Below are 121,523 nucleotides of genomic sequence, written 5' to 3' on the forward strand. Positions count from 1 at the left end.
TGAAACACCGACCTAGCGCTTTTTTATGTGCCAGGCACTCTTCTGAGTGCTTTACACAGATTAAAGCACTTACTCCTCACCGTCTTGGCGGGAGGGACTATTGTTACCGCCGTTTTGTTTTTGTTTTTTATAGATGAGGCAACTGAGGCAGAGAGTTGTGCCCGGGGAGTCAAACCCAGGTCATCTGGCTGCAGCTCCACCTTCTGACCTTCTCTGCCCCTGTCCCCTCTGTTCGGGAGTTGGGGTGCACAGTGGACCCCACTCATCCGTGGGCATCCATTACTCATCTCCTGGGACGGGGTTCTCCCACCTTTGGGGTGACGGGTGGGGGCTGGCGGTGGGATGGGGGGAACTGAGCAAGGAGCCTTAGCCTCTGCGGACGGCCTGCCAACACCTGCCACTCGGTCAAGTCCAAAAACGGCTCAGGCGCAGTTCACATCCTGTTGTTCTTCCGGAGCCTGGGAAGAGAACAGGAAAGGCCCGGCTTCGGGACTGCCTCTTGGGGAGGCGGGGCGAGCCGCCGAGTCGGGAAGGGCCAGGACTGCCTTAGCTGGGTCTTCCTTCCTCGGACACTCCCTGCAAGAAGACTGGGCCCCGGAGCCAGAGGCCTGGATGCCAACACGCTCACAGACTTGGCAGGGGGAGAAGTGCTAGATTAAGACCTGGCCACGGCATTCCTCCGGGAAGATGAGGCTCTTTGCATGGCCACGTACACCGATGGCCACGTCGGGTGTGAGCGGCACTGCCCTCTCCCTGCCCGCAGCCTCTCCCTGCCCGTGAGAGGAAGGCTTCTTGTGAGCAAAGGAGGGGAGACTTGTCACCGAAAATGGGAGCAGAGAAACGGAGCCTGAAGAAAAAGGCAGCCTGTGTAGAGTCCCAGGGTTCCCGGGGCGGAAATGTTTGCTGGGCTTTTAAGAAGAAGGCTATTTAGGGGCGCCTGGGTGGCACAGTCGGTTGGGCGTCCGACTTCAGCCAGGTCATGATCTCGCGGTCCGTGAGTTTGAGCCCCGCGTCGGGCTCTGGGCTGACGGCTCAGAGCCTGGAGCCTGTTTCCGATTCTGTGTCTCCCTCTCTCTCTGCCCCTCCCCCGTTCATGCTCTGTCTCTCTCTGTCCCAAAAATAAATAAACGTTGAAAAAAAAAATTAAAAAAAAAAAAAAAAAAGAAGAAGGCTATTTAACAATCAAATTTCAGCTCTTAAGTGGTGGCACCCCACACTGTCACCGCTAACCCTCCAGACCGCCTGCCACACCCCAGCCTTCCCACCACTTTGTGGGCGGTGGTGTTCCACGACCGGAACTGGGGGTGTGGACAGCACCCCTGGGGTGCTAGACGTGTCTGGAGATGGCCAGTTCAGTGGATGCGGTCCTGGGAGGCCGATGAGACGGACTGCCTGTAACCTGCACGTCTCCTGGGTTTTTCTCCCCAGGCGGGCACTGGGGCTTTGAACCCTGCAGTTAAGACTGCAGACCGTAGAGATAGATGATGCGGGTTTGACACACTTACTGCAAGTGTAAACTTAGGTCCTGTCATAGACTCTCTGAGCCTTGGTTTCATCTGTAAAATGGGAACAATAACATAAAGACTAAGTTTTTCAGCATCTACTAGGTACTAGGCCCTGATACAGGTACTTTGTGTGGATTGTCCTATTTTTTTTTTTTTTTAATTTTTTTTTTAACGTTTATTTATTTTTGAGACAGAGAGAGACAGAGCATGAACGGGGGAGGGTCAGAGAGAGAGGGAGACACAGAATCAGAAACAGGCTCCAGGCTCTGAGCTATCAGCACAGAGCCCGACGTGGGGTTCGAACTCACGGACCGCGAGATCATGACCTGAGCCGAAGTCGGACGCTCAACCGACTGAGCCACCCCAGCGCCCCTGGATTGTCCTCTTTTAAAGCTTACTACAACCCTATGAGGTAGGTGCTATTTTCAGATGAGGAAACTGAGGACTAGGAAGCGTAAGCAGCTGGCTAAGTTTATACAATCGGTAGCAGAGGTATGAAAACCCAGGAGGTCTCGGTCCAGAGACTGTGCTATTAGCTGTGACCCAGATCACATCTACTTATGAAGGTAGCTGTGAATGCTAAGTGAATTTCTGCATGCAGAGCTCTCAGAACGGTGCCTGATGCGTCGTAAGTGCTCGAGAAGTTCAATCTGAGCTCTTGTGGTGTGAGAAGTGATGTGGACACCCGACTCAAGCTTAAACATTAAGGTAATTTATTATTTCACCAACAGGAAGTCCCGGAGCATTCCTGGCCTCAGGATGGATTGATTCAGTGGTTCCACAGTGGCCTAAGGACCCAGGAGATTTCTGTCTCTGACTCTACACGTTGGATCCAGTCCAAGGTTAGCTACCTTCTTGATGACAAGATGGCTGCCCGCAGCCCCTAGACCAACATGCATCCTTACTCTTCCGGCAAGAGGAAGAGGCTGTGCCCCTAAACGGGACATCCAAGGGCTTCCCTTCAGTCTGACCGGGCAAGCTGTGTCATGTGGTCATCCCTGGACCAGTAACGGCACTGAAACAATGCCAGGAGCTGGTTAGCTTTGCCTTCTCTGCCTGCATGCTTGGAACTGATATTGGGGCAAGCTTTCCCAGAATAAGGGGGATGGCCAGAGGAGGGATCTGCTGGGAACTCATAAAGCGGTTGTGGACGCAACTTTAAAGAACTAGTGACCCCTGTCAACTGGAGGGTCTGGGGGGGGATCCCTGGGTTACACAAATCATTTGAATACAATGTGTTCGTCCGTTGTGCGGTGGTGCCGGATCCAGAGGAGGAAGAGGTTTATTTGGACTGAGGGTGGAGGTTTATTTGTGGGAGGATCCCTGGAGGCTTCGCCTCTGAATCCTGGAGTCTGAGGAAGATTTCCTCAGGCTGGAAAGCCTGAGAAGAGGGTCAGAGGGTACGGCATGAGCAGAGAGCTATACGCTTCTGGGAAGTTGGGGCTTAGGGGCAGAGTAGCCTGGGAGGGAGGGAGGGCGTGTGGAGACATGGCCCTCAGAACACAGAACGGGCTCCTATCCACCTCACCTTCTGGCCAAGAGCACCAGAATGATAAAAGCATTGAGTGCATGCCATGGGCAAGCACCACTCGGGCAGGAGAGAGAGGGAGATACAGAAACCTTAAGTGATCTGCCTAAGGTCACACAGCTGGCCAAGGGCACTCTGACCCCAAAGCCGGGGCTCGTAACACTCCTTGTAACTCCCTCACCGGGTCCCCATCCCAGCAGCGGGAGGAGAGAATGGCAGACCAAGGAGGGAAGTCAGGTTTTGTCTCTGGTGGGCAGGGAGGTGACCCCCCTCCTGAGGCCTGAGAGACAGGGAAAAGGTGGGGGCCCCGAAGTCTAAAGGGGGCTCTAGAACCGGGAGATCTAGCGTCACAGGCCTAGTTCTCCCAGTCCTCGTTTTCTCGTCTGAAGTAATAATAATCTGCATGATTCCAAATATCATGCCATTGGGCGGGGGCAGCTGGGAGGGAAGGCGGAGTTCTTTTTACCATGCCTCAAAGGTTACTTGTTTTTCTTATTAAAGCAGAAATCCTGGGGCGCCTGGGTGGCTCAGTCGGTTAAGCGTCCGACTTTGGCTCAGGTCATGATCTCGAGGTCTGTGAGTTCCAGCCCCGCGTCGGGCTCTGTGCTGACCACTCAGAGCCTCGAGCCTGCTTCAGATTCTGCGTCTCCTCTCTCTGCCCCTCCACCACTTGTGCTCTGTCTGTCTGCCTATCAAAAATAGTAAATAGGGGCGCCTGGGTGGCGCAGTCGGTTAAGCGTCCGACTTCAGCCAGGTCACGATCTCGCAGTCCGTGAGTTCGAGCCCCGCGTCGGGCTCTGGGCTGATGGCTCAGAGCCTGGAGCCTGTTTCCAATTCTGTGTCTCCCTCTCTCTCTGCCCCTCCCCCGTTCATGCTCTGTCTCTCTCTGTCCCCCAAAAAATAAATAAACGTTGAAAAAAAAATTAAAAAAAAATAGTAAATAAATGTAAAAAGAATTTTCAAATGTATTAAAAAAAAAAAAAAGCAGAAATCCTGGGGTGATTGAAAACGTGAGCGGTGATTGCCTTTGCGGCTCAGCTTTTGCTCTGCTTTTCTCCTTTTTGTGTTTTTTCTCCCCCCATGTTCTTTACAATGAACATATTTTACTTTTTAATGGACTCCCCGCCACCACCAAAGAAGAACATTAAAATTCATTATTAAAATTCCTCCCTGGGACGCATCTACATAAACCTATGCATATATGCATAGAATGTCTTTGGAAGGCAGTCCAGAAAAATGGTCAAGCGCAGGGCTGGGGGGAGGGGAAAAGAGAGACCAAGGTGGAGGGAGGGGGGTGCCTCTGGGCTTAGGCTCCATGGGACTGCTTGAATTATTATTTACTTATCTTACCATATGCTTGCATAACCTTTCCAAAAAAAGTGTTTTGTGGGTTTTTTTTTTAGATTTTTTTTTTTTAAAGGTAATCTCTACACCCAACATGGGGCTCAAACTTAGAACCGAGATCAAGAGTCACATGCTTTACCAGCTGAGCCAGCCAGGGGCCCTCAGAAAGTTTTGCTTTGTTTCATTTTTAGTCAAGAATATCAACCAGACCCAAGCCCCAGATTTCCATTAGGTCCCACAGTTGCCATCTCAGGGACCCAGCTATGGGCTCCCCCTCTCATTCTCTATTCCGGTTATTATTTTTTTTTTTTTTCTTAACATTTATTTATTTATTTTTACAGAGAGAGAGCAGGGGAGGGGCAGAGAGAGAATCCCAAGCAGGCTCTGCACTGTCAGCACAGAGCCCGACACAGGGCTCGAACCCACAAACCGTGGGGTCATGACCTGAGCCAAAATCCAGAATCAGGCTCTTAACTGACTGAGCAACTGACCCAGGTACCCCTGTTCTGGCTGTTTAGGTGACCCCCTTTTGGAGAGACCCCGGGTCTGACTAGGAGTCTCCCGGCCAGGTGGCTGTTTCTATCAAAGTGGGCACCTACCAGCTCAGGGAGCAGAACCGTGGGGGTGCCCCCCTGCCCACTCCACTCAACCTGGAGGACCCCCACCAGGACAGGCAGCCTCTTCACCGGCTCCTCACTGCACCTCCACACCAAAGAGAAAGGCCACATTTCTTCGGATGGTAGAAAGTCCTCCCTGACCGGCCCTGCCCTACTGTCCAGACGCATCCTCTCCACTTCCTCATCTCAGACTAATAGCTGGGAAGCACAACAGCCTTCTCTCTCTCCCCTCGGGCCCACGCACAACCTGAACAGTCTTTCTCCCCAGCTGCCCAGCTAATATCTACCCATGATGCAAACCTGATCTTCGATGGGCCCTCCTCCAAGAAGCCTTCCCTGATCAGTCCTGTCAGGGGCCTCCTCGGGGCTCCCGTAACACACTGGGGTCCCCTAGTTCAGAATCCCAGCTCTGCCCCTTTTGCAATGCCTGTAGCTTTGGGCTAATTACCTAACCTGTCGGAACCTCAGTTTTCTCATGTGTGAAAGAGTGCTAAGCTCAGAGTTGTTGTAAAAGATTATATGACTCAACACAGATAAAATGCTCAAAATAGTGCCTGGTACACGGTAAGCACTCGATAAGGCTTGGTTCTCATCACGTGATATTCGGAATTGCCTGTTTATCTGTCTCCCCCTCTAGACGGTTTTGAGCTTGAACGCCGCAGTTGGGCTATATCACCCTGATACCCACTCAGGGCCTAGTACACGTTACAAACTTCTCAAGAGATTCTTGTTAAATAAACGAAATGATCCATTCAAACAAATACACGCTTCTTGAGCATTTACAAAGCATGTAAAGTATTTAACACTCTGTCTTAAACACTGAGCACTTTCTTTTTTTTTTTTTTTTAACACTTATTTATTTTTGAGAGAGAGAGGTCATGAGCAGGAGAGGAACAGAGAGAGAAAGGGAGACACAGAATCCTAAGCAGACTCCAGGCCCTGAACTGTCAGCACACAGCCTGATGCGGGGCTCGAACTCACCGACCGTGAGATCATGACCTGAGCTGAAGTCAGATGCTTAACTGACTGAGCCACCCAGGAGCCCCTAAGCATTTTCTATACATGACTTCACTTAATCCTTGTGATGAGGGTGTGAGTGAGATACCTGTAGATACCCCATTTCACAGATGGGTAAACTTTCCATCCCCTTAACTTCTTTTACTTTTTCATCACAGCACGTGACCTCCTGACACGTTATGTATCTATTTGTCTCTTCCTAATAGAACCTGACTCCCCACTGGAATAGAAGTTCTGTGAGAGCTTGTGTTCTATATTTATGGCATTCATGAGGCCTAGAGCAATGTCTGACACATAGCAGGTGCTCAGTTTATATCTGTGTTAAACATCCTTGCGTCTGGGGGGGTGCCTGGGTGGCTCAGTCGGTTAAGCATCCGTCTTCAGCTCAGGTCATGATCTCATAGTCCGTGAGTTCGAGCCCCGTGTTGGGTTCTGTGCTGGCAGCTCAGAGCCTGGAGCCTGCTTTGGATTCTGTGTCTCCCTCTTTCTCTCTGCCCCTCCCCCGTTCATGCTCTGTCTCTCTTTGTCCCAAAAATAAATAAACGTTGAAAAAAAAAATTAAAAAAAAAAAATAAATAAAAACAAAAAAAATAAAATAATTTCAAACTAACAGAAAAGTTGCAAGAATAATACAAAGAGCTCTTAAATACCCTTTACCTAGATTCACCTTTTTTTTTTTTTTTTTTTTTTACATTTTGCCATGTTTATTCTCTCTCCCTCTGTCTCTCTTTTGATGATAGGTAAATAGAGACAGATAGATGGGTAGATATATAGACATATAGATAGATACATATAATTATGGAATACACATTATGGTTTCTGAACCATTTGAGAGCAGATTGCAGACATTGATGCCCCTTTCCCCTTTAACGCTTCAGTATGCGATTTTTTTTAGGTTTATTTATTTTGAGAGGGAGAGAGAGAGAGAGAGAGAGAGAGCACGAATGGGGAAGGAGCAGAGAGAGAGAGAGAATTGCAAGCAGGCTTGGCACTGTCTGCGTGGAGCCTGACGTGGGGCTCGAACCCGCGAACCGCGAGATCATGACCTGAGCCAAAACCAAGACCCAGAGAGTTAACCAACTGAGCCCCCCAGGCGCCCCACTATGTACTTCTAAAGAACAAAAATATCCTCTTACTCAACCACAGTACAGCTATGAAATCCAGAAAATGTAACATTGACATAATACTTTAATCTACTCTCCGTATTCCGATGCTGTCAGTTGACCCAGGAATGTTCTTTACGGTCTTCTTTTCCCTCCAGTACAAGATCTGGCCAAGTTCACGCATTGCATTTAATTGCCTGACGTGTCTTTCTAATCTCCTTGAGTCAGGAACAGCAAGCCGCCTTTCCTTGCCTTTCACGACGCTGGTATTTGGAAGAATACAGACCAGTTATTTTATAGAATGTTGCTCGATTTGGGTCTCCTCTTGACTAGATTCAGGTTGCGCATTCTCGGCTGGAATACTTGCAAAACTGATACCATATGCATCACTTCCCCGCCCCCCCACCCCTTCCGCCCATGTCTGTCTGCCTGGAGAGAGTGGTGCTCAATTTGAGCAACAGTTAAGAGGTGGTCTGGTTTTTCTCCACCGTAGAAGTTACAATTTTCCTCCTTGCAAGCAATAAGCAATCTGTAGGGACACTTTAAGGTCATGTAAATATCCTGTTCCTGCTGATTCTTGTAGTGTTTATTTCTGATCAGCAGGATGAGGCGCCCGGCCCCCTATCACCTTCCTTGTTCTTGTCGCCCTCCCCTGTTGAGGGACTGGGATGGGGCCTATATCAGCATTCTGTGGGATTTGGACATGCTCACTCCTGTGGGAGCCCCGCTGGATGAATCCAGGGGTTCTGGTCCTTGCCCTGGTGGGGTGTATCCAGCAGCTGAAGAGAATGGCAGGGGAAGAAAGGATTCCTTCCAGAATCTCACCTGAAAACTAAGAGGTAAACCAAATGGGAGAAGAAAATAGTATTGGGCTCATCCCTCAGGTCCCTGGCCATGTCTGTGATCCGCTCAGGCAAGGCTGTTGTCCTTCTGTTGGGGACCGTCCCCTGGGTGTCCAGATGTGGACATTACATTAGCTCTGTGTGCCAGCAGGTATCACCAAGCCTCCAGCAAGCGAGGAAGGTGGCCCCCCAGGGTGTGGGATGCAGCTGCGAAAACATCAGCCTGCTGCTTTTCCTTTTCCCCTTTTGCAGGGCTCCTCTGGCTGCTGGCACTGAGCACGAGCACGGCTCAGCACTGGGGAAGCGTGAAGGACGCTTCTCAGCTTTGAAAAAAATACAGCTGACTGCTTGAATTTCAAATAGTTTAACGCCCCCTCTGCTACCTAGCTGTGATCTAAAGGACTGATTGTTCGGGCCTCAAAGTACCAAATAAATGAACTGTGAATGCCCAAAGATGGACAAGAGACGTCCTTATTCAAGTCCAAATGTATGGCTGGAGAGGACTGTCGACATTTGCTCTTATGTAGCAAGGAAACAGCCGGGAAGTAGGCTACCCAGGCCTGGGATTCTCCCGGGGCAACCACTTGGCATCCTCTGCACCTTCAGACAGTAGGAAATGAGCTGCTCATCTGACTCAGGGCCACAAAGCTCTGGGTGGAGACCCTCTGTGGTCAGAGCTGTTTGTCTATGTTGAAGATCACAGCCATATTCTTGAGGCAAAGGGCAAAGGGCAGAGCAGGCGTTTAGGGGAAGACTGCTGAACACAGAGTACTGCCCGTGGGATGGCTGTGGGTGGTGGGAGAAGGATGGACGGTGCAGCAAAGCACCATCTAGGGTCAGAAGAGCCTTGGGTTCAAATTGATTGATTGATTGATCGATTTGGGCAAGTGATTTAATCTCTCTAAGCCTCAGTTTGTCCTCAGCAAAATGGGGAGCACTAATAATACTCAAACTCAGGGGCGCCGGGCTGGCTCAGTTGGCAGGGCACGTGACTCTTGGTCTCGGGGTGGTGAGTTCGAGCCCCACGGTGGGTGTAGAGATGACTTAAAAGTAACATCTTAAATAAAAAAGAATACTCCACTCGTGTCGTAGGTATGGCAGGTCTTAAATGAGGTTGTAGGTATTAAATGAGAATGTATTTGTAACCCACTCAATCAGGCACATACTGAGTGTCCCGTAAACCTCCCCAAATAGTGTCCTATCTAATAATAATAGTGATGATGACGATGGTGATGATCACTATTATCATTTCTGAGCCTCCAGGCTGCTGTGTTAGGGTTGACTAGGAAATTGGAGCCAGGGTGAAGTAGGAGTGGGGTATGAGCTAAGAGAGTAGCCAGTGGCACTGAGCGGAGGCCAGAGGTATAGATAGAATGCCATCACCCTGGTGGCCAGACCCTGTCCGTGGATCTATTCTCAGCAACCCTCAACATCATTTTAATGACTGTGTATTATTCCATTCTATGGATGAACTATGTCTTATTTAAACAAACAATCATTGGGGCACCTGGGTGGCACAGTCGGTTAAGCGTCCGACTTCAGCCAGGTCACGATCTCGCGGTCCGTGGGTTCGAGCCCCGCGTCGGGCTCTGGGCTGATGGCTCAGAGCCTGGAGCCTGTTTCCGATTCTGTGTCTCCCTCTCTCTCTGCCCCTCCCCCGTTCATGCTCTGTCTCTCTCTGTCCCAAAAATAAATAAAAGTTGAAAAAAAAATTAAAAAAAAAATAAACAATCATTTTTTAAAGTTTATTTATTTTGAGAGAGATAGAGTGTGTGAGCAGGAGAGGGACAGAGGGAGAGGGAGAGAGAGAATCCCAAGCAGGCTCCACATTGCCAGCACAGAGCCTGACGTGGGGCTCGAACTCATGAACCACGAGATCGTGACCTTGAGCTGAAACCAAGCGTCCTGTGCTTAACTGACTGAGCCACCCAGCTGCCCTAAGCAAACAATCGTTTTAACAGCTGCAGAATAGTTCAATGATTAGATGGATCACATTTTAATGGGGAAGCCAAGTGGTATATTAGAATCAGAACAGGCTTTGAAGATAGAGATCATCAACCACATAATCAGCACTTTTGTCAGCATCGACTCCCGGGCCAGGCCCTGTGCTTTGTGCCAGGGTAAAGAGGACAGACATGGATGGGCCCTCACAATGCTCATGGGCTACAGGGGAGACAGGCATATAACCTGACCCGCATTCAAACCCCTGGCTGTGTGGGCTTAAGCAAGTCACATGTCTTCTCTGAGTCACGGTTTCCTCCTATTGAAAGCCCAATGTGCAGTGTTACAAGCATAGTACTCAGCTAAAAAATGCTACTTCTCTCTTCTAATGAGGAGTACTTTTACACACACACACACACACACACACATAAACCATCCATTTGGGTGGAATGTGTGTATATATATATATATATATATATATATATATATATATATGCATATATATGTATGTATCGTGTGTGTGGGGGGTTATTTATCATCCTGGATGATTTCTGTTACCCAGCTAAAGAAATTTTTCTAAACCCTCTGCTAGTCTTTAGTGTTCACTAGGCAGAGGAGTGGGTAAAAGCCACTGAATTGGTCAGCAAACAAGTCACCAAACTGTCCAGACGTGGGATTTCTTAGCTGCCTCTTTACCATTTCTCCAACACTCTGAGGAGATTCCTGCCTCAGTGCCTTTGTGCTTGCTGTTCTGTCTGCCTAGAGCACTTTTTGCCCAGATATTGTCCTACCTCCTTCAGGTCTTTACTCAAACGCCATTTTATCAGAGAGGCTGTTCCTCCCTGCCCCCAGCACCCCTCCCCATCCCCTTACTCTGCTTTGTTCTTCATGGTAGCTCTTATAATTGTCCCGGGTCTTGGCTTAGTCTCTGTCTTCGCAAATAAAATGTAATCTTCGGGAAAGCCAAGATGCTGTCTGACCTGGGCCTGGAGCAGGTGCCTGACACATAGTAGGCCCTCAATAAAAATATATGGCATAACTGAATGAAGAGATCAAAGGAGACTCCTCCTAACACGGCGGTTGCTAGTGCCTGGAAACAGTAAAAAGCTGCTCGAATGGAAAGGAGGATCATAATAATTGGAAACTTAATACAGGACCTTATTTGGGTGGTAGGCCATTGAAGATCTTGGCTGGGGCGTGTGCAAGTGGGAACTGGGGTGAGGGAGGAAATATTTCCTCCCTGCCAAGCTGCAGCAAGAGGCTAATGGCCTCCACAGGGATCCAATCCAATTAAGGCCCTGGCTCCAAGTCAACTCGGGTTCCCTTCCTGGCTGCTGCGGCTTCCAAGTGACAAAATGAAACCTGTAACTTTCCCAAGACGAGACAGTCTCCAGGCCAGCAGGGCAGGAAGGGGCTGAGGGTAGGGTTTCTGTTCCCAGGGAAGCAGATGTGCATTGCACCCAAATGGTTTTAATACTGTGTGTGTGTGTGGAGAGAGAGAGAGAGAGAGAGAGAGAGCAAGCTGGGGCCAGGATCAGAGGCTGGATCACCACCCTCAAGATCAGTCCTTGCAGGGAGAGAGCTGGATGCAGACAGTGGAAAAGAGATGCGAAGCAAGGAGACGTGAGTTCTCCCACTGAACTGTGGCCGGGCTGGCCTAGGCTGGCCTAGACTGTGAAAGGGCGCGCCCTGCTCGAGGTCCGTACTGCAGAAATGGAAAGGCAACTGTCCGCCAGTTTAGGCTTAATTGCACTCAGAATGCTCTTTCAACTATTTCTTTCTTTCTAAAAGAAATTTTTGGGGCTCCTGGGTGGCTCTGTCGGTTGAGCTTCCGACTTCGGCTCAGGTCATGATCTCATGGTTTGTGGGTTTGTGGGTTCGGCCCTGCATCAGGCTCTGTGCTGACAGCTCGGAGCCTGGAGCCTGCTTCCGATACTGTGTCTCCCTCTCTCTCTGCCCCTCCCCCCACTTGTGCTCTTCTAGGCTGTTTTTCTCTGGAAGTAATGTTGAAGGCAGCCAACCCAGTAGATCCTGTGAGCATGTTAGTGAATTCTTTTCAATATGAATAATGGTCTCTCACATCTGTGTAAACTTTCCCTTCCTTCCCTGATTCAACATAAGCCTCCCACCCTTGGCAGAAGAAGAAACTGAGGCTCAATAAGGTGGAACTGTTTGCCTAAACTGGTAAGTGGCAGAGTTGGAATTTGAGCCAAGACCTGTTATGCAACATCTTTTGACCTCAGGACCATGAGGCAAAGGAGAAATTGAGTTGCGGAGGGGTTTGTGCAGAAGCAGCAGAAGATGATAGTTTTTGAATGTCTACACCATGCTAAAAACTTTATGTACCATCTTTTCTTCCCTTGGATTTGATTTTCTTTTTTTAAGTAATCTCTACATCCAACACGGGGGCTCAAACTCACAACCCCAAGATCAAGAGTCACATGCTCCACCGACCAAGCCAGCCAGGCGCCCCCTATGTACTATCTTTTTTAAATACCCTTAAGAACCTGAAGACCAGCATTATGAGCAGATGGTTGGCCAGGGTATGGGCAACATGGATAAAAAGATCTGGGTCTGATTATTGGCTTTGCCACTCATTGGCTGTGTGACCGTAGGCAAACTGCTTAACTTCTCTGAACTTCAGTTTTCTCCATGGTACCCTGGTTTCAAATGGTACCTGGATGGTCCTTTTCCTAATGAAGGTCCATCTACTGGGGCTTGTGGCCAGGATGAACATGTCCGTCCTTGGACCCACACACTGGAACTCTATCCCTAGAGCCTGGAAAGGCCTGGAAAGGCTGTGTCCAGCTCCTGTGTTTGTGGAGTGACTTTGATGCCTCCAGGTGAACCCAGATCTATAGAGAGGCTGGACAGGTTGCTGCTCCTATAGACACAGCATTCAGGTTAAACGTTAGCCAGAATTATGGCTAAGTGCAATTAGCGAGATTTTATAGGACCTAATTCACATTATGGGGACATAGCTGAAATTCAAAGCTGCCTTGGGATTTTCCATAGCTGGGTTGATTGACATCACCGAAGAATAATTGAACACCTATTATACGTGCAGTGAGAGAAAGAACAATATGAACTTAGGAGGTGGGAAGTTAAAAAGCAATGTTTGAAATTTATGTGATTGATTCTTTCACTTAGTCTGATGATTATTATCCTACATCATATGCCAGGCACTGAGGGAAGCAGAGCAGAGCATTCATAACCACTGTGTTTACTGAGCACTTACTATTCGCCAGGCACTGTGTCAAATGCTTTACATTTATTAACCTGTATAATCTCCATAACAACCTTATGAGGTAGGTACTGTAATTATCCTCATTTTGCTCATTTATTTTTGAGAGAGAGAGAGACAGAGAAGGAGAGAGAGAATCCCAAGTGACCTGGGGCTCGATCTCACGAACCAGAGATCATGAACTGAGCCGAAACCCAGAGTCGGATGTTTACCCGACTGAGCCACCCAGGTTCCCCAATCGCTAACATTTCTTAAATGCTTCTTAACTAAATACTTTGCACCAATGTTGTCTCACCTAATCCTCACAGTGACTCTAGGAGTTAGGTTCTCTTATATTGTCTGCTGTAGTGACGAGGGAACGTACTTGAGTAACTTACCCAAGTTGATTTTTAGGTCCATTTTACAGATGAGAAACTGAAGCGCAGAGAGATTAAATAAGTTATGCTGAGCTAGTCGACGACAAGGCAAGACTGGAAAACGGACGGTCTGGCCCCAGAGTCTGTGTGCATAGCACCCCTGTCTACTATCTAGAAAGTTATAGAAAGGGGGTTGAGCCCGTCAGTCAATAACGCCACATAATCAAGAGTGGGAGGAGGGAAGAGGAAGTCATTCGGGAAAGTTTTCTGGAGGCACCATCTGGTCCTTTGGAAAACCTGACTCCTCGTCAAGTGGCAATCGTAACAAACACAGACCACCTGGCTTTTCAGGCTGGGCACAGGCAGGACCCTGCAAAGGGCAAGCCAGGGGTACAGGAAACTGTAGATCAACAGGGCACACTCACTCATGCCATAAGTTTTTATTGCGTACCATGAGCAGTTCTACGAACTGGAAATATAGCCATAAACAACATGGAACAAAAATCCCCGCTCTCATGGAGTTTATGTCTAGTTGCGGGAGCCAGACAATATGCGAATAAGTGAGTGAAACATATGACCGAGGGTGGTAAGTGTTACGGAGAGAAATGGCAGGGGGTAGGGTGAGATAGAAGGGAACAGCTTGCACTGGCAAACCGGATGGTACTTGGGGAGATCTCTGAGCAGGTGACAGGTGATCAAAGGCCTGAAGGAGGCCAGGGAGTGGGAGTTGCGGGAATTCTGGGGGAAGAATGTCCCACAGAGGCAGAATGACAAGTGCAAAGGACCTGAGGCAAGAGTGCGTTTGGCTTGTTCAAGGGATAGCAAGGAGGTGGGTGTGGCTGGGGTAGAGAGCAAAGGGGAGAGCAGTTAAGATGAGGTCAGAAGGGTGTGGGGGGAGGTGGGAAAGAGAGCACATCTCTACCCGTCTTTAAGGTTTGTGTGTGTGCTACCAAAACAAACATGAGTACAGAATGCAAAATATGCATACATTTCACAGTTGGCAAACGAGACTTGAATACAATGTGCTCAGGGAGCCTCCCTGCAGAAACATCCCTACTCACCCCCTCTCTACCCATCCCTGTGAGCCTATGGGGTGGAAATGGGGCGGGGGGCCAGGGTAGGAGTGACTATGACCGGGTTTCTAAGCACAGGCTCAGGGTCTGGGTCTTAGAGACTATCGCTGCCTCAGCGTCCCAAGGAGGAGAATGGTTTCCTTTCAGGTACGAGCTGAGTGTAGTCAAGGAAGTCTAAAGAGCCCTGGTCTTCTCCCCTGCTTCCCGGCCTTCCCCATCTCCTTGTATCCTGGTGCTAGGATGCCAGCACGTGACTTGCAACAGACACCACAGGGAATGTTCGCTGATTCAAACTGAATTCGATAAACCCTCAGGCACGCCTTAGAAAATAGGATGTCTTGAACTGTTCCTCGGTCCCAGGGACAGTTTGGGGCCTTCTTTGAAGTGCCATTTGATCCTTTTAGACTTGGAACTGCTTTGAACTGGAGGTCCATTTTGGTTGCTGTTCCGGCAGGGTGGAGGGGGGCGGCGGGAAGGGAACTTTGGTTCAGTTCATAATTTTGTGAAAAACTAACACTGGGTTCAGTTCAGAGTTCACACAGGCACTCCAGTTTGTTTTAGGTTCAAGTCCCAATATCGGGGGCAGCCTCCTAGCATTTAGTCCTTTCCAACAAACGAGCTGGTCACGGAGGGAGTTGGAGTTGAATATGACGCCATCCTTGCCCGCAGGGGGGAGCAGGGACAGTATAAGGCCCAAGGCTCTGATAACAGCCACCGCTGACTGAGCAGCACACGTGGAAAGGCAAAGACTGGTAACAGGGCCCCACCGCGCCATAATGAAACTGAGGCTCTGACTCTAGAGCAGTGCTCCTAACCTCTGGGGTACACTGTCTCTTTAACAGAGTCCCTACAAGAACACTTGAGCAACTTGCTACGGGCTGGGAGAGGAAGAAGCTGCAGGTTTCACTATATTTTCATGCATACATTCAATTTGTTCCAACACCAATGTGTGTTAATACGCTAAGGGTGTAGAGAGACAAACCTCCCACGTCTGGCCTTCATCATTCAACTTAACCTGGTAAGTGAGAAGTAGTTGTGAGTCAAGCATTACCTAAAGCCAGAAGAGGGAACAAGTAACTCTTTCCAGAGGGGGTGACATTTTCCCCAAGTGTTCAACAGTAGGAAACCTGGACTGGGTGCATACCTTCTGCCTGGCTCAAAGTATCACAGGGGCGCCTGGGTGGCTCATTTGGTTAAGCGTCTGACTTCAGCTCAGGTCATGATCTCACGGTTTGTGATTTCGAGCCCCGTGTTGGGCTCTGTGCTGACAGCTCGGAGCCTGGAGTCTGTTTCAGATTCTGTGTCTCCCTCTTTCTCTACCCCTCCCCTGGTGCTCTCTCTCCAAAAAAAAAAAAAAAAAAAAGAAGTATCACAGTTTCTGTCTCCAGGGGTTTAAAACCCAGGACAGTGTTTCCAGTTTGAGGACCACCTACATCAAAATTGTCCTGATGCTTGTTAAAATGTGAATTTCTCCCTTCCCCGGAGAAGGAGAATTGGATGGGTAAAGCAGGGCCAAGTGTAGCATCCAGGTGATTCTGATGCACTCCAGGTGAACGGGGGTGAGAAATCAGTCCAGCCAGGAGGAACACAGACAATGGCTTGGGAATCCTTACTAGCCTTCAGGCACTGGGGTTGCAGTTCCAGACTGTAGATTCTAGGAGAGGGATCCTGTCCGTACTGTTCACCACCCGGGGCCTGGAACACACGAGGGCCTCATAAATATTTGTCAATATGCTGGCTCCCGAGATAGAAGTGACAGGAGAGTCAAAGGAAAAAGGAAGAAGTCGGAGGAGGAAAAAAAAAAAAAGGTGTTTCTAAGGGGATGAAAACTTTCCGAAAAGTTGTCCCTCCGGAAGGCAGCTCCGCCTAACAGAAGGACTTGGGGAGGTGGCCGCTGCGGGAAAGGGGGAAAGGGCTGTGAGTCCAGTGGGCTGCAGCGCGGGACAGAGCGGGAGGCGCCTCCTCGCCTCCCCAGGCCAGCCGAAGGCATGAGGTCACCTGGCAGAGCGCCAGCGGCAGCTGGGAGGACGCGCCCGCGCTGCGGCGGGAGGCGGTGTCAGGCTCCGACCCCCGGGGGAATTTCCCTCCCGCCCCCTCGGGAGGCGGGGCTCGGAGTCCCGCCCACCTACCCGCCGAGCCTGAGCTGCTTTACCGCCCCAGCCCCAGGCCACGCCCCCCAGCTCCAGCCGCTCTTTTCCTCCCGAGTCCGGAGGCGCCGGGCCTTGGCCCCGCCCCCGGCCCCGCCCCGCGGCTTCAAGCGGCTCGGGCTGGGGCCGCCTCCGAGTCGCTCGCGGGGCGTGGGGCGGTGCTGGGCATCAGCGGCTGAGGCGAGCTCGACGCCGGGACTGTCCAGGGAGGCGCAGCGCAGCGCGGCGGGAACCCTCAGTCGGAGTCACCCGGGAGCAGGAGCAGCCGCCGCCGCCGTCCGCTGAGCGCAGTCGAGCCGGCCATGGCGTTGTCGATGCCGCTGAACGGGCTGAAGGAGGAGGACAAAGAGCCCGTCATCGAGCTCTTCGTCAAGGTGAGCGCTCGCCCGCCGTCCCGCCGCGCCGACCCCCGGCGCCCGTCCGCCCGACCGCGGGGGGCGGCGTCCCTGCGCACCGGGCGCTCCCCGGCCGCGGAGCCCCCGCTGCGCCCCCGCGCGGCGCCCGCCTCCCGGGCCCACAGAGGCTGCTCCCGCGCCCCCAGCCCATTGTCTCGGGCCCACCCGCGCCTTCCCGCCGCCCAGGCCGGTCGGGGGAGCCGGGGCGGGACCGGGACCCCCGGCAGCCCGCACGCGGGGCGGCGGTCACCGCCTCCAGCTGCGCGGGCTCCGGCCGACGCCAGACCGTCGTCCCGCGTCCGGGTGGGAAGAGCGGCTGCGCTCCGGGCCCCGGGCGGGGGTGGGCCCCGTCGGCCCCCAGCCCCGCTCCCGCCCTGGCGCCGGCCCGACCCCACCCCACCCCACCCTCGCTTCCAGGTCCCCCCAACCCGGGCCGGGGCCGCAGCCTCCCAGTCGGGAGATGATGGACCCAACTTCTTGGAACGCTTTCTCAAAGAGCATTTCGCTTCCCGCTGGCTTGAAACTGTAACTTTAATTTTCGATGCGGTCTTAAAAAAAAAAAACAAACAACAAAACAGACATTCCTAGGCTTCCGGGAAAGACCGAGATTCCCAACTTGGGTTTTCCTGTCTTAGGTGTTTTACCACCATCTGGGTTTCTTGTTGCTCAAACTCGGAGTGGTTTGTATGATGCAACATTTTGGCTGCTCCGCTCGGTGCTGCTGCCTCGGGAAAGATTGTGCTCTTTTGTTTTGAAAGAAAAACTGATGAGGGAGAGAGTTTATAACTTGCTTGGGCTTTAAAGGGTTGGTGTTCCCCTCTGGTCTTTTCAGTGTTTATATCCTACCACCACCTTACTTGCTTACAAATACTACCCCTGTCTCTTTCGTCTTTTCTTTTACTATTTTTCATTTTAGCAAAGGAGAGAGAGTAGAAGTTAGGAACATCTGGCTCCAGCTGCCTCCCTCAAAACTTCAAAATCCTTGAGATTCTCTTAGTCACTTACTTAAGCAGACTTCTTCAGAGCCAGGCTGTGAATTGGAAAGTTAATAGGAATCTAGAAGAATCTTGTTCCTTTTTTTGTTCCCTCGAGTTTTTATTTTAAAGAAGGGGACACTTCGAAGGGTGTGTTTGAGAGATGGGAGGGAAAAATGATCCGAACAGTGTTTGTTTTAGGATTTTTTTTCAGTGACAGGGTTTAGAAGCATTTTGGTTTGGGGAACTGAAACAGCGGACCGGTATAGAACCCCCAGAGTATCTTCAAAGATTCTGTTCGTTTGGGGGGCAGATCTAGAACTTTGAAGCACCGAGGATGTAGGAAGGAACCTGACATAAGACAAAGTAGGAGGGTGGAAGGCAGCATGGAGTGGGGAGAAGGGAGAAGGGTGGGTCGCAGATCAGTTCAGTGTTCAAAAAGTTTTCCTGAGCTAGGAATAGGAAGGAATTCCCATCGACTCCAAAAACAGTGCATCTGTTAAGTTCTAAAAAACCCCATGATACTTAACCTTGAAACTTTAGAAGTAGCATTAAATTTAGAATCAGATAAGGATACTATCAGTGATGGTTTCTTTGTAGCTTTATACTGTAGGTCCTAGCCAATACAACAAGACAAGAAAAAGAAATGAAGTGTATGAATTAGAGTGGAAGAGATCAAGGCTTCGTGCTCTGCCTGCTATTAATTTAACCCTTCAGTTAGGAGAGGGACATGTCACTTTGTTTCTGGAACTGGAGTTACTTCCTTACTGCTTCCTGGTTGTCCATGTTTGTGTTGGACGTGTATTCTTGTTCACTAAATAAAACTTGCAGTGACATCTGAAACGGTGGGTGAGGTGTGGTGATTATATTTCTTCTATGCATAACTATTAAAATAAAAAAGGTTGTGATCCACCTACAAGAGTTCAGCTTACCACTCATTGTCAGCCTGTCTCCCAGGACTTGGTGGCAGAGACCCAGGGTTCAAGTCATAGTTCTGCGCTCACTGGGCAGTTGTTTTCCCAACTGGAAGTTGTTTACTTCCTTCATTTGTGAAGCAAGAGGTGAGCTGTTTTCTGCTGCCCTGTGATTCTGCGTAGGTAAAGCGGTGTACTGATATCAACCAGGATAGTTGTTTCAAAGGGGAAAAAAAGGGCCGGGTAAATGGTGGTAAAGAGTCTTCTTTTTCTTCTTTTTTGGTAAACGGTTCTCTTGATTTCTTCTTGAAACCTATGTATGGGAAATGCAAATGGGGGAAGATACCCTTGTAAGTATAGTTATTTTGAAAGCAGTGAGGGGGCAGAGGCCAGGGTTGTTCAGCATGGTATGTGAAACAGCGTTAATTATTCTGCCAGGAGGTATCCGAGTGTGTAGCCAAAAACTGTTATCTACACTTCAGGCACATGAGTGAAAAGGATATTGAGCTTACCCGTTTAGGTAGATTTAAATTTAAGAGAAATAGGCCAGGACCTTCCCAGCTAGTGTGACTGGACTCACAGCTACATTTTCTTTCTGTTTTTGGAGTTGTCTGCCCCTGAGCCTAGAGGCTCCTCATCACCTGTATAAAAGCAGTTCTCCATTTGGGTTTGTTGACCCCAACACGCAGAGGATAGGACACCCTCCCAACTGTGGGAGGGCCTTCTTCCCCCACCAAGAGGGGCCTGGTGCATGTATATTTTGATGTACCAACCCCAGTTGAGAACCACTAATCAACAGGAAGAAGTTCAGACCCTTTAGCAAAGGCATAAGGTCCCTTATAATTTGAATATAATGAAAATTTCTAATCCAATTTGTTCACTTACTAATTGTGTGTCTCAGGACACATTACTTAAAACTCTCTGTGCCTCATCTGTGCAGTTAGGATATTAATAGACCAAGCTCATAGGAATAAATTAGTTGATATATGGAGCATGTAATAAGCTTAGAACAGTATCTGATATGCAGAAAATAAATGCTAGTTGGGTGTCATTTTGTATGTGTGTATTTATATGCAGATCTCCCGTACTAGATAGAGCTTAAGTTTCTTTTTAAGATAAGGTCTATTTATTTTTCTAAGTGCCTGGAACATAAGACGGTTTGAATGTTTGAAATGAGATTGTTTCCTTTTTTTCTTAGCACTTTGCTGTTTATATATGTGTTGACGTGCTTTGGAATTGGGAACTACTTACTTAGATCCTCATAGTCTGAGTCTCAAACCTTGGTCCTTTGCCTCCAAAACCCTATGTGGTTTTATTCACCTACTTTTCTCCCCCCTCCAGTTGGTAGTGCTTCTAGTCTTTTCTTGTGTCTTCCGTGTTTTCCACCAGTATTTCTTCTTGGCCATGTTCAGAATTTGGGAACCAAGATTTCTGTATTAAGTAAAAATCTTAATTATTGAATCACGCAATGAGAGAAATTGAAAAGAGACTGGGTTTTTGTTTTTTTTCTTTGGCTTGTATAAGCCCAACTCTTATTGGCCCTGCTGTCTCCCCAGTCCCCACTGGTGGCTTTGGTTTGCTGTGATGGTAGTTCTGATCTCAGCATAGAAGGAGTCCCTTTGTAGACTTTAGTTTTGTGGGCTGGAATTTAAACTTGGTGTACGATTTTGAACTGGGACAGTCACTGTTGGCAATGGTCGCTAAACTGCTGGGATTGGGGTGGTGGTTGTAAAAAATTAATCTGGTGCAGGGTGGCATAACACACAGGAATAACTGTTTCTTTTGAGCTATTTGGCAGGGTCTCCAGTGTGTGTGGACCCTGGAGCCAGACTGCTTGGCTGGAATCTGGCTTCTCGTAATGTATCAGGCAAGTTTCTTAAGTTCTCAGTGCCTCAGTTTCCTGACCTCTAATGTTAGGGTAATAATAACAACAATTTTATAGGGTTGCTGAGGGGATTAACTGCTAATCTCTGTGTATTAATTAGGGTAGTCTGAGCTGCCTTCCTAATAATGTTTATTTATTTATTTTGAGAGAGCACGAGTGGGAGAGGGGCAGACACAGAGGGAGAGAGAGAATCCCAAACAGGCTCCGCACTGTCAGCGTGGTTGATCTCATGAGCCATGAGATCATGACCTGAGCCAAAATTAAGAGACACTTAATCGACTGAGCCGAGCCACCCAGGCACCCACCCCAAGGATAGACTATTGAAACCTAATTTAGGTTTTTGCTCATAAAATTTCTCCAGCCTTGTTTATTTTTCCAACACTTCCCTATTTTTTGGATTGCTGTCTATTCACCAACTTCTCAGTGGCATTTGGGAGGGTGTAGTTGAGTATACAGACGGGCAAACTGTCAACTGTTTTGCCGATATAGAGTGAGTTCTTTATATTTTGTATCAAAGGCGGTCTTCAACCTCCTTTTTAAATGCACATCAAATATGTTTTCTGTAAGAAGTGATGCGGAGAACTTTGTTCTGATAATTGAACAAAAGCAAATTCAACATTAAGACGGTGTCACCTTGGATCTAACTGGTTTCCCATTCCTTTGAGGTTTCCAGAGGGGAAAATTCAGGAGATAGAAATGAATGAGAACTGTATTCTTTTTACATGTTGTGTGACCTGTTCCTGAAGGCTGAACAGTGCTACTCTCGGCAAAGGCCAAGGTCACGATTCTGGTTAACTGTAAAATTCTGAGAGAATGGGGCCCCAAATGGGGAAGAGACAGGAGACTGCTGAGGCAGGGGACTGGACACGTGAGAAGCTGTACGTAGTATGAATCATGATGGGAAGGAGGCAGTGGGGAGGACCTGGCTGTCACTGAAAGTTGGTTGGTTTGAAAGGATGCTTACAGAGATGCCTGGAAGCCAGTGAAAGGATGGTGAGCAAGACTTTCCCACTTCCTGTTTCATTAGTGTTGTGGATCCTCATGTCAGGTGTCTCCTGGATAGGGAATTAGTGAGTCCATAAAAGGGAAATGTGCGAGGCAGGATGGGAAGTGTGATTAAAGCCTTAATTAAGATTTTGATCAAGTTAGGGGTAAGTTAAGATGAGTTTACTCATTTTAGAGGCTCTGGTAGAGAAGGGAAAGGGAGTTTCTCAAGGAAAATAACACCAAGGTCATGATTACAAACCATCCAAGTATGAATTAACAGGAATCTAAATTTAATTCAGGGCATTGGTTTGTGAATTCTCTTGGAACTTTTAATCCTCTTGTCTGTTGAGACTTGGCTTTTATCCCTCAGTGCTCAGTACTGAGTATTGGTATAAGGAATATCAATTAGCCTTGTTTGGTTTGTGGTCCCCCCCCCACCCCACCCCACCTTTATTTAAAACCAGGAGACTGTATTCGTTTAAATTTATGAAAATAACAACTTAACATAGATAAGCAAGACAGTATTTGAAAGTTGTGCCAAAGGTGGACTAGGAGTATTTTAAACTTTAATGGTTAATGTTTTGAAGAAGTAACAATATTAGAACCATGGCCAGATACTGAACTGAGTTCATCATGCATATATTTTGTCTCCTAGATTTTTTGTTTGTTTGTTTTTGCTTTTCTTGAAGTTGAAATACATTGTGGCCCTAAGTAAGGGGTATAACAAATTTCTCCCCCCCCCCCCCCCGCTTCTCTTTTTGTGATCAAATCATTCCAGCTTTACATGTGCAATAACTCATCCTTACGAAAAGGATTTAGCTCTCATGATAGAGTTATAAACATGTCAATCATCTGCAATAATTTGCACCCTGCCACATAGCTATTTGTTTGTATGTGTGAGAGAAGAAAGAGAATCTGAGCAAACGTTGGAGAATAGAACAGCAAGTAATTAGGTGAAAGCTGAAGTAATTAAGAACTTTTAAGGGTATGTGAGTTCTGCCACCTGTTTTCCTCTGCTAAGAACCGGTTCCTTTATTTTGGGGGTGGAGACCTGGTTGTAGGTGACAAGAGGGAAAGCTCTTTAAAAACTGAACACGAACTGAAGGAGGCTGTCGCGCTCCCAAGGAAGCTGGCAGCGTGGTGGGTGTCCGTGACAGTGGACTGACAGAGAAAAGGAAGGTGTTCGGACTTTAGAAATGAAATTTTAGCCTCAGACATACAGGTGCCCAAGACAGAATTGAAAAGTGTTCAAAGACACACGCTTAGGAAGAGTGTGCGGTTCTAATGCACAGCATGTTTTAGTTAACGCGGGGATCCAGAATTTTGGCTTGAAAGTGTTTAGGGCTGTTGATCCTTCACTAAGTCGTGTAAAAACTGTGGCTAGCCATCAGTAACACAAGCTTTATTTACATTTTGTAGTTTTCGGCAGTACCCTTGGTTACAAATCCTGTTTTTTTAATCACTTAGCATAAGTAGTATCTAACTCTTGTCTGCTTCAGTTTAAATATTGACCGGAAATTTGGAAAGTAATGCCATTTCCTTTCTGCTTCCTAGTATATTCATTTTATACGTAATGTGCTCTTTGAAAAATGTTTTTTTTGGGGGCATCTAGGTGGCTCAGTCCATTTGAGCACCCAACTCTTGATTTTGGTTCAGGTCATGATCCCTGGATCATGAGATCGAGCCCCATGTCGATCTCATGCTTAAGATTCTCTCTCTCCCTCTGTCCCTCTCCTGCTTGCAGCACTCTCTCAAATTAAAAAAAAAAAAATGTGTTTTTTCCCCAATTATACAAACCATATGTGTTTACTGTAGACAACCTAGAAAACACAGGAAAGCACACATAAAATAAAATTACTAAATAAATAAAATTACTAAAAAAGTTACTAAATAAAACCCTTCCTTCTGGAAATGGCTGCTTTCTATTTTGTTATATATCATAGTCTTTTCCATAAACTTGCAAGAATTATTGATGAGAGCATTTTAATGTTCTTCATGACAGCAGAATACTTGGATGAATGAAAAATAGTATGTAACATGTATTGAGTTGTGAGTTGATTTAAAGGAAATATACTTTATTTAGTTTTTTTTCCAAAGAAACTCAGATTGTATCTGGATTTATCTTCCTAATGACCCTAAAAGAGCATTTACTCTGATTTCTGCTGCAAGTAAGCAAGCCCTTTTTGTTGTGAAATTTGCCAATACCTAGAATTGCTCATAGAAAAGATACTGATTAAATGGCTTGAAGGTAGCCTGCCCCTTTGTGCTCTTTAGGAGAAATCTGTTCTGAAAATCCAAATTATATTTTAGTATTAATTTTCCTCTTTAATCTTGTAGTGGGTACCCATTGTACAGCTAGAGGATATAAGATAGAATCTTTGCCTGGAAATGGTCCAGCACAATATAGAGCTATTAATAAAAACAAACGTTAATTGAATACATTCTCTGTAGTCAGTGCTGTAGACATAAAGGCGTGAGAGCAGGTTTCTGGTCTTTAAGGAGCTCACAGTATCCCCTGATGGAGAGTTAGACGGTGAGTAAATGAGCCATGGTTGATGATGGCATTTTCATATACAGTATAGCGACTTTTTGGCTTGTGCTTTTTAAAGTGCAGTTGAATTAAGACCTTAAGAAATGATTTATTTGGTAACTAACTGACTTAGACACGAGTGACATGTTTATGTTGTGTGCTGACAGATGAAAGGTACTTAGTACTCTGGAACCTACTAAGTATGGTATATTATTAGCTGTTTAAAGAAACTTGAATCTTTTCCCTCAGTAACTTAGTTATGTGTTAATATTCTGTCATTTTTATCTATCTAAAATGAAACTGATACTTCTTGCCTCAAACGTTAAATGGAGCCTACTTTCTCTAGTTGTTTATTGAATTAGATACAGCTCCTTGATCTGGCAGGCAGAGCCTTTCAGATCATGACCCAACTGGGTTTCCAGTCTTATCTCCCACAGCAGCTGTAAATTTACCCCAAATTCTAGCTAGACTCATCCTGAATATGCCCTGTACTTCTGTGTCTCCACGCAAGACTTTTGCTGGTGTTTCCTTCATTTGAAATATCTTTGACTTCTCCAGCCCCTACCCCACCTCCAATTTCTGCCTGCCCAGAGGAATAAATTGTTACTTTTTCATTCAGTCACTTTTTCATTCAGTCAACGTAACAGATAGTGAGGTCGTTGTTGTGGGGCCTTGGCTACATCAAGGAATTTCATGGCTTTCATATTCAGTTGGGGGAGGCAGACCATAAATTATGTCCACTAGTGATAAGTGCTGGAAAGAAAACTCGAGTAGGGTACAGAGTACAGAATAGTAGGGGGTGCTGTTTTTGATTTAACAGGACCTTTGGCTAGCCTTGTGGAGAATAGCCTAGAAGGAGGCATGGTCAGAAGCAGAGAGTCCAATTAGCTATTTAGTAATTTAGGCAGGAGATTGGTGGCTTGGGCTAAGGTGAGAAGTAGTCTGATTAGGAGATTTTTGTTCTGAAGAAATTACAGAATGACGAAGTTGCCACTGATTGAGACGGGGAAGGCTGCGGAGAGCTAGTTCTGACCGGGCGAAGATCAGGAGTGTCGTTTTTGACATGATAAATTTTAAGACCTCCTGTAATCTTTTGTCTAGTGGGAGAAGCTTATGTTAAAGAAATACACAAACACAGACAGCATATAATTACATTAAAGACAAGAATAGGGCATTTCTTGAGAAGAAATGCCAGGAAATCTAATTTAGATGGAAGCTGAGTGGGGCCTTCTCTGAGAAATGACATGTAGGACGAATAGTAATTAAGAGAAGAATGAGGGGAATAGGATTCCAGGCTGGAAGAATTGATGCATGTAAAGGCTGGAAATATTCAACAAATTGAGAGTGTGACTGGAATAGAGGGAACAGAATTGAGGTGCAGAGTGAGATGGAGATGGGCTACATCATGGAGGTCTTTGTAGGTCATGTGCCTTTTATCCTTAGTGAAAAGAGCAGTTCTCAAAACATTTTAAGCAACGGAGTGCCACGGTTTGATGTGCATTTTGATATGAGTAGTCTCCCCACTCTGGAAAATGAAATGCGGAGAGGCGAGAGTAGGAACAAGGCAACCTATTTGGAGGCCATTGTAGTCGAGATAGATGATGATGGCTTGGATTGGGGTGGTGATGGGGAGAAGAGAGTGGATTTGAGATACATTTTGGAGGTGGAGTCAATAGGAAGCTAGCAAAAGGAGTTGTATGTGAGTTTCTAATCAGATTCACTGGTTGAGAGCGGTGCTTTTTATTGGAGGAGGAGGAGCAGACAGTGTTCATGTTTTGCCTTCTGGAGTCTGGGATGACAGAGATGTCAAGTGGATATGTCTAGTAGAAAGTTGGATATACAGATCTCATGTTCTGAAAGAGGTCTAGGGGCACCTGGGCGGCTCAGTTGGTTGAGCGTGTGACTTTGGCTCAGATCATGATCTCTTGGTTCGTGGGTTCGAGCCCCGTGTCAGGCTCTGTGCTGACAGCTCAGAGCCTTGAGCCTGCTTTGGACTCTGTGTCTCCCTCTGTCTGCCCCTCCTCCACTCGCCCTCTCTCTCTCGCTCGCTCTCTCTCTCTCTCCCTCTTAAAAATAAATAAAATGTTAAAGCAAACAACCACAACCAGAAAGAGGTCTGGGGGTGGTAGTGCCTGGGTGGTTCAGTTGGTTAGGCATCCTACTCTTGATTTTGACTCAGGTCATGATCTCACAGTTCATGGGTTCGAGTCCTGTGTTGGGTTCTGTGCTGACAATGCAGAGCCTGCTTGAGATTCTCTTTCTCCCTCTCTCTGCCCCTCCCCTACTCATGCGTGCCCTCTCTCTCGAACTTTAAAAAAAAAAAAAAAGGTCTAGGCAGGGTAGAGAAAGTTGGGACTTGTTCCATATAGCTGCTTACATAGTATTTAAAGTGTGAGACCATTCATTGGGTGAATGAGGAGCAGTAGGGAAAAATGCCCAGGACCAAGTTCTAAGAAACTCTCAACACTTAGGGGTTGTGTAATAGAGAAGGTGAAAAAGGAGAACAGGGAGGAGTTGCAATAAGGCAGCGTGGGGAGAGGAAAGCGACAAGAGTGGGGTACCAAAGAAGCCAGGAGAGGCTTTTAAGAAGGAGGGAGTGACCATTTGTGTCAAGTAAGATGAACGTCTGTTTGATTTATTGCCTGGAAGTCGTTGGCAACACAGCAGCAGCCTTGGTGGAGTCCTGGTGGGAAAGCCGTAGCAGAGTGGGTAGAAGAGAGAAAAGAAAAGTACCAGCAGAGCCCACGTGTAATGCCAGCTCCAACGCGAGACCTGGCTATGCGGAAGGAACAGGTTGGTAGTCAGAAGAGGAGACATTTTAAGGGGAGGCATTTCTAAAAATTATGAGCTGAAAGGGCTATAATGTTGGAAAGAACACTACATCATCATATTGGAGGGGGAAATAGTTCCCATGAGAGTCTCCTGATTCACCGACTGGGAGGCCTTTTTCAGTGAGGAAGGTCTGTTTTGTGTATATTTAGAATAGATGTGCTTATTACCACTGACTTATTTTTGGGTTGCATTTCCCAAATGCATGAGGTAGAATAAATGTGTAGAAGATTATTTCATATTTAATTGAAATAATATAAACATGTATGGGTGCTTTCTATGTGCCAGGCACTGGGCGAACTGCATGACTTGTGTTGACTCAATAAAATGTGTGCTGAAGGAATATACAGAAGCTTCCCCCCCCACAACCCCTGTGCTCAGGGTTGATTCCAGAGGAGGCTGGTGGGAAAAGAAGATATAAAATAGGTGATTGGGGAAAAGCAAATGCTTATGAAATTCACAGAAATTTTCAAACAAGAAGCCAGAGAAATAGACTGTGATGCAAATCACTGGGCTCAGTGCATTATGGCTGTTTTGATTTAGTGCCTCAGAATGACTCTTATTTTAGGTTGAAGTGAACAGATTTACTTTTTTCCCCTCGTACAATAAAAAAGAGCGAGAGGAGAGTCCGTGACTGCGTCCTGGCCCTGAATATGTGGCTTGACAGCCAGAGGGCTGAAGAGTCGCCATCACTGTCTCGATGACTGAGCAGGGACCCCTGTGCTAGATTATAGTGCTGCCTTTGGTGTTGCTTGTAAATGTTCTTTCTATCCTTGGTAATATTTGAGATTTGAGAGCCCAGAGTCAGAGCCAGGGGATGATTATCGACTTGAAGTATCATTTGTATTTTCTATGTGGCACTAAATAGTCTATTTCAGAGTTGAAGATGGTTAGAATAAATATTGCAAGTAGGCAATTGAGTTGTCGTTTGGAAGACTGGATCTTTATGTTGTCGTCGCATCGTGGTTAAGAGCATCGTCTCTGGAACTCATGTGGACTGTGTCAATATTGGTTCTGCCTTTCGCTAGCTGCCTTAGTGCCTCTGCTAGGGTAATGGTATCTACTTCTTGGGCTTTTGTGAAGATTACAAGAATTAATACAAGGAAAACACTTAGGGTCTGGCATATACTAAGCATTATTTGCTTATTATTATTACATGGGCCTTTGGCATGCTGAGTTAAGACTCTACTGGCTCATGGTTGGTTTATTTGTTCAACACATGTGGTTTCAATCTCCAGGATGTTGCTAAGAGAAGCATCTGCCAGGCTGCTACTACAAATAAATAGGTGGAGAACTTTCCATTCTTTATCAGAAGAGCAGATATAATTAGAAAAAAAATTCAAGATTAGTCTCAAATTTATTCCTGAATTAAGTGAACCATGATCCTGTTGACACTTTCTAGATAACTAAAGGACATTGAGATTGGACTCGGCCATCTTAGACTCTGCCTCAGCAGCTGTTTCTGGACTAGTAGCTAAAGTTTTAAGAGGTTATTATTAGTAGGAGTGTCTTCCTCCCTCCCTCCCTCCCTCCCTCCCTCCCTTCCTTCCTTCCTTCCTTCCTTCCTTCCTTCCTTCCTTCCTTCCTTCCATTTTTTGTGAGAGCATAAAAGAAGTGGAGGAATAATCTGTGGCTTATTGAATCTGTCCAGTGGTTCTGTGAATTATGGATTTGGTATCATAGTGCCTTGTGCTACTACAATTTCACTTACAAAGTTGAACTGGTCATACATTAACTGACATTTATCTAATGCTTTCTTTCTTTTTTTTTTTATGTTTACTTATTTTTGAGAGAGAGGAAGAGAGAAAGAGCAAGCGTGAGGGAGGGAAGCGGAGGGAGAGTGCAGAATCTCAAGCAGGCTCTGCACTGTCAGCACAGAGCCTGACATGGGGCTCCATCCCACGAACCACGAGATCATGACCTGAGCCAGTCAGACGCTTAACTGACTGAGCCACCCAGGTGCCCCATTATCTAATGCTTTCTTTATGGGAGATACAGACATGTTTAGGAGAGATTAGGTTCTATTTAATTTGTAGCAGAAGAAATTGAGCTAGTGTAGATTGACAGGTTTTATGCTTAGTAATTTTTAAGGGGGTAAGAGTAGAGAGAGTCGAAGTCTCCTAATTCCTAGTTTATTTCTAGACCCTAAGATTGTTATTGTTGTTGTTTTTTAATTCCACTTTAGACCACAATGGGATGATGATAAAACTTTAGCATGGCTGTAATTAATAGGTGATGTAAGGATCGTAAACTGATTTTAAAACCCTTCATTTTATGATAGTGTTTTAAGCTCCTTGAAACCACTTAATTTATTCCTGTATAAGAGTACACTGATACATGAAAATGAGCAGTAAGTTTTTGTTTTTCTGTTAAAGTCAGAATAAGAGGCATAAGATATTAGAGAGCAGTGTATATTTACTCTGGTCCAGGCACGGTGTGCCACGCCCTTTACATGTTAGCAAATTTAATCCTCCTATAAACTCTGAAATAGGTACTATCAATACTATTTTACACACGAAGCTTAGAGAGGCCATTGCTTGTGTGTGGCTGCAGGGCTAGTAAGTATTTGTACGGAGGTCTTTGTTATCCAGAGCCTGACTCTTAACCACTAAGAGCTTTTGTGTTTATATTTTTTCTTTATTTGAAACTTGAATGTTTACCTAACGTAGTTTTGTTTTCACTCTTTGCTGTATTCAGTCACCCTGAAAAATAAAAAAATAAAAGAAAACATTCTGAGAATGTTTAAAGGTATTTCTAAAACATACTGACAACCAGCAAGTCTAGATGGTTCGTTAAATGAGTTTGGTTTCTTTCAGTTCTCTTGGTTAAATTTGAAAGGAAACTAAAATTTCCATTACCTCACCTCTGTGCATTTTGGGGGCCTGGTTAATTAGTATTGTAAAGTTCTGTAAAGGGTTTATTCATAAACTTGTTAAGGAACTTGACTGGAACATCACACATTTGATTTTAGGATTGCTTTACAATTTAGATGTGTCCAAGCAGTCTGAGTTTAACAGAAGTAACATACCAAGTTGTTAATATTTTTCTTTGTGTTCTTCTTTTTTTTTTAACCTCCTCTCCCTTTAGAGGAGCCTACAGTAATCTTTGCATTGTTAATAGAAAAAAAAGCAAGGAAGTTTCTTTTTGTGGAGAGAGGAAATGACTGTTAGTTCGGGACTTTATCCATATTAGGTATAAACTAAATATAGAAGTGTAATCCAGGAGTGAAGTCACATCTATAAAGTTTCTTAAGCAAAGCTAATGAGATCAGCCAGTGCTTTTGGATTTGGGGTTTTTTGTTTGTTTCATTTGGTTTCGCTTTTTTTTTTTTTTTTTTGGCTCACTTAAAAGGCTATGAAACTGATTAATCCTGTGGTCTGTCTTCTTTTGTCCCTTAAAGAAAAACCAGACCATTTATAAGGAGTCTTTCTTTAAAACACACACACACACACACATTCTGCTTTCTGTAGAAAGAATAGTTGCTTATATCTTTTTTGAGGGAGGTTGTAAATATGTTCGTTTCTTTAGTTTCTTGACCCTGTTGCCATTTTCCTATTCCCAATTCTCTTCTCTTCTCTTCTCTTCTCTTCTCTTCTCTTCTCTTCTCTTCTCTTCTCTTCTCTTCTCTTCGGTGATTTTAACCTTAAGTCTTTTTCACATGTATTTTTACTGTGAGGCTAGACTCTTTCGTCTTTTTGTAAGAAGCGTCTGTCTTACATAGTATTTTCTTGGGTTTATTCGGTTTTTAACCATGAAGTCAGATCCCTGTGTGGTCAAGTGGTATTAAGACTCTTCTGATTGGTTGGTGGTAGATATTGTAGAGCAGAATGAAGGAATAAATCTGTTTCTGGCCAGAGCACATGTTGTTCACAAATAAAGACTCTTAAAAGCCCCCCAAAACATTCTTACTGACAATAACTGTTTTCAGCTTCTGCGCTCCTCCTCAGAGCTCTTGGCAAGCATGCGGACGCATTCAGGCGCTTAGGAATGTGCTGTGCTTCTGGAGAGAAGAACGATGCATGCACCTTTATGGTGTATTTCATTATAAATATTTTGGAGTACACCAAACTCTGTAAAAAGTGTAGCTTAACATATAATTTCAAGGGTTTTAGCTCCTGAAACCAAATGCCCTCCAGGGTTTAGCTCCTTCTCTGACCTTGTGCCTCCCTCAGCTGAGCTAATCCTTCCTCCTGTCTGTCTGGAACATTTGGTGTTTGTATGTTTCTGACCCTCATCTCAGTCATTTCTCATCATATCTTTGTTGCGGGCCAGAATGTGAATTCTAGGAGGTCAAGGATCAGGGACTGTTTACTTCGTCTTTCATATTTTCCATCCAACACAATCTTTATATAGGGGAAAACTCACTAATTCAGTAAATATCTATAAGAGTTTTTGGGCAAATTGGTATGTGTAGTCTGGGGATAGATGAATGCAAGAGAATTTTAAATCTGTTTTTGGTGTTGGGTTCTGTGTTACCTCATAGTAAAATGGCAGAGATAAAAATAGTATTCAATTATTGAGCTTGAGACCTGTAATTTGGGTTTTATGATTAGGGCTCACTAGATAGCCATTGATCTAAACTTAATAACAGATGGGTTTAAAGGCCTAGAGTCTTCAAATTACATAACTGGAAGACCAGGTTCAAATTGTTGTTCTCATCTGTAAAGTGGGCGTGTTTCTTACAACTGATGTCCAGTCTAGTCCAGATTTATTTTATATGCCAGAGTAGCCTTAGTCTTGGGTATTTAGGTCCAGACAGAAAGTTGAGACCTGAGATTTCAAAGTCTGATCCAGATAATGAATTCTCATAATTAGATGCAGTTTATCAGAAAACAAATACAAATGGAGCTAATAAAAATTCTCTTTAAATAAAAAATTCTCAGTGACAATGAGGGCAATTTGTCCGAGAAATGAAGAATATTTCATGAGTGAATTCTTTGACTAGAAGTATGTTCTATTTTCCAAATGAACTACCTGAAAATCAGGTACTTAAAAGATAAAGGGAAGGTTTTGTTTGTATGTCTAAAATAAGACAGATACAGAACTCTTGTAAGTTAGAATTTGCCTTTATCATATTTAATGCACCTGTGTGTTGAAATAGCAAGTAAAAATTTCAGTAATAAACATGCTATCTTGTACTATTCAGTTATTTGATATTGATTTTAGGCTAGCCAGGAAGATAGACAAGAATCCCAAATGTTAACTTTTGCAGCTACGGTACATTGTTGAATGATAATTTTATTTTTTTATTTGTAATTTTTTAAAAAATGTTTTATTTATTTTGAGAGAGAGAGCGTGAGCAGGGGAGGGTCAGAGAGAGAGAGAGAGGGGCACATAGGATCCGCCATGGGCTCCATGCTGACAGCAGAGTGAGCCCAACGTGGAGCTCAAACTCACACACCACAGGATCATGACCTGAGCCAGAGTCAGATTCTCAACTGACTGAGCCACCCACGCACCCTGGGTATATATAATTTTAAAAATTTTATTTTGTAAGATATTTTAGTGAAAACTTTAAACACAGGTAATCCCAAATAAAATACCAGAGAATGATTCATTCTTTCATATGTTTATTGACTGCTAATATTTTACGTTAAAATTCTGTAGCACTTTTATGAATGCACTTTTTCATTGTTCATTGTTATCATTATTATTCCACTGTTCTTAGTCATTTACAGGTCCAAAATTTAGCTGTTAAGCAGTACTGTGATGTATATCTTTATAGCCAATATCCTGTGCATAACCGTATCATGTAAGTCTGTTGTGAAAGTCGCTCACATACCTTATTTATTCTCTGAATTCTTTATTTTTATTTTGTTTATCTAAAGTGTAATCTCTTAAAAAAGAACTTCATGGAGAATTCATATTTTTTACAAAGGGAGAAGTTGGATTTTTGACCCTACTTCCGAACTCTTACTGGAATTTCTAGGTCTGGGAACTTGTTGATGAAGAGAAATACCTCTCATCCACTAAAATCAGGTAGCTGCCATACACAGATGGGGGAGGAAGTTTTCTTTTACTCTCAGGACTCTTTCTGAATGTAGTTGATACTACAGCGTGTGTATTTTAAAGCCCTTAGTGAAAGTGGGCTGCTGGATTTTGACTAGCATAAGAATTTCACCCCTCCCTTCCCCGCTCCCCCCAACCCCAACATATTTGTCTTCAGATGATAGAGGAAGACTCTGGAAGTTAGTGAATGTATCTTTGTTGTTTTTTTGTTTGTTTGTTTGTTTTAAGTAGGCTTCACGCCCAGCATGGAGCCCAGCGAGGGGCTTGAACCCACGACCCTGAGATCAAGACCTGAGTTGAGATTAGAGTCGGACACCCAACTGACTGAGCCACCCAGGAGCCCCAGTGAATTTGTCTTTGTTTACAATATGTTAAAAGAATGAGTCTTACAATGAAAAAGGTGGAGATTCATTTTTTGTATGTGACCAAAGTGCGAATGACTAATTGTAAAGGGCACGTGTTTCTTTTTATAGTAATATAATCATGACAGTATTAATAAGCACAAGTTAGTTTTCTATATTCCAGACATTCACTTATTTAAATGTCAGACGTGCAAATTCTACATAGTTTTATCTGAAAATGCCTTGATTTTATTTCCATTCTTTAAAGATATTTTTGGTGGATATAAGATTTTGGGGTGATTTTTGTTGTTATTTTTATTTAAGCATTTAAAAAATGTTCCATATTTTCTGGCCTCTGTTATTTCTTTTTTTTTTTTTTTTTTAATTTTTTTTTTTTTTAACATTTTTATTTATTTTTGAGACAGAGAGAGACAGAGCATGAATGGGGGAGGGGCAGAGAGAGAAGGAGACACAGAATTGGAAGCAGGCTCCAGGCTCTGAGCCATCAGCCCAGAGCCCGACGCGGGGCTCGAACTCACGGACCGTGAGATCGTGACCTGAGCTGAAGTCGGACGCTCAACCAACTGAGCCACCCAGGCGCCCCTGGCCTCTGTTATTTCTGATGAAAATTCCACTGTCATTCCAATCGTTGTTTGTATGCAGTGTGTTTTTTTTCCCCCAACTATTTTATTTTTTTATTTTTTTATTTTTTTGCTTTTTAGCATTTTAATTGTGATTAACCTCGCTGTCACTTTCTTTACATTAATCTTGGTGTTCATGAAATGTATTGCATCTGTAGATTTGTCTTTATTTGGGAAAAGTTTGGCCATTTTTTCTTGAAAATTTTTATGCCTCATTCTTTTTCTTTCTCTCCTTCTGAGACTCTAATTAAAAATGTAGGCCTTTTGATATTTTCCCATGGGTCTTTGAGACTGTTGATATTTTCACCTTAAAAAAATTCTTCTGATTAATTTCTTGGATATGTCTTCCCATTCATAAACCTTTCTCTTTCTTTTCTCTGTTCTACCGTTAAGCCCATGTAGTGGTTTAAAAATTTTTCAGATAGTATATTTTGTAGTTCTTGAATTTCCATTTTCTTTTCAGTCTTTACTGAAATTTTTTATTTTCCTTTATGATGAACATCTATATTTTGTTAAGTTCTTGAGCATAGTGATAATAACCGCTTGAAAATCCTTGCCTACAAATTATACCATTTGGGTCAACAAAGGGTGTGTCCATGATTATGTGACTATTTTTTTCTCTTGAGAATGGGTTGTGTTTTCCTGTTTTCTTCCTGGGAATAATTTTGGATTGCATTCTGGATATTGTGAATGACAAGTTGTAGAAGCTTTGGATTTGGTTATGTTCCTTTGAAGAGTATGGATTTTGCTGCTGCTTCTTCTTTTTTTTAAAGCAGGAATGAACTGAACTCAAAGTGCAAAACTCTTTCCCCCATGATGGGTGGCAGCTCAAATTTCAGTTCAGTTCTGTTAGCTGCTCTGCTTGGATTCTGTACTGTGCCTGTGTGTGCTGGGCATTAGCTAGAGATTTAGGCAGAGTTTTGTGCAGATTTTAGGGCTCTGGTTCTCCCGCTGTCTTTTTTATGGTGTTCTGCCTTATTTTCCAGTGGTGCTTTGAATGCTGTTCTTCAAGCTAGCAGAACCTTTTGGAGTTTTAGCTGCCCTGCATGGCACAAGATTAAAAGATAAAAATTGGGGAAAATTGTGCAGCGTATTTCCTTTCTTCCAAGTGTCAGCTCCCCTCCAATGTCTGCTGCTTTTGTTTACTCTCCAGTGCCCACAAGTGGTTGCTTTTTTTTTTATTTAAAAAAAAAATTCTTTTTTTTAACATTTATTTATTTTTTGAGAGACAGAGACAGAGCACAAGTGGGGGAAGGGCAGAGAGAGAAGGAGTCACAGAATCCGAAGCAGCTCCAGGCTCCAAGCTGGTCAGCACAGAGCCTGATGTGGGGCTCAAACCCATGAACCGTGAGATCATGACCTGAACCGAGGTCGGCTGCTTAATCGACTGAGCCACCCAGGCGCCCCAACAAGTGGTTGCTTTCGTGTGGAAGTTATCATTGTTATCGGGGTAGAGGGTTGAGTTGTGGGAACTATTTGACCATACCAGAAGCCTCAAACTGTTTTTTTTCTTTTTCTTTTCCTTTTCCTTTTTTTTTTTTTTTAAAAAAGGTTTATTTATTTATTTTGAGAGAGAGAGGGAGAGAGAGAGAATCCCAAGCAGGCTCCATGCTCTCAGCGCAGAGCCCAATGTGGGGCTCAAACCCACAAACTGTGAGATCAAGACCTGAGCCAAAATCAAGAGTTGGACACTTAGCCAACTGAGCCACCCAGGCACCCCTTCTTTTTATTTTTTAAAAGATTTTGAAGTAAACTCTGTACCCAATGTGGGGCTTGAACTCATAACCCCAAGATCAAGAGTCACATGCTCTACTGACTGAGCCAGCCAGGCACCCCTCAGAAAATTTTTTTATGTTTATTTATTTTTGAGAAAGAGAAGTGGGGAGGGGAGAGATGGGGGAGGACAGAGGATCTGAAGCAGGCTCTGTGCTGAGAGCAGAGAGCCCAATGTTGGGATCGAACTCATGAACTGTGAGATCATGACTTGAGCCGAGGTTGGATACTTAACCAACTGAGCCACCCAGGCGCCCCTCAAATTGTTTTTTTCAAGGTAAGTTTATAATTTTAGGGTAGTTTTAGATTTATAGGAAAATTGCAAAGATGGTACAGAGAGTTTTCAAATTGATTTGTTTTTTTTAAAGTTTATTTGTTTTGAGTGAATGAGAGAGAGAGAGAGAGAGAGAAAGAGAGAGAGAGAACGAATCCCAAGCAGGCTCTGCACAGGCAGCACAGAGCCCAGTTTGGGGCTCGAACTCATCAACTGTGAGATCGTGACCTGAGCCAAAGTTGGATGCTTAACCGACTGAGCCACCCAGGTGTCCCTTAAAATGCTGAATTTAACTGCCACTTAATGCCAGCATTCTGATGAATTCCATAATGCTGCCATGTCCTGGGGAACTGTTGAGGTATGGAAGACTGTTTTTGCCTTTTTGCTAAGTGTCATCAACTGTTACGGTTTTTGAACCTAGATCTCCTTTTTATGTGTGCACGCCTGTGTGTATTTATGTTGTGTGTTTTCTGTTTCTTTGCCTGCTCAGCTGTGTTCATGCAGTCCATTTCCTTTACTTTTCTGTTGTCATCTGTTGTAGTTTGGTAAGTCAGGTAGACAAACTTGTTAAAATTTGTTTGCAATAAGAATAAATCATTTCTGAGAGCTTGAATGTTGATTTGATGAGTTCAGGTACATGACCTTTAGTATGTGGTCTTGGTGACCTTGGTGTTGGTTATTCAGAGGCTTTTTCTCTAGACATCTGCTGACCAGTGTGAGAGCCACTAGCCATATGTGGCTTTTGAGTGCTTGAAATGTGTTTCGTTTGAATTGAGATGTACTATAAAATATATACCAGAATTCAAAGATTGAGTACAAACAAAAGAATGTAATATTTTTTTGTGTCATTTACATGTTGAAATAATGTTTTAGATACATAGAATTAAGTAAGATTATTTAAAGTAGTTTCACGTGTTTCTTTTTTACTCTTTAAAATATGGCTTCTAGAAAATTTGAAATGAAATTTGTCGATTACATTGTATTGATTGTAAGTCAGGGGATTTATCTTGGTAGTAATGTGCATATGAGTGAGGTGGTGGTTGTACCCCAAAATCATGAGATTAAGCAGGTAGGAGTCCAGCGTCTCTTTCTAACCTTGGTGTAAGAAATTATGAGAATGGTTAATAGCATGGACCTCAGCCATCAAACTCGGTTCTGCTACTCCTCAGTTGTAGGACCTAAGACGGGTTACTTAAGCTTCTCAAAATCTGTTTCCTTATCTGAAATATGAGGAAAATAATACCTAACTTCATATGGTTATTGTGAGAATTACTATATATAAAGCGTTTTCATAATAGTGCATCTCAAGTGAGATAGAAGCTGCTAAATGAAACAGTAGCTGTTAGCTTGTTCGTAGGCCACTTTGTGCCGTTTCATTTGTTGTGTTTGATTCCTGTGGGGAGTAGAATCCAGTTTGATCCAGATGGGAAAAGGCGTTCTACTTTTGGTCGTCTTTTTTTTTTTTTTTCTTCCTGACTTGGCATTTAGTATTTTTAATTACATGTGGCATATAATTTTCTCTGAAGAGATAATAGACTTTGTTCCTCCTATCTTAGGCTTTTGATGGGTGAATGTAAATGAAACATTGCAGCAGAACTTGTTTTTGCTATAGTTTTGTTGTGCTTAGATGTAAAGTCTAGTCACTGTAGATCTGACATTTTGTTTTAGCAAACGATTCTAGCTGAGACATTTCAGATTTGATTTGAGTATAGATTAGAACTTTTGTTTTCATTTTCAGCATATGTTTCCAATATGTAACAGAACAGATGTCCTCAATAGAATCTTTCTCAACTGTCATTAATTCCCGATTACTTTGCATTCAGCATTTTTTCAAGCAATATGAAGAATTCTAAAGAAGTTCTGTCATCTTTAAGCAGTTTAGTATTTTGGCAGTGGTTAAGGGACAGGAATAAAATGGGTAAACATTTTGAACATTTTCTTTTAGAATGTTCTTAAATCCAAAAAAAAAAAAAAAAAGGAGAAACCAAGCAGTGCAGAAGTATATCAAGTCATAACCCTCCCCCCACCTCTCCTCAAGTGTGTCCTGAGGTCAACAGGGTCAGTTTTGGTTTGTAGCCTTTCACACTTGAGAAATATCTCCAAGCCATGGTGGTAGTTGTATGGTCATCTCTTGAGGGATTGCTCTGTCTTCCAGCAAAGTAAAGGCACACCCCCACCCCTATCTTGAGGCTTTCCTCTACCCAGTTCCTCAAACCAGAAATCTAGTTCTTTGATTTCTTTTTTGACTTCACTTCCCACATGCAGGTCATCCACCCACAAGTCTTTAGGGTTGTATCCTCTTGGTTCAGTTTAATCCACGCATTTCTCTCCAGCTCCATTGCCTTGAATCCAGGCCACATTCTAATTTTTTTTTTAACGTTTATTCATTTTTTTGATAGAGCGTGAGTGGGGGAGGGGCAGAGAGAGAGGGAGACACAGAATCCGAAGCAGGCTCCAGGCTCCGAACCGACGGCACCGAGCCCGATGCGGGGCTCGAACCCACGGACCATGAGATCACGACCTGAGCTGAAGTTGGACGCTTAACCGACTGAGCCACCCAGGCGCCCCTAATCCAGGCTACATTCTGAATCTCCCAGTGTACGTTCTCCACCAGCTCCATGCCCCCAACCTGCTCTCCATATGGTAGCAAGTGTTACTTATTGTCTTAAAAAGGAAGTTGGATGTTGCCCTCATATGTCCCTACCCTTCAGTGGTATCCCGTTACCCTGCTCTCTGGCATTTCCCCCAAGCTCAGTGAAGTCTGGAAATTGTTCTCTACTTAGCACATACTTTGTTACTGAGCACTAACCAGATGCTGGGCAGTGTTTTAAGAGACTGTCATATTAACTCATTTAATCTCCTAACTATGAGGTAGTATTATTCCCCATTTGACATATAAGGAAGCTGAGTCCCAGAGAGGTTAAATAGGTACCAATATCACACAGCAGGTTAAGCAGAAGGACCCATATATCAAACCAGACATTCTGCTTCCAGAGACCTTGCTGATGAACCATCGTGTGCAGCCATCGTGTGCAGTGGTTTCTTTCTGCGCGAGAGGCGCTGGGCCAACATTTGTTACATGGGAGAATAAATTGTTCCCTTTGCAAACGTAAAATTCAGACTCCTTAATTTGGTCTAGAAACTCATGATCTGGCCCCTGCCAATACCACTTTCTGTCGTACCCATGCTGGCGCTTTGCATGGCGGACTCCTTGTCTTTCTTTAGCTCTAAGAGAGCTCTCAGGACCATCCAAAGTCGGTGCTCTTTACCCTTACTACTTTGCTTTCCTCTTGGCACTTACTGCAGTATACAGTTTTTCACTTGGTATATTAGCGTTTATTCCACACAAATCTGCATTTCTCAGTTCTGCTCTTTTTGGGGGTTGGTTGCAGCCTCTGGCAACCGTCAAGTTGGCCACAGCAGCCAGAGGTTTCACATTCAAGGTTTCCTCTTCTGGTGTCTTTGTTTTAAGAGCAGGAAACTTTTCTCATGCGACTCTTGTCCACCGGAACTGGAGCTAGTCACCAGGTCTGCCACTAATCACTGGCAAGAGGAATGGAGCTATCATGACTGGCTTAGGATTAGTCAGGATTTACTCCTAGTATTGGGGATTGGGTCATCCTCCCCTGTGTCCCTTGGGGGAAGGACAGAATGGATACCTGATCAAAAATGGGAATTCTTTCTTTCTTTTTTAATTTTTAATGTTTCTTTTATTTTTGAGAGAGATAGAGAGACAGAGGGTGAGCAGGGGAGGGGCAGAGAGAGTGAGACACAGAATTTGAAGCAGACTCCAGGCTCTGAATTGTGAGCACAGAGCCCAACGTGGGGCTTGAACTCAGAAACTTCGAGATCATGACCTGAGCTGAAGTCCAACACTTAACCAAATGAACCACCCAGGTGCCCTCTTTTATTTTATTTGTATTTTATTTTATTTTTTAAATTAAAACTTTTTAAAAAAACGTTTATTCATATTTGAGAGTCAGAGAGACAGAGCATGGGCAGGGGGAGGGGCAGAGAGAGAGAGAGAGGAGGACACAGAATCCGAAGCAGGCTCCAGGCTCTGAGCTGTCAGCACAGAACCCAACGCAGGCCTGGAACTCACAAACCGGGAGATCATGACCTGAGCTGAAGTCAGACGCTTAACCACCTGAGCCACCCAGGTGCCCCACTCCCGTTTTATAAATGGGACTTCTATCAGCAATAACAAGTAGGAGAATGGATACTGGGCAGGCAATTCTCAGAGTTTGCTATAGTGGCTTCTGTAATTTGCTAGCTGTGTTCCAAGTTCACTTGGAGAACTAATTTAAATTTTTGAGAAGCATTAATCAAGAAGATTTGACTTTAATAAATATATTTTTTTCTATGCTAATAACCTGGAGCACATTTTTTGTAACTCAGAGGCTTTCATTGTTAGCAATCAATGGAAAGCTAATAAATAGTAAAGCATCTGTAGCAGATGAGGTCCTATGGTAAGATGAAAAAAATGTATGCCATCTCAGTTGAAGTTACAGGCTAGCTCAGGAGATAACTGTGCAGGGATATGAATAGGAAACCAATAATACACAGTAACAATTTAAGAGATCACAAGGCAACTCAGTATTCATTGTTAAGTAAGTGGCACAGGCTTGCTATGCCCTTGGAATTTGTAAGAGATGGAGAATCTTGAGCCCTACCCCAGATCTCCTGGAGCCAAAGCTGCATTGTGACATGATCTGATGATTTGTGTTGACATCAGAGTTTGAGAAGCCAGAGTAGAAGGTGAGAGGACAGGTAACTGGTTTGGGCTAGAGTGATCTAGAAAGATTTCTTAAAGGTGAGGCTTGAGCTTCACCTGAAGAACAGGTGTGGCTGTGGGCATTTTTGTGGAAGATGATGTGATTTGAGTCACAAAAGTGTCTGACTCACGTGGCCTTATTGTACAGGATGAACGGGAGGGGATAACGGAATTGTGGTGTAGGGTCCTCAGGGACACACACGGGTTGGTAAATCATCTTGAGGAAGAAGTGAGAACTGTGTCAAAGACCTCATTTTTAAAGACAATTGTACATGTTTACAGGCTTTTTTTAATCTTAAGTTAAACTATCAGCTACATTGGATAATTGAATCGTAATGTGGTGATTTACTAAAGGAAATAAATAGCCTTAGAAACTACTGGAAAACGAATTTGCCTTTCAACAGGTTTAACTCTCCATCGTTGTGGGTAGAAGCAGCAGCTTAAAAAAGGAAGATTTATCATTAAACCCTGACATGTAGCTAAAACAGTGGGCTGAATTGTGTATTTCAGTGATTTCCCCCAACTGCCTTCAAGTAACTTTGAATCTCGATGACTTTAGTAATAACTGTAAATTTTAGAAGGTTATTTTAGATGGTAAAGTATGATAAATTTGTCTATTCTTCTACCTGCTCCCTCCTTTTTTTGTATTTGAGAATAAAGTGAAAAGACATGTTTTTGTGCAGTTTTGAATGCTTTCTCAGTTCAGTGATTCAGACTAAAGCAAAAGAACATCAAGTCTCCTGTTAAAAGCTGAATCACCAATGCAGAGGAGCAGCCGTGGCAAAAGCCCATAAAACTGAAACTCCCAGAACCGTGATTTATTGGGGGATGTTTATGACACTTTTGAGAAAATGTTGAAGTGCTATTTCAGTTGTGATAAGGTTGGGGAATGTATTTTGAGTTTCACTGTATCCTGTTTTGATTTTCATTTTTTAGTGTGTTCTAACATTCTTAAATTATTCAGATTCAGCTCTGTAGACCATAGGTATTACAAATGTAGGGACAGTCTTTTCTTATCCAGCACCGGATCTCCAGGATTTAGTGTCGGTCCTCGTATGGTTGATGAATGATTAAAAAGCAAAAAAATTTAATTTAAAAAGATTGATTTTTATCTACCCTTGGAGATAATATATAAATGGTACATTAAAAATGAGTTATAGTTAGAAACTATTAGGACAGAAGTGGAAACTAAATGAATAACTTAAAAACCACTAATTTGGAAATAATTTCAAACTTTCAAGTTGCAGGAATAAGAACAGTACAAAGACCATCCTTTACCTGGTTTACCTATTAATATGTTACCCCATTTGCTTTATCATTTGCTCCTTTTCTTGAAGTTCCATACATTGTGCTCTCTAAGAGTAGGAATATATTCTTGTATCACAACCTTGTAGTTTCCAGCTTCTGTAACTCAGTCTCCACCCCCAAACCCCTACGCTAGGACTGCCCGTTACAAGAGAAAACTAAAGGCAAAGCCGTTAAGTGACTTGCCTAGTGTAAAGTTACATGGATTCTAAGTGGAAAACCAACCTGTTCTTCTTTTCTTTTAGTGTTTTTTATTTAGTTTTGAGAGAGAGAGCGAGAGCGCACACGCGCGCGTGCGAGCACATGAGTGGGGGAGGGGCAGAGAGAGAGGGAAACACACAAAGCAGGCTCCAGGCTCTGAGCTGTCAGCACAGAGCCCGACGTGGGGCTCGAACTCATGGACTGCGAGATCACGACCTGAGCCAAAGTTGGATGCTTAACTGATTGAGCCACTCAGGTGCCCCCCCCCCCAATTCTGTTTTTCAATTCAGGTATTGGTCCTTGTCCCTAACATTATAGTAGAATCTTTTTTTTTTTCCTCCTGAGAAGTCAAATCATTTAGTAATGTTAATCTAGTAATTACAATTATAGTTCTTTTAAACCAGATCTAACCATCCCACAGCATAAAGGACTTGATCTATAGAGGACTCCAGACACCATTATTTCCTCGACATTGTTTGGCTGTAAGACAAACCCTTAGAAACATTGTTTTGCTTCTGCTTCTTAGTTTGTGTAAATAAGAATGTTCTTGGGGCACCTGGGTGGCTCAGTAGGTTAAGCATCTGACTCTTGGTTTTGCCTCAGGTCATGATCTCATGGTTTCATGAGTTTGAGCCCTGCATCAGCTCTGTGCTAGGGATTCTCTGTCTCCCTCTCTCTTTGTCCCTCTCTGTCTCTGTCTCTCTCAAAATAAATAAATAAACTTTTTTTTTTTTTTAAAGAATATTCTTGAATGTGAGTGTTTAGGTTTCTAAAGGGCTTTAGGTTGGCTTCGTTTAAGTCTTGATATGCCCTGGTTTGAGGCCAGATAGCGTAGTATTCCTTTAAAATATGGGAGGCGGCTGTTATGTACCCAAACTGCCTCTAACAAATAGTGACCAGGTTGCTGGCCTACAAAGAGCAGAGTCCAAAAGGCATCACGAGGAATTCAAATTCAAAGTCTAACTGTGGAGTAAACTTCTTTCCAGTCTTTATTTCTTGGCACATTTTTCTTCTGGGTCAGTGTTTACCAAAATGTGGTCTGCCCACCAAATGCATCAGAATTTGAATTGCTTGACGCACTTGTTAAAAATTGCAGATTCCTGGACCTCACCAGAGACCTACTGAATCTGAATGTCTGGAGGTGAGGCCTGGAAATCTGCATTTTAAACGCACTGCTTGTGGACTTCTCCGTAGCCTGAGATGTGAGAATGCTGCTCCTGTGCATTCTGTCACATCTCTGTCATTCATCTTCAGAACTTTTCCACGTTCATTCTGTAGCTTTTGTTTTACTTCATTTTCACATGTTTGGGGTGGAAGGCTTTTGTTTGCTTGCCTCTTTTTTTTTTTAAACTTTCTTTATTAATTTTGAGAGCGTGAGTGGGGGATGCACAGAAAGGGAGAAAGACTCCTAAGCAGGCTCCGTGCTGCCAGCACAGAACCCAGTGTGGGGATTGAACTCAGGAAACTGCGAGATCGTGATCTGAGCCGAAACCAAGAGTTGGATACTTAACCTACTGAGCCACCCTGGCACCCCCACCCTGGCACCTCGCCTTGCTTCTTTTTTTTTTTTTTAAGATGAAAGATTCATGTGCATAGTACAAATATCAAAAAATGTGAGAGTGTAAAAGGTATGCAGTGAATAACTCCCTCCCAGTGTCTTGGCTTTAGAGCAGTTGTGCTGTTCTGAGCCCTTTGGTGTGTTGCCTCATTCAGTTCCCCTCAACAATCCAATGGTAGGTCCTGTTATTGTTTCCATTTTATGCCCGAGGAAGACTGGCCCAGAGAGGTTGAGTCACTTTTTCAAAGTCACACAGGAAGTGGTGGCTTTGTGTGAGTCTGGCTCTTAATTAACCACCGTCCTCTGCTGAATTAGAGAATGCAAGGATCAACTAGGTTTAATACATGTAAAGAGCTTGTTTTGGGAGAGTAGAGAGTTCATTTTCAGTAAGGTAAATGTTTTATGTGAACTCAGACAGCCTAGCCTGGAGTTTCATCTAACCCTGGTAGTTGGGTATCCTCATGTAATTTCACACGAATCAGTTCTTCTCTAAATTGCACGGTGGACTTCAGGAGTTGGTGATACTGAACAAGAAAATGGTAGCAACTGAGGTCTTTCCCAGGCCCTACCATTGGCTGCTTTATTTACATCGCCAGAGCTTGGGATACAGGAATTGTTCCACTCCGTATCCTTTGGCTTTATTTGTAGACTTAGTTCTGTGATTCTTTTCCCTCTCTCATTTTCTGGAAGAATAAAGTGACTGGAGATTCTAATGACTAAGTGCTCCAACTTAAAAAACCTGTTGTTAGGGCTTGAGTTCTGTGCATGAAGTGTCTTTAAAGTCAAGTAACATTTACTAAACTCTCACCATGTGCCAAGAACTGTGTGTACCCTAACAGACTTGACCCCCTAATAACATGGCATAGGAAGTCCAGTTTCACAGATGTTAAGTAACTTACTAAAGATTACACATCTAATAAGTAGTGAAGTCAGATTCAAAATCCAGATGTCTGATTCTTCCTTTTAATTTATTTTATTAAAATTTTTTTTTAATGTTTATTTTTGAAGAGAGAGAGAGAGAGAGAGAGAGACACAGAGTGTGAGTGGGAGAGGGGCAGAGAGAGAGGGAGACACAGAATGGGAAGCAGGCTCCAGCCTCCCAGCTGTCAGCACAAAGCCAGACGTGGGGCTTGAACCTGTGAACCACGAGATCGTGACCTGAGCCTCAGTCAGACGCTTAACCTACTGAGCCCCCCAGGCGCCCCAGATGTCTGATTCTGAGCCCTGTTTCTGACATGCTCTGCAGACCCTGTAGACGAGTGAAGGCTTGTTAAACCTCAGGACTCTAAACCTTGGTTCTAGCATGTGTTTAGGAAAATCTCTGAAGAAATGAATAATAGAAACCAGGTGACTTTGCCCATTTATCATGTTGTTTTGAGACTTTTAAGTTAATCTAAATCAAAGCAAGCCATTTAGTGTATTCAGATAGCAAATTTAGGTAGAATCCACAGTAAAGGTAAACGAAGCCTTAAGGTTTTTAAGTTTACTCTTTTAGCAGCATATTGTTATATACATTCCGTAGAAAGTATGTCAAGGAAAATAATTTAATGGTCAGGAGCACAGGTTTACCTTAAGTTCCTAGTTTGTCTTTCTTACCCTAGTCACCCCCTGCGGCCCCCCCTTCCCCCCCCAGTCCCTTGGTCACAAAGGAGGAATGGAGTTCAAACTTGCCTTCTTGGGTGTTTTAAAATGACTATTCTAACAACTGATTAAACTAGGTTTTCTAAGTGAGCCATTCCTTAACCTTGAATTAGTAAAACATTAAAATATTTATGGCATCTACCACTGACCCCTATTTAGCAATGTAGGAGTTAATATGGAAGTTTCTGATTAAATACTGGTATTAGGCAATTCAGGAATTACAACAGAGGCCTGGAGGGAGAAGGGTGAGCATTAGTGAGTGTGTAAGAGGAGCCCCAGATAGCAAGTTAAGCAGAACTGCTCCTTTTTTTTTTTTTTTAACGTTTTATTTATTTTTGAGACAGAGAGAGACAGAGCATGAACGGGGGAGGGGCAGAGAGAGAGGGAGACACAGAATCTGAAACAGGCTCCAGGCTCTGAGCTGTCAGCACAGAGCCCGATGCGGGGCTCGAACTCACAGACGTGGGATCATGACCTGAGCCGAAGTCGGACGCTTAACCGACCAAGCCACCCAGGCGCCCCAGAACTGCTCCTTTTGTAAGAACATTTGAAATGAATGTTTAGACCCAGCCTTTACCTGGAAAATTGGTGGTCATTTCTGTGTCAGTGGGATTATTCAAGTTTTTGCCTTATTTGGGTTTTCTGATTTTTGAGAAAACATGGACATGTTTGTTTTTTAATAAGAGATCATAATATTAGAACTATATATTCCAAGTTAACATTTATCTGGGATGTATATATTTATATTTGTAATTTGTGCCTGTGTATTTAAATTTTTTTTAACGTTTATTTTTGAGAGAGCATGAGCGAGGGAGGGATGGCAGGGGGGGGGGCGGTGGGGGACGGGATCGGAAGCAGGTAGAGCCTGATGTAGGGTTTGAACTCGTGAACTGTGAGATCATGACCTGAGCCAAAGTCTGACACTTAACTGAGCTGCCCAGGTGCCCTTTGTGCCTGTATATTTCAAACCGCTTTTTTGAGATAATGATTCATATGATTCAATTCAGTGATTTTTAGTATATTCGCAGAGTTGTGCAGCCATCACCCCAGTCTAATTTTAGAATATTTTCATCACTCCAGAAAAACATCCCTTTTTATCCAACCTTTCCTTCCTTCCTGCTCCACAGAAGCCCTAGGTAGGTCACCACTAATCTACTTCCTGTCTCTCTACATTTGCCTGTTTTTTACATTTCATATACGTGGAATTATATGCTACATGGTTTTTGGTGACTGGCTCCTTTCAGTTAGCATAATTTTTCAAAGTTCATCCAATTTAGAGTGTGTATCAGTACCTTATTGCTTCTTCCTGTTGAATAATATTCCATTGTATGGATATACCACATTTTCTACATTTTTAATTTTGCTTTCTAATTTTAATACTTCTGAGAGACTTCTGCTTCTGGAAAGATAGAGTAGATAAATTGGTTTTTGTCTGTTTGTTTTTTGTTTTTTATTTTTTGTTTCCTGTCTCGATATATCCCAGACCCGGAGCTATAGGAGCCGGCAGCCTAGAAACACCAACAGGTGCAGACAAAAACCTTCCTAACAGAAGCCTGCTCTCCCTGGCCAAAGAACCAGGAACGGGCAGCCTAAGCTTAAGACAGAAAGTTTTTAGGGGTGCCTGGGTGACTCAGTCCGTTAAGCATCCGACTTCGGCTCGGGTCCTGATCTCACGGTCTGTTCGAGCCCCGCGTCGGGCTCTGCGCTGACAGCTTGGAGCCTGGAGCCTGCTTCGGATTCTGTGTCTCCCTCTCTCTGCCCTTCCCCGCTCGCAGTCTGTCTGTCTGTCTCTCTCTCTCTCTCTCTCTCTCTCTCTCTCTCAAAAAAAAAAAAAAAAGCTGTGACCTTGCCCCTACCCATAGCAGCAAAGGCCAAGCGGTTAGCCCAGACATCCCCTCTGGTGGTGGCCTATAACTTAACAAGTCCTTTATCGATCTGCATTGGGTGGTCTCCGGTGGGTGGCTGTTACAAACAGTGCTTCATTGCTCCTCTGTCTCTGGGCATCTGTATACATGTTTCTACAGAATAAATTTATAGAAATGAAATTGTTGGATTAATAGCATAAACGAAGCCTTCAAACATAACTGTTTGATGGATGGCATCAAAATATGGAAACATATAGGAAGTAGCACATTTTGAGTCTACGTTTTCTCTGTTCAGAGGGAGTGATTTCTATCCAGCCTTTCTGTCCAGTGATTCTGTCCTCTGTGCCTTCCATTTGGCAGTTTAAGCTCATCCTTTGAGCTCTTTTCTTCTTTTCTTTTTTGGTTGCGAAATTTCCATCTCGTTCTTCTTTACACCTTCTACTTCTTGGCTGAGTCTGTGTTTTCACTTGTTTCAGGCTGGTCTTCCTTGCTCCTTGAAGCACTTTTATTACGGCTGCTTTAAAATCTTTGTCAGCAAATTTTAACATCTCAGTCATCCTGATGTCCGCATTGTTGGTTGCCTTTTTTCATTCAGTTTGATACAGTTCTTTGTATGACAAGCGATTCTTGCTTGAAACCGGTACCTTTTCATATTATGTTAGGAGACTCTGGCTCTTGTTTAAACTTTGTTTAAACTTCCCTAACACTCAAATAAGACTTCTGTGACACTGCTGTGGAGGGGGCTGGGAGGGGAGAAGGGCAACAACACTGCCTGGTTACTGTCAGAGACTGAATGTCTACAGTGGCCTCCGCTGATACCCCAGTGGGGTGGCCTCATTACCTCTGGTTGATGGTGAATGTCTGACTGCTCTGTACTGGGCCTCCTCTGACGTGCACCCGAGCAGGGGGGAGTAGGGCTTCGTCTTCCTGGCAGGGTTGGAAGCCCTGGCGCCCCCCTTGACCCTCTTGGCCACCATCCTGGCGAGGGCATGACAGCCTTCACAGGGTTGATTACATTACATTGGGAATAAAAATGCAGATTATAAAAGAGTTATGTAGGGTGCGATCACATATTTTTAAAAAAATTTTTAACGTTTATTTATTTTTGAGAGAGAGAGAGACAGAGCACAAGCCGGGGGGGGGGGGGGGGCAGAGACAGAGAGAGACACAGGGCACAAGTGGGGTGGGGGGAGGCAGAGACGGAGGGAGACACAAAATCCGAAGCAGGCTCCAGGCTCCGAGCCATCAGCAGAGCCCGACACGGGGCTCGAACTCATAGACCGTGAGATCATGACCTGAGCCAAAGTCAGACACTTAACCGACTGAATCACCCAGGCGCCCCAGCAATCACATATTGGAAAAAGAAAAGTAGTATGTTCATAGAAAATAAAAATTAAGAAGAATAAGGAACAAACTAGTGAATGTTTCAAAGGTAGAGGAACTCTGACTTTCTGTAGTGTTTCAATTTTTATTTATCTTTAACATCATGAATGTACTGTTAGAAGCAGTAAAAAGCAAAGTTTTTTTTTTAAACATACTTTCTTAGATGCTATTGTTAGATATACCTATGTGTTAATTTTTATTATAATAAAGAACTGGGTATGGAATAAAGGTATCTTGATCTCCAGCATATAATGCATTCCACTGTACCATAATGTCCTCCTCAGTCCATTGTACCAATAGGTTATGTTCAACGTAGTTCATATTGAAGAGTGTAATTTTGATCCTTTAACTTGAATGAATTATATTGAAATGTTTCAATGGAATTTTATTACAACACGGATTAAAGGAGGAAGTCTTTGACTTGTGACTTCTAGAAATCCAAGTTTTTCCAGTTTCACTGTATGTATACTTGATGAAAACATCCTTTTAGTAGCTCCCAATCTTATGCTGTTAAAAGTTCAGAAAAACTTGTAGTTGGCAGTATTTCTCATTTGAATTGTCCTGAGTTTTGGCCTTAGTTAATGAAAAGCAGTTTTTCAGATCTGCTTTAAAGAGCACACATACTTTTATTTGTGTTTGTATAAGAGAATCGTATAAGGAGTGCGGGACGCGTAACAAGCGTTAGACATGCCCGAGAGGGAAGTAAGTGCGCGAAGGCAGAGGGGGCATTTGTGTCCTGACTGGGTCTTCACGCAGCGTCCCTGTCCCAGGGTGCTTCTGTCTCTACTGTCGCATATGCTCTGCAGACTGTCACAGGGGTTATGGTGTGGTGTTTCTGATCTGTAGCCAATCGCTGTTTACATCCGGCTTGCCTTCGGTTGAATGTCTTTCCAAGTGGCTCTATGTAACATCGTTATTACAACTTCTCTACCAACTTAATTATTTTACACTCCTATGGCAGACTTTTTGGGAAATTATAGTTCATTTCATAGATTAAACAAATGGAATAGGACAAAGTGAGTCAGACTTGTTCTTTGGCTACCAAACTATACTGCTTTTTTAGGAAGTCTGAAGTTTGGTACACTTTTTCTTGTAGTTATATATTTAAGTTTATTTATTTTGAGAGAGAGAGCGAGCAAGGGAGTGGCAGAGAGAGAGGAGAGAGAGAATTCCAAGCAGGCTCTGCACTGTCAGCACAGAGCCCGATGCAGAGCTGAAACTCGCAAGCTGCAAGTTCATGACCTGAGTGGAAACCAAGAGTAGGATGCTTAACCGACTGAGCCAGCCAGGCACCCCTCTTGTAGTTACTAAAAGCATGTTAAAACCAGGAGGGGAAGACAAAACAAAACAAGAATGATAATAAAATTTGAGTATCTAAAGCCACAGCCTTGTGTAAAAATATTAATCCTCAACATATACAGAAAGAGAATACCTTAACTTTTTATTATCTGTGATAAACTCACTTTTATGTTATCAGTGTTCTCTGTGTGTGGGGATAGCCAGCATCCTCAAAAAAGCAGCTTTGTGTACACTTTGTTACATTGTATCATTGGATGACTTAGTTTTATGAACTGACTGTGCTTTGTCCAAGGAATATCACCCTGACCCTTCCCACACCAGTGTTTCTCAGTGTGACTAGCAGGTGCTTTGCTGTGTGATCTCCTTGGGTGCCTGTAACAAAATGAGGATTCCTGGGCTCCACCCAAGCATTCTTCTTAATCACAGTCCACAATCTCTGGGTATAAGGCCCAGAAATCTTCTATCCAAACTGTCTTATTTAGGTTATTATTATTGTTTTAAATTTCATTTTAGAGTGTGAGAGCAGGGGAGAGAGGCAGGGGAGAGAGAGAAAAAAAAAATTTTTTTAAATTTATTTTGAGAGTGAGAGAAGGTACAAGTGGGGGAGGGGCAGAGAGAGAGGAAGAGAGAGAATGCCAAGCAGGCTCTGCACCATCAGGAGAGAGCCTGATGCCGGACTCCAGCTCACAAACCGTGAGATGATAACCTGAGCCCAAGTCAGACACTTAACCATCTGAGCCACCCAGGAGCCCCAAGAGAGAATCTTAAGTAGGTTCAGTGTGGAGCCTGACACGGGGGTGCAATCCCACGACCCTGGGATCGTGACCTGACCTGAAATCAAGAGTTGGATGGTTAACTGAGCCACCGAGGTGCCCCTTATTTAGATTATTCTTAATCACCTTAAAGTTTAAGAACTAGACCTTCTGCAGGAAGTCAAGATTTGTGCAAGTTGCAGTACTAGAAATTAACATGAGTCAGTCTGGTTACAATTCTGTGTATGTTTTGTTTCTGATAAAGAATGATTTTTATTATTATTATTATTTTTTAACCAAGCTTAGTTGTAACTCTCCCATGCTGATGAGGGAAGGGTTCTGGGATCCTCCTTTTATACCCGTGTGTTTTGTTAGTTGTGTTGTGTTTAATCGGTTAACGACTTTATTATTTTTTTTTACTCCACCCTATTTCCCCATTAGTTTAGGAATACTTTACTAATGTAGCATTTTACTGAAATGGCTTCTGAATATTTTGAGAGTTACTTTAGGATAATAAATAGTACTTGAATCATTCATCTTTGAATGAGTTGTCAAAAGTTATTTCTGGCTTTTTCCACCCTTTGTGGTGAAGAGGACTGTGTTTCTCCCTAGCAAGTGTTAGAATGTTCTCTTCCAATATGCTTTCTTTCCCCCCTCCTGTTTCCTGCTTCCCCTGTCCCTGCTTTGTAAACTTGGGGGCACATGTGATGGAATTAAAGATTTGTCCCACTGATTTTTAGGAAAATTCTACTTCATCATTGAGCTTGGGGAAGTCATAGTCATCAGCTGCTCCATTGACATTAAGTAGGATTACAAATAGCTTATTATAAAGATATCTTGTTATTCTCTTGCTCCTGAATATATAAAACAGGATATGGGATTTTTATAATGAGTGTTTTTTAAATGAGGAGGGGTTGGTGATGATTTTAACTTTTTGGAAATAGACACACCTGTGAATTTCCCTCTTTGTGTTGCCTTGTAAAGAATACTGTCTCATAGAACAGGAAATGACTTACGTTTCATACAGTTAATTAAAAGCAAATGAAAAGCCTCAAACTAGCTACATTTTAAGCAGTCATTTTAGCCATATGTCACAAACGACTGCTGTGTCGAACAGTGGTGATACAGATCATTTCTACCCTTGCAGAAAATTTTCTAGGACGGTGCTGTAGTAGACTGGCCATCTTTAAGAAGAGAGGAGGCAAATGAAAGAGCAAAAGAACAGAAACCTGAGTTTGCACTCCTTCTGTAATGCAACTTGTGCTATCTTCTTGGACCCCTGATTATAAGTCAGAAGAAAGTCTTTCGTTTTGAATGTCACCGCTCTGACCCTGCTTTTCAATGTTGGTTTCTGTTTCCTAGGCTGGGAGTGACGGTGAGAGCATAGGAAACTGCCCCTTTTCCCAGAGGCTCTTCATGATTCTGTGGCTCAAAGGAGTTGTATTTAGTGTCACAACCGTGGACCTGAAAAGGTAAGATTTTGTTGTGGTTGGAAATTAACTTGAGTGTATAGTGTGTTCAGTTTGAGCCTCTCCCCTCCCTATGTATGTATATGCTCTTTAAAGGAAATACATTTATTAAAGTTCAGCTGATTTGTGGACAAATTTAACTTGCCGTAAGTATTATGGATAACTCCCAATATCAGTAAATTGCATTTACTGGCCACTCAGTCTTTTTAGGAACTTACTGTATGCTTACTCTTAACTTCAAGACCAGCACCAGGATCTTTGACTTTCCAGTGTAAACGTGGAACTATGAAGAACTTTCTAAGCAGACAGCTTCTTCATTTAAAAGGTGCTAAACTCATGGTGTATATTATCTGGATCCTTCAAGACAAGAGTGGGATTTTAGGAGGACGAATACGACTGTGGGCTATTTTATTTATTCTCCTTTACAGGGAACTGTCTGTAATATGATTTTAACCATATTTGGTTAAATATAATTGTGAAATAAGAGCCGTTATCCATGGCCCTGTGATTATTCTTGCTCGGTGAAGAGTTGTTTCTAACTCTGCCTCCACAGGCCCAAGTGGAGAGGACTGGGAAGGGCCCTGATAGGTAATAGGCTCCTTGTGTTCAGGAGCCCCTCTGTTCTTCCTCAGCAAATAGGCTCGACGTGAAGAACATTCATACTTAGGGGAAAAGAAGAGATTGGTTTATTTATTAAAAAGAATTTTTTTTTTTAATGTTTACTTCTGAGAGAGAGAGAGAGAGAGAGAGAGAGCACAAGTGGGGGAGGGGCACAGAGAGAGGGAGATGCAGAATCCGAAGCAGGCTCCAGGCTCTGAGCTGTCAGCACAGAGCCCGATGCGGGACTCGAACCCACAGACTGTGAGATCATGACCTGAGCTGAAGTCGACGCTTAACCGACTGAGCCCCCCAGGCGCCCCGAAAAGAAGAGATTTAAATCAAGGGTTAAGAACAGTTATAACAAAAGGAAGTCTAGGATTGGGCAGTGGAAATGTATGCCTCTTGCACACACGCAACAACATGGCTTGTTGCTCATTTTTTTAAGCATTATCAGTCACGAACAGCGTCCAGGAAAAAACATGGGTGGCAGAAGTCATGCATGTTATCCCTCTGGGCGTCACAAAGCGAGACTTTTATCATCCCATTTCCAGTTCCAGGCTAGCATTCCCTACATTTCTGTCGGTAGCTTAAACTGTATTCTTTACTTACTGCTAGTGCCCTTATTTGAGATTTTGGAGTCTTAAAATTTATTTACTGAAAATAATCCAGGAAGCCGTCCAGGAACCCGTTAATTATGTATCTGAAGGCAGAGGTAAGGTAAGCCTTTGGGGACAGTAAGAGTTAAAACTATAGTCTGTTTCAAAGGTGTGCCACCTCATATTGGACAGAGCTGTTGGAAGAATGAAATAATTCAAGTAGTTCCCCTTCTATGACTGTCCCCCCGCCCCCCCCACATGCATTCAAAAAGCAAGTTTCCCAGTGTAACTTCTAAAAATAGACCATGCTACCAGGCACACACCCTTACTGTGTCTTAAAATACACGGATTTCTCCTATTCCATTTTTGGCTTGGAGCGAGTGAGTTGGCGGCCGTGCTTCGAAAAAGCCTTCTTTGAGCAGCTCAACACAGTGCGTGATTGTGGCACAGACCGGCAACAGTGCCATAAACGAAGGGAGTCTGGTTCAGGAAAGGAAGTGAGCTCATAATGGCTCTTTCACTCTTCCTGTACAAACTCTTGACGGCATTATTTCTGTACGTGGATTGATATTTGAGGATGTGTATGTGTCTCAGAGTAATATACGCTGCGTGTGAAAAGTGACACGTGGCAAGTAGGATTGAGGGATTCAAGGCTCCCTCATTAGTGAGTATTACCCCGCAGAGAAGATGTCTGTTTCTTTCCTAGGCTTTGTGTGAAACCAACAGCACTTGACACTGGAGCCTGTATTTCGTAGTTTCCTTCAGAAATCTTGGGTCTACAGTACATCCAAAACCTTCTCAAGGGCAATTATACATGTATATATAAGGAGTACCTGGTAACGAATCCGTGCCACCTCCAGCCCCTGGTCGGCAGCTTCCGCTGCACAGATACCGTCGCATCTAGGTTTGGTCTTTATCCTTCCAGACCTTTTCAGTGAGTTAAGACACTTAAAGTCTTGAGTCAGATTTAAAGAGAGTGAACGCTGGCTCAAAACATCGTTGTGAAATGAAGTTGTCACAGAGGAATCAAGCATCCTGTAGTAAAAAAAAAAACAAAAACGTACCTCTTACAGTATGTTCTTAACTTTAAAAACTTTAGACAGGACCATTTCTAAAAAGCTGCGGGGGGAGAAAATGCCTACGGTGCTGATTTTCCTGCTTTTCCCGGTAATTGTCTATAATTCCTCGGTGAAGACTGCCGACCGCCCAACAAACCAGCGGAGAGCAGTGGGACTCAACTGAGAGCTATTTCGGGGCCCACTCTGTGCTCTGAAAAAATTATTGTTCCATGACATTTCATCCATAAGAACAAGCCAGTTTCTCGTTCTGGCAGTGTATGACACGTTCTCTTTGAATCTCAATTGATGTTAATGACTGTGCTGGTGGTATTCATGAGCCCCTGTGAGGCTTAGAACAATCCCCCTCGGCTTGCCTGCCAGTGCTGCCTTAATGCTTTAGTGGGAGTCATTCCTAAACCTCATTTTCTGTTCATGCTGCAATTGTATTGCAGAATTGGAGATTAAAAAAAAAAAAAGTGCTCAGGCTTCGGAAGGAATTTGGGCTTTACATCAGCCACCATTTAAGCAAGATCTTCAGATGAATAGAAACGAAAATATTAAAATTGGGAGCATATTTAAAGGTGTTATCACATGTCATCAAATGGGGAGCAATGGATTAGGGATAGAGACCTGGTTCTGTGTAGAGAGAGCCCTGTCACTTATTTCCGTGGGACCTCGGGCAAGATGCCTCGTCTTCTCTGGAGGTCAGTTACCTTGTTTCTTTTTTTTTTTTTTTTTTTTTTTTTTAATTTTTTTTCTCAACATTTTTTTTTTTGGGGGGACAGAGAGAGACAGAGCATGAACGGGGGAGGGGCAGAGAGAGAGGGAGACACAGAATCGGAAACAGGCTCCAGGCTCTGAGCCATCAGCCCAGAGCCCGACGCGGGGCTCGAACTCACAGACCGCGAGATCGTGACCTGGCTGAAGTCGGACGCTTAACCGACTGCGCCACCCAGGCGCCCCAGTTACCTTGTTTCTAAATTCAGGAAAAAGGAAGGAAAAAAATAAGATTTCCCCAGTGTCTACTGTGTACTCAACACTGTTCAGGGTACTTTTTACTACTCGTCAAACCATTTTCAGACACTTCTGTTGAATAGAATTCATTGTCTTATATCATACTGGCTGGACAGGTTTGTGGCAGTGATGAAAATCTTTGAAAACTTCTGCTACCTTCATTATACTTAATTATAAAAATTTTAAATCAACGATTAGCATCTTTGGAGCACAGATAAGCCTGAGAGGCAGGCAAGGGGAGGAGAAAGAAGGAAGAATGACAACAGTAGACTCCCCATCCCCTGTCTCTCTCTCTCTCTCTGTGTCTCTCTCTCTCTGTCTCTCTCTCTCTCTCTCTCTCTCTCTCACACACACACACACACACACACACACACACACACACACACACACACCCCTGTTCACATGCTGAGACCCTGACTTGGATATATCTAAGTGTGGCCATATTTTGTCACATATTTGTTAGGTAAGCTTTTCTAGTTTTGGGGAATGAGAGGAGAAATGATAACATTAAGAAATGAACCTTTTTTTAAGTTTACTTATTTATTTTGAGAGAAGGTGCACGTGCGGGAGGAGCACACAGGGAAGTGGGTGGGGGAGAGAATCCCAAGCAGCGGAGTCAGACGTGGGGCTCAAACTCATGAACCGTGAGATCATGACCTGAACCCAAATCAGGAGTTAGACGCTTAACCAACTGAGCCACCCAGGCACCTAGAAATTAGCTTTTTGTTGTCAAAGTGGTGGTATATTACCAGTGAATAAAATCCCTCCTCTGTGATGTCCTCTGAGAAAATAAATAAATTGGAGAAGACTGCTTTTAAAAATCATGGGAGATATGGGGCGCCTGGGTGGTTCAGTCCGTTAAGCATCCGACTTTGGCTCGGGTCATGATCTCACGGTTTGTGAGCTCAAGCCCCGCGTCACGCTCTGTGCTGACAGCTCAGGGCCTGGAGCCTGCTTCCGATTCTGTCTCCGTCTCTCTCTGCCCCTCCCCTGCTCATGCTCTGTCTCTGTCTCTCAAAAATAAATAAACATTTAAAAAAATTTATTAAAAAAAAAGTCTGGGAAATACATGTTTCCATTTTCCCATTTCCACCGTAAACTCTGAAACTTGCCGATCATTTGCATTGTCATCAATGATTTCCTTCTGCTTCACATGCTGATACACCATTCGTAAGGGACTGTGTAAGACTCACTTGTAAGTTGCCATAATAATAGCATAAAGTTTTGGAAGATTATTAGGACAGTTTAAACTTGAACGATTTTGTAATCATTTAACAAGTTACCACGGAGCTATAAAACTTAGAGTTCTGCGTATTCTTGAGAGGCATTTATAGACTCAGAACAAAATCTGATTTCTAGATTCTTTTTTTTTTTTTTTCAACGTTTTATTTATTTTTTGGGACAGAGAGAGACAGAGCATGAACGGGGGAGGGGCAGAGAGAGAGGGAGACACAGAATCCGAAGCAGGCTCCAGGCTCCGAACCATCCGCCCAGAGCCCGACGCGGGGCTCGAACTCACGGACTGCGAGATCGTGACCTGGCTGAAGTCGGATGCTTAACCGACTGCGCCACCCAGGCGCCCCATGATTTCTAGATTCTTCAGGTAGTTTGCTTTTGTTATCATGTCTCTGTGATTGTACCCTTCTGAAAACTGTCTTGAGCAAGTTGAGAGATCAGTTTGGTCTCCAGGTGGTGACCACAGTGTGGATGACACATGCAGAGAGACTAAATGGAATGGAATAGGCCAGCCTTTTAGAGAAATCATCCATTGCCTGCTACTGGCCAGTCAGGAAGGTACAGACTCCATTCTTCCCCTTTGTAAAGTTGACTTGAGCGACACGAAGCCCTTGTTACCACGACAAATCAAGATGTGTGTCTCATGAACGCATTATGAATCATATGTACACCCCATGTGTAGTGTTTTGGGGGGGGGAGGGTCAGAAACACGGAGAGAGAGAGACAGACAGCCATGGACAGTCATACAGAGAGAGAGAGAGCTTCACTGCCACGTCTTTATGTTCTTTTTCAAAATGACTTCAAAGATGGTAAATCCTGTTGAGGTGGTTAAGAGCTGGATTAGAAAAATGGATTAATGGTGGATGTTCTTCTAAACTTAGCGTCAACTCTATAAACTGTGTTGATGAACTCTCTTAAGAATTATTGAAGTTGGGTTTGAAACCAGTTCGTGGGTGCTGTTTTGTTTTAACATGATTGCTCCACAGACTGACACTAAAGTAGACGAAGGTTTAGTAGCATACCACATTTAATCAAAAGAAAATCCTTTAACTGGTTGAATTGGGACAAATGCTTAGTAACTGGGACCTTGGCGTGTATGTTTTGGTGAATCCATGACTCATTCATTCAGTTGGTGACGTTAGTATTAGACTATAGCAAACCTAGAGAAGAATAATTAATAGGAGTACAGTGTTCTGAAACCAAGGATTTTTGGTGTTAACTTTTTTCCCCATACTTGCCATACAGTGTTCCATATTCTCTTGATTTGTATGGATGAATTTTATGTCTTGAAAATCAGTACCTTCAAAAGGAACTCAATTAAGAATATAAGGTCTACATACTCAGTATTTTTGTTTTCTCCATTTAGTGGAGTCAGCTAGTTACAGATAAGTCACCTTTAAGAACCGGCTCCAGTGTCCTAGGAGTATACTGTGCTCATCTTCTAAGAAGCAGCTGGACCTGAGTCACCTGCCCGGTGTTCTCCAATTGTTGCAAGTGTACTGAATTAACTTTCAATTGAAGTTAAGCCACTTAAGTTGCTTAAAGTATTAGGTCCTATGAGGTTCCTCCTCTGTCTCTTGTATTTGTTTGTTTCTCTTTATTTTTCCTTTTCTTCATCTAGAAGCAAAACGGGAGAGAATAGAATATGTTTGTTCATCTACTATGACAAAGAAAAAAAAGACTACTCAGATAAGTAACATTAAAAAAAACAAGAAAAGACACCTCAAACATTGAAGAGTATTTGTGCTCTTATCTCAAAGCACGAATTGTATGCACTTTGCTTTTTCTAGATGTCACTTAAGGAAAACATTTGAATGGGCTTGAATGAATCATTGAGGATTTATTAAAGGGCTTTTATGAAATAAGCCAAGGATGGCCTGAAATGTTGAGCCGTTGCCTGTGTTTCAGTTTCATGTCTGTCACGCTGCGCTTCTGAAATGTTAAGTTTCTGTGAAGCATCTGTAAGGTGAACCTTGTGGGTCAAACAACACCTGAGGCTTTGGAGTGCCAGGGGAGATTCTGCTTGGTTGATGACCTGATAAAGCTTCTAAGTCACCTCAGTGTTTGCAACTTGAACATTTATTTGAAGTCTGCTATTCCGTTGAGAGGCATTCAAGTTTCTTCTCAAACTTACTTTCACTTGGGGTAAGGACCTAACATGGTTCTCCTTCATGTCAACACTTAATCCTGGAAAAGAGTTTCGTCACCTTTGGTTTTTCAAAATCTAGATAGGCTTTAGGCAGAAACAAAACGGACTGTCCACTAGTCCCTAATATGAACAGAAAATTGGTAATCGCGTGCCTGGTTTCACTTTACTTATGAGCCTCTATTACATTTTTTTTTTTTTATAACATTTATTTTTGAGACAGAGAGAGACAGAGCATGAATGGGGGAGGGGCAGAGAGAGAGGGAGACACAGAATCGGAAGCAGGCTCCAGGCTCTGAGCTGTCAGCCCAGAGCCTGATGCGGGGCTCGAACTCACAGACTGTGAGATCGTGACCTGAGCTGAAGTCGGACGCTCGACCGACTGAGCCACCCAGGCGCCCCAACTCTATTAATCAGATTTCTTTTTTTTTTTTTTTCAACGTTTATTTATTTTTGGGACAGAGAGAGACAGCATGAACGGGCGAGGGGCAGAGAGAGAGGGAGACACAGAATCGGAAACAGGCTCTAGGCTCCGAGCCATCAGCCCAGAGCCCGACGCGGGGCTCGAACTCACGGACCGCGAGATCGTGACCTGGCTGAAGTCGGACGCTTAACCGACTGCGCCACCCAGGCGCCCCCAAATCAGATTTCTTATTACCAGTCAGCTGATGCTAGATAACCGGTTCTGAATCATCAGACTCAAGTAGAGTTTAACAACCGCCTGTCTCATCTCCTGCAGAATGCTGTGTTAGTGTGCTACTGAAAGCCGTCATGGATTTCCTTTGCGTACTTTGGTTTAGTTCACTTTCATAGGCCTTATTTGATTTGATCTTCACAGGCAGAGCAGGGCTTATGTCCGCAGTGCAGAGGAGGAAATCCAGAGGCCGTGATTTCCTTAGTCACATAGCTGGTGGGTGGATGGCAGAACTATTCAATTTGAGACTTTAACCACATCCTTTTGATTCAGTCTTTGGCTCTTTCTTCTCTGCCATGCCAACTTTATCCCTCCTCTAATAAATTTGTTTGGAGAGCTAAAAGCTGTTACAATTTATTATAGAAGTAATAGCTGTTACTTATTTTGCTGCCCTCCCTCCATGTTGTTTTAAAGCATCAGTCCCTTTCTTCCCCTTTGTCTAACTCTACCCTGTTCATGAAAAAATTATTTGTGAAACACACAGACGTATGTTGTTATTACCTTACATTTAGGCATTAATCGACTGCTAGTCATAAAAATGCGGATGGATAGGTTTTATAACGTGGGAACAAAACAAGTCTTTTTTTTTTTTTTAATTTTTTTTTTTTTCAACGTTTATTTATTTTTGGGACAGAGAGAGACAGAGCATGAACGGGGGAGGGGCAGAGAGAGAGGGAGACACAGAATCGGAAACAGGCTCCAGGCTCTGAGCCATCAGCCCAGAGCCCGACGCGGGGCTCGAACTCACGGACCGTGAGATCGTGACCTGGCTGAAGTCGGACGCTTAACCGACTGCGCCACCCAGGCGCCCCACAAGTCTTTTTTTTAACTTTAAAATGTTGAGATTTGAAAATAAATTGTTTAAACCCTGAGCTGTTAGGGTTTCTGGACCCTTGGTAATGTACAGGGTCTTCCCGAGTTGAGCAGGAAATGGAGGGTAGCTGGGAACAGTCGTGAGCTGTGAGCTGGAACGTGAGGGGGCTTGAAGACCAAAGGTGACACGGCCGTGGACCTGCCGGGCCCGTTGGTGATCACAGATGAACAGATGGTCATGGTGAGGCGTGAAAAGGGATAACTGAACAAACCAAAGAAATGACACCTGGAAAAGGACCTGCTCCGACCTGGATACTTACATGAGTTCGGGAGCCTCACAGGGTCCACCACTGTTTAAATATGTGTGCAGCCGGAAGACTGCTCAGCTTTCGTGATTCCAGTCATTTTGTGCTCAGCTTTACCTTTTCAGACCAAAGTATGCTCAGGAAAGGAATCAGGATTGCACATCAAATCAGATTTTGACTTTTAAAAGTCCTCTTTTAGAGCTTCGGTTCTTACACAAGTCATAGAAAATACGTCTTCTTTTTCTTTGGCTTGAAAGGGAGATGGGCTCTAGAGCTTGGGTTGAGGGGGCTTGGAGTTAGAAAATTTGGACTAAGCAGACATTAATAAGTCTCTTTGTTTTTGGAATGTAGTCATAAGGAGATGAAGTGCTTTCTAAACCTAAATGGGGGTGTAGGGAGAAAAAAAAGGAGAGGGACAGAGAAGGAATATGAATAAGACCAAGGGAAATTGATAAGCTGGGATGAGACGTTGGGGCACACTCTGTTTTAAACATTATTTTCAGTGACAAAGTATTTCACCTTCATGATGCATTAAAAGACATCCTTTAAGGGGCACCTGGGTGGCTCAGTTGGTTGAGTGTTCTACTCTTGATTTTGGCTCAGGTCATGATCTCACAGTTCATGGGTTTGGGCCCATGTCTCTCTGTCTCTCAAATAAACATAAAAAAAAAAAGGGATGAGCTTTAAAAACAAAAGATATCCTTTTAAATTCTGTGCATTTGTGATAGGGAAGGGCTATAATAGTATGTGGGGGAAAAGTTGCTTGAAGCAATATATTGCTTTTTTAACATTTAAGTTTCTTAAGGTTTATCTTTTTAATTATGAAACTTTTCAAACATACACAAGAATAGAATAAACTTCCCCACAACTTCAGCTCAGTTATCAAGATTTTACCCATTTGCTGTGTCCCTATTTTTTCTAATAAGTTTCAAAGCAAGTCCCACTGTCATTCTAACCCTGCACCCTTCACTGTATGTCTCCAAACAGTAGGGACATTTTCTTACCCAACCACACTGCCATTATCACGTCTAGTCCCCAGCATATGATCCGATCTCCCTGGTTGTCTCCATAGTATCTTTTTTCTTTGACTGCTTTCTTCAAATCAGGATCTAAACAAATTCTACTCATTACATTTGGTTGTTATGTCTCTTAAATTTTTCTTAATCTGCAACAGTCCTTTCCAAACCCCATTTGTGACTTTTTTCCCTCATGCCATTGACTGGTGGAAATCCATTCCATTGAACTGCAGAACGTCCCAAATTCTGTATTTGGCTGATGGCTTCTTTGTGGTATCATTTAACTTTGTTCAGCAACTCCTCATGTTTCCTGCAAATGAACTTTTTGGTCTCAGAAGTCCTTTATACACTTAAATTATTTGAGGACCTTAAAGAGCTTTCAATTGTGTGGGTTGTATCTGTCAACTTTACTGTATTAGAAATTAAAGCTGAGAAATTTAAAAAACATTTACTAGTTAGAACAATCATGAACCTATTATTATCTCAAAAAATATGTCTCAAAAAATGTATTTTCCAAAACAAAAGAAGAGTGGCATTGCTTTCCATTTTTGTACATCTCTAATGTCTGCCTTAACAGAAGACAGATTCTCATATCTGTTTCTGTATACGTTACCTTGGGATGTCACACACCAGGTAGTCTATGGATAACTCTGTAGGCATGAAAGAATGAGGGTGAAGAAAGTAAGTGACGTGTTAGTATTATGAGAATGGTTTTGACTTTATGGACCACCTGGTGAAAGGGTCCCCTAGACCACATTTTAAGAGACAGCTGCCTTAAGAGACTTGATTCTAGATTCAGGGTCAACTTTTTTGTAAGGATGCCTCATAGATGGTGATGTACGCTCCGTCTTTTATCATTAGGATCACACTGTATTGGGTCATATTATTGATTCTAGGATTCGCGGATGGGTTCAGGCGAGCCACTGTGATTTTTAATAGGGTGGTACCAGTGTTCTGTGGTATTAGTAGCTGTAAGTATCCAATTTTGCCGTCTTTATCAGTGTTCTGTGTATTTTCAGTTTTCCCTAATTAATAGGAAGGAAATGTCGTCATAGTTTCCTCTTGAATTTCTTTGGTAATTGGTTTTTTGTTTTGTTTTTACATTTTTCCACGTGTCCACTTATTTTATCTATCGTGTATCAATTTCTTTTGACTCCTACCTGTTTGACTTGTTGATGGCTTTTTTTTTTTTTTCAACGTTTATTTATTTTTGGGACAGAGAGAGACAGAGCATGAACGGGGGAGGGGCAGAGAGAGAGGGAGACACAGAATCGGAAACAGGCTCCAGGCTCCGAGCCATCAGCCCAGAGCCCGACGCGGGGCTCGAACTCACGGACCGCGAGATCGTGACCTGGCTGAAGTCGGACGCTTAACCGACTGCGCCACCCAGGCGCCCCTGTTGATGGCTTTTTAATGAATTTGGACAAAATTCTCATCTAATACGTATTTTAAGCCTTTCCTGTTCGCTATCCTGTTTTGCCCTTTCTGTGTTGCATCTTACTTTTGGTTATGCTATCTCTTATGTACTGAAGTCATTTTGACTGGTGATCTCTTTCCTCGCTGAGAGTGGACTTCTAGGAAAGTGGAAGATTGGTAACACTGAATTGGAATCTTGTAGTTGGAAAAGGCTGTATGAATCAGCTGCTCTTGTTCCGTGTTTGACAAAAAGAAAAGGAAGACCTAGAAAAGTTATGGTTTACACCATGTCTACACAACGAGTGGGTGCCAGAGTTGAGACTAGAGACCGTTTTCTCTCAGTTCTACCACCGTTTCTTTCTTTTTTTGAAATTTTTTTGAAATGTTATTTATTTTTGAAGGAGAGAGAGAGAGAGAGCACGAGTGGGGGAGGAGCAGGGAGAGAGGGAGACACAGAATCCAAAGCAGGCTCTAGGCTCTAAGCTGTCAGAACAGAGCCAGACTTGGGGCTCGAACTCACAGACTGTGAGATCATGACCTGAGCCGAAGTCGGACGCTTCACCGACTGAGCCACCCAGGCGCCCCTCTGCCACTGTTTCTAATAAGCACTTCCGTTAAATTTGGAATGAGAATGGGGAACTTGTCTTTTGGTTAAAAATCAAAGATTTCTGATTTTCTTACCATGAATTTTGTGCTTTGTGAAGGTTCGCGTCTTATTAGAAGAGCAGTGCAGCTGTTGTACTTAGTGGAAAAAGTACTATTTCTTATTCATTTTTACATAGTTTAACATTTAGAACCACTCTGAGTATTTAAAGTATTGTTGCCTTCCCAGAGTAGAAAATGATCCAGTTTTGACCACTGTTTTGCCCAACAGGAAGCCTGCTGACCTGCAGAACTTGGCTCCTGGGACCCACCCACCATTTATAACTTTCAACAATGAAGTCAAAACGGATGTAAATAAGATTGAAGAATTTCTCGAAGAAGTCTTATGCCCTCCCAAGTGAGTATCAAAGAAAATGCGCACGGAAGCATTGCCATCTCTTTAAAGTTTGGTCTTTTCTGGCCCTTGGGGCCCTTTCTCTGGATGGTCCTGGGGTCAAACTCTTACAGCAAGCATTAAGGTGCAGTGACTGGGCTTCCCTTCATTCATTATAATTCATGCTCCACAGATGTCAGAACTGGCTTCTGTCAGAACTGGCTTCTGGCTCCGCCAATAAGCCTAGATAAGAGCACACACTGAAGGTGGGTTTGAGATGTGGGAGCTACGTTAGGTTAGCTCTGGTTATTTGAGGGGTAGTGGTCCCAAACTGAGAAGTTTGGGAAGGAGAAGAGATGGAGAGAGAGGTTCAGATGGAACCTAGCCAGAATGGCTAAGCAGGAGTGTGGAATACGTTGCTGGGGGATTCCTCATCAGGGCATTTTAAAGGCAGCTGTCTAAAGCTGTCACCCAAGGGAACTGACTCTTCAGACTGTGTCCCTGGGATTCAGTTTTTATTTATGTATTTCTTTGAGCTGTTATAGATTTCCAGGCCCTGCACATTAGCCCACGTGGTTAATGATTTTGAAGTACTCAACTATATTTCCTACAATGTGAGGTACACTTGAAGGACAGATGGACTGTGTTGACAGTTACCCGCATTGCACATGTGCAGTGTTGCATCCTACTATAATCCTGGCGTAGGTTCAATGCATTATGGATTTCTTTTAGACTTTTCTGGTGCCATCATCCTGAAAACAGAACTGTTTTTCTTCTGGCCTGGGGCTTTCTTGCTAGTTGATCTGACTTTTACTCGCCATATCCAGATAAATTTCCCAAGAATGGGATTATTGGGTCAGAGGGTTCTAAAACAATTGTTTCCTCAGAACTCACTCGCTCATTTATGCTACAACCAAAGCCCTCTGAATACAGTAGTGAGTAAGACACAGTTCCTACCCTCAGGAAGCGCGGTCCGTTATGGATGGAGAGGGGGTGGTGGCATGGTGAAGGGAAGTGAGTGGAGGCAGGAAGGGCTTTAGAAAAGAGACAATACCTGGCTTAAGCTTTAATGAACAAAAAGTGGCATCCTGCAGGTGAACGAAGGAGAAAGATGGGCAGTCTAGGCTTTCCACAACTGTAGCGACGATTTTCATTATTCCTTCTTGTTGTTTTTCTCAGAGGGAACAGACATTAAGATAATAGATAATAGTAGAACTAATATCAAAAATACTCAAGTTTCTTAGCATTCAGTGTTCTGTGAGACATCACAGCTTCTTAAATCGGACCTGGAAAATAAACATTTTCACTTTGCTTTTTATATACAGAAATTTCAGCTCCATTTTGTTTGGGCATGTTCACAGAGATACTCTAACCAGAGATGGTCTTTTCTTTCACTTTAAATAATTTAAAACTTGGAAAACTTTCTAAAAAAAAAATCAGTAAAGAAAAAAAAAAAGTATCTGGAGATCTTTCTGTCCTAAAAGGTTCACAATGTGCTGAATTCTCTCTAAGGGTATTTTTTAAAAATCATTTTATTTTTTTTCATCATGCTAAATGTACTCTTTTTTTTTTTTTTGAAATGTTTATTTTGAGAAAGAGAGTGAGAGCGTGCATGTGCACAAGTGAGCAGAGGAGAGAAAGGGAGAGAAGGAGGGGGAGAGAGAGAATCTCAAGTTGGCTTCACACGGCACGGAGCCCAACACAGGGCTCAATCTCACAAGTGTGAGATCATGACCTGAGCTGAAATCAAGAGTTGGACACTTAACCACCTGAGCCACCCAGGGGCCCCCTAAGTGTACTCTTTAATCCCCATGCCTTATTCCCATTATATTCCTTGTTTTTATGCTGTAGTTTATATTCTGAAGAGTTTCTTTTTTTTAATTTTTTTATTTTTTTCAATGTTTATTTAATTTTTGAGAGACAGAGAGAGGCAGAGTGCGAGCAGGGGAGGGGCAGAGAGAGGGGGAGACACAGGATCTAAAGCAGGCTCCAGGCTCTGAGCTGTCAGCACAGAGCCCGATGCGGGGCTCAAACTCACCAACCCTTGAGATCATAACCTGAGCTGAAGTCAGCACTGAACCGACCTAGCCACCCAGGCACCCCTCTTCTGAAGAGTTTCTTTAAATTTCACTCTGTAGAAGGGAGTATTTTTTGATGTTGCTGATGGCTCTGCTGTTAAAATTAACCAACGTTCAAGTGCCAATTATGTGCCATGCGCTGTGCATTATGGATTATGTTTGTGGATGATCTCTGTCCTCTCAAAGACTTTATGGAGAAACTGAGGACGAGTAACCTACGTAGCCTGTCCATGGTCTTACAGTCACTGGTGGCAGAGCTGGCTCCAAAGCCAGGCCTATATGACTTCCAAAACCTGTGTTTCCTCTATTTTCTTCCTTCTAGTTTTCTCCTCTTTGTGTTGTTGAGCTTGACTTTTATAAAAGAGGTGAAATGTAAGTCTTTAATTGGATTGTGTTTTAGCGAGTATAAAATTGTAGGCTAGTTCAAGTTGGGAGGAAGGGCAGGAAAGAAATCAAAGATAGCTTCCTGTGATGAGCCAGTGGGACCGAAGGTGTTTGTCAAACTTAATTCAATGAATCCTGTTTAAGAAATAGGTGAGGCTTAACTTGTGATGAGTTTTTATGTATATGCATTGGAAAAGCACGTTTGGATGGGCAGGGGCTTCCCCTTACTGGGCCCCGCGGCCCCTACTGTGAGGTGCTGATGAACAGCAGAGTCTCTGTTGGGCACAATTGTTCCTGGAAGATGAGCAGGAGGAGGAAGGAAGTTCTTTCCCGGACCACCACGGGCATCCCTTTCCCTTCCTGTGGTGTTCTAGGGCGTTCAGGGACTGCCCTGGCTCACTGCCTTTCCCCTCAAGGACAAGAAGGTCTTTAGTCCTTAACTACTGCTGACCCTCCTCACTCCCTGATTGAGAGCCTTCGTGTTTCTAGACTGGATGAAGAGAAAAGGCAGAGGAGTTGCCCAAGCTGGCAGACCAGAAGCTAGCATTTCTAATAACATGTTTTTGGCATTTGATGGTACTGAGAACAGAGTGTTTTTATGCGAGCACTTCTGATTCGATCATGACAAATATAAATACAGGCAACTGCTTGTTCTAGAGTTGTTTAGAATTTAGAGACTAGTGAAAAGCTTAAATCCAGGAATTTTTTTTTTTTTTTTTTTTTTTTTTTTGCTGGTCTGTGTAACCAGCATACATAGAAGAAACTTTCTCTTTCTTTTCCTCTGGGGAAAGTATTTATAAATATATAACTAATTCCCCTTGCTTGAATTAAGGAACTACTTTGCCAAAAAAGCTTTCAAAAAAGCTTTGAAACTTGGGAGTTTTAACTGAAGCAGACCGGTATACTTGGCTAACTTACTGATAAAAAAAAAAATAGAAGGATAGGGGAAGTTAGATAATTTTGGAGATGAGCTCTGTAAAGGGTTATTAATCCTTTTTTTTTTTTTTTTTTTTATGTTTGTATATTTTTGAGAGAGAGCAAGAGAGAGCAGGGGAGGGACAGAGAGAGAGGGAGACATAGAATCCGAAGCAGGCTCCAGGCTCTGAGCTCTCAGCACGGAGACCGACCTGGGGCTCGAACTCACAACAGTTGAGGTCATGGCCTGAGCTGAGGTTGGCCGATCAACCAACTGAGCTGTCCGGCACCCCTAATCCTGTTTTTGTTGTTTTTTTTTTAAAGTGAGAAATACAATGAAAGTTGAATTTACAGGGATAATTTAATGTGTTGTACACTCAGACTTTATTCTTATATTCACATGAGAAAGCAAATGCCTGAGATCTTTCCTAAAAGGATGGGAGTATTCTTAGCTAGTCTTACCATTCACAGTCTGTGATGTAATACAGAATAAAGGACTGATCTGAAAGTCTTTGTACCCTGGATGCTCATCCCCGTGGTGTTGCTGACAGGTAGCCTTTTGTTAATTACTTGCCTTCCTTTTTGTTCAGTGTTGAAATGAAGGTTCTCAGTCGAAGTTTTGCTTTATCAAGCTGTTTGGGAAAGTGAATAATGATGAATTGTTAAAATCCAGTATTTGAGGAAATGCAAAATGAACTGGCAACTGATTTTGGACCTCCTGGTTTAGAATTTGCTTTATCTTTCAGAGACCCCAATCTGTCCTAAAACAAAAGCAAAAACAATACTTGGAGACAGGAAACCTGGGTTTTAGTTTGGCAATACTTTTAACTAGTCTAGGGATTTGGGGACCAAGAATGTAAGCTTTCTGGAATAGAATTTTCTTTTAGGCAAAATGAGAATTTGAGGTGGTCTCTTGTAAGTATTCTATCGATTAAATAGTACAAATTTAATGGTTTGTCTTGGAGAAGAGTAGGGTATGCCTAACCTGCTTTAGAGGACAGTTTTTATTTTTTAAGAATCATAATAGCATCTGTTTTCATATGGTTAAGGATATGCTGATTGCAAATCCTTCTTCATTCTTCCCTGTTAATTAAAATAGGTCCTTAGTAAATATGCCTCTGTGCGCTCATCATTATATCCCCTACACCTAGAATAATGCCTGACAGTGCAGGCCCATAATAATTAGAATAAATGAATATATGTGAGTAATGAATATATAAATGATCTACAATTTAAGCCTACCTTCACGCCTCTTATTTTGAGAATTAGGAAGTGAACTTTATTAGAAAAAGTAGGTACAGCTAAATATTGGGTGGGGTAAAGAAGAATAATTATGGAAACTTGGCTAGAGGAAAACATAGATGTATTGAAGAGGCACGTAGGTTCCTTGTGCTATTTTTTGTTTGGAATGAATCAATGAAGTTACTGTATTACAGGCAGTAAAAACATTTAAACTGGAGGCTGTTGTTTTTATACTCGAGGGGACTTCAGGGAGGTGAACCTGGAATTAACTCTTTCAGCCCAAAGCCGGGGGCAAAAAAAGAGAGAGAGAAAGAGAGGGTAAGGTTTTCTATAGTTAAGAGGGGAAAAAAAAATTATTATATATTATTAATGTAGTATACATTATACTGTATGAAATTCATCGTTCATTGAAGAATTTGTCCTGTAAATATTTCTGTTTATAAGAGAAATCTTTAAGCTTCACAATTGAGAGTTAGTAAAATGAAAGACAAATGGAGCCTATGAGTATTCAGTAGATACTTTATAATCTCCTTACCCATGTAGTCCTCTGTCCAGATTTTTAGATGTACCTGTCCTTGATTTCAGAATCGCAGATGTAAAAAAATATGAATATAAAAGCTAACCAGAAACTATAGCTTGCAAGTAAATTAAATTTCTACCTAAAAATACCTCACCTTCATTTTTAATTTTAAAGAAGTGGAAAGACCGCATCCTAAACTATCTGAGGAAACCGAAGTTCGTAGTTTCATGTCAGGTTTTTTCCAAAGTCTTACTCCCCCAGGCCCACTTTCCAGGGAAATTTGGCAGGGCGTTTGAGGAGATGAATCTGTCTTCCTACTGGGGTGCTGATGGTCTGAATTCCTGTGGCCGCCAACTCCCTGTGTGCGTGCGACTCCGCCCAAGGGAAGAGGGAGGAGCTGAGCCTTTTCACATGTATTTTCCAATTTGAGCAAGAAATAGACACTGAGTATGTGTGTTTGGGATTTAAATATGCAAAATACACATCTGTGTGTGTGTGTGTGTGTGTGTGTGTGTGTGTGTGTGTGTGTTTAAAGCTATGTGTCATGTCAAAGTAGACCAACTTTGTAACAGCACAACAGAACACTTGTTAGCAAAATTACGGGCAACTTCTCTTCCTGTTGCCCAGTGCCACCCTTACAGTGTCTAATACAGGGAAGGTTTTGGAAAATCCCGAGCGTTGGATTGAAGTGAGTGGTCCGCTTCCTGCTGTTTTTGTCTTGACCAAAATGCCTGATCTTTCCCGCTGTCGGGATTCTCTGGCACTGCTGCATGGGGTGGTTCAGGGCAGGGCACACACCAAGAATCTGGTTGGCATCTCTGTTTTGAGAAAGCTCTGTAGTTAAAATGTGGCTGGCGCAAGTGGAGGAGGGGACTTTTTAACTTGACGTAACACTGGTTTCTTGAAATACCTGTCCAGATAGCCAGCCACACATCACTAGCGGCCACCCTACTGGGAAGTTCAGATATAGAATACTTCCTTCATTACAGAAAGTTCTTTTGGACAGTGCTGCTCTGGAGCTCTCTTTCTAAGACCCGCATTGGCTTGGCACCCACCTCCGAGCAAGCAGACTGTTTCCCCAGCGTTCTAATTTATAAAATGGAAGTGAGCGCGGATGCCCTTTGCTTGCCAAGAATATTAATATGCGAACAAAAACACTGTGCAGAGCTTTGTTTCCTAAGGAAAAAACACATCTTAAAAATACCATAGAAAACAGATGATGGCATCTCTTAGAGTCATAACTGTTAGAAGATGTCTAGTAACTGCTAGCACGATGGTTTGTGGATTGAGAGAACTCAGCGCTAACAGATCGCTGGAGGATCTTTCTAATCCTTTATCTCCTTTTCCCGCCAGGTACTTGAAGCTTTCACCAAAACACCCAGAATCAAATACTGCTGGAATGGACATCTTTGCCAAATTCTCTGCATATATCAAGAATTCAAGGCCAGAGGCTAATGAAGGTAAAAGAACAAAACAAAACAAAAAAACCCCACAGACGATTGGATTACCACTGCAGATAAACAAACCAAAAAACCCCCTCGAATAAATCCAAAAAATCCCGTTATACGGTGATTATAAATGGTTACTTTGGAGTCCAGATAGTCCCATTAAGTATTAAAAACTGGCTTTCCAAGTTGATTAGAGGTTGTTGTTTTCCTGTCTGGGGCTAGTGGTACAGTGCCTGCCATATAGTGGATGTGTGATAAAATGTTTATTGAACAAATTGTTTTCGCAGTCTTCTGAGAAGTTACCATGAAGGGGAACCAAGCAAAGACTTAACGGTGCATCAGAAACCATGGATTCTGTGGTTGTGGTGGTTTGGAATAGACTGATTTAACTTCATTTAAATTATTACTAAATCTTTTGTTTATTCTTGGGTGCTGGCAGCCTAAAGTCAGCCTGGATGGATTTTTGTGATACTTGTCCTTTTTAAATTTTTTTTTTATTTTTACTTTAAAAATTTTTTAAGTAGGCTCCATACCAGCATGGGGCTTGAACTCATGACCCTGAGATCAAGAGTTATGTGCTCTTGCCACTGAGCCAGCCAGGCGCCTCTATGATAATTATCCTTAAAGAGCAATTTTGGGAGGGACTCTTAAGAGGGCATTTATACTGGGGAGTATAATTCCTAATTTCTTGCATCCTGAAATAGGATTTTAGTTTTAAGTCATATTTTCATGGTGAGTATTGTTTAGGGTAGTACAGATATAAATTCCTTCTTTTATTATTATTTATTTTTATTTTTTTAACGTTTATTTATTTTTGAGACAGAGAGCATGAACGGGGGAGGGTCAGAGAGAGAGGGAGACACAGAATCTGAAATAGGCTCCAGGCTCTGAGCTGTCAGCACAGAGCCCGACGCGGGGCTCGAACTCAACGGACCGCGAGATCATGACCTGAGCCAAAGTCAGACGCTTAACCGACTGAATCACCCAGGTGCCCCCAAATTCCTTCTTTTATTTATTGAAGGACAGTATCTTATTTCATTTACCGAAACTATATATGGTGAAGGGAGGTCTTTTTTTTTTTTTTTTTTCAACTTTTATTTATTTCTGGGACAGAGAGAGACAGAGCATGAACGGGGGAGGGGCAGAGAGAGAGGGAGACACAGAATCGGAAACAGGCTCCAGGCTCTGAGCCATCAGCCCAGAGCCTGACGCGGGGCTCGAACCCACGGACCGCGAGATCGTGACCTGGCTGAAGTCGGACGCTTAACCGACTGCGCCACCTAGGCGCCCCAAGGGAGGTCTTTTTGAAAGAGGGCCCATTTAATGAACCTTGTCTTAACTACACCATTCAGTAATTTTTCTTTTTCTTCTCTTTGAGAGGCATCAAAGCATCCAGCATCGTTCTCTCTGGATAAAACTCTGTGGAGAGAACGTTAGTGTTTATTAATTAAAAGTAATCACAGTACCCAAAACGCCAGCTCCTAAAGACACTTGAATCCATCGTAGTTTTAGACAGTTTGGTAGCCTGGGTGTGGTTCTTTTGGGTAGAAGTTTATGGCTACAAATGAACAAGAACACCAAAGGGGGGAAATAACAGTGCTGGTTAAGCAAGAATAAACATCTTTTAAAAAGTTGAAACACTTGCTAATTTTCTGATGTTATTTCAGTAGGCAGAGTTCCAAGCTATTCAGGCTTTTTTAAAAATTATTATTATTAAATTTTAAAATTGCAGCAGTTTATAATTTAGTATTGAATTTCAATGGTTTCTGGGATAATATTCACTCCATGCGATGTTTTCCTACAAAGGGAGGGAGGGAACAGTCTTAGTGTCCAGCCCTGGCTTGTAGCTATTAAATGTGTTCCAGTAATTGCCTTGGGTTTGGGAGCACTTTTCCTAAGTAACTGGCTTTTTTTCTGATGGATGTTTCAGTCTAAGCCTTTTAGATACTAAGTAAACAGTTACATTGGAGCCCCTCCTGTCCACACACAGTATCTTCTGTTGTCCCCTTCCTTTATCCAGGTGACTCTTCTTTCCGTGAAACTGCCCTTTTATATCCAGATGCTCTTGCCCACATTTCTTTGAACTCTCAGAGTTAAATTCATAATGTTTTTATTTCTCCACGTAGCCTTTGGAAACTGGAGGGTGGTTGAATTTCTTTTGACACTTGGTGGGGAGGAAAGGGGAAAAAATATATTTGCTTAAACACACACACACACACACACACACACACACACACACACACACACACACACACACATGCACGCACACGCGCACGCCAAACAATTGCTTTGAGGGATGGGATGGAGGGGAGAGAACAGGGGAGAAAGTGACTCACTTAAGTATAACTTTGTATTCTATTTTTTCCTATCAATTTGTTACTGTCTTAAGTAGCCACCTACGCTGACTGTCCTTAGAATTGTAACCACTAAGAACAAACAACATAATGGATCAGACAGTGAATAACTTAGAAGGCTTTATATTAAATTACCTATTGGTAAATAAGAATTCCAGTTGCCAAGCAACCTTCCCCCATAGGGCCTGTCACTGCCCTGGGACTTTAGAAAACAGTATTTCAAATTACTATGGAGCTTACTGAGTATATGTATATATGTGTGTGTGTGTGTGTGTGTGTGTGTATACACATTTCAGATGTCTTATCTGTCTGTTTAGTGCAGTAAAATGCCTTAAATAAGCCTAAGAAATTAGTGCTTCTCCTTCTTCCCCCAAACTATAAACTGCTTACGTGGAGATGAATTTGTCATTTTTACACAGTAAATCGGGGTAGGCAAGGTTTTGATTAGTTTTACCAGCCTATTAAGTATTTTACAAAACTCAGTATGTTTGAACATTTTTAAGACATTTTAAGACCTAATTCTAAGTGAGGGATTAGATGTCTAGATACTGCAGTATTGGGCCAGTGAACGAGAAGGGTCAGCACTTAGATTGGGTAGAAAATAAACAAATAGGGTTTAAAGAATACAATAAAGGGAAATATGGTAGGTCTGGAGAGAGGGAGGAAGGGAGCAAGGAAGAAGGAAAGAAGGAAGGGAGAGAAAGGTTAATTCTTTTGGTAACATGTCTAAGTTGATTGGGAGAAGATTTGTGTAATCTTTTGAAGCATTAAAAGAAGTTAATAGTCATTCCTCTCATGGGAATGAATTAGGTAGGACTTGTCCAGATCCACTTTTTTTTTTCTTCAGTTCTGGGATTTCATTAATTTATATAAATTATTAAGTTCCCAAATGTAACTGTTTAATAGGTAATTTATTAGGGTGTTGGTACTTATAATAGTCTTTTTTTTTTTAATTTTTTTTTCAACGTTTTTTATTTATTTTTGGGACAGAGAGAGACAGAGCATGAACAGGGGAGGGGCAGAGTGAGAGGGAGACACAGAATCGGAAACAGGCTCCAGGCTCCGAGCCATCAGCCCAGAGCCGGATGCGGGTGTCGAACTCACGGACTGCGAGATCGTGACCTGGCTGAAGTCGGACGCTTAACCGACTGCGCCACCCAGGCGCCCCAGTCTTTTTTTTTTTAAATGTTTGTTTATTTTGAGAGAGGGAGAGAGAGAATCCCAAGCAGGCTTGGAACTGTCAGCACAGAGCCTGACGCAGGGCTTGATCTCACTAACTGTGAGATCGTGACCTGAGCCGAAATCAAGAGCCGCTTAACTGACTGAGCCACCCAGGCACCCTGATATTTATAATATTCTTAAGAGCTCAATGAATTGGCAGTGATGAAACCCGCCATTATATGTTCTGAGGCATATTTCATAGTGTCCAAATTCCTATTTTTAAATGGAGGCAAGGGATCTCTGTAAGTTCTAATTAGTTCCTTTTTATTCAAAATTCATCTTTCCTCCCCTCTTCCTTGGCTGTGCCCCCCCCCCACCCCCAGAAGTGTTTGGAATCAGAGGGTGGTTGTTTACCATTGTAACTATGTAACCGAATTGTAGATCTAATCATCTTTAAATATTCATTACCACTCCCTATATTCTACTTGGCCTTTAAAAATTGTTTGTGTAAGATTACCCTTTATCGAAATTAGCATGATCGTGTTACATTTCATGCTTTCTGCCTTGCATTTACTCATTCAAATTATACAGTGATTGAGTAATGTATGCTTACTAAAAAAGTTACAATAGTTTAGAAATAAATTTAATGGAATTTCAGTGTCCTTCTTAATAACCTTATATAAATTCTTCCCCAACAGTTAGTATTCATCCTTTTTTCTATGTAATTTTGCAAACATTGTATATGAGTGTGTATTTATGTGTGTTTTACATTCTGCTATTGTCTTTTTCACATATTATGTTGTAGAAGTCTTCCCATATCAAAAAACATAACAAGCGTTATGTTTCAAATGTTGTGAATTTAGGATATTTTATTTTTCTGTTGGATACATTTGAAAACCAGTTCAAGAAAAGGATGAATCTAGAGTAGCTTGGAGATCATAGATCTACCTCAGTTTTTAGAAATGTTGCTTAATGTGTTCCATAATAAGGATTTTTATTTAATTATTTCCCTGTTGATAGTCATATAGATTGTCTCAAGTTTTTTGTTTTGTTTTTTATCATGACAAACAGTGATGCCAGTCACAGTGTCCTTGTGCTACATTCTAAATAGGTCAGAAGGTTTTGTTCCTCAAAAGTCCGCACCAGTTTATATTCTCACTAATGTGAGACTATTCATTTCCCCACACTTCTGACCCTGGCATGTGTGTGTGTGTGTGTGTGTGTGTGCGCGCGCGCGCGCACAAAAATTTTTGCTATATTTTCATAGGCAAGAAAGGGTGTTTCGATTTTCAGAATTAATTTAAAACTAATTGTATGGCCTCTATTGTAATTAAGTACTAATTTTTTTTGGAGAGCTTTTGAAATACCTTCGTAGAGATATCAGCATTACCACAGCAGGGGTATCAGAGAGTAACAGTGCTAAGACAAGAGCTACTTTCTCATGGCTTGCTATTGCCTTCTAGTGGTTAATGTTGACGTTTTCTTTCTCTTAACTTTAGATTCCTTCGTGGTTTGTCTTCAAAATTTCATTATATTTATTGAATGATGCTCTGTAGTACCTCTCGGCACCTCTGTTTTTCTTTGTTTTGTTGGGCTTCCTTGTGTTGTTTCATAAAAAATTGAATCAAAGTAATTCAGCATTCTTTGTTTTCATTACTATACCCTTTTTTCTGAGATTCTTAATGAATAATCACATTCTAATGAGGTACAGCAGTTCAGCTTCATTGTGGATGCTTTACTAAGTCCAAAAGGATGGAAAGAATAGTAATTGTAATGTTTGGCTAGGTTCTTAAGTGTAGTCTGTGCCTTATTATCTCTGGGATGATAAGCATTATGTTTCAAATATTGTAGATTTAGGATATTTTATTTTTCTGTTGGATACATTTGAAAACCAGTTCAGGAAAAGGATGAATTTAGAGTAGCTTGGAGATCATAGACTTGCCCAGACTTGTCATTCCCCTCAAGTGCCATTGGAGACATTGTTTCAGTGTTTGAATTCAGGCAGTATTCTCCTCCATAGAGGCGGTGACTCTGTTCACTATAAACCCATCAAAGAACAAGTCATTGTATCTAATGTGTATTTATTCTGTATTCATTGATTTTGATAGGAAGCATATTGAAGCTTTGTTTTTTATTTTTATTTTTTTTTTACCGCCCTGAGATTCTGCTGGCCCGTCTCCAGCCCTTTTAAGTATAACCGTGAAAACTTTTCCATCAAGCCCTGGACTCCTCACTAACCCGCCTATTTCTCACATTTCATTCTCTTGTTAATTTATAAATTTGACATTTCAGATGACTGTGTGCATGGTGATAACTTGGATGTAATCAAAAAGTTATATTAATTGCCTTTGTATTTTTGACCTATTTTTAAATGGCTTAATTCCTTGTCACTTCCGGTTGCAATTGAGTTCTGCTAACTCCTCAGCTTTATTTTACTGGGTTCTAGTGCCCTCCTGCTTAACTGTTTGCTCTAAGAAATAAACTAACTTGATTCCGGCTATGGCTGGAGTGACCTTTTATTAATAAAATAGGTAGTTCTTTGTTCTGGAGCTTGTCCCCTATCATTTGACATACATACATTCCAATTTGATATTTACCTAAGTAAAAAATTTTTACCGTTTCTTCTTTACATTTTAAAATGGCTCTAATGTTCCTAGCAATACGCAGTTCCTGCCTCTGTTTTCAGCTTCCCACAAAGATGTAATAGATACAAATATCTCCACTTGTCTGACTTTAAAAGTATCTATTCTACATTTTCACATGATTTCCTTTTGAACCCTCTCCAGACATTTAAGAAACTCTAAACTTTTATACTTCGTTGTTAGCCTTTCTCAGTCTGGGGCAGATATTGAACAGGCATTTAATTTGTGCTTGACTAGAGTGCCATAAATTTTAGACGATATACAGAAGCATAAGACACGGACTTCACCTTCAAAGAAAAAATAGTCTGGTTGGGGAAACAAGAATAACGTATTAATTGAATAACAAGAATTAGAAGGAAGGCGTTCAGGATTTAGTAGACTATTAGTTTAATATAAACCAGCCCCGAATTAAAAAATTTAACAGTTCTAAAAAATCTAACAATGCTCATATTAAAATACTGAGCATAACTAATACATATTTTTAAAAAGCATATTAAAAAAAATGGGTGATGGGCACTGAAGAAGGCACTTGTTGGGATGAACACTGAGTGTGTATGTAAGTGATGAATCCTGGGAATCTACTCCCGAAGCCAAGAGCATACTGTATCTATACCCTGTATGTTAGCTAACTTGGTGATAAATTATATATTAAAAAAGAAAACGTTTCAGGTAGAGTGTAAAAAAAAAACCCATATTAAAAACTACAAGGTATGCAGTAGATACTGACTTTAAAGTAACTTTGGGGCTCCTGGGTGGCTCAGTCAGTTGAGCGTCCGACTTTGGCTCAGGTCATGATCTCGCGGTCCATGAGTTAGAGCCCCACGTCGGGCTCTGTGCTGCCAGCTCAGAGCCTGGAGCCTGTTTCAGATTCTGTGTCTCCCTCTCTCTGACCCTCCCCTGTTCATGCTCTGTCTCTCCCTGTCTCAAAAATAAATAAAACGTTAAAAAATAAAATAAAATAAAGTAATTTAAAAAAAATGTTTATTAAAAGTTTTTTTAAGTGTTGGGCGCCTGGGTGGCTCAGTTGGTTAAGCGTCCGATTTCGGCTCAGCTCATGATGTCACGGTCCGTGAGTTCAGCTCAGGGCATGATGTCATGGTCCCTGAGTTTGAGCCCCGCATCTGGCTGACAGAACATGAAGCAGGCTCCAGGCTCCGAGCTCTCTGCACAGAGCCCGACATGGGGCCCGAACCCACTGACTGCGAAATCATGACCTGAGCCGAAGTTGGATGCTTAACCGACTGAGCCTCTCAGGCACCCGTCTGTCCTTTCTCGATGTACAGTTTTGTTTCCAAGCTCTGTTCGTTTTTATCTCCTAAGTACCTCTAAAATCCATTTATTCCTTTTTATGTCTACAGCCCCTTTTATCCAGCTAAGACTGCCATCTTTTATCTGGACTGCTAGGAAGGGACCAAGGGATGAGTGGGTGGGACTAATGTGGAAGAAGACGTTTTGGGTTAGGACATATTTATGTTGCTGGTGAAATACCTAATATGTAGCATATGAAAACTTTGTCTTTTTCTCTAATGGAACCAAGTTTATTCAAACTTATACAACCGTATTGATTGTCACCTCAGGGTATTTAACTTTCTTTTATGGCCAAGCACTGTAGTCGTCAGTGTGAGCTCGTCCATTCAGGGTGTGGGGGGTGGGGGTGAAGGTAGATTGGGAAGGCAGAGGATAAGAAGGGATAATAGGAGACCTGTCTGTGTTATTCCACAGTCCTCTCCAATGACATTCCCACCCCCTCTGCTGAAGGTCCTTAACCTTGATCAGGTATACAGGGGTGGCTCTGTCTCACTTAATTTCTGAATTATAACAATCATAGCATCTTAATCTACTTGGCTGAAGAGCCCCCTGATTCAGTATTCTAAATTGAACTCACTAATCTGACCTCTGTGTTTCCCATGTTATTATAAAGTGTGCTATTCTTGGCTTCTTGTGTGTTACATGACAGTGCAGAAACTTCGGGTTTTCTGCTTGGATTGTCTGTATTGGAGTTTCTTAACACGTTTCTTGGTGATAAATCCAAATATTCCTGGGGAAGCAGGCGTAAAAATTCAGGGCAAGAATCTCCGTCGTAGCAAGATTTTATTCCCTAGATTTGAATTAATAGGTTTTGCCTTTTCTCACTCACTTTTCTGGTTTAAACCTCAACTGTGTTGGGCCACAGTGTGTTTGTAAGTGGGGCGCTTAGTTATTAAGTTTTACGGATTCTGGTTTCTGAAACTGTCCCGCTTGTTTCTGTATTTATCTGAACAAATGTATTTGTTTGTCTCATACTGGCCCCATGTAAATAAGCTCCAGGAGAGCAGGAACCTTGTCTGTCTAGTTCGACAGTGCTTCGTGTCAGCGTAAGCATTTGATAAAGCAGTTACGGGCTGGAAGAGTAACGCTTCTATTTTGGGGCTCGGGTGGTTTTCCTTCTTACAGTGTCCCCATCTTTCTTTCAGCATTGGAGAGGGGTCTCTTGAAAACCCTGCAGAAACTGGATGAATATCTGAATTCTCCCCTCCCTGATGAAATTGATGAGAACAGTATGGAGGACATTAAGTTTTCTACACGTAAATTTCTGGATGGCAATGAAATGACATTAGCTGACTGCAACCTGCTTCCCAAACTGCACATTGTCAAGGTAGGTCTATGGGATGTGGTGTCACTTTGCAGTTAGGGGGCTCTTCTCTGTTTATTGAGATAGCGCTTTCTTTGTGTGTGAAATTTCCTCGATCTTCTGTATATGACCAGGAACCCCCGAACAGTAGAAATTAATGCTATTTAGGCAACGGTTGAAATGCCTTAGAGTTAATTAAATGGAAAATTGTGTCTTAAAATTGAGGCATATGAGAAAGAAGAATATTTTTTCCTATGTCTGCATAAAAATTAAAAACGGTAGCAGGTAACTTGGAATTGGAGTTTGCTACACAAACTTACATTGTCAAATTCTGTTCTGTGATCATCTGGTACAAGGCAAAAAATATTTACTGAGCATTTCTTGTGTAAGACATTGTGCTAACTAGAATAGGAGTAAGCACTAGTTGTGCAGTAAAGGTCAAGACCAAGGAAAACGGACATCTAAAATAGCACGTGCGCTTTAAGGTATTTATCGAGCAATGCCACTTGGCTGTCTCCTCCCTGGATCCCCGGAGCAGGCGTTTACGGTCACTATTTACTGAAGTTCTGATGTCGTGTGCAGTCCTGTCATTATTTAAAACTCTAGTTAGGACGAAGGTGACTTCTTCTCCAATAGAAGCAGTTCTCAGAGATTGTTGGAATTAGTTTGTCCCCAAACTGGAGATATGTCTGGTGTACAAGTCATGGAAAATAAATGTTCACTTTCGATCTCTTTGTGTTTTCAGGTGGTGGCCAAAAAATATCGCAACTTTGATATTCCAAAAGGGATGGCTGGCATCTGGAGATACCTAACTAACGCTTATAGCAGGGATGAGTTTACCAATACCTGTCCCAGTGACAAGGAGGTTGAAATAGCATATAGCGACGTAGCCAAAAGACTCACCAAGTAAACTATCACTTATGAGAGAGATGATTTCACGTCTTCCCCTAAGAACATGCTTTTCCTAACAGACTGCTCCTGTTCCTATAAAGTAGAAATCTTATTTTGCATGAACATGCAGTTATTCAGGATTAGGATCAAGGATAGACCAGGTATAGTAGCTGTCTTTAAGTACACACTCCTAAGCAGTATTATGTTAAAATTCTTCACCCTGCCTCCCCTTCCTGCCCCTACCCCTTCCCCTGCCCCCCATTTGGGGACACTCCATCACGCTCTTTTCACTTTAGAGGTCGTTTGCCATCCTTCTGGAACCCTCACTGTTGTGTCTGTTCGCTTTGTGTAGACGGCGGAACTTTGAGTGTTGATGTGTGAACATAGTAACCGTGACCTCCCCAGTCAGCCCCCAGCTGGTGCACAATGCATGGTACAAGGAATATTTATGTATGTTTGGAATTTTAGAGTATTTCGTATATGAAGGGATCGCCACCATATCAGAATACCGCCGTATCTATCGGTTTCGGGATAATCTGAACCGGGTGTGCTCCCACCAGTGAAGAGAGCCTTCCACAGAAAGTCACTACAAACTTTGCCGTTTCACTTTTGTACGTGGGTTTTTACTTTTGCCCGAAAGCATTTATCCCTCAAACCAGTTGTAACATCTGACCCTATGTAGAAGCTAAAAGTTTAGAGAGAGAGAGATGATAATTCTCAAGGTCTTCCTCAAGTCCATATGAGAAAAACCAGTGGGCACCTGCCCTTCTGTCTAAATGTGTGGTGGGTTTTTTTTATGTTTTTTTTTTTTTTTTTTTTTTGGTATGTATTTTGCCCAGTGCCATTCATTTGGAACCATATTGCTTTCCTCCTTTATTTAAAAATCTCCTTTTTAGGTAAGCATAGACTTTGCTGTCTGTAGATCTTTTGAGCAACACTACATAAACTGATCTTTAGTTGATTTTGCTGTCACAGGACAACGATTTGTAATGATTAACCCTCACAGATATTAACCAAAGGAATGTCGGGTGGGTTTGTCAAAATGGCAAGTAGAATTTTGTTTCTAAAACATATTTAATTAATGTGGATCATCTAAACAATGCACTTTCCACCCTATATTAAAAACAAGATAAAACACACGTTACGAGCTTTCCCATTCCACTCCCGTTTACTGTTAAACTTTGGGTTGGAGGATGGTTCGCTCCTTTGGGACTAAATTGTAGTTCTGATGGTGAGAACGCATTTACCGAGTTTTGCCTAATCTCAGTCATTGTACGTCTTTCAATTAAATTTTTCTAAAGCCGCACTGAGGGATAGCACTCTGCATGCTTGTTTTTTAGATTGAAGTCCTAAACGAGGGATGGTCTGTGCTCTGACAGGGGAGGATGAACTTGGCAAAAATAAAACAAAAAGTCTGCTATGTATTTATTCATTTTTTAAAAACGTACTTTATAAATACTGCTCCAAAGACCATGGCTGTGACTCGAATACACTTTTGGTAATTTTTTATACATAACTTGTTTAAGAAGTGCTATTTCTCAGAGGCTGTTTTTGGAAATTCAAGTATATTATTGCTTTAAAGTGGCGGTGTTTCCCCCCACTTTGATGTGGTAACATTCAGTAAGCACTGGTGTTATGGAAGCAGCCTGATTTTTATAAATGTACTGCATTTTTATCAGTAATTGCTTGGTATAGAAGGGTGAGCTCCATACTGTCTCCGTTCGGCTCAGGGAAGTTTCTTTGCCTTACCTTTCTTAGAACGCCTTATTGGTGATCGAAAGTTTGGGCACCCACCTTTTTATAATTAAATATTGGATGATGACTTACCTGGTTCCAAGAAGAGCACTCAGGTTATCATTGAGAGGTTCTATAGCCTCAGTGGGTGAAAATGTCGCATCTGCACCGGGAAGCACATTGCCAGTTCTCACCTACTTTCTAAGTGGTAAGTTGGCATTCAGGTGATACTGAGCCGGGCCTCGTAGCCTGAAGTATGAAAAAGATTCAAGAGAAGGGGGTCTGTTCTTCCAAGTGAATGGTGGCCTCGGTGCAGAGGAGAGGGTAATGAGGACAGCGGCACATTCCTCAAAGTAGAGCGATGGAAAACACATTCTGAAATTCAGTTGTGAAGTATTTCCACTTTCGGTATTTTTTCTCTTCAGTGTCTTTTTAAAATTTATCCCATGATTATACTTGGCTATCCCTCTGGATACCTAAGGAAGGCAGGTTTCTCTCTTCTGATTTTGATGTAGAAAGACCTTACTACTTTATCAGGGAAGATAGATAAAATTGAGATTGGCAAATGGACAAAAAGCTAGTAAAGAGAATAATCCTAGAACTTTTTTTAATCCCATTTTGTACTTGCGGAAAGGTCGTAGCTTAAGATATTGGGAGATATTAGGACATAAAAGTTTTCATGGCAATTAGTGTATGATTTGACATAATGTGGATCATCTGATATTTATTTCTACAACTACTGAATCGTTTCCCCCTTCATTTAAACCCCTTACCTTCCCCTTCAACAAGATTAGATTCTGAATGGAAACTCCCACTGTTTTCCAAGGAATTCTGAGACATTTTTGTGTTTAACAGTTGGAAAGCTCTTTATTTCAGCAGATATAACTTCCTTTTTTTTTTTTTTTTTAATGTAGATGCAGATATTCTCTAGCCTTCTATCTTTTATTAGGATCGTTGGCTTTTGTGATGAAAATCATAGAAGATTTGATTTCTTGGTAACTCAGCTTACACAATTTATGTTTAAATTCTTGAGCAATCTGTATGCAATTAAGAGACTTCTGACATTCTTACACTAAGTTGATCAACTCTAGAGTTTAGGCAATTTAACTTCTGTTGAGTTTTGAATCTCTCCAGAGTTATGTAGATAGCTTTTATTTCTGTACATTTAAAATCTCCATTTAGAAAATATCTGCAAGGTAAAAAAAATGGGAAGAAATAGCAATGTATTTTTTCATGAACATTTTGATACACATTTCATCAAGTTTATTGATTAACCATTTTCTTATACTGGTTATAGTCAGTATTTGATTCTGAGAGGGAAGTATTCGTTATTGATACACTGTATGGGCTTTTTTTATTCCATCCTTTACAAATGATCAAGATTGGAGCCGTCAAAATTATATTTTTATCATGGAAAAAATTTCAACTCCCCAAGTCATAATGTTGAACAGAATTGGAATATTTTCTTTAGAATTACTTGAAAAGGCAAATGAAAGCTTATTATAGAATGCTTGTATTTTCTTTTCTCTCTAGAACCAGTATATTGCTGGCAGCTATTGTATTAAAAAAATAAAGTATATTTTCACTATCATAAAAGGTTCTTTTTTCCCCCCCTCATGAAAATAAATAGTAACCTGGGGTAAAAGTGTTTTACTTGAGACTACTTTTTTCCACGAGTGGGTGATTCGGCACATTTAATAGATTAAAGGGGGAAAAAATATAGTCATCTCAGTAGGTGGATAAAATAATTTGATAAGAACTTTCATAATTCTCATTCTTAGCAAAATAGGACCAGCGGCAAAAAAAAAATGTTTAACCTGGTGAAGCCATCTAAGAACCTATAGCAAATTTCATACATAGGTTGCCTTTTATCATGGCTATTATCCAGCTACTTTCTACAGCTATTTTATTAGAAACATTCTAGCCGGTGCAGTAAAATCAGTAGAAAGAACAGGGGATGGAAAAGAAGTGACCAAATGGCTGCTCTTTGCAGATGATACATACACATAAAGGAAATCCATAATAACCTGTTAGAAATAAGAAAATTAAGCCAGCTTACTAGATACAATAATGAAGAAATATAATTACTATATACTAATATTAACCATATTAAGATTAATAAACTAGTAACACTGAGTGACAATTCTGGAAAAACCTGGGTGACAGGAAAATTGGTAGGAAATTGTCAGTGTATACTTTTTTGAGTTTTGAGAAATTTGTAGCAAATATATTACCTATTCCAAAAAATAAAACTGTTTTAAAAGATAAACTATAAGCTATTTAGGATCAAAATGTGCAATTCTTTATGAAGAAAAGTGCAAAATATTATCAAAGGACCTAATAGAAACCTGCTCAATGGATAGGTATACCATGTTCATGGATAGGGAGCTTAAGAGTCTGAGTTTCAATTCAGTCTCAAGTAATTTATAAATTCAGTATATTTTCCCACAAAATCCCAACTGTGTGTGTGTGTGTATGTAAACTAGATAAATGGATTTTAAAAAATTCATATGGAAGAATTAATGCCCCTCAAATAGCCAATATATGGAAAAGGGAAGGTAGCCTAGTAGACTTGCCTGATAAGATATAAAGACTTAAAAGCTTACAGTAATTGATGGGTAGGTTATAGTAGGTCACGACAACACAACATTCACACTACAACTAGTAAAAACACCAAAATAATACTTTTAAACCATCAGAAAACTGTGGAAGCAAGAAGAACTAAATGAATTGGAATTTCAGAGGAGGAAGCCCTTCTGAGGTGAACTGATGGTCTGGTAATTTTCTTCCCTGGGGGCATTTGCTGATTCTGGGCCTGGGACTGAGGACTGGGTTTGGCCCATGCAGAGGGGTTCTTCTGGGGAAATGAAAATCACAAGGCTCTTGTCTACAGGGCACACTGGAAACCTGAGGTACCCCAAATACATGACTGGATTTCTCACAGGACACTTGCTGAACTCCAGAGCTGTCCAGGGCATGCAAGAAGCTAAGCCCAGGGCTTCCAAAAGGCAGAATGAGATCTCCCACAATCCCACCATATTTAGGAGACAAAATTTCATTAGCTGGAGGGGTTTACTCAAAACACAGGAACGTAATGGTTGCCTGGCACTGGGGGTGGGAATGGGAATTGCAAACAAACATAAGGGATCTTTAAGATGATGGAACTATTCCAAATATGGATTATAGATAAGGGTCTAATGTCCACAATATATAAAGAATTCTTATAATAATAAAAGAGCAAGGATGTGAATAGACCTCTCTTTAAAGAAGATACAAAGATGGCCAATAAACACACGAAAGAAGCTTAATATTAGTCATTATGGAAGTGTAAATTAGAACCACAAAAAATAGCCTCTAGTGTGGCTATAATCAAGAAGACAGACAATTATTAAGTGTTGGCGATGAGGTGGACGAATTACAACTCTCATACATTGCTGGTGGGAGCATAAAATGGTGTAGCTGCATTGGAAAACAGCCTGGTGGTTCTTCAAAAAGTTAAACATAGAGCAACCATATGACCCAGCAATTTCACTCCTAGGTTTCCTAGCCAGGAAAATTAAAACTGTCTGCACATCTTGTACATGGATGCTCATGTCAGTTATAATAGCCCCCAAATGGAAACAACCCAGATATCATCAGATGAATGGTTAAAAAACAACAAACCCAAACCTGTAGATCTCTATATATCTATGTGTTCATGTACTGGAATACTATGCAGCCATTAAAAAAATACAGATACAAGGCACAACATGAATGAAGCTTGAAAACATTATGCTCAGTGAAAGAGCCCAATCACAAAAGGCCACGTATTTATGCAAAATGTCCAGAAGAGGGAAATCTTAACGGAGACCGACAAGTTACTGGGTTGCCGGGAGTTGGGGGAGGAGACAATGGGGAGGGACTGCTGGCAGGTCTGGTGTTCCTTTCTTGAGTGATAAAAGTGTTCCAAAACTAAATGATGGTGATGGTTGTTCAACTTTGTGAATACTAAAATATAAAAAAACCACACCGAATTGTGTACTCTCAAAGCGTGGACTTTGTGGTATGTAAGTTATATCTCAATTTTTTAAAAGTGCATGGAGGCAGCTCTGCCATGCTGAAGTTTTGGATAATCTTCAACAAAGCGGTTTGGCAGCTTTGTTGCCAGAGTTAGTCACTTGGCTTTCTTTTGTGTTTGAATTAAAGTTAACAATTTAAGGGGCGCCTGGGTGGCTCAGTCCGTTAAGCCGCAGACTTTGGCTCAGGTCATGATCTCGCGGTCCGTGAGTTCAAGCCTCGCGTCGGGCTCTGTGCTGACAGCTCAGAGCCTGGAGCCTGTTTCAGATTCTGTGTTTCCCTCTCTCTGATCCTCCCCTGTTCATGCTCTGTCTCTCCCTGTCTCAAAAGTAAATAAAACGTTAAAAAAATTTAAAAAAAAAAGAACAATTTAAATGTCATCCAAAATGTATTCTTAAAAGGGAAAAAGGAAAAAAAATGAAAATAAGTTTTGTTTGTTTATTGTGAGAGGGAAAGAGAGAGTGAGCAGGGAGGGGCAGAGAGAGGGAGAGCGAGAATCCCAAACAGGCCCTGTGGTGCCAGCGCAGAGCCCGACGATGGGCTTGGACCCATCCATGAAACGAGATCATGACCTGAGCTGAAATCGAGAGTTGGACGCTTAACCGACTGAGCCACCCGGGCGCCCTGAAAAAAAGAATTTTTGTATAAACCATTTAGTTTTGTTCACCTAAAATGGGTGAATTCTACAGCCTATAAATTATGCTTCAATAACATGGTTTTTTTTTTTAAGCTAAAAAACACAAATCTGAAATTAAGAATTTATTTTATGTGTTTAAACAATAAAACAGCAGAAGACACGATTAGTGCTCAAAGGTAGGTCAACAGAAAAAAAAACAAAACTGAAGCAAGGCAGTAAAAAGAATGCAAAAACAAATCTACAAGGAAAGAACACGAGAGAGAACACAATCTAAAGATAGGTGTAATTGAAGTCACAGGGAATGGGGTAGAAGCAATATTGGGTGAAATAATGGCTGAGAACTCTCCAGACTTGTTGACATCAACCCACAGATTCATTAGCCTCAGCAAACCCCATAAGGAATCAAAACAAAGAGACCACAACATAGAATACTAGTCAAACTCTTGAAAACCAAAGGCAGAGAAGTCTGAAGACAGCCAGAGAGAAATGACCCATAACCTTTGAAGGAGTCACAATGAAACTAATAGCTGACTTCTCAGCAGAGAGGTTGGAAGCCAGAAGAAAGGGGAATCTTCAAACTGCTGAAAAGAAAAGGAAAGGAAAGGAAACCCTACCAACGGAGAATTCCATACTTTCGTGAAAGTATTCTCAAAAGCTAAGTCAAAAGGCATTTTCACAGAGACAAAAGCCGAGAGAATTTGGCAACAGCAGACCAATGCTACCAGATACTGAAAGAAGTACTTCAGCCCAAAGGCAAATGACCCCCAGACTGAGGCACAGAACCAGAAGGAGGAATAAGCAATGGAAATGGTAAAATCTGTAGGCAAATGTAAAAGAATATTGACTACTTAACAACAACGTCTTGCAGATACGCACTGTCGTATATTTTATTTCTGTGGAAGTAAACATTTACATATCTATATTCTGCAGAAGTATATTTTATGGGACATATAACTGGCTTACAGAAGTAAAATGTAATGAAGTAAAATAGATAACGTGCAGTATATAGCTGGTTATATATTATAAATATATAACATTGATGGAGGTGTAGTAGGAAAGTAAGCGGAGTTAAGTACTTGTAGGATCCTTACATTAAATACTGATTTAAGAAAACTACAAAACAGATAAGTTTTATAATGCCTAGGGTAGCTATTACGATAATTATAAGAATAAACATCTAAGATTCAAGGGGAAAAGAATTTTTAAAAAAGCCAATGAATCCCAACAAAAGGACAAGAGGACTAAAGGAATAAAGGATCGGACAAATTGAAAAAATAGAAAAAGGTTAGCTATAAACCATATACCATGAGTAATTATATTAAATATAAGTGCACTAAACAATCATTAAAAATCAGAAAGTGGGAAGTGTTCCTCTGTCTCCATCTCTCTGCCCCTCCCCTGCTAATGCTCTCTCTCTCTCAAAAATAAACGTTAAAAAAAAGAGAGTGTTGAATGATTAAAAACAAAGTCAAAACCCAATATTTGACACATACAAGAAACCCACTATAAGGATACAGAAAGGTTGAAAATAAAGGGTGGAACAGTCAATCTGTCGACACATTAATCAAAAGAAAGCAGACATAACCATTTATCATACAAAGCAGGCTTTGAGGCAGAAAGTATTACTAGAGCCAAAGAAGGACATTTTATAATACAGGACATTTAGAGTATCCTTTTTTTTTTTTTAATTTTTTTTTCAACGTTTTATTTATTTTTGAGACAGAGAGAGACAGAGCATGAACGGGGGAGGGGCAGAGAGAGAGGGAGACACAGAATCGGAAACAGGCTCCAGGCTCCGAGCCGTCAGCCCAGAGCCTGACGCGGGGCTCGAACTCACGGACCGCGAGATCGTGACCTGGCTGAAGTCGGACGCTTAACCGACTGCGCCACCCAGGCGCCCCTTAGGGTATCCTTTTATAATGAAAGTCTTATTTACTTGGAAGATACAAAGTCCTAAACTTGTATGCATCTAACAACACAGTCTTAAATACATACAGCAAAAGTTAACTAAGCTAAAAGGAAGAAATAGACAAATGCACCATCACAATCAAAGATTTTCATCATAGCTCTCTCATAACTGATAGAAGAACAGAACCTCCCACCCCACTCAATAAGGAATTTGAATAAGTTAACCAACTTGACTTGACTGACATTGGAACCCTATATCCAACAACTGCAGAACACGCATTCTTTTCAAGTACTTGCTTTTCGAGTACTTTGCTTTCAGCAAAGTAGACCATATGCTGGCCTATAAAGCAAGTCTCAACGAATTTCAAAGAAATCCTCCAAAGTATGTGCTCTGACCACAGCAGAATTAAAATAGACATGACTGAAAGACAGCAGGAGAATCCCAGTGATAGCAAGTGCAAAGTAAGACCAAAACCTGCACTGAAATTTAAAAAAAATTAACAAACATATGTGCCTATTATGTGCCAGGAACTATTCTAACCACTTTACATACACTCACTTAGTCTCCCTAACAATCCTATGACATGGAGACTATGATTCCCATTTTGTGGATGAAGAAATTGATGCACAGGGAAGTTAAGAGAGTTGCTCAAGGTCACACAGCTATTAAGTCACAGAGCCAGAATTAGAGCCCAAGGAACGTAGCAATAGGCGGATTGTGAGCTGCAATCTGTACAAGTGTACCTGCTTTTACTAGCGTAGACTTGGCTCCCCGAGTCCCGCCAGCCAAGGTAATTGGGTTGCCAGGTCAGCAGAGCTCCAGCAGGAGCAAATCTATTCTTGTCTGTTCTCTGGGGCAGGTCTCCGGCGAGGAGCAGAGGGTCGAGGGCCCCGGCCCGACAGGCCCTGCCTCTCCCGGGAAGGCTTACTGCCTCGTGCTGGAGGCAACGTTAGCCTTGCCCTTGCTGGCTTTCGGGGCGCCCGTTGGGTGCTGATCTAGAAGGACCAGCAGGGGGCGCAGGCCCCCTTGCCGTCGCTCCCCGGGCTGCAAACCGCCCGGCAGCTGCAGACCCGCGTCAGTTTGGGGAGCTGGCAGCTCGGCTCCGCCGCGTCGCTGGCTTCCTTCCTCTTTATCAGATCTGTCCCGGCTGCTGCACGCAGTGAAGGCACCTCCGGCCTCCGCCCCTCCTTCCTGTGCCGAACGGCCGCTCTAACCTGCAGCGCCGCCCCCCCCACCCCCCGCCCCGCTCGCACCCCGGGGAGGGGGACACCCCGCTTGCAAGTCAGGCGGCCCGAGGGCTTCCGCTCCCCGCGGGGGCAGAGCCCGCGAGCGCGCGATCTCCGCGCACCCCCAGCCCTTCGCGCGCCCTCGGCGGTCGGCCGGCAGGCGGGAGGCTGCAGGGAGCGCCTCGGCCGCGACCGCAGCAGGTGCGGGTGCAGGCGGCTGCGGCGGGGGGACCCAGCGATGCTGCCAAGGCCGGTCCTGGGGGGCCCCCTCCCCCCTCCCCGCCGCGCCGGGACGCGGCTCCGCGAGCCGCCAGGTGGTGGCGCAGGGGACGGCGCAGGGGACCGTGCGGCCGCGGGGCGGGAGCGCGGGGCAGGCTCCCCGGAGGAGGGGCCGCGCTGAGAGCCCCAGGGCGTCGTCGTCCCCGGGAGGGGGTGCAAGGTTCCAGGCCCGCCCGGAGAAATTCCGTCCCCGGCCGGAGGAGTGGCCTCCAGTGAGGAGAGCCGCGGGGGTCGTCCTTCGAGAAAACGAGGGACAGCCGGCGACGTTTCTGATTCTGTGTCTCATACAGGAAGAATGGGCGTGCTTCGGTTTTTTCAAGTGATTCTTCTTCCTCGGACGTCCTCAAGTGAGAGTAAATAATTTTCCTTCAACACTAGGTGCCCGTTGCTGTGTTAAAGCTTATCCCGAATGTACGTATAAATATATATATTTATTCATAAATAAACGTTTCAAATCTTTGAATCTTGTCAACAATCTATTGAGGTAGGGGTGATTAATAACCCTCCCCCACCTTTTTCTTTCTTTCTTTTTTTTTTTTTTGTAAGATAACTTCAGCATAGAAAGGTTCAATTATTTGCTCAAGGCCACATGTCCAGGAATGTGATAGAGGCTATCTGGTTCCGAGATTTATCTACAGCGCTCAGTTCGATGCTGTCACTTCCCCTGCGTTGGGAGGGGCTCAGGTGGGGCCTCGGGAAGGCTGATTTCTTGGCCTGGCGATGGAGCCGCCCAGAGTTCCCCTAGGTGGACTTCTCCAGTGGGATCCAGAAGGTCCGCGGCTGTACCACGCCCGGCTCCAGCCCCCGGAGCACAGTCGGGTGGGCGCCGTGCACGAGGAGCTGAGAGGTTCCAACTCTTAAGTGCCCAGTGCACTGGCGCTTTGTTGTTAGTGAAAAAGACAGAGGGTGAGACGGGACTCTGGGGGCCTCCCCGGAGAGCAAAAGGGGCCTGGCCTCTCCACCTCCTCGGCTCAGAAATAGGCGTGCAACTGCCCGCTGCCTGCAGAGGTCACTGTAAGCCAGCAAAATCGTCCTGCTGAGGCAGAACAGGAGTTTCCCCATCAAGGGAGCGGCAGGAGACTAAAAGCCTGGGTACCTGTGCCTTCCCTTCCCTTCCCTTCCCTGGAAACACCGTTAGGTCTACGAGGTCATGTCATTCTCTTGAACAGTTGACGGCAGAGAAGTCGGTCCTCGTCTCTACAGATGCTCCAAGACCCCTACGGTCCTTAGCAGACTCCTAAGGTTGCCTATGGTAACTGTTTTTCAAATTGGACCGAAAGATAAAAATGTAAATAAACTGGAGGGAAGCCCTACTCACTGATTATCAAAAGAGCCTTTTGAAAAAAAGTTTATTTATTTGGGGGCGGGGAGGGGCAGAGAGAGGGAGAGAGAGAACCCCAAGCAGGCTTTGTGCTGACAGTGCTGAAAAATTTTGAGCCAAAGTCAAGGATTGGATGCTCAACCCCTGAGCTCCCCCCACCCCCAGCACCCTGATTAAAAAAAAACAAAACAAAAAACCAAACTCTTGCCGTATTCTAAAGATACCTTTCAACTTGATATTCTGACTCAACTTTCATTATCAGATGCTTTTCAGAAGATGATGGTGAGGGCAACCTGGACATACTCCAGCACCCTTGGCTCATCAATGAAGGAATCAAGGATGAGGGTCGTGCCCCGTCCCTTAGTTAATTAGTTGCAGGGTGGGGACCTCTAGGACAGTGTTCTCAGGTCTCGACAAGGTGGTGACTACCAAGCAGACCCAGAGTTGCCTCTAGAAACACATCTTTTTTGGGGTAAGTTTTCTAAAACATTTTTTCTTAACGTTTATTCATTTTTTTTTTTTTTTTTGAGAGACACAGAGAGAGCGTGGATGGGGGCAGGGCAGAGACAGAGGGAGACACAGAATCGGAAGCAGGTTCCAGGCTCTGAGCTGTCAGCACAGGGCCTAATGCGGGGCTCGAACTCACAAACGGTGAGACCATGACCTGAGCTGAAGTCAGACGCTTAACCGACTAAGCCACCCAGGCGCCCCTAGAAACACATCTTGATCCCCTCTGCTTGGTTCTCAGGGAGTTCCCTGACTTCACAAGAAATGGGTTTTAACAAATAAATTATCGGGATCCAGAATCTTTATCTTCTGTTAAAACACGCTTAAGTGTATGAGATGCCCCATTCATTAAAAAAAATAACTGAAGTGCCTCCTGGGCGCAAGGCACTGGCTGATGGTGAATAAATGGAGACACATGATTTCTGCCTTCCAGGAGCTTCCAGGACCACAGGGGAGAAAAGACATAAACACAAATAACCAGGCAATAAAAGCAGAAGGTGAGAAGCTATTCACAAGAGACTTAAAAGCACTATTCATTCTTTCACTCCTGCCTATTTATTGAGCCTACCTTGTTCTGATTTGTAAAGGGAAAATTGATTTTCGCTAGGAAAATCAATAGTATAGCAAATACGTTTATAAAAGGTTTTTAACTGTTCAAATGATTATCAAAGTAATTCTGCTCGCTGTAGAAATCTTGGAAAGTACAGAGAAAAGTAGAGAAGCACATACACAAATTTCCCCCAAATTCACCACCAGAGGCAACCCATTCATGGTGTGTTTTCCCACCAATTGGTCAGGACTTTTTTTTTCTTTAAGAATTTTACAGCTTACTTTCCATCACAAATCTATCATATCAGAAGCATTTCCCGCATCATCTGGAACTCTCGATCATTATAAGGCTATTTGCCCAATGCTTTCCGTCACACGGATGCATCATAATTGACTCACTTATTCCCCGACTGGTAGGGTGTCGAGGTTGTTTCCAGCTTTCCGTTACTACACATTTACATCGCCGTGGGTATCTCTGTACGTACATCTCTGACTGTATTTCAGCTTCTATGTTTTGGGGGGAAATAATCAGAGATGTGAACCAAAAGTTTGACCGTCTCCAGAGGATCGATGCATATGAGCAAGTTATTTGCTGGGAAGTTTCTAAGGACGTGGCTTAAAAACATACATATGGACAAAGAGGAGGACCGTTTTTTCAGGCTTTTTAAAAAAATTTCTTTTTAACTTTATTTATTATTGAGAGACAGAGAGACACAGAGCGTGAGCAGGGGAGGGGCAGAGAGAGGGGGAGACACAGAATCTGAAGCAGGCTCCAGGCTCTGAGCTGTCAGCACAGAGCCCGACGCGGGGCTTGAACCCACAAACTGTGAGATCATGACCTGAGCCGAAGTCGGACGCTCAACTGACTGAGCCACCGAGGCGCCTCTGAGGCTTTTGATAAATATCACCCAGTGGCTTGCAGGGAATATCTCAGCAATTTACACCCCCCGACCCCCAACACCGGGGCTAATGCCATCTCTGCGCTCCAGCTAGGAGGGGACAGTGTCTTTGCTAACTTAATGGTATCTTACTGCTAATTGCATTTCTTAGGCCTTTAGACAGATTGAGCATCCTTTTATCCCCCCTCCCAGTGTTTATGGGCCACTTATATTTGCTTCTTAGTATGTCCTTTGCCTTTTTATCCATGAGTGTCTTTGTGTTTGTTTTTATTGATTTATGTGGGTTCTTCATAAATTAAGGGTTCTAACCATCTGTCTGTGGTATTCGCTGCAAATATTCCCTCTAGTCGCTTGTCTTTTAATTGTGCTTATATTTTTTACTTTTTAAATTTTTTTTTTCAACGTTTATTTATTTTTGGGACACAGAGAGACAGAGCATGAATGGGGGAAGGGCAGAGAGAGAGGGAGACACAGAATCGGAAACAGGCTCCAGGCTCTGAGCCATCAGCCCAGAGCCCGACGCGGGGCTCGAACTCACAGACCGCGAGATCGTGACCTGGCTGAAGTCGGACGCTTAACCGACTGCGCCACCCAGGCGCCCCTTATATTTTTTAATCACACCAGAATTTGTTGTTGTTGTTGTTGTTGTTTTTTGTAGCACGGATCTGTCAGACATTTCCTCTGTGGTTTCTTCCACAGCTTTGAAGCTTAGAAAGCCCTTCCCATGTACAGGGCAGGTGGGGAAGGGAGTTCCCAGGTGAGGGATACAAGGGGGCTTGGCCTGGAGGCCAGAGGTGACCCATTCGTGGGTGCCTGGACCGGACTTGTGGTTTGGGGCCAGACCAAGGACCCGTGTTAGGGCTGTGCTGTAGGGTCACAGGCAGGGGAGCCACTGACAGTTCTGAGCTGGGAGATGACCCGTCCTGGAAAGCTATTACGCCAAGCCCGAAGTTCACAGCTCAGTGAAACTTGAGGACTCTCGCCTCTTTCTTGTGAGTCTGCAGCCATTTTGGGATTTGAGGGTGATGTTTCTGTTCTGATTCTGCTGCTATCAGCCCTGGGGAGGATCCCCCGGGCCCGCCCGAGGCAGTTATTTCCTTACTTCACGGCAAAGTGATACTTCCTGCTCTGTTTGCCCAGCATGTCGTCTACTCCTTCCCTCTCCTTCTCTCTCCTCCTCTCTCCTCTTGGCGAGACTCCCCGCCAATCCCCGCTGGGCCATGAACCTTGCGAGTAGGCCTCCGCTTTTCTGCCTTTCATTAAAACGGTAGTTGTAATAACCGATTCTGCTTAGAGAAACCGCGCTCGAACGCTTTGTATGATCTCTGGGAAGGAGCTCTTCTGGGTGGCCGGATTTTTGGTGACTGAAAAGCTTACTCCTAAGAGGATTGTATTTTAGTGTCTGCTTAGACACCCTGCGGAAAATTGTTTTACCACTTGGCCTTGTAGTTCATTCCTTTGACACCACAGTATAATGCGTTCTTAAATGAAATAGTTGAAGATTTAACGATGGCCCAGGGTCCCTGCTTCCCAACACAAACATTTCCTTTCCTTTCCACCCTGCCTTCCGAGGCATGTGCGTGCTGCGGGATGAAGATAACTGTACAGGCTCCCCTAGGGTTCTGCCCTTTTCTCTGTATAGAGCCTGCTCAGAGATTTTATACAGTGCATTTCAGGTTTATGTATTTATTTTGAGAGAGACAGAGACCGCGTGGGGGGGGGAGGGGCAGAGAGAGAGAGGGAGAGAGAAAGGGAACCCCAAGCAGGCTCCATGCTGCCGGCACAGAGCCCGATGCGGGGCTCGAACTCACGAACTGTGAGATCATAACCTGAGCTGAAGTAGGACGCTCAACGGACTGAGCCACCCAGGCGACCCTCTCCATTGCATGTAAAATGATCATTTTATTTTATTTTTTACTTTTTAATTTTTACATTTATTTATTTTTGAGAGACACAGAGAGAGCACAAGTGGGGGAGGGGCAGAGAGAGAGGGAGACACAGAATCGAAAGCAGGTTCCAGGCCCTGAGCTGTCAGCACAGAGCCCGACGCAAGGCTTGAACTCATGGACTGCGAGATCATGACCTGAGCCGAAGTCGGATGCTCAATGGACTGAGCCACCCAGCACCCCTAAAATGATCACTTTAAAACATTTTTGTATTGAGGCACCTGGGTGGCTCAATAAGTTAAGTGGTGTTTTTTTTTGTTTTTTTTTTAAATTTTTTTTAATGTTTCTTTATTTTTGAGAGAGAGAGAGAGAGAGTGAGCGAGCATGAGCAGGGGAGGGGCAGAGAGACAGGGAGACCCAGAATCGGAAGCAGGCTCCAGGCTCCGAGCTGTCAGCACACAGCCCTACGCGGGGCTCGAACCCATGAACTGTGAGATCATGACCTGAGCCGAAGTCGGTCGCTCAACCAACTGAGCCACCCAGGCGCCCCAATAAGTTAAGTGCTTGACTTCAGCTCAGGTCATGGCCTCACGGTTCATGGGTTCAAGCCCCATGTGAGGCTCTGTGCTGACAGCTCAGAGCCTGGAGCCTGCTTCGGATTCTGTGTTTCCCTCTCTCTCTGCCCCTCCCGGACTTGCACTCTGTCTCTCTCTCAAAAATAAACATTAAAAAAAATTAAAAAAAAAACATTTTTGTATTGAAATATAGGGTACATACAGACTAGTACACAAATCACGAATGGACAGCCTGATGAAATTTTGCAAACTAACCACACTTATAATCTGAACTAAAAAGCCACCCCAGATGGAGAAGTAGACTGCTTTCAGCACCTGGGGACCCCCTCCTGACCGGCCCCAGTCACTAACCTCCCCCCTCTCTCAAAGAGAACCACTACTCTGATAGCATAGATTAATTTTGACTGTTTTTTTTTTTAAGTTTTATTTATTTATTTTTAAGTAATCTCTATACCCGACTTGGGGAATCAAACTCACGACCCCGAGATCGAGTCGCATACTCCACTGAGTGAGCCAGCCAGGTGCCCCATTTTTGAATGTTTTTGACCTTTGTATCAATGAAATCACAAAGAATGTCCTCTGCTATCTGGCTTCTTTTGCTCAACATTGTGAAATTCACCCATATTGTTGTCTGTAGCCGACTGGTTCACGTTCATTGCTGCCTGGTATTCCACTGCATGGGGCATTGTTGCTTTTAAAAATTTTTTAAATGTTTATTTATTTTTGAGAGAGAGAGAGAGAGAGAGAGCACAAGCTGGGGAGGGGCAGAGAGAGAGGGAGACAGAGGATCCAAAGCGGCCTCCACGCTGTCAGCGCAGAGCCCAATGCGGACTCAAACTCATGAACCATGAGATCATGACCTGAGCCGAAGTCGGACGCTTAACCGACCAAGCCCCTCAGGCTCCCTGCATGGGGTATTGTTTTTTCACTGTTGTGGGACAAGTTATCTCAAAACCCAGTGACGTCAAGTGACAACCTATACTTACTAATTTTTATTTTTATTTTTATTTTTATTTTTTCGTGACCAAACCATTCCATGGAAGGGTTTCGGGGAAAGGTCAAAGGGCTGAGAAGACAATGAGATCTGATATCCTTTGCCTGGCCAGGATCTCTCCAGCTTCACGGACACCCAGCAGCAATAGTTCCTCTCTCGTCGTTTCTGTGGGCTAAGAATTTTGGGAGCCGCTTAGCTGGGCGGTCCTGAGGTATCCGGCGGGTAGCTGTGTCGCCTGAGGGCTCGACCGGGGCTTGGCTTTCTTCATGACGCGATGCCCGGCTTCCCCCCCGGAGTGAGTGATCGATCGCGAGACTGAGGTTGAAACTGCAACGTGTTTCACGGCCTCTCCCTGAAAGCCACCCGTGGTCACTCCCACAATATCCTCTCCATTACCACGTCAGCCCTGCTCGGTGGGAGAGGGGACTTCGCAAGTGACGACGAGGAGGCAGGGGCCTTTGTGGGGGCCTTTTGGGGGAGGTTTGCTGCCACCTATGGCTGCTCTATTTGCCCCCTGCAGAAGGTCAGGTCCTATGGCGTCTTCTGTCACATCGTTGTGCTGTAAGTGGTTTGCTTATTGCTGTTAATATGGACAGAAAGCTCTTTATGCGCCCAGGTTCCTCTTCCTGCTGAAGCCCTTTTAGAAACCCGTCGCTGGGAAAGGAACCCCCGAGTCAGAGGACCTTAACGTGCTTGGAGCTCTTGACCATCGTCATCTATTGCTTCCGAAAGGGTGACTCCAGTTTTCAGGGCTGCTGGCAGCCAAAGGGGAGCCTGAGTCCGCTGTAGCTTTATCTACATTAGGTGTGCGTGACGCCAGACAAAACAGCGCATGCGGAACACAAAATGTTCTTCCGTCATCAAGGGAATGGCAAATGCTAGCCATTGGTCACCGTTGTGCGTTACGGTACGACGATGCCCGGAGAGGCACCTGGGTTGTGAAATGCGTCGTGGACCATCATGTGCCTCGGTATAGCCACCTGTCAAATGGGGATCCTGACAGCCGACTCCCAGGGTGGTTGTGGACATTAAAGGGATAAGGGACGTAGCAGTCCCGGCACCCTGCAGAGTGGGCCATCCCACGAATGCTGGTTCTCTAGCAAGGGTCACACGTGGAAGCACGTGCTGTGATTTGTCCTTGGTTTCTCCTGGGGAGAGAGAGAGAGAGAGAGAACAGCATTCTTTTTCGAATGATCACAGTGATACACGGTCACCAAATAAAAATTTGGAAACCGTGGGAAAGTACAAAGAAGGAAATAAACATTACCCGCAATTTCACGCCCCAGATCTGCCCCTGCTAACATCTGGGCGTGTCTCCTCTGGGGTGTTGGGTCACTTCTTATTCTCAGAATTCTAAGGTGTGGCTCTGGGGCACTGTGACACCTCTGTCCAGGCCCCACGGATGCTGAGGATGGGGGGGCGGGGGGCGGGAGCCATTGGGTTCCTGGAGGCGGCTCACCTTTTGCCGCCCAGGTGAGGCCCACGGGACTCAAGACTCGGTCCTCACCATCCACGGAGAGCAAGACCAGGAGCCCCTGGAGGACGGGATTGGTCTTTATTCTCCCCCCTTCCCCTAAAAGGCCCTGGCCAAAACTCATCCCGACTTTGGGCTCTTCCTGGCTCTGAGCCTCAGTTTCCTCATCTGTCAAAGGAGCAGCAGGGCCTTGGTTTTCAAGACGAATATTGTGTGGCACCAGAGGTACATGTGAAAGAGAGACGGCTTCGGAGATGGCAGGGTTTTACACCGAGTGCATCCTCTTTATTCCTCTGGTACCCTCACTGCCTCCCTCTTAGAAGAGGACGAACCTCCGACCAGCCCCAGATGGTGTTAGTGCCGGGGCCCTCGTGGGTCAGCCTCCTCGGCTGCTCTTGGACTACCGGAGTCGGGCAAGGAGGCCCCCTGAGAGCTTTGCGAGGGTTACAAACAAGGCATGAAGATACGCCTCCGAGGGGGATATAGTCGGCTTGTGGCACCGCTCGTAGAAAGGGACTGCTCAGGTTCAAGTCCCAGCTCCCCCACTTACTGGCTGTGTGACCTTGGGCAGGCTGCTTAACTGCTCTGTGCCTCCCTGGTCTCTAAATTGGAAAGATGATAAGAATAATGTGTGCGGGGTAAGTGGGTGCATGAGGCGTAGTAGGTGCCCGTGAGTGCTGGACATTGTTGTTATGCTTCTCGAAATGCTCTAAGTACCCCGAGCCGTGCTCTTTAGAATTGTGAACAGATCCCAAAAATGCAGATGCGTTTGACCCGAAAGTGAAAGTTTCCCTTCCTTTACCTACTCTCACTCTCCAGAAGTAACCACCGCGAACAGTTCAGTGGGCCACCCTCCAGATCATTCTCTAGACGTACACAGTGATCATATATATCTAGAGTTTTCTTTTAAGAGCAACAGATCATACGTGTTGCTCGTCAACTTGCTTTTTCACCCGAATGTCATAGATGTACCATCACGTCCGTGAACCCAGGTACGCAGCTGTTCAGTTTATATGCCTCTTATCCGCTACTCGTGGACGGTTACGCGATTTCCTTTTTTTTTTTTTTTGACTATGCAAAATGCAGCAGGGAACATCCTTCTCTAGAATCTCTTACTCCAAGAGGAGGATCCTGAGGGTGCGGGGGTGCGGGTGTCACGAGCTGCGCATCTGAGCTCCTCTGGGGGTCAGAGACGGTGATGGTCCGCCCTCCTCGGACCATCTGAGTGGCTCTAACGCGTCGCCCTGGGAGGGTGCCTCCCACACGCCCAAAGGAGGCAAGGGCCTGTCCAGGAGGTTCTCTCCCGGAAAGGAAGACAACCGTGAGGGTGGGGGCGGGGGACGCCAGACAGAACTCGGCTGACCCTGGGGCCCCTTTCTCACCATTTCCTTTACAGGAGTTATTAGTGAAATGTGTTTATTTTTTTTATTTTTATTTATTTTTTTTTTTAATTTTTTTTTCAACGTTTATTTATTTTGGGGACAGAGAGAGACAGAGCATGAACGGGGGAGGGGCAGAGAGAGAGGGAGACACAGAATCGGAAACAGGCTCCAGGCTCCGAGCCATCAGCCCAGAGCCTGACGCGGGGCTCGAACTCACGGACCGCGAGATCGCGACCTGGCTGAAGTCGGACGCTTAACCGACTGCGCCACCCAGGCGCCCCAGTGAAATGTGTTTATTATGAGAACTGCCAAAGGTACAGAAAAGGTACAAGGAAGGTCCCACAGATATCTCTATACCCCCCCATCTGGATGTAATCGCTGTTGACACTTGGCCATACTTGGTTTGCTTATCTGTATCATTTCTCCGTATCTATATTTCTCTATATTTATAGGCACATCTGGATCTATGTTTTGGGGCCCAGGCGTTTCTTTCTTCTTTTTTTTTTTTTCTAATTTTTTTTTAAGTTTATTTATTTTTCAGAGAGAGAAAGAGTGAGCAGGGGAGGGGCAGAGAGAGAGAGGGAAAGAGAGAATCCCAAGCAGGCTCCTCGCTATCAGCACAGAACCCGACGGAGGGCTCAAACTCACAGACTGGGAGATCATGACCTGAGCTAAAACCAAGAGTCGGTCGCTTAACTGACTGAGCCACCCAGGCGCCCCTGGACTGAGTTGTCACCGTCATGACACATCGCCCCTAAATAATCCAGCCCTCATCTCCTAAGAATACGGACGTTCTCCTACACAGTGCGATGCCCAAAATTAACTACCATGCTCTAATCTCATATAATAATAAATTGATTTTCAAATCTCCCAAGTTGTCCTCCAAATATATATACATCTGTACATACACTTTTACAAAACAGTGGATCACTGTTCTCCTCCTGCTTGGGCCTGTCAGCTAGAGACATCAAAGTTCCTGCAGCCCGCAGGGTGGGGCTGGGGACAGGCAGTACTTGGTGGACACTGATCAGGGTCCCGTGCCCAGCAGTGGCTGGGGCAAGCTAACTCAGGGGTCTACAACACCTGCTGCTGCCTGTGTGGGGTTTTTGGGCAGATCGGAAAATGCGTCCCTTGTGGCCACAGCTCATATGCCGCTGCGCCTGGCTTAGCAGCAGAGTCAGGTTGGATTTCAGCCCCGGTTCCGGCGACAGCACTTTGTGCAGTGCACCACCTATGCAACCGCATGTGGCAACCCTGACCGGCAGAGGTATAATTTGGCTAGTGAGGCAGGGCAGAGAGATACTGTAGCCTGAGAGCAGGCAGGGCGGTGGTTAATAGCGGGCCACACGTCAGAGCGGTAAGGATAGCTGGCGTTTATGGAGCATTTACTCTGTGCCGAGCCCTGCACCGAGTGTTGTACAGAATTCTCTCATCTTTTCTTCATGTCCCCTGTGGAGGAGGTGCCAGTTTTATCCTCATTCTAAGGATGAGAAGACAGGCTCAGAGAGGTTTGGTTATTCGCTCAAGTTTATAAGTGGCAGAGTCAGGGGTCCGCCGAGGGTCTTCTGACTCTTGGGATGGACCCTTAAGAATTGTGCCCCACGCTGCAGTTGTTAGGGGCCCAAGAGCCCAATTCTGGGGCTGCCAGGGCAGTGGGGATTCCGTGTAGCAGGTCTGAGGTGGGAGACGGGCAGTCAGATTTGCAATGAACAGGTCCCTCCACCCTAGCCTGGGGTGACCCTGCTGTGTCCCAGCCTGCCCCGTTGAGACCCCCTGGATGGCGGGAGTACGTGGAAATCCAGGACCCCAGTCCTCTTTCAGCCACTGTCACTGTCGGGGGCTGCTTGCCAGCCTAAGTCCCCGAGCAGAAGTCGAGTCACCTAGAGGCTAATGGCGGGGGGGGGGGGGGGGGGGGGTCAGGAAGGCATCAGGAATCTGTGACTCAGGCCCCACAGGCCTTGTCAATCCCTGGCCCTGCAGCATCAGATGCAGGTGCGTCTGGGCTCCCAGCCAGCGGAGTGGCCCTACCCTGGCCGTGACTGTCAGCTCGGACCTGGAGGGGCTGCAGGGCGGGATCCTGAAGCCTGTGGCTCCAGTTCCCTAAAGAAGTAAGGGGAGCGAGGTCCGGTCCGGGAGCAGATTCTGAGCCCCACCCCCGCTCCCCAAGACCGTCCTTCAGACCATGGGCAGTTTACCACACCCCTGCGCGGACGTTGGCTCACGTTCTGCGTTCCGCGGGCTCAGCCTGGCCCTCCCTTCTGGCAGAGCTGACGGTTAGCTTTGACGAAGTCACCAAGAGGCTCCGCAGCTTGGACAGGTGCTCAGAAGGGCTGGGGGACTTGCCAGACTACCTTAGTCCGGGACAAACGTCTCGCTGCGGCCCACGTCAGACCTCAGGGCCGTCTCTCAGTTGCTAGAGAGGCTCATGTTTTGCATAACCGGGCCTGAAAGAAATCAGGCAGGGCTTCAGGGAGATCAGGCAGCGGACCAAAAAGACACTTAGGCTGTGACTCCTTCTGGTTTGTTTGTTTGGAGGGAGAGGCACTTGGCAGACATTCTTGACTGTTGCCCCCGGCTGTGGGGGCTCCGAGGTGAGGAGGGGGTGGCCGTGAGCGAAGGGAGCGCCCGCTGCTGGAGGGCACAGTGGGTGGCGTCAGATTGAGCCGTGGGTCCGTGGGGAGATGGGGCCCCAGACTCCCAGGGAGGACGCTGAGGCTTGGAGTAGTCAGGGGTGGGTCACAGTCACACAGTTGGAGGCGAGGCACAACCGAGGACACCTGGCGTCTCTCCAGGCCACCCTCCGTCCCTCTTCTTGGTGCCAGAACCCGTATCTTCCCTCCCCCGTGCTTGGCAGCAGACTCCCTGCCCCCGTGCACCTCCAGGCTCCTTTTCTGACGGCCAGTGACCTCAGGCCTCACACCGGCTCCCTCAACTGCGTGAGGCCTCACCGGCTAGCAGACCCTCACCCTCGGCTGCCTCCTGACCACTGCTGCCCCCGCTCGCTCATTCCCTTCCCCCTCCCACCCCTTGGCCCGGGCCCTCCCAAGGTCACTGCTAACGATAAAAAGAAAAATAATGCCTCCCATGTACCGGGACTGTACCAGACATAGCGCTAAGTGCTTACAAGCATCACTGGGCCCTCCCACAGCTCTACGTGGGGGAAAAACGGTCTCGTTCTGCAGCCTGGGGGGGGGGGGATGGGGGGGGAGCTGGCAGGTTTGGAGAACACAGAGGGCCTTCTGATGGTGTGGCTGGTTGGTCAAGAAGCTCCCTCCACCCACCCAGAGAAAAAGAAATTAAAGTCGTGTGTGTGTGTGTGTGTGTGTGTGTGTGTGTGTGTGTAATGGGTGTGAGTGGGTGCAGGTGTGTGTGAGAGAGACGGAGAGAGGCCACGTCTTGTACCAGACCCAGCTCCCATGCCTGAGGAGGGAGTGGGGGGCGGGGGGGACAGGAAGAGAGACCCAGGCCCCCTGCAGGGGACCATGACTCTGGGTGGTCTGCGGGACCCCAGCCGAGCATCCACCGGGCAATGGCAGGCTCTCCTTCGCTGCCCGGGCAAGGCCGTGGAAGGTTCTGTGTGAAGGGACTCTTCTTGGGATGGTTCCAGAGCTCTGCCTGGAACCGACAGGGTTTGCTTTCTTCCCTTGAGAACTTCGTCCCCCAGCGCAGCTCTCTTTCGTGTGCGTGCCGGGCGTGTGTGCACGCGTGTGAGCGTGCACGGGCACCCGTGCAGTTCCACCCACCTTTCTCCGACTGCCTGCCTCTCCCCTGACTCGGTCCCCTAGACTTTCCGGAGTCGCCCTCGTTAGCGGCCGGTGTGATTCATCGTGTGAGGGGACTTAGTGCCTCTCGTAAAACTCCACTTCGCGTTGTTTTCTTTTCTCCCCTCTCTCTCCCGGCCCGTTTGCTACGTAGCCTGGGTTTCTCCCCTGCGTTTGGCCAGATATGGAAAATAAATACATCCACTGCGCGGGAGGAAATGACCTTCGGGTTTGGGGGCCGTTTTAATGGGGCCTGAGCGCTGCTGACAGCTCCCCACTCGCCCTGGTTTCCCCTTTCCCGATGTGAGAGCCTGGGAGCCGGTGCTGGGAGTCTCGCAAAGCCCCCCGATTCCTCATCTGGCTTCGTCCTGCCTTTCCTCTGCCTGTGGGCTTCCTCTGGCAGTGGGATTTTTCTTTACGGTCACAAAGGAAATGTGCGCTCGCCTCTAATTAGAACTATCGACAGTATAGACGCGAAGACTTTCTCCTCTTCGTCTGAATCTCCCTCAGGGCAGGAACCAGGCGACTGGCACTGTCCTAAAGCCACCGTCCCCCCCTTTCCGGCATGTAAATGGCTGGAGGCCACTGTTGGAAGGTCTGTTCATCCTTGGCAAAGCTTGAATGAATGCATGAGGCAATGAATGAATGAAAGAAGCCGTGCGTAGCAGTCTATTCCCAAGGGGGCAGTTGATCTCAGAAGACGTGGCTTCGGCCACCCCAAAGTTGGCAGACCCCGCTTTGGGAGGCGGTCCCTCTCCTTCCTCCTGCATGAGCTTGGGCGGCTGTCTCTACTCTTTAGGCCTTCAGTTTATCCCTCTGCAAAATGGGGATATCGTCTGCCGGGCTCGAGTCACCCACCTGTGAAGGTCAAGCGGCAGGTGGGAGGGAACACGGTCCGTGGACGAGAAAGCATGGGACCTCTCTGGGACAGGGCGCTAAGTGGCCCTCGCGTGAGGGCCGAGGGACATAGGATGACGATGCTAATCAGTTTAGCACTCATTAGCTCCTTTATTTCCCCCACTCCTTTATTTCTCCAGAGGAGGAGAAAGAACAGGGAGGTTACCCAACCAACAGTGGTTCCAGGAGCTTCTTCGGCTTCATCTGCAGTGTTTCAAATTTCTGGTAACAGAAGTGTACTGAGGTTCTGCTTTTGTATCGAAAGTACACGTATCTAAGTAAAATAACATTAGCAACAGTCTCCATGTATCGAACTCTGGCTCCGTAGCAGGCCGTGAGGATTATTATGGTGCCCATTTCGCAGATGAGGAAGCCAGAGCCTGAGAAGTGAATGGCCCAGGAGGGGCTAAGCCCTATTTGCTCGTCTTTGAAAAGGTCGAGAAACGACCTACCGTACAGGTTCGGGTGGGTTGAGCGTGTTGTGGACACAAAAACACCGGGTAAACTGCAAAGTGCTGCTTATTTGTTCCCGAAATGAGCATTTTATAACGAACGTTATCCTTCTCTGGGGTCTGGGGAAATAACAACACGCAGACAAGGTCCTGGTCCCTGGAGGTGACCTTCCAGGGGTCACAGCCGGACGATCAACCAGGAAACCGGGGGGACGGTTTGGAGGGCGAGGCAGTGGGGGACCCATGAGGGCCGGCGCCACGGTGCCACCTCGGAGGAGTCCTTTCTGGAAAGGTGACATCCGGACAGAGGCTGAGAGGTTGGTTGCTGAAGCTCTTTAGGGGAGGTGTCGTAGAGGGACAGCCCCAAGGAGGGGAAGAGCTGGCACGAGGAGGTGAGGCACGAAGGGAGGCCGGCCGGGGTGGCTGGAGCGGAGCAGGGGTGGGAGGCAGGTCTGGAGTCCGCAGGGCACGAGGTATGGAGACATGGGGAAGATGGCGGGTGGCTTTCCCAGGGCTGCTGCTGTGACTCTTGGTCCCCACCCTGGTGAAGCGTCCACGGGGTGGTGGCCGCGTACAGGATCTCAGGAGGTGGGCATGTGCTGGAGGACATGTGTCCTTTTATCGAGACAGAGAGAGGTTTCCCAGCCTGGATGGGGGCGGGGGGGGGCAAGAAAGCAGGAGGGGTCCTGAGGCAGGGCCACTGGGGGGGGGGGAGACACACCTTCCAGACCCCCTGGTGCAGGGAGGTGTGGGCGGGCTAAGCAGGTGCCTGGAGCTGGCCCCCCAGGAGGCTCAGGGGCATATTTCCAGAATGGCCCCAGCATCCCTACAGGCAGGGCTTGGCCTGGTCAGCCCAGAATCCCCCACACGCTCCAAACCCCCAAATGCCCAGTGTCCATGCACTCACTGATCATGAGCCTTAGCAAGATGGGTCTTTGCAGGAATGTCACTTTCTCCCCACTGCAATTGGTTTGATTGAAAGTGTTTTCACTTTTTTTTTCTTTTTTCAACGTTTTTATTTATTTATTTATTTATTTATGGGACAGAGAGACAGAGCATGAACGGGGGAGGGGCAGAGAGAGAGGGAGACACAGAATCGGAAACAGGCTCCAGGCTCCGAGCCATCAGCCCAGAGCCTGACGCGGGGCTCGAACTCACGGACCGCGAGATCGTGACCTGGCTAAAGTCGGACGCTTAACCGACTGCGCCACCCAGGCGCCCCTGAAAGTGTTTTCACTTTTAATCTCCGCTGGCGGCCAGCTTTGTCCTTATGGTTCCTGGCTGGAGTGAGTACCAGCCTTTCCATCTCTCTGGCTGTGTGGCATTGGGCAAGTCGCACAACCTCTCTGTGCCTCTGTTTTGCAGAGGAGCTAAAGGCAGGACTGGCCGAGGCTTGTGACTGTGGTGACAACTCATGTTCAGCTCCGGGCATATGCGTTCACAGACCGGAGGCCTCTCTCAGAGAGGCACGGCGGTTGTGCCCCCGGGTCCAGCCCTCACCTCTCACCCCCCACAAAAGTGCACCCCACTTCTCGCTCAGGGGCCTCACTGCTCCACGTGTGGACTGGTAACGCCAGCAACTCCCGGGAGGGGGTCAGGAATGCAGATTTCCCGGCATCCTGCTGAATCGGACTCTGTCATGTCCCAAGAGCGCCGGGTAGTTTGGGAGCAAAGTGTGAGCAGCGCTGGGCTAGGGGACAGGTAGGAAGGACGGTGTCCAGCCCTGTCTGTGGGAGGCGTCCGCACTGGGGAGCGGGGAGGGGAGCGTGTGCCCTCAGGGACACGCAGGGATCCCACATCATGGGCTGAGTGGAAGAAGCGGGAATGGGGACAAGAACCCACATACTGGAAACGTGCACGTAGAAAAATGACAGAAAGGACAGCGCTGGGCCGGCTGGTGAAGGAATGTGGTCTGTATGTCAGGGAACAGTGTGAACTCTCCTGGATGTGATCATTGTCCCGGGTTGTGCAAGACAACGTCCTTCTTCTCCGGAGGCACCCGGGACATTTAGGGATGACGCATTCTGATGTGCACAGCATACTTTGCTGTGGGTCAGCACAAAGAAAGTATATAGATATGTGGAGAGAGAACGCACATAGCCAGATGTTAATAATGGCTGAATCTAGGTGAAAGCGACCCCTTTAGTGTGTTTTTCTTGTCATTTTTTTGAAGGCTTAACTTTTTTCAAATTTATTAATTTTTTAAAATGTTTATTCATTTTTGAGAGAGAGAGAGAGAGAGAGAGAGAGACAGAGCACAAGCAGAAAAGGGGAAGAGAAAGAGGGAGACAACAGAATCCGAAGCAGGCTCCAGGCTCCAAGCTGTCAGCACAGAGCCTTGACTCGGGGCCCGAACTCATGAACCGTGAGATCGTGACCTGAGCTGAAGTCGGACGCTTAACCGACTGAGTCACCCTGGCCCCCCACCCTTTTTTTTTTTTCAAATTTAAAGTAAAAGAGAATACTAAAAAATTCAGCACAATACATTTGTGCCAATTTAAGGCAATAACACCCTTTATGAGGACACAGAACCAGACCGACTGGTGAAGGGGACCTCTTGGGGAGGGGAAGTGAGTGAGAGCTGGGCTTTGATGACTGGGGCCTCTGTGGCTCAGGAGGGCAGTGGGTGCCACGCCTTCCCTGCAGGTGTGGACACTTGGGGGGGCCTGGCCCTCCCCTGCCCCCCCCAGCCCTTTCCTTGTCTGTAGAACAGGGGAGCGGTAGTCCCTCCCTCAGCTTTGCCGTGAGGTTTAAGGCTCTAGAGTTGATAGGACCCTTCACACAGCACTGGGCCCAGAGTCGGGACTCGGCGAACGGGGCTGTCCCAGGACCGGCTCCTTCAGTGACTCTCGGGGTGGAAGGGACTCTGAACATCAAAGAATCAACCCTCTGTCCTGCAATTGAGTCACCTCTACGGTGTCCTGTGGGCCAGTGCCCAGCACCAGCTTGATCTCCCCCAATGACAGGATGCTCACTCCCAAGGCAGTTTATTCCATTTTAGGTTGGTCTGTTGGCAGATCTTTCTTTTTTAACCTTTTTTTTTTTTTTTTTTTTTTTTTTTAAATGGGGCGTAATTGACATACCACAGTATGTGAGTTTCAGGTGTGCTATGTAATGATTTGCTATCTGTATCGAACGCAGGATGACCACCACAGTAGGTCTACTTAGCACCTGTCACCACACACAGTGACGTCGCTTTTCTCGTGATGAGAGCTTTCGCAATCTAGCCTTTTAGCGACTTTCAAATAGGCAATACAGAACTATGAACTGCAGCCATCAGACTGTACGTCACATCCCGATTTTATTATAAAACTGCAAGTTTGTGACCTGTGAGCCCCTTTCACCCCTTTCACCCACCTCCCCACCCCCAACCTCTGGCACCGCCAGTCTGTTCTCTGTGTGTAGGAGCCTGGTTGTTTTTGTTTTTGTTGTTGGTTTCAGACTCCAGGCATAAGAGAGATCATACAATGTTTGTCTTTTCCTGTCTGGTTTATTTCACTTAACCTAACGCCCTCAAGGTGCATCCTTGTTGTAGCAAACGGCAAGAGTTCCTTCTTTTTATGGTTGAAAAACATTCCCTTGTAGATATTACCCCATCTTCTTCTTCTTCTTTTTTTTTTTTTTTAATGTTTATTTCCGAGACAGAGACAGAGCACGAGTAGGGGAGGGGCAGAGAGAGAGGGAGACACAGAATCCCAAGCAGGCTCCAGGCTCCGAGCTGTCAGCACAGAGCCCGACGCGGGGCTCGAACCCACAAACCGCGAGATCATGACCTGAGCCGAAGACGGTCGCTCAACCGACTGAGCCACCCAGGCACCCCCCCCCCTTCTTCTTTATTCACTCGTCCGTCGATGGATGCTCAGCTTAGTTTCCATATCTTGGCGATTGTAAATAGTGCGGCCATGAACATGGGGAGTAACAGATCTTTTTAAACCAGTGTTTTCATTTTCTCCAGATAAATAGCCGGAAGTGGAATGACTGGATCATGTGGTAGGTGTCTTTTTAATTTTTTGAGGAACCTCCATCCTGTTTTCCACAGTGGCTGCACCAGTTTACATTCCCAGCGACAGTGCACGAGGGTTCCCTTTTCTCCACATCTTCCCTAACACTTGTTATTTCTGGTCTTTTTCATACTAGCCATTCTGACAGGTGTAAAGTGACATCTCACTGTGGTCTTGATTTGCATTTCCCTGACGATAAGCGATGTCAAGCACCCTTTCATGTGTCTGTTGGCCATCTGGATGTCTTCTTTGGGAAAACGTCTCTTCGGGTCCGCTGCTCATTTATAAAATCAGATTGTTTGTTTCGCTATTGAGCTGTAGGAGTTCCTTATATATTTTGGCCATTAATCTCTTATCAGATGTAAGATTTGCAAATATTTTCTCCCATTCAGTAGGTTGTCTTTTCATTTCGTTGGTGGTTTCTTTTGCTCTACAGAAGCTTTTTAGTTTGATGTGGTCTCACTTGTTTATTATTGCCTTTGTTTCTTTTGATTAGGGCATCAAATCCAAAATATTATCACCAAGACCAATGTCCAGGAGCTTCTATCTTTTTTTTTCTAGGAGTTTTATGGTTTTAGGTCTTTTTTTTTTTTTTTTTTGAGAGAGAGAGAGAGAGAGAGAGAGTGCAAGTGAGTGAGGGGCAAAGAGAGAGAATCCCACAAAGGGAAGAGAGAGAGAGAGAAAGAAGTGGGGCTCATCTAGGGCTTATGTTTTACCCGAAGCAGGGCTCAAGCTCACCTGATATGGGACTCGAACGCACGAACTGTGAAATCATGATCTGAACCGAAGTCATATGCTTAACGACTGAGCCACCCAGGTGCCCCTTAAGTGAAATATTAAAAACAACTTCATTAACTGTTCTTAGAACAATGGTGTGGACGTGGCGGCCACGTAAGTATCATAAGGGGTTTACAGTGAAAAGTGAGTTATTTCTGGGTCCAGACCCCTGCTCCGCCCCAATACTGACCCCTGCTCAGAGTTCTCTCTGCGCTCCTTAATGTGGGCTCCGTCGTGAAAACACAGCAGGTGGTTAGACCATACTGCGTGTGGTCTAACTGTCACCCAGGAGCGCAAGGTATGGACACGCCGCACTTGGGACCGACCCCCTGCTGATGACACTTAGGTCATCCTTAGCCTTTCACTTTTAGACAAGGCTACAGTCATCCCACCGCACATCCTTAGGCCTGTGCCGGAAACATTCCTAAATGGCGGTGCCCCGGAAGCGGGCGGGCTGGGCCACGGTGGCACCCGACTGCAATCAAGCTGATGCACAGTGTCGCCAGTGGACCTGAGAGTCTCTGTCTCCCGGGAGGCGGGTCAGGGACAGGATAACACGGGAGGGGAAAGAGCACTGGCCAGGAGCCGGGACCTCCGGGTTCCAGCCCCCGCTCTGCTGCTTTCTGGTTGGGAATTCTAAAAAAGTCACCTTCCCTCTCTGAGCCTCAGTTTCCTCACCCTCCAACAGGATGCTGGCCCAGTTTCCCGGCTTGCAAGTGGGCCCCACTCTAAAGCTGTGGAGAGAGGGCACCTCTCTAGCTCCCTGTGCAGTTCTTCCCTGTGGTCTGGAACCAGGCCGTCTCTGCTCTGGGTAACCATGGAAGGGCTATTGGACTTTCCTGGTGGTTGGGGTTGGGGTTTGGGGGTATAGTTTCTGTTCCAGGACTTGTCCGGGTGAGGCTGGCCTGCCTGTAGCCCGTGGATGCCTGGGGGAGAGTCTCAGAGGACCTTCTGGACCAGCCTCCTATCTGTGACTTGCAGTCCTGTCACAGGACTGCAGGAGGGTCTTGTCACTCGGGGTCCAACCAAGAAACAGAAGCAGTCTAGGTATTTCAGACGGAGAGACTTAATATAGGGAGTTAGTTACCCAGGTTATGGAAGAGCTTAGAGCCAAAGAGGGGATGGTGAGTCAACCCAGAGATTAGCCAGTGTGGGAAACTGCCCCCGCCCTGGGGACGGAGGGGCCAGGGCAGGTGGTGGGGTGAGTGGACCCCAGAGCCCCGGGCTGCCTGGTACCAGCTGGAACCCAGTTGGGTGGGAGCTGGAACACGGAGGAGCTGCTGCTGGTGACCTCACTTGAGGAGAACTATTCCAGCTTCTCTCTTTAGCCCCCTCTCCCATCCCCCCAGACTGTGCCTCGCCGGGCCAGATCCCAGCTGGAAACCCACTGGCCAGGGGACCGGGGACACGCAGCCCACAGACATCAGCCTCCCCCCCCCCCTCCCCCCGCAACACAGGGAGGAATGCGTTTGAACTTAGAGGCCCGGGACTGGCCCAGTGACACTTTGTACTTACATGCTTCAGGTGCTGGGGAGCTCACTCTCTAACTCTGGAGGTGGCAGCGACAGCCCGTTTCATTGCCAGCTGAGTAGGAGCGTTGGCTCAGAATGAGGAAGAAATGTTGGTGTCCCTGTGGCTCCCCACCTAAACCAAGGGATCTGTCTTTGGAGCATGAGGCCTTTGTGTGGGACGCTTGGCCGCCTCGTGCCTCCTGGCTTTGCTCACACTATCATATCTGCCGGGAATGCCCTTCCCGACCTCTACTGCTTGGCTAACTTTACCCATCTGGTGAGGTTCAGCTCTCCTGGGAAGCTTCAGGCACACCCTGCACCCTTCTATGGCGCCTCATACTTCCTTCTCTGTTCAGCGCTAACCACACCACGGTGAACGTGGATTTCCGTGTTTGTCCCACCGGATCCATCGAGGGCATGGGGACTGATGGGCTTGTGTGGCGCCATGCTGCAGAGACCTTCTCTGAGGTTCCTCCAGCGTGCCAGGCCCGCCGGGTGCTCTGCATACGTGTTCTAACTTGATCCTCCCAATAACCCCGAAAGTAGCTATGCTCCATCCCTGTTTCTCAGCTGGAGAATCCGCACAGAGCAGGGATTTGAGCCCAGCTTCTTCCGGCTGGGAAGGCCGTGTTCCTTATCCATGGACCACATGGTCTGGTGACAGCACAGCTGCGCAGTGGGGCGGGCCTGCCTCACTGGGAACGTTTTCAGTTCAGTTTTCTGGCGCCCGGTCCCCCACCCTCTGTCCAAACCCCTACGTCAGCCCCTCACAGATGAGGATGCCGTTCCCATGGCCACTTCTCCATTCTGAGGTGACCGAGCGGCCAGGCTGGGACGGCGGGTCTAACCGCAGATTGACAGATGTTTCCATGTGTGGAAGTGAGCTGTGAGCCTTTATGCAGTCTTTTCGTGGTTCCCTTTTTGGCTCTTTCCCTTGGGCAACGTGTCCCATCATGGTTTTGCTACCCTGATGTGCTTCCATGCTTGCTGTTCACAACCTTTAGACCGTTCTTAACAATCTTGTTTTTTTTATTTTTTTATTTCTCTTTGAGAGAGAGCGCAAGCGGGGGAGGGGCAAAGAGAGAGAGGGAGACACACAATCTGAAGCAGGCTCCAGGCTCCGAGCCATCAGCACAGAGCCTGATGCGGGGCTCGAACTCACGGACCGCGAGATCGTGACCTGAGCCGAAGTCGGACGCTCGCCCGACCGAGTCACCCAGGCGCCCCTCTTAACAATCTTGTTTTGTGGGCAGAGCACGGTCCAGTTTTCAGGGGCTGTGTACCTGTGTTAGCTCATTGGATCTTCCCAGCAAACCTAGGACCGAGCTCATTTGACAGATCGGGGTTCAGAAGAGTCTAAGTAATGACTTTAGGGAGCCCTAGACTCAGCTCTTACTTAGCCTGCCTCCCTAAGGCACCTGCTAAACCTCGCTCCACAGCTGTAGGAGGTAGGTAGCATTATTATCCCTATTTTAGAATCAGGGAACAGAGCTCAGAGACGATAACTGACTTCCCCGTGGTCACACAGCAGCAAATCTAGACTTAGACCCCCATCTCTTAATTCCTGGCCCGGTGTTCTTGAGAACAGGTACAAAACTGGAAAAAAAAAAAAAATGCGTCTCTACATTTCAACAAATCTACAACATTCCTGGATACAGACATACCACTCTTCTCGATGCCACAGGAAATCAAAGTGCTGACAGACTAGACAATACCTTCTTATCACTCAGAATCTTTTTATTTCACACTTAACAAAAGAGCTCCTTTAGACTTGGATGTGTGACTTACGTACATCATTCTCGTACATATGTAGAAGGGGCATTCAAATGAAAATAAACTTATTCGAAATGAAATTCAATTTACATGAAAAGAAACTTGTTCACACTCGAAATCAGGCTCTGGGTCAGAGTGACGGACTCTGGTGTTTTTTCAAACGGTATTGTCCTCTGTGTCAGCATGTGTTGGTGACCTCTCTCTCTCTCTCTCTCTCTCTCTTTTTCTGACTTTAAACACATTTGATTCAGCAAAAGCTTGCACGTCATGAAGCGCACACGTCGTAAGGGTATCTGATGAGTTTTCATCCATGGAAGTCTGCGTCTGTGATCAGTGGTGGCTGATGGGTAAATATTTAGGAATTTGGCAGAGCAGCTTTTAAACTGTTTCTTGTTCAAAACCAGCCATCGTGAGAATATTTGCACCACGGAAACTGGCAGATGATGCAATTCAGGCCTTTTCCTCCCTCCTCAGGAGCTGGTTTACCAGCACAGTACTGAGTGTAGCTACCTCTGGGTTTCGGAGAGATTTCCAGCACCCCTACTAACTTTGTGCTCTCCCTAACCCCCGCTCCAACTAGGGAAGCATCCAGAAGCGGCGTTTCTCAACAGGATCCATAGGTGGACTGAGAGTCCCTGCTGCTGGTCCTACACCAGCTTTGCATTGCTCAGTGCTCCTCCCTTTGGACTCCCACGCGAGGAATGCTGCTAAACGCGTCCGCTTTCCCACCTCCCCTGCCCTGCGCCCACAGCCATCTGGTTCCTGGAGGCTGAAAGAATACTCCTGTATTGTCTCCAGGATTTCCTTCCAAGCCACAGAAACCCATACCAGAGTACCGCTTGGCTTGCATAGGCAATGAGAACTCCATCCAGAGGGCCCCTGGCCAACAGCTATTGTAAGACACATCCCAATTTTCAGAAATATTAAAATGGGAAAAAAGTGGTACCCGTTTGCACATCTTCCCTTACTGAAGTGCTTTGCTTTGAGAAGCGGCTTGTCTTGAGGACGGAGCCCTATAAAGATGTGCCCATGTTTCCTCGCGGCCCCCAATCTCGCTGGGCATCCTGCCTCCCGATGGGTGGCGTCTGTCCACTTCTCTGGGGTCCACTGGCCGTGACCACCTCTGGCCCCGAGCGGGCAAGAGAGGACTGGGACGCTGCGGGAACTCTGGGCTTTGACAGCAGGCTGCTTCTGGACGTCTCTGGGGATTGCTCAAAGTGTTCTCTATGGGATGGTGCCTCGGACACACCCCTGTGATGACTGTTGCAGGGTCAGCGTCGTCTTCTCGACCTGGCCGTGACCTTTTGCAACCGGGCTTTTAATAACCCCTGTGTTCCTCAAAGCCCAGCACGCCCCTGCCCTGGAGCAAGTGCCCAGGAAATATTTGGATGCAGGAGCAGATGACAGACCAGCCATGGAGAGACTTCATTCTGAAGCCTGCCCAGCTCACGGCTCTCGAGGAAGCCACTTCTCTGTAGAAGCCACAGGAGCAACTGAGGGAGGGGATGGTGCACAACGGCCTTGCACAGGCTCCCAGGGGTTGAGAACATGACTTACGTGGCCGTCGGGACTGCCTGGGCCGCCCTGCCTCAGTCCTGCCTGCTGGAGCCGAGGCCTGGGCCGGGGCAGGGAAGGGGTGGCAGAAAGGGAGAGGCTCTGGGAGTTGGGGCAGGGGGTGGCGGGAGCTGTGCCCACCAGGCAGTGGATTCAGAGCAGCGGGTTTAGGGAAAATCTCCGGATGGGCAGGGAGATTGCAATGAGTGAGAAGGCCGGAGCGTTGGGTGTCTGGACTTGACCTAGAATGCTTCAGAGGCTGGGGGAGGGCAGGGGGGACGGCAGATTCTGAAGGAAATGTGCCTGCTCCCGGCGGGCCGGTGAAGAGCCTTCGGCCCAGACCAGAATCCCCGGGCTCAAGTCTCAGCCTTGCCCCGTCCTGTCCTCACGAACCCCGGCAGTTACTGACGTCTCTGGGTCTCTGATTCCCCAACCGGAAAGCCACGATAATAACCCCGGTCCTGCAAGCCTCCCAGTGGCAGTTGTGGGAAGAACTAAAATGTGCTCACGTGGTGTTTGAGTCCTGGATCTGGCGCTGGACGCAGAGCACTTAGCACGAATGAGTGCTGTGCTTCTCAAAGCGTGGTCCGCAGGCCGTCAGCGTCAGCATCACTGGGGAACGTGCTCGAAATGCAAATTCTCAGGCTCCTGCTGAATCTGAAACCCTGAGGGTGTGGCCGGCAGCTCGTATTTTGGACACGTTCTCCAGAAGGTTCCGCTGAACCCTAACACCTGCGACTCATAGCGTTAGCTCACGAGTCTGCCCACCGATCCTGTGGCACCGATCGCGTACTGTGATCGTGAGGAGCAAAAGCCTCAGTTGTGCCAGTTGGCCCCCCAGTCTGTCCAGACTTGAAGGCGATTTTTTTTTTTAAGGTGTGATTCACACACCGTACAATTAACTCTTTTATAAAATGTACAATTCGGTGGTTTTTAGTATAGTCATGAGGTCACGCAACTATTACCACTAACTCCACTCCGGGATATATTCATCGTCCCCAAAGAAATTTTGTACCTTTTAGGCATCGCTGCGCACCTCCCCTCCCCCAGCCCCTGGCAACCTCTCAGCTACTCTCCGTCTCAATGGATTCGCCTGTTCCGGACATTTCGGAATCGTGTAATATGCGGTCTTTTGTTTCACCCGCATAATGTTTTCGAGGTTCATCCGTGTTACAGCATGCCTCGGGATTCTATTCCTTTTAGTGGCTGAGTAATATTCCGTTGTACGGATGGACCACGTTTTGTTCACCCGTTCATCCGTCGATGGACATCTGGGTTGTTTCCACCTTGTGGCTACTGTGAATATTTGTGTACAAGCACTTGTTTAAACACCTGTTTTCAATTCTTTTGGGTATGTATCCAGGATCAGAATTGCTGGGTCGTATGGCAGCTCTGTGTTATAACGTTTTGAGGACCTGGCAGACCGTTCCCCAAAGCGGCCGCACGATTTTATGGTCCCACCAGCAATGGGCGAAGTCTGTAATTCCTTCACATCCTTGCCAACACTTGCTGTTTCCTTGTGTTTTTTTTCCCCTTTAATTCTAGGCATTCCAGTGGGTGTGAGGTGGTATCTCATTGCACTTGGGATTTGCGTTTCCCTAACGATTAGCGACGTTCAGCATCTCCGTGTGCTTGCTGGCCACTCGGGTATCATCTTTGGAGAAATGTCTGTTTAAGCCCTTTGCTTACTTGAATTTTATTTTTGTTGTTGAGCTTTAGGAGCTTGTTCTATATTCTGGATATTAATCCATTATCGGGTATATGATTTGCAAATGTTTTCTCCCATTCTGCGGATCGCCTTTTGACTCTGTCAACAGTGTCTTTTGTTTGGACGATTTTTTTTTTTTTTTTGATGAAGTCCAATGTATCTATTTTTTTTCTTTTGTTGCTTGTGCTTTCGTGTCATATCTAAGAATTCATTGCCAAAATCAGGGACATGAAGATTTAACCTCTATGTTTTCTCCTAAGAGCTTTATTGCTTCAGCATCTACATTTAGGTCTCTGATCCATTTTGAGTTGATGTTTGTATATGGTGTGAGGTAGGGATCAAGCCTCATTTTATCCAGTTGTCCCAGCACCATATGTTGAAGAGACTGGAAAGAGGCAACCTTTTAAAGAAAGATGTCAAGTGAAATACCAGTGTGGCTGGCATGTGCCAGAGATGGCAAAAAGTGGGAAGGTGGTACTTGAGTGAGTGAGTTTGGGAGATGCTGTTTCTAGCGAATTCTTGCTCCTTAAGGATGTTCTCTGTCTTGGGGAGATGCTCTGTTCGCTGAAAGATGTCAGGACTGAGGTGATGTGGCCACTGGCCTCTCACCCAACTTGGCAAGACCCCAGCTCTGTTTTCCCTCCTCTGCTTTTCCTATGAAAAAGAGCCTGCACCTATGAACAAGGGGTCTCTGGGAGCAAAGGGGAGTGATCTCTCTCACTTGCTCAACTAGTGCCCAGCTTCTCCCTCCTCTTCCCCTAACTGGACCTTGGTCCAGTCACCAGGCCCGACACCTCTCCCTTCTGGCCAGACGCAGTTCCAAAAACAACCTCAAGAGCACTTGGATTTATTTTCCAGCCCGGACTAATGACACTTCTGTCCACAGCTCGGACCCAAGTGCCTGTTGGGTGGGGTGGCTGTCCTCACCTCCTGAAAGCTGGTGGAAGTGTGTGATTTTTCCTTTTCTCCTTTTGCTTTTGGAACATAAGCATCTTTCCAAGTCTCTCCGGCCAAAAGATGACGGTGTGGGCCTTGTGGCCTCCCCGTCAAAGCCAAGTGGCTCCACGTGCAGCCTGTCTTCCCATCACCCACATGGTCCCAGGTGTATTCATTTCCAAGGACTATCATAACAAAGTGCCACGCACCGGGTGGCATAAAATAACAGAAATGTGTTTCTCTCACAGTCTGAAGTCTGGAAGTCCAAGGTTAAAGTGTCCACGGAGTTGGTTCCTTCTGGAGGCTCCGAGGGAAAGTGTGTTCTATGCCTTTCTCTTGGCTTTTGGTGGCGGCTAGCAATCCTTGGTGTCCCTTGATCTGCAGACACATCATTCCAGTCTCTGCCTTCTTTTTCACGTGCCCTTCTCCCTGTGTCCCTGTCTCTGTGTCTCCTCTCCTCTTATAAGGACACCAGTCACATTGGATTAAAAGCCCACCTCACTTCATCAAGATGACTGAATCTGAACTGATTACTAGCAGCCCAAACATTTCTCAAATGTTTTGCAAAAGGAGAGTAGTTTTCTGCTGCTGAACGCCCTAGGAGCCTGAACCAGCACAACGCTACTGGGATTTGCCAATGACAAATTGGGACCAACTGGGATTGGGGGATCTGCCCAATACCCCCATCTAGCTCTGTGGCGTCTTCTGATAAGTAGAGCTACCATATAATCCAGCAATTTCCCTTCTGGGTGGGTACCGCAAAGAACGAAACGTGGGGTTTGAAGAGATATTGGTACACTTGTGCCCTTGGCAGAGTTATTGACAATAGCTAAAACGCGGAAGCAACCCAAGCGTCCATGAACAGAAGAATGAATAAGCAAAATGTGATGTATCCACATGGCAGGATAGTATTCACCACTCAAAAAGAAGGGAAACCTGTCATATGCTACAACATGGGTGAACCCTGAGGACATTACGCTACGTGAAATCAGCCAGTCACAAAAGAACACGTACTGTCTGATTCCTCTTGGATGAGATACGTCGAGTAGTCAAGATCACAGAGACAGAAAGTAGAGTGATGGTGGCCAGGAGTTGAGGAGGTTATCGCTTCATGGGGATGGAGTTTCATTTTTTTTTTTTTTCAACGTTTATTTATTTTTGGGACAGAGAGAGACAGAGCATGAATGGGGGAGGGGCAGAGAGAGAGGGAGACACAGAATCGGAAACAGGCTCTGAGCCATCAGCCCAGAGCCTGATGCGGGGCTCGAACTCACGGACTGCGAGATCGTGACCTGGCTGAAGTCGGACGCTTAACCGACTGCGCCACCCAGACGCCCCTTAAATTTTTTTTTTTTTTTCCAACGTTTATTTATTTTTGGGACAGAGAGAGACAGAGCATGAACGGGGGAGGGGCAGAGAGAGAGGGAGAAGGAGTTTCATTTTTTTAATGTTTATTCATTCTCGAGAAAGAGAGAGACAGACAGAGCGTGCATGGGGGAGGGGCAGAGAGAGACCCACACCGAATCCAAACAGGCTCCAGGCTCGAGCTGTCAGCAACAGAGCCCGATGTGGGGCTCAAACTCACAAACGGTGAGATCGTGACCTGAGCCGAAGTCGGATACTTAACCGACGGAGCCACCCAGGCGCCCCTAGTGTTTCACGTTGGCAGGATGTAGGGGTCTGGAGATGAACGGTGGCAATGGTTACACAACAACGTGAATATATTTAATGCCATTTAAGATGGTAAATGTACACTTCCAATGGTTCCGGAGGTCAGAAGCCTGAAATCAAGGCATTGGCAGGACTGTGCTTCCTCTGAAGGCTCTAGGGGAGAATCCATTCTTCGCTTTCTCTGGCCCCTGGTGGCTCCAGATGTTTGTTGGCCTGTGGTTTCATTAGTCCAATCTCTGCCTCTGCGGTCACATCGCTTCCTCCTCTTCTCTGTGCGTCTCTTATGAGACCATTTGCCATTGGATTTAGGACTTGCTCAGATAACCCAAGGTTACGTCCTCGTCTTGAGATTCGTAATTGTATCAGTAAAGACCCATTTTCCAAACAAGGTAACATCCACAAGTTTCAGGGACTAGGTCAGGGACATACGTTTTGGTGACGCCCTGGCACGCCTCGGCCCCCTGGCTCGTTTATACCTTCATCAACACGGTAAACTTCTGAATCCTCACGGGGTTTATCTTCCACCCTCTGCCACGTGCATTCTTGCCACACTCCCGGCTCCCAAGATTCACAGCAGCAGGTGGGGGGCCCCAGCCCACGAAGGGGATGTGGGTAACTTTCCAGAAGCTTCCACGGCAACGTCCGCAATCATCTTGACATTCCACAGACATCATCCGGGCCCATCGTGTTGACATCACATGAGTGTCAGCTGCTAACAGAGCACATCTGCCCCTTGCTCCGGAGAACTGCTCTCCGCCCCGTAGTAGGGATCTTACCAGGGCGGTTACGGGTCTCCCGGGGGTCGGCCACAGTCTGGCTGACTCACAGGGGCGGACGAAAGGCTGGCTCTCGGTGCAGATGGGGCACCTCCGTGGTGTACTTCGTGCTCCAGAGGCCCCTGTGAGACCAGAGCGAGGCCGGTCTCCAGCCCAAAGGCATCACGGATTAGCTCTCTTTCCCTGCTCTGTCCCCCTTCCACTCCTGCACACGAATCCCTACCTCTGGATCTGCTTCTAGGAACCTGACCTGAGACAGTCCCTGACAGTGGTACGTTGGGGAACAGAGCATCAACGTAGCCTTTGGGCCGGGCCAGGAATCTGCTCTGCGTCCCTGCCACGTAAGGGAAACCGCTCTGGCTCCTCTCCGTGGCCGGACGTCCTGAAGAGAGCCCTTGCTAAACCAGTAGCTGCCCACGGAATACCAGACGCCGTGCTGGTCAGCCACACCGCAGATCCCGCCTCCAGCACAGCAGCTGGGGTCGGGCGGTACCTGGCTGAGCTCCCGGTCCTGTGCGGTCACCTCCTGACCCTCCCCGACCGAATGTTGCCTCCCAGCTCCCCGTCTTCCTCCCGCTCATTCTCCTATTTTATTTCTTATAGCCCTTATTACTCTCTGAAATCATGCAAAAAAAAATTTTTTTTTAATGTGTATTTCTTTTTGAGAGAGAGAGATCGACAGAGTGCGAGCGGAGGAGGGGCAGAGAGAGAGGGGAGACGCAGAATCCGCAGCAGCCTCCAGGTTCCGAGCTGTCAGCACGGAGCCCGACGCGGGGCTCGAACCTGTGAACCACTAGATCGTGACCCGAGCCAAAGTCGGACGTTCAACTGACTAGGCCACCCAGGCGCCCCTGAAATCATGTAATGTATTTGTTCGTGGCCTTTCTCTCCGACTTAGGGCATCAGCTGCAGGGGGCTGGGACTCTGACTTTTTCGCAGCTGTCTCACAAGCATCCAACACTCTAATAGGTGCATCATCAACACCCACCGAATGAACAGAAGAGCAGGCCAATGTCCTTGCACTTGAAGTAGACAGAAGGGAAGAATCTGGGTTTTCTGTGCAGATTCTAAAGGGAAGGCCATATCTGGGGGTCACCGGGGCGGGAGAAAGCAGGTCAAGGTAGGTTGTCTTCCAGGTGCCGAAAATCCCCTTGGCCCGTGCCAGCCCCTCACCGGCCTGTCTTCTTGTTGGGTCTGGCGCGGACCTCAAGGAAACATAACATTTTTAATAAAACCTCAGAGGCAATAAAGCCGAATGGTCTCGGGTGCCGCTCTTGCGGGCCCCAGCTGTTGACTTTAGAAGTCAAGGGGTTGGGGTGTTTCCCAATTCCCGCGTAGTCCAGGGAGATATAAGCTAGGAGGGCCTGGCCCATTTTCTACGAAAAAAAACAAAACAAAACAAAACTCACTGGGCCCTGGAAAGATTCCACCGCCAGCCAGAATCAAAGGTCCATTCAGAGCGACAGAACTCCTCACATTCGCTGCTAATGAAAACCAAATTTCTCGTCCCTCTGAGCATTTCCAGGGGCTACGACTGGAAGGGGCCGCCGTGGAGCTCTTGGCCACCCCTCCTGCCACCAAGAGGGCCCCACCGTGTTAAAATAGTTTTATGATAATATGGGCCTCGTATTTTTCTAATTTCAGGC

The 121,523-nt window shown here is 45.1% G+C and overlaps 1 protein-coding gene and 1 long non-coding RNA gene across 2 annotated transcripts; both read left to right on the forward strand.

Moving 5' to 3' along the window:
• Positions 1–16,838: 16,838 nt before the first annotated feature.
• Positions 16,839–84,011, forward strand: CLIC4 (CLIC family member 4). Its single transcript, XM_086716071.1, has 6 exons — positions 16,839–17,091; positions 52,410–52,519; positions 64,285–64,410; positions 70,879–70,985; positions 79,584–79,765; positions 80,487–84,011. The coding sequence occupies exons 1-6, from the start codon at positions 17,020–17,022 to the stop codon at positions 80,649–80,651; spliced, it is 762 nt and encodes a 253-aa protein (XP_086572197.1). The 5' UTR covers positions 16,839–17,019; the 3' UTR covers positions 80,652–84,011.
• A 24,491-nt stretch (positions 84,012–108,502) lies between these two features.
• Positions 108,503–114,164, forward strand: LOC112872242 (uncharacterized). Its single transcript, XR_015254142.1, has 3 exons — positions 108,503–109,160; positions 109,897–110,062; positions 113,813–114,164. It is a non-coding gene; the product is annotated as an uncharacterized LOC112872242 (long non-coding RNA).
• Positions 114,165–121,523: the final 7,359 nt, after the last annotated feature.

This window comes from Puma concolor, chromosome C1 (genome assembly GCF_028749965.1).
Source record: "Puma concolor isolate L17-30 chromosome C1, mPumCon1.1.hap2, whole genome shotgun sequence".
In the NCBI taxonomy this organism is placed as follows: domain Eukaryota; kingdom Metazoa; phylum Chordata; class Mammalia; order Carnivora; family Felidae; genus Puma; species Puma concolor.

What these genes read in the sequence shown, in the direction of transcription:
- CLIC4 (XM_086716071.1), top strand. Translation starts at nt 17,020, where the DNA reads ATGGCGTTGTCGATGCCGCTGAACGGGCTGAAGGAGGAGGACAAAGAG. An exon ending in ACAACCGTGGACCTGAAAAG is followed by an intron (nt 52,520 to 64,284) that starts GTAAGATTTTGT and finishes TTTGCCCAACAG; the next exon opens with GAAGCCTGCTGACCTGCAGA. An exon ending in AAGGCCAGAGGCTAATGAAG is followed by an intron (nt 70,986 to 79,583) that starts GTAAAAGAACAA and finishes TCTTTCTTTCAG; the next exon opens with CATTGGAGAGGGGTCTCTTG.